General features: G+C 36.7%; 2 protein-coding genes across 3 annotated transcripts; both read left to right on the plus strand.

Moving 5' to 3' along the window:
- Positions 1-16,481: 16,481 nt before the first annotated feature.
- Positions 16,482-88,437, plus strand: LOC131045163 (ATP-dependent DNA helicase Q-like 4A). Of its 2 annotated transcripts, XM_057978694.2 has the most exons (26): positions 16,483-16,742; positions 49,967-50,069; positions 50,181-50,360; positions 50,717-50,774; positions 51,066-51,470; positions 51,603-51,794; positions 51,893-52,023; positions 52,128-52,608; positions 52,712-52,843; positions 59,301-59,387; positions 59,510-59,637; positions 74,299-74,419; positions 74,534-74,685; positions 74,769-74,904; positions 76,235-76,358; positions 76,435-76,505; positions 76,670-76,738; positions 76,839-76,967; positions 77,055-77,213; positions 77,391-77,471; positions 77,566-77,727; positions 77,869-77,924; positions 86,608-86,737; positions 86,843-86,937; positions 87,184-87,261; positions 87,390-88,437. In XM_057978694.2, the coding sequence occupies exons 2-26, from the start codon at positions 50,047-50,049 to the stop codon at positions 88,024-88,026; spliced, it is 4,017 nt and encodes a 1,338-aa protein (XP_057834677.2). In that variant the 5' UTR covers positions 16,483-16,742; positions 49,967-50,046; the 3' UTR covers positions 88,027-88,437. The 2 variants fall into 2 exon arrangements, with proteins under 2 accessions (XP_057834687.2, XP_057834677.2); XM_057978704.2 differs by lacking the exon at positions 52,712-52,843 and having other exon boundaries at positions 16,482-16,742.
- On the plus strand, positions 20,908-22,410 carry LOC131045784 (cysteine-rich receptor-like protein kinase 43). The gene is made up of 3 exons (XM_057979390.1): positions 20,908-20,989; positions 21,205-21,321; positions 22,016-22,410. The coding sequence occupies exons 1-3, from the start codon at positions 20,908-20,910 to the stop codon at positions 22,408-22,410; spliced, it is 594 nt and encodes a 197-aa protein (XP_057835373.1).
- Positions 88,438-144,179: the final 55,742 nt, after the last annotated feature.

Here is a 144,179-nt window from a genome sequence, read left to right on the forward strand (position 1 = left end):
TGACTTATTACATAAAGCCTCCTACTAGATACATCATTGTTGTTAAAAATGTAATTTAGATGACATGATGGTTAGGCTCTTCTCTTAGGAAACAAGATAGGAACTTCAACTTGGGGAATGCATGTGCCCATTTGTTGAGATCATCCTCATGCAAGGTAATGGGTTATGTGGTGTGAGGCCAACTTATCCACAAAACCATTTGAAATAAAAATAGACTTCGATTTTTTGTAAATAATTAACATTGAATAATCCATATTTTGCATGCTAATAGAATGAAAAAATAATGATAATTTTGTAAGCAAAAAAACATTTCATAAGATGAAATTCATATGGATTTATTCTTTGTGAAGAGCTCCAGCTAGTCATCCCCATTTGTTAAAATTGTAAACTTATTATTCAAAAGAGTTTGTTAGTTTGGTTAGAGATAATCGTCAACTGGGATAAATAAATGCTTGCCCGCTCAATCTCCCCTTGACAAATCATCATCACTGAGCAACGTGGTATGAGAATGGCTAGAGGGTTGAGAAATCATAGAAAAGGTCTCATCAAATAAACACTAACTTTGAGATGACATGATCTAAGTGTTTTAATTAGGAATTGGTTCATTAGTTGGAGAAATTGTGTCACTTTTGTGTGCACATTATTGGGTTTCAAACATAGGAACCAACTCATTAGGTGTCACAAGTTTTGAGGTAGAGGATTTTTCCCTCCCATAGTATTCCATCCCCCATCTTTTTCATGCTTGTCTCAAATTTTAGCCAAAGTATTAAAACTTGCGCGTGGCATAAGTAAACAATCATTAATCTCATGACTAGTGATTTGACATTTAAAGCAAGAATTTAGCATATTCATGTAGGTCAGTTTCTACACAAAGCCTAATAAACCAACTTGAATATATATAAATTCCTTGAGTTTAGAGGTGAGCTCTATTTTAATGCATATTCACTGACATGGATGGCATAAGTAGATCCTTTCCATCTCATGACACATAAATCACTCTAGAGGTTGGATGTTTTGCTCCAAAAAAATTTAGAAACAAGCCAATAGACTCAAAAGATAAATCCAAATATAAATATTATTTCAAGCTTGCTTAGAAACTTTTAAAATCACAAGTCCACTGAGACAATACCAAAGGGTGTTCTTCTTTGGCTAAAAAATAGATTTAACAGAGGTCTTTGAAAGAGAATAAAAAATCCCCTTAACAAGGTTCTAGACTATAATGAGCTCAATGTTATGGGATCCTAAATGTGCTTAGTTCAAGTAATTAAAGATTTATTTGAGAAGATATAACAAATACAATAATCTATCAAACTATTCTCATACCATTAACAATGAAATCAATAACTTTTATCAAAAAAGAAACATCAATGAATATATTGATTTTATTATCTCGTTGTATACCTTGAAAATAGTTTTCTATTTATATCATCTTCATTATCATTCACAATAATTTTTTAATTATTAAAAAATAATAAAAAATCATATTAAAAACCTATTGGTAGTTTAGTAGCGTATGTTACTATAATGGTGGGAAAATGATGAATGATAGATCAAGAGGAAAACTAACCCTTTCCCTCAAAGAGAGATGTGAGTTTCACTATCGATTATCATTCAAGTATTTCTCACCATTACATTAGGAAGATAAAGGATAATTCACTAGATTCAATCTCCACACAGAGATGATAGAATGAATTAAGAATGCTAGGATGATCTCTTCTTCCTTTGTTTGATTTGGAAATGAGTTGATTAGATTATGTAGTGCACAAGTGACAAAGAATCAATTATAACTTTAGATCAGAATATGGTATGAAGCTGTGCACTTGGATTTGGTAGTAAAATGTCGAGACGAAGTCGCCCTACAAAATTGACGAAAATTTGTTCGGACCGTGGCAGGAATGTACATGGTCCTTCGAAAAATCCGTGTAACAAAAAGGGTTTTTCTGCCTCTACAAATGAAGCCCGAATCTGAAAGTACAGTTGCGCACCTGCAACCTACACATAGAAAAGAGAGGAAAAGGGGTTGGGATTGGGGGTTTCCCTTTAGGTCAAACCCCAATTTTAGAATTAACCAAGTAATGAAAGAAAGTACTTGCAAGTAGATGTAAATAAAAGACTGAATTGTAAATCACCTCAAGGGAGGTTGTAGTAACAATGTTGATATAAATGCTTGTGTGGAATTGTATGTTGAAATCAATCTCCTCTTCAATGGTTGAATCCTTGACTTGAATGCAACACCTAGCCCTGAAGGGAGACTTGAGAATGCTCAATGCTGGAAAATAATGCTTGAATGCTTGATCTCTCATGTAACATGACCTTATCAAAATTCCACTTATGAAAATGAGAGGATGAATGCCCCTTAAATACATGTTGGTGGATTTGAATTTTGTCACGGCCTGACATCGGGGAGGTTTCCCGCCCGAGGCACAACCCACAAGACATGATCTAGGAAGGGACCTGCCTTAAAATAGGGCAGGAACAGGGACACCACGCCCCTATCCTAGGAGGAAAGGGGTGCCACGCCCCTGTCCAAGGGGGGACAGTGGCGCCACACCCTTGTTCTACCCCTTTCTCCAGGGCAAAATGCAGCCAAGGTGATGCAGAGGCCAAGGAAGAATCTGTTTTCGCAAGTTGAGCACTCTCCGGTCTTCGATCAAGCTAGAGGATTTGAGTTTGCATGCGTGAGGACCCTAATATAGTCGTAAATTGCTAGGGTCACAATTTTATGACACTACATTTAGCCCCCACTTTAGCAGGAGTATAAGCATATGCCAATATTGTTGGTAAAGTACAAGGAAACAAGATTGAAAGACTTTTACCATGTCAAGGAGGCAAGATACACCAAGTCCCCAGCGGACTTAGGATCTTACAACTTTTATTGAAAAAGTAAAAGGGAAGATCAAGAAGGGGAGAACCATGACTGCAAGTACCAAAGTTCCCTTCACTATGAGTCATGAAATAAAGGATAAAAAGATTACAAAGCAAAGCAAAGTTCACTAAGTAATTCTAAGTATCACAACAAGGAAAGTATGAGTGAAGTGTATGCCCCCACGTTAAAGTGATTGCACGCGCCTTATAGAGAGCGATTGATTTAAAGTAGGATACACCCAAGAGAAAGAGAAGAGAGGGAGCACATTATCGCAAGGATTTAGCCTCCAATCAAGGGATAAACCCAAGGATAATTAACACAAAAATACGAGGTAGTGTCACTTTCCTCGAGGTCAGTATATTGTATGATAACTCATGTATATCATGCATGTATATGCATATAATAATATTAATTCCCCAAAGAAGGACACTACCTTAGAAGAAAGGGAAGAGAGGATGTCTTTTGAGTCAACATGAAAGAGACCAATAAAATATCTCAATGCTTTGCATCGTCCCCAAGTAGACATTAAGGGAACAAATAGAAGAATGGAGATACATATAGAAGAATAGTCACAAAAGAGAAAGAAAGGATAGAGAAAGATTTGTAGTGATAATATTGCTAATCTAGCACGAAATTCGCCTCATGATCTCACTGATCACTATTTCGGGAAGGCGAGCAACATGCCAGAGGAGCGATATCGAGCACAACAGATGGAGCTATCACAAGATCCAAACAAGGACTATGCTCATGTTGTAAGTCACTTTGTTCGATTCCAGGAGCTAGGATTAAAGTTTGTGAAAACTCATCCGATAAATGTTTGTCCACATCAACATACTCATACTCACTATCAGAAGCATCAGGAGTTGTATTACCATTATGAATAACATTTTCACCCATTTGTTCATCAAAGTTTAAAGCAAGTGGAGCAAGAATACAAATAGGAGTAAAACCATCACATGTTTTATGCAACTTACGATTTGGAGATGTTGGTTGAATATATTGCTTAGGAGAAAAGGGAATCATATGAACTATTGGGGTCTGAGGAGATTGAGTATTTTGAGGGATAGCTTCGTGAGCTCAAACATGGCGTTCTCTCACACAACGATTCTGTTGAGTCCTAGTGGAAGGCTAAGAAGGAGGAGGAAAATTTGAAGAAGTGGGAATGGATTTCTCCTTTATAGTGGAATGTTTAGGTTGAGGTCTTTTTGGTTGAACAATAGGAGAGGCAAGTCTCTTCTCTTGATACGAGGAAGGAGGTGGAACTGCGCCATAGAAAGGAGGAATATTGGGTGTAGGGAGGAGACCAAGTCCATCATGGGGAGGAGGGATAGGTCTAACCTTAGGAAGAATATTGATGTTCTCCTTAAGAGAAGGTAAAGTCACATCCATAGGAGTAGGTGGACAATTTTCCTTAGGAGGAAGATTAGTTCTATCCGAGAGGGGAAGAATCTCATCTTGAAGAATAATAGGAATGTCAAGTGTTGGCGATCTAGGTTGACTTAAGGATAAGATCATATCATTCTTCCATTTTTGATAATATTTAAAAAGAGCATCGCTCCTTAATGGAAGAGATTGAAATTGTTTAGACCAAAAGAGATCAATAGGAACACCGAGGCTTCTTTCAGATGGACGAAATAAGATATGGTTCACGGTTATGATTTCTCCATTGTGAGGAAATTTAAGACACTTGTGGATTGGAGAAGAAATAGCCTTCATGGAGGAAAGCCAAGGATAGCCCAACTTCACACAAAATTGTTTAGAAGAAGGTGTAATGACAAAGTCAACATCCAAGGATTTACTATGAATTTCAACAGGAAGGGTGATAGAACCAATGGTAGGACAAGAGAAACCATCGAATAACTTCACAACCACATTAGAAGCATCATAGAGTGGTTTATGCAATCGTAAAGTGAAAAGATACTCTTCAGTTATGACATTAACCATGCAAGAAGGATCAATCAGGGCACCACGACAAGGGATATCCTTAACCTTTGCAAATATGTATAAAGGGCCATCGGGTGCTCTAGTGGTCTCACTAGGGTCAAATGTAATACAAGGATCCTTAGGAGTATCTTTTGTATCTACCATATTAACCAAATTTGGAGCCATACAGATGAATGCTTCAGAAGTGAGAGAATTAGGCACAATCTCAATAATGTTAAAGATATGAGATGGCAAGGGATCAGTGAAAATCTTAAGATTTTGATTAAGAGGAGCAATTGATTTTCTCCCTTTATCATTCACACTTGCCACAAATATAGTATTATTATGAATCAAGTCTTGAACCTTATTTTTCAATGCAAAACATTTTTCAGTATCATGACCAGGTTGATGATGAAATTGACAAAAGGAATTGTTATCAAAGTGAGGAAATGCAAGTTTAGAAGGATCAACTTGTTTTATAGGATGAAGTTTGATAACATTTCTATGCAATAAATGAGACATCATACTATGCAAAGATTCATTCAAAGGAGTAAATTATCTTTCTCTTTGGAAAAAATTAGAAATATGAGGCACACCTGTTGTAGCATTCACATGGTTGTTGTTGATTGGATCAATGAACTCGATGAAGATTTTTGTTCATTTGAACTTTGCAAACGGTTGTTGAACACTCTCTCCCTTATCACTCAGAGCTATAGGAGTGGATTGCTCCATTTGACTCACAACCAGTTGATAATTGTGGAGTGTTGCGCACAACTGCGAAAAGGAAGTAAACTCAGACAAAAGAAGCTTTTCCCTGATATCTTTTTGTAAATTAGAAATAAAAATTCTTTGAATATCATTATCAGGCACATGAAAAGAAATTTGAGCACACAAATGCTTATATATACCAATGAAATCAATCACTTTTTCTTTAACACCTTGTTTACAATGCATTAAATCAGTTAAAGTGATTTTAGGACCAATGTTGTTTTGAAATTGTTGGATGAAAGCATTTGCTATTTGTTGAAAGGAAGTGATGGAATAAGAAGGCAAAGAGTAATACCATTGTAAGGCCTCATCTCTTAGTGTTCTTGTAAACAATTTTGCAAGTAATCGTTGATCATAAGCAAAATCAGTACACAAGGTTTGAAATGTTTTGACATGCGTAGGAGGATCACCTTTTCTATTATAGAGTTCCAATTGAGGGATCTCAACATGTTTAGGTGGCACGACTTTAAAAATATCAAGAGAAAGTGGGCTCGCAACATCAAAGGTGGGCACACTAAACTTGGATTGACTCATAGAAGCAATTTGTTGTTGTAAGGAAGACACAATTTGAGCAAGATTGTTAATTGTCATTTCGGTAGAAGAATTCATGTTAGACATAGGTGATTGAGAAGGTGGTGTGATGTTGTTGAAAGAAGGCATAGACTAAGAATAAGGTGTGGGAAATTATGATGAGTAGGCATTGGTGATGATTGGGTAGGAAAAGGGACACTTAAAGGAGGAATAAAGTTGTTGAAGGAATGACCCCCTTGTGTCACACTGATTGGTTGAGGAATAGTAAGAATACTCATGGAAGATATAGGTATCAATGGAGGATTAAACAAAGAAGAGGGATTGCCCCCATGACCTATGATTGTAGGAATGACATTTTGAGTTGAAGTAGCCATGATGTTAGATGCAAGAGTAGGAATACTAGTCATAGGATTGGTCAAAGGAATAGAGGAATTGACTTGTGTTGAAGGTTGCGAGTAACCCAGGGTTTCAACACAACTCTTGATAGGCATGACATTAGAATCAACAATATGTGCAATGCCACACAATATATCAATTCCATTCTTATCACTTTTAATCATGCGCTTAAGACCTTCAATTAATGGAAGAGATCACTATTAGGGTATTCTTGGGACATCCATTGTTAAAGCTATCAAATTAATTGTCCAATGTAGACAGTTGATCTAAAGAAACCCTGGTTAAAGCTTCTTTTTCATCATGGGATCCATCAATGGGGTGAATAGGAACATGATTAGGATGAAAAGAATTAGCATGATCCTCATTAAAGAAGTCACCCAAATTAGGCTCCATCTCCTTGGTAATTAAACATTGGGAAGTCGATTCGTCTTACGAGGATAGGATAGGTAGGACTAATAGTGGTAAAACTCATGCACTAGAGGGAAAAATTAAATTTTGAATTGTAGAACAAAGCTTGCAAAATTGAGTAATGCAAAATTTAAGAAAATAATAATTACACAATTTGAAATTTGTTGGAGGAAGAGAATGACACAATTTCCAAAAAAATAAAATGAAAGGAAGTTGGAATTTTAAAATTAGGGCCAAGGGAATACCACTTAATTATAAAATTAGAATTTTTAAATTTTGAATTTTGCAATGTTGAATTTTGAAGGTATTTCCAATTCTAGAGGGATCAAAAATCGATAAAATAAGCCAATCTTTTAGATTTAGGCTATTAAATATAGTCATAATAGTCTCTCGAAATTTTGGGAAAAAACCCGAGGACCGTGGTGGGAACGCACATGGTCCGACCAACTTTTTTTGAAATTTTCAGGGATGATTATTATGATGATTTTAAAGCTAACCCCCCAAAATGGCAAATTTTACGATCTCTAGATGGGCGAAATGAAGACACAAAGGTGAAAATAGGACCCTATTAGGATTTTGAAAAAAAAAGGAATTGAATTGCAATTTTGAAAGGATCAAACCTAATGGATAAGGACACCTTGGAAAATATTTAGAAATCTGAATGTAACTGAAATTGATTTGAAATTCACACAAAATCCAATTAATTTTGAAAAATAGGGTTTGATGACCTAACCACTTAATTTTGAAATTTGAACCTTGGGAAAAAGGGGGGAAATTGAAATTTTGAATTGTAGGATTGAAGACAAATCTGAGAACAATCAGAAACCTAAAAACTAAAGGGAAATCCAATTTTTGCACAAGTTCAATATGATTTTTGAAAATTAGGGTTTTAACAAGTAACCTCTTAATTTTGTAAATTTTAATTGCAAATTGAACAAGACAATGAGGAAATTGAATTTGACAAACAAAGCAATTTTCAAATCTAAGATAACCACAAGCAATTTTTACAAATCACAAGTTCAATTTTAATTTGAAAAACTAGGGTTTTTAATGATTTAACCTCTAAGTTTGCAGAAATTTGAAACTTGTAAATGAAAAATATGCAATATTGTTCAAAGGAAAGCATACAAGATGTCAGGTTCACCAAAATGTAATGGTGGGAAAATGATGAGTGATAGATCAAGAGGAAAACTAACCCTTTCCCTCAAAGAGAGATGAGAGTTTCACTATCGATTATCCTTCAAGCACTTTTCACCATTACATTAGGAAGATAAGGGATAATTCACTAGATTCAATCTCCACACAAAGATGATGGAATGAATTTTGAATGAATTAAGAATGTTAGGATGATCCCTTTTTCCTTTGTTTGATTTGGAAAGGAGTTGATTAGATTATGTAGTACAAAAGTAACAAAGAAGCGATTATAACTTGAGATCGAAATATGGGATGAAGTTGTGCACCTGGATTTCGCAGTAAAATGTCGAGACGAAGTCGCCCTGCAAATTTGATGAAAAGTTGTCCCAGACTGTGGCGGGAATGTACACGGTCCTCTGAAAAATCTGCAAAACAAAAAGGGTTTTTTCGCCTCTACAAATGAAGCCCAAATTCGAAAGTACAGCTGCGCACCTACAACCTACACACAAAAAAGAGAGGAAAAGGGGTTGGGATTGGGGGTTTTCCTTTAGGTCAAACCCCAGTTTTGGAATTAACCAAGTAATGAAAGAAAGTACTTGCAAGTAGATGTAAATGAAAGACTGAATTGTAAATCACCTCAAGGGAGGTTATAGTAGCAATGTTGATAGAAATGCTTATGTGGAATTGTATGTTGAAATCAATCTCCTCTTCAATGGTTGAATCCTTGACTTGAATGCAACACCTAGCCTTGAAGAGAGACTTGAGAATGCTCAATGCTGGAAAAGAATGCTTGAATGCTTAAATTATTGAATGCTCTTAAATGCTTGATCATTTATGCAACATTACCTTATCAAAATTCCACTCATGAAAATGAGAGGACGAATTCCCCTTAAATACATGTTGATGCATTTGAATTTCATCACAGACCGACATCAGGGAGGTTTCCCGCTCAAGGCACAACCCACAAGCATGCTCTAGGAAGGGTCCTGCCCTAAAATAGGACGGGGACAAGGGCACCACACCCCTTTTCAAGGGGGGAAAGTGGCGCCACACCCCTGTCCAACCCCTTTCTCCAGGGCAGAATGCAGTCGGAGTGATGCAGAGGCCAAGGAAGAAGTTGTTTTTGCAAGCCGAGCACTCTTCGGTCTCCGATCAGGCTAGAGGATTCAAGTTCGCATGCGTGAGGACCCTAATGCAATCGTAAATTGCTAGGATCACAATTTTATGACACTAGAGTTACCATGGAGTCGCATCTTGTGCTCCTTCCAGATGAGAAATGCAGAATGGTGGCTTTTAGGGGCAAGGTTAAACCATAGAGGTGGCATAGGGTCTTGAATGACCTAGATGATTTGTCCATTAGAGCAATTCATGAGATAATGGGGCAGAAAATTATCAACAATGAGCATAGGTCCAGGGTAAATCCTGACATCCCGACGATATTTGCTGCTATCCTTTTGGTCCTTAGGATGTCGAAGCTAGGTTTTCTCCACCCGTGTTATGCCATTTTCAAGAAAGAGTTGCTTAGGGGGCTAGAAATTATAGTAAATAATGTGGATGAACACATGAGAATTATGTTCTCGAAAGATTATGTGGGGGTTGGTGTTGGGCCGCGTAGGGTGGGCATTGTTCGACACTCGGTGTTGGTTCTGAAGGATAGACAATAGTTTGCGGAGAGAAAATTAATCATGGAAAGGAATATAGGCTTTCTCCAAAAATGGTTGTACCTAAAACCTGTGGAAGGAATCTAGTGGTGGCTTGATTACAAGAGGGCTGAAGGATTTGATCCTCCTTCAGAATTTTCGAAGGCGGAACTAGCCAATTTCCAAGTGATCCTTCCAGTGATAATCAAGGCTTTTAATCTTCGAGATGTCAAAAAGCGCTCTGGGACCACTCCCAAGCGAGATGGTGATACTGAGTAAGGCTCGACGCTATGGAGCAGTAGAATGACCCTTTTTGTCGCTTAGGCCACTCTTTTACATAATATATTATAGCCTGTGGTTTATGGTAGTTATAGGGTGTGGACATATATCCTTGTTGTTGTTATGGTTCATATGCTATGGTGAACTCCCTGACAGACTTTATCAGATTTTTTTCATGAATATTTCGGTTTGATAATCTATTATGGTTGTGTTTTCTATGTGTTTCCATCTGTTCGGTTTGGTACGCTTTTGTGGTCTCCCCCTTTTTTTTTCCTATTTTTTTGTTCGACTTTTTTGGGGTTGTGGGTATATATATCATTATGGTATCTCGCACTTTGCATCTGCTCTTAGTTGGTTTCGACTCATAGTAACTCGCACCATGGTATTTGCTCTGATTTGGATGGTGCTCTCATTTTTCTCTCTGACATGCCCTGTCCTTTGCTTGGCTGGGGGTTTGATAATCGGTTATGGTTTAAGCTCCTCTGCAGAAGATCATGGTTATGGTTGCATTTAGGTTTCTTTGGTATTGTAGATTTATTTGTTGGTAGATCTATTTTAATTTCAGTTAGTTATTGCTTATCTCTAACGTGATTTTTATGCTTCATAAGGATGGGTATTTTTGTTATGGTTGTCTCAATATGTTATACTCTGCCTATCAATCCTAAGTATAAGTGTTAACATACTAAAGATGGCTTAAATATGGCTTGACATTTTTAAGATGGTTTAAATTCCATTTCAACATTGTTCTTTTCCTTCGGATGATTGAAAATTTATTTCAACTTGACTAATGATAACAGATGATATGGATAGAATGAATAATGATATCTATTTCACCTAACCCCTACTGTTGAGCTATGAAGTTTTCAACATTACAGGATCTTACATATGACAGGATTTGATCTGGGATATCTAGCCAGGGTACTATCTGATATAATCTAGATATGTAAATGGGGAATGAATCCCCCAAAAGCAATCCTGGTATCTCTAGAAATTTACTAAGGCAGCTGATGTAAAAATGATAAATTGTATTGCTAGAAATTACCTATTGCAGTTGATGTAAAAATGATAAATTGTATTGCCAGAAATTACCTATGGCAGTTGATGTAAAAATTGTAAATTGTACTTCCAAAAAAATTTTCCTTGGGCAAGATCGGAGGTTTTCTTGACTCGGTTCTTTCCTACCGATGTCCACACTTAGCCGAGTTTGTAAAAACTATTATTTCAACTAATAAAAATCATCTGGCTAGAACCTATCACCTATAAAAAAAATCATATTAAAAAAATTTATTTACCTTAAAAAAAAATTAAAAAAAAAAAAAATGAAAAAACCCTATAGTATCCTATAGACATGGTGTGGTAAAATAAAATTTATTACAATAGATCTTATTTGGAAATGGAAATGGAAATGGAAATGAATCTTTTTATAATCCATGATATTAGGTGGTTTGTTTGTGGGTCTACAAATGGCTTATAGTAATATGGGACTACCCCATACTCCTTGCGAAAGACACCTAAACATGCTACAAATGAGGTGTACATATCTTATTTCTTAGAAACTTGTAAAATCACAAGTCCAATGAGACAATGCCAAAGGGTGTTCCTCTTTAGCTAAACAATAGATTTAATGGGGTCTTTGAAAGAGAATGAAAAATCCCCTTAATCAAGTTTTGGACTATAGTGATCTCAATGTCATGGTGTAATGTCCTCTAAATGGGAATGCCCTGAATTTTCCCCAATTCTCAATTTCTAAGTAATTAGGTGGGTTTAGAGTATAGCTTTCCCCTAATTTAAACCCTAAAAATAGATTAGAAGCCTCTTACAATAGTGATTCCAAAAATCAGATTACAACAATAATTAGTAAATTAAATCAAATTTAAAACAATAATCATACTATCATAATTAGTAAATTCATAGCAGAATTATTAGCTTAGTCATATAATAATAAATATATTTGGAGGACCCAAACATTGGAGAACAATGAAGGGTGTGAATTTGATGGAATGTCTTGGAATCTCTACCCTAGGCCCAAGAGTGGATACACCATCCCTCTTGGCTTCATGTTGCCCATGCCATCCCTATGAGGTGGTCTACCTAGTGAGGTGTCCACTTTTTCATTATCCTCTCATCTTGCCAACCTTTTCCCTCTCTTTACATATGATTGGTCTTCTTGCACCATGGTAGGGGAATGAGGTTGCAACAAGGTGCCTTGTAATGCCATCTCCTTTAGGCCCCAGGGCAGTACCCTTTTTACCCCCTTGGCCTCATGGAACTATCTAGTTCCCTCATAGTGGCGACACACCATAGAGGAGTGCCCCATCACCATACCCCTCTTGCAAGCCTACACTCCTTCCACCATGGTTGGCAACACTCATAAAATATAAATGAATACATAGTATAAGATTAATTGTAGAATGCCATTAAATCAGATTATTATTTGGATATATATTATTATATATACACTAATAACAATAGATATGCAGTCCCAGTATTTGTTATGCACATATAGAGAATTCATAGTAAATTCATCTATTGTATATTCAATGCCTTATCAAATATATTCAGTGCTAGGTTAGTTTGAATGAATTCCTTTGGTTGTATGATTTGAGGTATTGGTGAGTCATAATGTAATGACACACTGGTTTGAGATATTAGAGATGGTGATTGAATGAATGTTGATCTAATAGAATGAATTATTGATTGATTGTTTTCTTGATGGGAATGATGATTGATAAGTGATCCTTGAATGATTTGGAATGATCTCTTTTATACTTCATTGGTGAAAGGGTCACCACTTTTCATAAGGTCTGAGTCAATACCCTTCATTAGAGTTGAGTAACCACCCTTCATTGCTACCTCTGAGAATAATAAATCATTCCCCAAGTTGATCTCCCTCAGATGTCCCCTTTAAATGAAACCTTCTCCCCCTTATAACATCTAATGCGAGAGAGATTCACACCTCTTCATCATGTCGGTCCTTTGCAAGGGTCACAACCTTTCATAATCATCACTGTTCGAAAGAGTCACGACCTTTCATAATTATCACCCTTCGAAAGAGTCATAACCCTTCATCATTTATGTAGTTTGAGAGGGTCACAATCTTTCTTATTTATCACCTTTTGAGAGGGTCACAACCCTTCATTACTTTTGCCCTTTGAGAGAGTCATTTCCTCATTTCCTTCCCATCCCTTCTTCCATTTATCTTTCAGTAATTCCTATGCTCCACCCTTTTTTTTCCTTCTTCCCTATCCTTTTAAATGAATTCTTTCCCCTTTTACATCTCATGTTTGAGGGAGTTAACTCTTCATGGCACACCTCTTGACCTTTCATTAAACTCAATTAACTTGTAATTATATTATATTTATTTATTTAATAAGTAAATAGCTGCAGAGGGGCAACACCCTTGTATTAATCAAAATAGGAGAATACAAGGTTTGGTTCAGTGAGAGCGGTAGGGGGAAAGAACCAGGAAGAAAACCCTTTACCCTAACTCTATTCCACATACAAAAAAACCAGCAATGGAGGCTGGACAAGTACAAAACACTAGTCGACAAACGCTGGAGGTAGATAACAGAACCGACCAGAGGCCTTCAAACAAAAAACAAAAAATAGAAAGCCAAGAAACATGAGAAAGGTGACACAACCAGAATCATTGGGAGTCTTCAGAGTCATCGTCTACAGGAGCACGAGCCGCATCCAAGATTATTGGGCATTCAGTGCCACAGGTCGAGTGAGCCGCCGATTCAACCTTCTCCCTAGGGAGTCGGTAGTCATTTGGGAACCACTCCTCGCTAAGCCCAAACCCCCAGTCATTGCCATCAACCAAATCTCCATTCTCCAGAATGCCAAATCCTTCTACACCGGTTAACCCTTCATCTCGAAGATATTTTTCCCTCCATTCTGACCCGAAGCCATTTTGAATGCCTGTCGCCTTAAACATAAATTCAATATTCCTAGTGATGGTAGGCCAGGTTTCTTGAAGAGCATCATAGTCCAGAGAGTTCATAATCACAAAATTTCTCACCTTCGCCTCGTTGCCCAAGGACATATAGTAATTTTGGGGAAGCGATATTCTCAGGTTGCCATCAATGTTGTCCAACGCGGCATCAATTTCCCCCAGCAGGCGGTGTTTAAACACCATTTGAGTTAAAAGCTTCGCTCTCTGCTTGCTAGTCCCCATGTATATCACCATTGCAAGGAAAAAGCCCGGGATATCGACATTGGTTTTGTATCTATGATAAGCCATAAGGAATTCCTTCCCCAGTATCATTTTAAGGCTGTGAAGTATAAGAGGGTGTCGAAAGTAGAGGACCTCCTGCAAACATTTGTCAGTGATTTCACCCAGGAAGGCCACTTGTCGACAAGTAGCTTCAAGGAGAATTGGGGATTCCATTGCAAGTCACCGAGCGAAGAATGCAATTGTTTGATGGGGAAATGAGGACATTCCTTTGTTAAGTAGCAAGACATCAAACCAGGGGATACGAGCGCCCGACAAGTAGTTCATACCTATTGAATACACACAAGCATGAAGTGACAGTGTCCAATCATCTTCTGAGACAAAGTTCGTCAACTTAATGTCGATCGTCTTTATCCATCAAGTAATTATATGCATATCCTGATAGGATCTAGTCGTAACTAGATATCAATTAAAGGTTCGCATATGTCCAATTGCCACGGGGCGCATACCAGCACAGACCAATATTGACGACAGAGAGTCACGTCTCAGTGGCAAGAAGAAACCTTAACTGGTAAACCAAATCATTCGGTCAATCAATCCACCGGGAACCATGACCATTAGGTTAAGTAAAAAATAAAAATAAAAATAAAATAAAATATAGAGGCCCAACTGGGGAGACAATACAACCGGTTTGCTCCACAACCGGTAGGTCAATCAGAGAAACATATCAACCGGAAGGAGAAATGGAGACCACAACCTGCAAGTAACTCGACTGGTAAACACCACCACTGGTAAGATTAATCGGGACTCCATATCAACTGGTGGAGGCAATACAACCAGTTAGCGCCATCACCGGTAGGTCAATCGGAGAAACATATCAGCCGAAAGGAGAAGACAATCAGATGAGACCACAACCGACAAACTCAACCGGAAAGCACCATCACCGGCAAGAGAATCGGACCATATCAACCGGTGGGAGCTCATCTAGAATAACAAACCAGACATAAAGATCCAATCAGAGTGCCTAGGGTGGTCGCCATCGACAATCACAATTTTAGAGAGTCTGTCAGCCTCTCCATTGCCTTCCCTATAGATATGGCTAATCCGAAATTCATCAAAGGTGGCTAGGAGCACCAGAATCGGTTGAAGCCATTGGTTAAGGCGCCAACAAGGGGTGTTGCTACAACGGACAACATTAACCACATTTAGTGAGTCTCCCTCCAGATGAATTCTTTGCACCCCAAGCTCCATCCCTACCTGCAGTCCTCTTAAAGAAGCTCTGAATTCAACTTCGTTGTTAGTAGCAACTCCAATCTTTTCAGAGATTTCTTTTATACAAATACCATCAGAATTCCTTAATATACACCCAATACAATTATATTATATTTATTTATTTATTTATGATGTTTTAATTTTATTATCATTATTTATTATTAAATCATGTTTTAGAAAAGGCACATTGCACATGGGTCCCTCAAATGTTCTTAGTTCAAGTAATTAAATATTGCTTTGAGGAGATATAACTAATATAATAATCTATCAAACTATAATGCTCATACCATTAACAACAAAATCAACAACTTTTAATAAAAGAGAAACATCAATAAATATATTTATTTTATAATTTCATTGTAACATTGAAAATAAAGTTCTAAATATCATCTTCATTATCATTTAGAATATTTTTTTTTATTATTAAAAAACAATAAAAAGTCATATTAATAATTTTTATTTATTTAAAAAATAAAGTATATAGTCATATAGTATAGTTTTGCAGAGTCTTTGGAAAAGCTGACAAGTTGAATGTATTGATCATCATTGTGTAGCAGTGATACTTGATATTTAATAGAAAAAAATAAAAAATAAAAATTAAATAAATAAAAAAAACTCTAAAGTATTCTATAGGTATACCTAGCGTGGTAAAATAAAAGAGCCAAATAAAAGTTCTTACAATAGATCTTATTTGGAAATGGAAATGAATCCTTTTTATTTCATGATACTTGGTGGTTTGTTTATAGGTCTATAAACGATTTATAGTAATATGGGACTACCCCATATTCTTTGGAGAAGACACCTTAAACAAAGAGATACACATATCTTACCTCTATGAGATTTGAATTAGTGACCTCTCTTTCAAGAATACAAATTCTCCATCAATAAACCAAGTATTTGAAATGCATATAAATATATGAAAAAGTAAAGAATTCCAAATTTCCCAATTAAAATTAAACATTACATGGCCATATGCCTAAATGATACATTAAAGAATTATGTTATAATGACATGGCAGCATCTAAGGACGATATCATGTGAGAGATGAGGTACCCAAACAATAGGGCCCTTTCCCTTTTGACATAAAATCTAGGAAGCTTTGTACATTAATGTGTTTTTGGAATTCAAAATTTAGATATTAAGGTCCCTCCATGGGAAAGCAATTCAACTTTGTGTACAATTCCCGCCAGTGCGACCACTAGAGCCCTGTTTGCTCCCTTCAGTTCTCTCCTCTTTCCACACGCGAAAACCCAACTCACTGCTGAACGCGAGCTAAGCAGGGAAACAACACTATCATTCTTCGCTTAGCCGGCAAGGGTTTCAACTTTCAAATCGCAGCCTGCGCATCCAGGTTTCGCTTACATTTTATTGCTGTTTAAATACTGTCCAATGCGCCAAACAATTTTGATGAAGATGGACTCTTCTTTTGTTAAATATTGAATTGCTCTTTGCGATGTCTATCGTCTGTTTGCTTAATCCATTTTCACTAATATTACTAGCAAGTTTTTAGTTCTCTTCGGTATTTTGTTTCTATATTCTAGAGGTTCCAGATTGTAGTTTCCATCAGTTTCACATTTCAGTTTTATGACAGAGTTCAGACATTACATTCTTTTTAGCGTTGCGATTCTAGATTTCTATAACCGCCTCATATTCTCCATTAACTTTCTGATTTCTGTTTTGATTTGAATTTTAAATTTTATGAGATTTAGGATAGCAAATATAGGTCTTTATGTTGGCTCATAACACTTTAAAATTTAAACTATAGCTATGTATCCAAAAATAAACATTACAGGAAGGTCCAGACATGATTAGATTATACCAAGATTGTGGTGATAGAAAATTACAAACCTTGGATTAGCTTTTGACTGAAGCTAAAGACTGCCATGGTTTTCAATTTGAAACTTGCTGACAATATGCAACAGTATCACTACATACAGGCCAAGAATCAATTTGAAGGGCAAGGGATCCTGCCACAATTACCAAAACTATGGTACCAAATGATAGAGGAACCTGACTGCTAAACAACGTGGGAGTAAACCCATCTTATTAGAGATATTCACAAGATGCCACTTGATAATGAAAGTAGATATAGATATTGCAATACATTACCCCTCAGCAACTGTCCATTGATATGCATGAAAGACAGAGATAGAGAGGTGGATCTTTCAAACCTTAAATGTAGCAATGCTACCATGTATAGAACGAGGAAAGAACTAAACATGGTAAAACATTTGAAAATTGTCTCTGGAGTGATTTCAGAAGTTTTAGAAAAAAATGGAATCGCGAAGGATTAGTGGCAATTCTTTGGCAAAGTTGTTGAATCATTTTTATGACTTGAGGAATGTTTTCCCAAGATTCTGGAGTGGGGGAGGTGTTTTAGAGGCACAAAAAAATTATCGGGTTTTGGAGGTTACAACTATAAATAAATAAACAAAAACTAGAAGTCTGTAAATGGCATAAACCTGCTAAGTTTGAAAATAAAATGAAAAAAAATGAAAAAATCATATTAGAGACAAACTGAAAGAAGCTGAAATCAAATAACTTCAATGATTCAAGACATTTATAAACAAACTAGAAGAAGGTGAAATTAAATAATTTCCTTGATCCAATATTGACATAATATAAGCAAACCAGAAGAAGCTGAATTTAAATAGCATCCTTGATCAAGCAATGACTGATGTTGTCACACTACAAAATGTATGATAATTCAAATTGAGATTTAAATGTAAGCACTATAATTTTAATTGTACCAATGAGTAATAATGACGTTTAAAGTGAACTGAAGATTCATTAGCAAGTTATCAACTAAATGGTTGAAGTTTCAAATTGAATAATGAAAATGAAATTGCTAAAATGATAATGCTTATCTGCATTGAGCAAGAAGCTCAATGGTTGAAGTCACAAGTATAAGGAAATCCCCTAAATTCCTTTCAGTATGGAATTGCTAGAGCCATTTGGCTCTTGTGATGGACCTCAACTAATTTTTGTTACACATTTTTGTTCTCATGAATATGCATTGGCTCCTTAGATTCTTAATCTCATTGTGGTGCTACATTCTCCTTTCTTCATTTGTATTCTGATCAATGAGACAGAAGGAACCATGTATAACAACAAGCTTTGCCTCTCTTTCTGATGTAAGGTTCCTCTTAACAGAGTAGGGAAAGCTATCTGTAGATCAATTACTCTTGGTAGCAAAGGAACTGGAAACTTGTGAAAGGAGGCAAACAACTAGTGTTCATAGTAAAGAGGAGCTCCTATAGAGCTTCACTAGTTTACATAGTTTTCTTGCATCTATCTATTTTAGCCAAATTCCTGTAGCCTTGGAGTGATTAAATTTGGTTCCTTGATTATTGCATCAAAGTACACATCATAATTTTTTCGAGGGCCTCTGTCAAGTCCTCCTTCACCTCATTGTCATCAATAGGAACGACTTTGTTAGATTTGTCTGTCAACAATCTGGGATTCATTTTTCATATTACATAAAGAGTACAAATACATCTTAGTTGAGCATCATTGATTAAAAACTATTATGATCGACCAAAACTTGGAAGTCACCAAAATCCTATCCCTTAGTAGCAACAATAAATAGATGACCCATGTCTAGGTCATCGAAGTGTAAAGTATTTGAGATTTATTGCACATGTGATTGTGTGTAAAGGGGTGTATAGCTTCTTCCACACCTGGTGGATGGTGAGTAGAATTTAGTCATGATAAATCTCAAGTGGTCTCTATCAGAAATCACAATTTTAATCTAGCCAAACATGCAATTGGTGCACTATATATCTCTTCAACGTTAGGATTGTTAAAGTTCCCATATTTGATGAGAGTAAAACACGGGTACAAAGTGTATAATGTGTAATATGTAACAAAATTTTTTCAGAATACCACATCCTCCTTCATGTTCGCTTGTTTAGTCTTGGACTCTGCCTACCCATTCCACTTCTATATCATAATCATTAATTGCAAGTGCTCTATAACCCAAGTACACTTTCCAATAAAGCAAAATAGGATTCCAGTCTGCCCTTATTTGGTTTAAGGATTTACTTCCTTTAAATGGACTGAAACACTACCAATAAAGTGTGTTGGTTGGATGTAAATACATTCGTTTGCTTGGTTCTCATCACCACCTCTTTGACTCACTTAGTTTTCCCAATTTCCTTAAATGCATTCTTCATTACATGCACAAAAGGAGTTTATTAAATGTTTGTATTAGTAGCCTCAAACAACTTCCCTGTTACCCTGCACATGTATGGTACATTTGTAACCTATTTCACTGTACTGGCAGGGCCAACCTTCTCAATAGCATTCCATAAAATCCAAAACTGAAATTCAATGCCCTTACACTTTTTAGAACAATCAATAGAAGTAAGGAAATACGAGCCTTATTTACAAATGACTATGACAATAATGAGTGAGCTACAACTGATTTCCATCCAACATTCATGATGGTAGAGTACCTGGATGTCATCCATTTAACTTTTCTCTTCTCCATCAACATGTTAACTTTTAAATTAGTTATTTTTAAATGGTGACTCTCATTTTAGGTTTACTAGGAGGCACAAGAGTTGAATCTATTTTGCATGTATTGGTCAATTCCAGCTTGTAATAAAGAGTGAATAAAATGAAATAGAAAACCATTTTCAAGGAAGGATTTGCCAATGACATCATTTGTATCCTTTTGAGCCTGCACTCTATACATATTTGTAATCAGACTTGAAGTTGAATACGTGGCCTTTCCTTTTTTCTTGGGTTCAATTTTATTTACCTCAGAAGTTGGAACTGTGACAGTTGTAATATAAACATGTCTGGAAATCCGAGAGGAAGGGCCACTAGCATATAATGTCAAATACTTGAAAACTCCCCATTAAACAACCTCGACATTTTAGCTCTCTTATGAAGTGTAAGTGCAAAAAAAAGATTAACCCCCATACATGGGATATATTGAAATTGTGTGTCAATGGTAATGCCACGCTTCAAATTATAGCTGCAAATATAAAATTTCCATTGCTGACTCTGCCTGATTTATTTTAATATTTCTCTTGTTTTTCTCGAAGCATATTTGACCATTATCTTTGATGGGCAAGTAAACACCGAAGCACTCCCATTGAAGCTTTCAGTTAAAGCCCTTAGAACTTTTACCCAGTTTCATTTTCATCATCTCTTTCCTGCATTTTGTTACTCATGAAACTAATTTTGCAGTAGAAAACTGAAATAAAGCAGAAACAAACCCCAAAATAATTTACAAAATGACTACCCAACAATTGCCAAAAAAATTGATTTTGAAGTATCTTGAGCACATTCAAACTAGATAAAAATGCAACTAAAAGAAAACAAAAATGAACTGATAATGCTAATTTTCTTAACACATGCAACCAATGAACAATGAAAATTTCATTGTTAATTGGTTCAGATTTGTTAAAAATCAGGTCATCGTAATTCATAAATTACATGTAATTAAATATAACTGAATTGAAAAAACTATATAGCGACTAATTTACACAAACTTAGTGAAAGAAATGTATATGGCAAAGACTGCAAATGTCAAATGTAGTGATTTCTTGTTGGCTGCAAATCCCTTGTTGATGCATAGTAGCTTCGGTCAGATATAAGGATGATCATTTATATTGCTTATATATATATAAGTATGTATGTATGTATGTCAGTTCACTACGTGAACAGACATACATACACGCATAGTACATACACATTCTTGTGCCTATAAGAATAAATATTTCAAATGCTTTGTAAATCCATCATCCTTGTATTTGATCAAAATACTATACTGATACAAGTATATTAATCTGTGTAATCAGATTCTATTTCATCTTCTCTTGCCATGTTTCGAGCAATGATCATTGACGGCAACATTGTTTTATATATAACAGATCAAGAAATGATCATATTTATTATATCAAACATACCTGGATCGAGTAATGATCAAATGTAATGCACAGCAGATCGGCGGCTTTCATAATATTGTTTTTGATTTTTATGTTAACTAAACCGATTGAGGATCGGGCCTCTTGAAAGCACCCTTTGGCAAGTGTTGTATTGTTTGAGAGAGGGCCATGTCATGAGCGGACATGGCTCCACATTGTGGAGACATGTCCCCTCATGACATGTCTCTGCACATATATATATTTATACATGCTGATATCATAAAGAGAAGACATATGTAATAAAAAAATGCTCTCTCTCCCTTTGATCGGCAATCTCAGACTTGAACAAAAGAAGTACATCAGCGTCTCATCAATACATTATCATTATTAACATTCATATTTGTTAATGATTAAATTCTGAATACATACCCTGAAATCAAAAGAAGAAATCAGTACATTATAATCTGCATATTGTAAGAATTGCATCAGTCTGAAATAAATTTAATTTACTTTAACATGGTATTAGAGCTTTGGTAAAGAAGATCCAAATTAAATTTGAGATATCAGACTATCATCTATTGATATTGCAGTCACATTTCATTCTTCACGATGTCAAATGTGGATATAAGTCCTTCAGGACCGCAACAAATTTTGCATTGGTTCGGGGTGAAGGTATCTACCCCTCGACAGTGTGGCAGAGGAAAGATTTTTTTGGGAAGTTGATGGCAGCGATCAATTATTGCAGGTCACCCTGGCGGCTTCTTTCCTACACAAAAACCTCACCTGCATGAAGATGCGAAGCCAACGATACTTCACAGGGATGTGAAGGCGGCGAACGTGCTGTTGGACGAGGAGCTCAGCCCTCTTGTGGCAGATTTTGGGATGGCTGAGTTCAAGAGGACGGACAAGATGCACTACACCACATGCACCGTGGGCACAATGGGCTACATGGCACCCGAGTATGCGCTCTACGACTACCTTGGCGTCTTTGGCTTTGATATTGTTGTGCTGGAGCTCTTGAAGGGTCGTCGGGCTTTCGACTCAAGCATTAATCGCCTTGAGCACATCCTCGTTTCTGACTGGGTGGTTGACATGAGTCAGAATGGGCGCTCTACGGAAATAATGGACGAGAGGATTTGACATTTCAGTTGCAGGCAGAGTATGGAGAAGGTATTGTTGCTAGCGTTGTAGTGCGCCCACTCGAGAGTTGGGTGTAGGCCTTCAATCGACGAATTGCTGCTTATTCTGGAAGGCATGGAGAGTCCTTCGCCAAACATGATTTGTGCACTATAGACCATGGAGGTGAACCTAGAATCATCATTGAATAACAATTATATATTATTTGTTGTACAATCATGCGTCGCATCTGCATGCAGAATCGTCCCCTCTATCGGGCCGTTCAAATTCGAAGGGCATTCTTAACCTTGCACCATCGAGTCTGCTGATTTGGCTGATGAATACATCTATACATTGTTTCTGGAGCATCCATTTATTTTTTCGGCATAAGACTCATTTGCGGCATGGTTGTGATGCCTATGGAAAGTTACTTCGAGGCTTTGTGTTCCAATCTATGACGGGTATGAGGCCTCACCTGTTGTGCATGGTGGTTCCCGCGAGGTTTAGACATAGTGGTCATCGAGATCATTACCTATAGCTTCTTGTACAGGAGGAGGAAATATACAAATGTGAATGCGAATTGTGGTGAGTGCCTCCCATTCCAAGTTGGATGTCCACGTATGTGGATAGGCGTGTGCCCGTGGTGTTTGCCCAAGCATAGGCCATAGCTCTTAATGCTTGGTTGAGATCTGTTGGAGATATCATTGGTCATCTCTGTGAAGCGTGGTGAGAGGTGCCTAGCGCATTGACAATGATCTAGACGACAATCTTATATCTTAGCCGAGTATCACATATGTTTCTTGGCAAGAGTTTGTGGAATGCACACCATCTCTCAGTAAATGGATATATTTGATGACGTGTTCACAAATGATGCTGATATTCAGCAGACAATACGATTGGATGTATAGGTTGTTAAGGACAAAAAAAACCCTTCTTGCAGATCATATAGTTGGGCTTTGTTGTATTTGAAGGGTTATCATGTTTTACAATTGTATCGTGTTGCACATGCATTGTGGAATCGAGGTTAACGAGAATTAGCTTTGGCTTTGGAAAGCCGCATTAGTGGGGTCTTGCTGTGGATATGCATCCAAGAGATTTTGATGCATGCATAATCATATAACTTAGAAGAAGTATCACTTAATTTCTGTTCACCTGCTTGTATTGGCAAGGGTATTTTACTCGATCATGGAACATGCATAGTCATTGGTGAAATTGCTGTTATTGGAGACAAAGTCTCAATGTTGCAGGATAGATTAAGGAGGTCATAATGTTGATGCAAGTACTTGGAGATTTAGAGGGAGTCTAACAAACCAACAAAGGCAACTTTGGACGAGAAGGTCAGGAGGTTGATACTAGTACTTGAAGCCCTTGCTGAGAGGGATGCTAAGCATCAATAATTTGTGTTATTCGTTATTAATGCATTTTTCTCTGAGACGGAGAAATTTGAGGTGCAATCCCTTGTTAATGCATTCTTCTCTGTGAGAGATAAGCTTGAGGTGCAAGCCCTTGCTAATACATCTTTCTCTGTGATAGAGAAATTTGAGGTGAAAGCCCTTGTTCCACCCTCTGGGAGTAGCCATGGCGGATGTCATGTTGAGAGACTCCATTACAACATCACTTGTGTTTGTTCACCCTTTGGGAGTAGCCATGGTGACCGTCATGATGAGATGACGACATCACGATGAGTGACTTCGTGATGGGCACTTGTGCACTTTGATTCCTTCCACACATGGGAGTAGCCATGGTGGACATCACGTTGAGTGACTCCGTGATGAACTCTTCTCCACAAATGGGAGTAGCCATTGTGGATGTCATGTTGAGAGACTCCATGACATGTGATTAGATATAAGTTTGAGGAACCAGACAATAATCACAAGAGACCACTTTGGGCTAGAAAGATGATATAGGAAGCAGAAATGCATGCAACACCTAAAGGGACATTCAGAGAGAGCAAAAGACCTCGCAAGTTCACATATGATGCATTAATGAGTGAAATCATTAATTCTGAACCTACTGGTGTTACAAAAGCTCTCAAGCATCAAGTTTGGAAGGATGCTATGACAGGAGAGTATCAATCCATTCTGAAAAATGATGTTTGGGACATAGTTCCTAGACCAAAAGAGAAATCTATTGTCTCGTCCAAGTGGCTCTTCAAAATTAAACATGCTGCGGATGGTAGTATAGAGAAACATAAAGCATGTTTTGTTCCCAGAGGATTCTCAGAAGGAAGGTATTGATTATGAAGAGACATTTGCACTTGGTGCCTAGTATACCTCCGTTAGAGCAGTCATAGCTATTGCAACAGCTAAAGGTTGGAAGATCCACCAGATGGATGTGAAAATTGCATTCTTGAATGGGACTATTGAAGTTGAAGTCTATCTAGAACAACCTGAAGGTTTTGTGATTCATGATGCAGCTTCACATGTGTGCAAACTGAAGAAAGCCTTATATGGACTTAAACAGGCTCCCTGAGTTTGGTATGAGAGGATCGACAACTATCTATTGGGTCTAGGATCCTCCAAGAATGATGCAGATCCAAATCTTTACTTTAAAGTAATTAATGGTGATATGTTGATACTAATCCTATATGTTGATGATCTGCTAATTACAGGAGAAGATCACCTTATTGTTCAATGTAAGGACCTGGCATCAAAATTTGATATGAAAGACTTGGGCAGTTTACATTACTTCCTTGGATTGGAAGTCTGGCAGAAACATATAGAGAGTCCTTACCACTATGTGAGAGACATGGTAGAAAGGAATGTGATCCAATTGGAGTATATTAATACAAGCGATCAAACAACAGACATTCTCACCAAGCCTCTCCCCAGAGTGAAAGTTGAACACTTCAGGAAGAAACTTGGTATGGTTGAAATGTAAGTTATTGAGATTGAATCTTAAAATTGTTTATTTGTATTAATATAAATAAAGATGTTTAATGTGTAAACTCTTTTGTCATATGTGTGACTCTTTGACTTGTGGGCCTACCCCGTGTACATTATTGAAAGGTGATGATGATCTTTCAAATAATGAACACTTGTATCTAACATTGTAAGGTGACGACTTTACAATGATTAATTCACTATCATGATGAATATCATGTGACTTGATATTTATGGACATGTCATGATAGTTAGTATCTCTTGGACTTATTGATAGATATCATGAGACTTGATATCAGTTGAATATCATTAGGCTCCTTTATGAGATAATCATGGTGGATATTATGCAACGTAATATCCTTGGAAATGCCATGACTTGTTATGGTAGACATCATGAGACATGATGTCAGTGCACATACCATAACTTGGATTTATATGTGAAGAATGTCATGTGACTTGATGTTCTTGAAACATCCTCTAATATCACGAGTTAGGTGATATTTCCATTGATATATACTTGATTATCTTCCCTAGCTAAGAGGGAGTGTTGATGCATAGTAGCTTCGGTCAGATATAAGGATGATCATTTATATTGATTATATATATAAGTATGTATGTCAGCTCACTGTGAAGTGACATACATACACACATACATTTCTTGTGCCTATAAGAATAATTATTTCAAATGCTTTGTAAAACCATCATCCTTGTATTTGATCGAAATACTATATAGATACAAGCATATTAATTTGTGTAATCAGATTCTATTTCATCTTCTCTTGCCATGTTTTGAGCAATGATCATTGACGACAACATTGTTTTATATATAACAGATCAAGAAATGATCGTATTTATTATATCAAACATACCTGGATCGAGTAATGATCATATTTAATGCACAGCAGATCAGCAACTTTCATAATATCGTTTTTGATTTTTATGTTAACTAAACCGATTGAGGATCAGGCCTCTTGAAAGCACCCTTTGGCAAGTGTTGTATTGTTTGAGAGAGGGCCATGTCATGAGCGGACATGGCTCCACATTGTGGGGACATGTTCCCTCATGACATGTCTCTCCACACACACACACACACACACACACACATATATATATATTTATACATGCCGATATCATAAAGAGAAGACATATATAATAAAAAAATGCTCTCTCTCCCTTTGATCGACAATCTCAGACTTGAAGAAAAGAAGTACATCAACGTCTCATCAATGCATTATCATTATTAACATTCATATTTGTTAAGGATTAAATTCTGAATACATACCCTGAAATCAAAAGAAGAAATCAGTACATTATAATCTGCATATTGTAAGAATTGCATCAGTCTGAAATAAATTTAATTTACTTTAACATCCCTCCTCCATTTCCTCTCTTTTCCTTTCTTTTTTATTTTTCCCAAAACAAATTGAATTTTAGGGTTTGGAGGGTTGTGTTAGGGGCTGCCTATTTTAGGTTTAGGTTTATTTGTTATTTGTTTTTGTTTATTTTTTTAGATTTGACATTTAAAAAAAAATATGGATACTTTTTGACATGTTTAGACATCTCTAGGATAATTGTCATATCTCCATGGGTGTCAAGTGTTTTGTATTTTAGGGGAACAATTAGGAGAGGTTCTGTCCCTTTTCCTCCATCTCCTACATGTGGTGGACTTTTGGGACACAATCAGCTTTTGGTGATGTGTCTGCGTGGCATTGATTTTGACTTTGGAGAAACATTGTTTTCAAAATTGATAGGACAATATAAAAAGCCTAGAGGAATTGACTTTGTTTGTTTATAGAACTATTATTAAATTATTAATTATTCCCGCCCTTGACAAATTTAGCAAACAAAATATACTACAAATTTTGGGTGAAATGACAACTTACAAGCATCAAACTTTTGTTTTGGGGAGAAACTATTTCTTTACAAACTATGGTGGAGGACAATTATGTATATGATTAGTTCAGAAAGTGACTAGGAAGGATTTTGTGGCTTTGAAGTCACAGTATTTTTATACAATGTCAATATCAAACAATGTTATTGTGTACTATAAGCTTTATTTATTAATACAACTTATACATTTCTTGACATTTGTCAACGTTGTTTGTACTCCATGTTGCATGGATGTCTCAGAACCTTGGAATGACACTTTTTATGGTTACACAAGCTTGCTATTTCAACTTCAATGTCACCCTTTGTATTTCCATATGTAATAACCCTTCTTAACAATTTTACATTAAAAAATTCCAGTGGCATTAAACACAATTTTGTTGGCTTATACCAAAACTTGAAAAAATTGTTTTAAAATGACAATTGTTGGCTCCCAGAAAGGTAGAGAGTAAATATCTATCTATAACAAGAAAATATTTATTGCTAAAGGGTAGAGGAGAATCACAAGCTAATACCACGCCAGATCTGAAGTTTACTTCGGAGGAAACCAACGGGAATTTGCAAGAAGTTATTTACTTCGGGAATGTAATTGAAAGAAATGTTAGAGAATCCTTCTTCGATACAGTCAATACGCTTCTCCATTTGCTGGAGATAGATGTTTCTATAATCAGAGAAGTTTATATCATTAGCAATCAATTGTGAATCTCCTTTGACTTGAAGATGCTATATATATTGTGAATCTAGTATGCTTCAAATTGGAAATTAAAAGAAAACCAGATAGTGGAAATGCTTCCTACATTAATTTAAGAGGAGAGAATTGGGAAGAAACTATGATCAAGACAATTAAAGAAAAGAAAAAACCATAGATTGTAGACTCGACGAGTATTCGCCGAGCTTGTGAGTACTTGCCATTTTTTGAACCATGTGAGTGACTTGTAGTTTAACGCATAGGTCTTCGTGAGGTCATCACATGCCGATTTTCACATAAAAGATATAGAGAACTCGCCATGAAATTGCCATACTTGTGCCATTGAGGAGGGAGAAAACATGGGAGGCACGCATGGTAATACGAGAGGGTTTCCGTTGACGTGGGGACACGTTTCAAATGCGATTTCAATGCAATGTATACGGTTGAAGAATTGATGAGTTTCAGACACGTTTTAGAGATGAATCCAAGTTGATGCAACTTTTTCCTTAGACCCTAGCCTCTAAACCATAAGCTAATTTTTTAAGTTTAGGGTTAGTTTTTTTTTCCTTATTTAATAATTTACTAAAATTGGGGTTAGTTTTATTTATTTATTTTTCAATCTATCAGATGCTGTTACCATTAGGTAATTTATTATTTTTGACTAACACTTTCTTCATGGTTTTTTAGATTTTTTTGATACAGTTGTACTCTAATACTTCCTCATGGTCTTTTAGACTAATTTGATACATTTGTAATTGAATTTTGCAAAATAAAAGTGTTTTTATAAGAAATTTAAATACTGTTTAAGTTGTCAAGTATTTGTCAATTTTTTGCCGAGTTTTTGCTAAGTTAAAAAATTTGGGCTTGCTGATTGCTCTTTGAGTTTGAGTATGCAATCTATGGAAATAAGACAATGAAGTAGAATCACATAACGTAAAATTTATCCTGGGAAAACTGTTTTGGGAGAAAACCTATTAGCAAAGGTGTAGGTGTCTTTTTGTATTAATTAGTACAATATTGTTACAATACAATCTCAAAGAACATCCACCCTCATGCATACGCATCAATTGTGGTTGGAGAAACTTTGGCAAGATAGCCTTTCAGAAAAGAGTTGTGAAACAATCTTTAGCCCATTCATCAAATAAATAGAGCAAGTCCAAACGACAAATCGTAAGTGGTTATACAAAACTACAACTCAAGATTCCATGCACTAAACATGGTGGCTAAATGTAGGGCCTGAAATCTAACACCCTTTCCTTGATTGTCAACTTACTAAAAGTAGTATGTAATTCTCATGTTGTAAAATTCATCTTATAGAAAACTACAACTCAAGATTCCATGCACTAAACATGGTGGCTAAATGTAGGACCTGAAATCTAACACCCTTTCCATGATTGTCAACTTACTAAAAGTAGTATGTAATTCTCATGTTATAAAATCCATCATGATCCACCACCAAACTTGGACACTCCTCTTTAAGGCTATTATCTCCATTGAAAGATCGTTATGATGCATCATAAGTTGGTGAAAAATAATAGTTTATTATGTTCTTACATGCTCTTATATGTGTTGTAAAATATCCTACATATTACACATATTACACATCTTTCACATCTTATGATGTTATAGATGCTTTTAGTTTTACACATGCATCATATTATAAATTTAACTTGGCATAAATGCCACCTCAAATCGGATTTTCTTTTCCATGTTGGCACATAAAATATATACAAATTAAATAAACATCTAAACATTAGCATCACAAAATGTATAACACCTATACCAACAGTCTCCCACATGTTGTATGTAAAGAATCTTTCCTGAACCAATCTATTTCAGACTGACAATGAGAAATTATGTAACCAATTTAAATGTGATACAACCGATTCAGAAACTTAACCCAAGTTAATTTCACAGGCAATTATTCCTCACTATTCAGACTTCAAACAATCAATACACTCTAGATGTGGTAATAATTAAATATTTCAATTATTCCCATTGATGTACAATAATTCTTATCTGATTTGTCCAAAACTATTATCCAAGTCTATTCGAAGAAAATACTGCTCAGAAAATTGAACTCGACTGGAATTTATATACTCAATACTTGAAGCAATGGAAAATTTAAATTAGACGCAAAGTTTCAGAATAACAGAGTAAGGGATCGTTATTGCACCTGTAGGCATGTCAACGGTTTATATGTAATATGCTTTTCTGTTACACAACTTTCCCGATACCATTTCATTCAGTTCCATACAATCTTGAGTAAGACCATTCGTCTGTGCCTGGAAACAGCAGAGGATGATACACACAAAAACAAGTAATATTGATCCCAATCGAATGTGAACTTGCTATCCGATTGTTCCAACAGAGTTTTCAGAACATTTCCCGTGTGGTCTCATAGAATCTTGATGATATAGTGAAATAATGAAGGGATGTCGTCGCCGTTTTGTGGAGTCTTCAAACATGAATTTCTGTTGCCATCTCATCCATTGTGGCAACTCCAATACAACAAAGTGGTTACTGGCAAAGCCTTCGGTTTATTATTCCTTCGGTTTATTTTTCCCATATACGACAATCTTCACGTCTTAGTTTGTATTCGGCTTTGAGAACATTTCAATTGGATATTATACTTCCATGCCTCTGCGATTGCATTCTATGAAACAATTAATCCAATAGGACAGTATGAACTGTCGAAAGGAAAATAATTCAAATTTCTTTCTTACAAATCACTTACTTTCAATTTCCAAAAAAAAACCCATAATCCTCGTTCAAATAGGCGCAAATACGGGTATGATTCTCGTAAAGAAACTTACGCCACCGAAAAACTTATTAGTATAAGTTTTAATTATTTATTAATTAATTTATATTAGTTATGTGAAAATTCTAATACAAAGTAATTAATTCAATATTAATAAATTATTAATTAATTTATATTAGTTGATGGATTCTAATATAAAATAATTAATATTCTAGTCTTACTTTCGACTAGGAATGTATTAAAATATTAGGGGACATTACATTGTATACCTTGACAGAGCAAAAGGGAAACATCAACAATTTGTGAACTATTTGTAAGGGCCATGAGATCTGTAGGCTTGTTGAATCATCTAAACTTTTTAAATAAATAAATACCCAAACATTAGAATCGCAAGGTGTGTGACACATATCACAATATATTTCCACTTGTATACCTTGCAAGGGCAAAACAAAAACATCAAGAATTTGTGAATTGTCTGCTAAGGGCTATGAAACCCATAGGGTTGTTGCACTAGCTAAACTTCTTTGTGCTCACATGCTTTGTCAATGCATTAACAACTTTCATAAAATTGTTAACCTTCTCTAGCACAAATCTCCCATACTTCACCATGTCACAAACAAGATGACATCGAACATCAGTGTGCTTCGTTCATGGATGCAAAACTGGGCTCTTTACCAAGTTGATGGCTTTTTGATTATCATATCTAATCTACAATGCTCCTTAATTCAGCCCACCATCCAAACACAACCTTTGAAGCTAAATTGCCTCTTTATAGTCATGAGTAGCTATCATGTATTTTGCTTATGTAGTGGATAAAGTTGCTACAACCTACTGCATGCTCTTCCAACTAATTGTGCCATTGAATAGGCTAAAAACATAGCCATTGGTTGACCTTGTGCTGTTCATATTTCTTGCTCAATTTGAGTCCACAAACCCTTGAATTTACAAGTCTTCTAAAGTATTGCCATGGGTATCATTAGCATTGCTACAAGCTTTCTCAAGATGTCTCAAAATGCTTTTGTGATATGCTGATAATGGATAGAGCACTTTGTAGCACCCTACAAATATCTAAAGACTTGCTTCAGTATCGCCTAGTGATCTCTACTAGGATCAACCATAAACTGGTCTACGATTTCAATGTTTAGTTTGTTGTAGACCATAGCATATATGAGGTTCGCAACTATATTAGCTTAAGGAGCATAGCTCATGCCCTCCATCTCACCAAGTGAGACAAACATTTCTCAACTGATAACTTTGTTTTCACAAAAATAGGAATGCTCATTGGTTTGTAATTTGAAATGTTCAAAACATCACAAGATAGGGTCAACGTATTCCTTTTGGCTCAACCAATGTTTTTTGTTAACTCTTTATCAACATAGCAGTCTCCAAATCCTTCATTTGAAATTGTGAAGAAAATTGAGAATTCAAGTCCCTAATCATACACATATTGTTATTGAATATCAACATATGATCAAGATACAAAGTTATAACAATAAAATGATCAACATCTTATGTATAATAGGCACAATGATTATATTTGGACCTCACAAATCTTAATATCGCATATAAGAATTAAACTTCTAGTATTACATTCTAGGTGATTTCTTAAGACAAAAAGGGATTTCTTCAATTCACAAACCAATGATTCCTTATCGTTTACCATGTATTGCTTAGGTTGTGTCATGCAGATTTCTTCTCAAATTTATCTTGCAGGAAAGTTGTCTTCACATCCATTTTCTCAACCTCAATGTCAAATGTCATGGCAACAAATAACAAGGATCTAATGGATGTTAGCTAGCAAGTGGGAGGAAAATAGCAATAAAATTGATTCTCTCAACTTCAGAATATTTGTTAACAATCAACCTTGCTTTGTATTTCTCCATCTTACCTTCTGAGTTGCAATCGAGACCCACCCTCCATACCTAAGCGTCGTTTTGTAAAGTTTTCTTTATGCATATAAAAGGGTGGCCCCCCTGCTATTCAGTTGGCCCATAGAATTGTAGGGGCTCTCCTATCAAGCCCCCTCGTGAATAGTAGGGCCATAGAATTGTAGGGGCCCTCCCCCAACCGAATTGGGCAGGTGAGCCCCCTACAATTGAGCTACCTTCTCCCTACTTTTTGAAGGGCTAGTGTATTCTAGCCCCTTAGAATCTAGCTACCTCCTTATTCTAGTAGGGAACTTCTTGAAAACCCATTCTCAACTAACAAATTTCCAACCCTTCTTTGGGGAACCATCTCCTCATCCATGCCCATCTTCCAAGATTCACTTTCATTTGTTTTCATTGCCTTCTTTATAGTTCTAGGCTCATAAGTGTTAGTAGACAAAAAAAAAATCTAAATCAAGTGGACTATACCTTTGCAGTTGCCTCCTCCATTGAGTGGGCCTCTTGGCAAGTTGAGGTGGAGGTTTTTCTTCTTGTAAGCTCGTAGAGCTCTTAGTTTTGTCCTCCTCATTTAGTGTATCTTGGGTCTTTGACGTAGTCTCAAGTGCACCCTCCTTGGTCTTTGATTGTAGTTATATTGTTGTTTCACATTCTTCTTTGGTTGCCCAATTGTAGGAGAGGGCGTGATCTCCTTGAAGATCATATTTCAAATATACACAAACTTTTCAGTTATAGGATCCCAAATCTTGCATCCCATCACATTGTTAATGTAGCCAATGAAAATAGGCGTAACAATTTTGAAGTCTAACCTAGATCTCTTTGCTTTAGACACATGAAAACATACTGCACAACCAAAAATTGGGGTATTTTAGGGTGAGAGGTTTTGCATATCCAAATCTTCATTGCTTTTTTGTCAACAAGAGTGGACGTAGGAGATTTGTTGATTCAATAGCAAGTGTTGCTAATTGCTTGTGCCTACAATCCAATCTGACTCTATTGAGCATGCTCCTAGTCCTCTCCATCAATGTCCCGTTCATCTTCTCTGCAACTCCATTATGTTGAGGGGTGTATGGAGCTGCTTATGGTTTGCAATATCATTGACCATATGAAATCTATCCAACTCCACTTAATTGTGTTTTCCACCCTTTTTCGCTTGCAACACTTTAATCTTCCTTTGTGTTTGGTTCTTCACAAGAGCCTTAAACTCTTTTAAGTAGCTGAAGACCTTAGATTTGTGCTTCAAAAAACAGACCTATGTTCTTCTAGAAAAATCATTATTAAAAAGAAACATAATTTAGGGTTTTCACAAGTGAAGATACAACAATTGGAGCTAAAACTTCATTATGAATAGGATTGAAAACCTCTACAAATTTATGAGAACTTCAATAAATCTGAACACGATGTTGCTTTCCATACATATAATGTTCACAAATGTCAAAGAGAAATCAACTAACCTCTCTACAAGATTTTTTATATTCAAGAGTCTTAAGGCCTTTTTGACCAATAGATAGGTAATTTTCTCTCATGTAAGAGCATGCAAAGGAACCTATATTGCACCCCTAAGTGAACCAAAGCTGGATAATGTAGGTATCAGTGTCAAAGGTGAAAATGGTATAAATTTTTTCATTGTATGTACAACAAAATTATTACATTGAATACATGTGCTTGCATCGAGGTAGTAAAAGAGTCCCAATCCAAACTCCCTTTACAAGCACCATAGCTCCATGAACCATTTGGCACCCTTCCTTTTTGAAGACTATTTGCACACCTACATCATTCATTTTGTTGCTTGACAAATAGTTTCTTGCCAAACTTGGGATGTGTAGAACTTCTGAGATTTCTTTGATTCTCCCATTGGGAGAATTTGATCTTATCTCTATGATGACCAACAATATTGGGGTGAGAGTTGTCATTAAGATAAACATTTCTACCATCAAATCTCTTGTAGTTAGAAAACAATCCCTATGGGGAGTCGTGTGGAAAGAAGCTCTATAGTTGATGATCTACACATCCTAACAGACATGCACAACCAAGGCTGCAACAAATGCATGATTGACATTATCGTAAGAAGGCATTGGAATTAGAATTGTCATCAAATTCTTGTTTGTCCTTTTTCTTCTTCTCCTCGCAACCTTTGTTTATGTGGCTTTTCTTAGACTGAGATCTATGCCTAGACTTAGATTTCTTTCCTTTCTTGTTCTTTCGCTTTTCTTTTTCCTTTGATTTTTCTTGAGCAACCGATGCATTTTTAACAAAATTAGAAGTCTTTCGTCTCATCTGACTCAGGAGAAGAGCTCCCACCACCTCTTCAATGGTATGTTTGGTGGTTGTAGTACCTATTAACATTGCTAGGGTGTACAAGAATTTGGAAAAGATCACAACATTGTAATGCACAAATACTTGTTGTCCATGCAAAAACTAATGGCTTTCATCTCTATTACAATGGTGTTGAAAGCATTTAGATGCTTGAAAATGGAGTCACTATCATCCATTTTCAAAGAACAATTTTTCTTTTGCAGAAAAAATTGTTTACCAAGGAATCTTGGTGAAGGTTACCCACTTCTTATGTAGGGATTTCACGGTGTCCTCTAGTGAAACATTTAGGAGAATTGAGTCCACCAAATAGAGCCTAATGAGTCTCCTAGCTTTCTAATCCAACACCACCTAGTCTTTATCTTTCATGCTTGCAAGTTTGTTTTTGGAGGTTGTAGCCTATAGATCTTGATCTATGAGCAAGTCCATATTTAGCTTCTATAACTCAAAATTTGTGTCATTGAATCTATCTCCAATTGTGAGGTGTTTGCCATCTTACCTAAAACAAAAATCACCTCTACGCAAAGACCTCCTACTCAAACCAAGATTATTACCAAAATCCTTTTTCTTGTTACCAAGAAATAGAGCTTGCCAAACGTTGCTACCAAATGGAAGGAAGACAAATACTGGAAACACTTCCTACACTAATTTGAGAGGAGAAAATTGCAAAAAAACTATGATCAAAACAATTTTAGAAAAGAATAACATAATGAAGTACAATCACATAATTAAAAAATATCCTAGGAAAACCCTTTTGGGAAAAAAATCTTGTAGTGTTGTTAGTGTCTTTTTGTATTATTCAATAACAATACGCTTACAATTTGATCTTAAAGAACATCCAAAGTTATGCATAAGCATTGATTGCGTTCGAAGAAATTTCGGCAGCATAATCTTTCTACAAAGATAAGTGATATCCAAGCATTGATTAAGTGGAGCAAGCTTGATTCACAAACCATAAGTGGTTTTACAAAACCATGGGCCAATATTCCATGGGCTGAAAATCGCATCCAAATCTAGGTCCCAAAATCTAATGCCCCTCTCCATGAAGGTCAACTTGCTAAAAATAGGATGCAACTCTCATGTCATATAATCTGTCATAATCCACCATTAATCTTGGGTGCTTCCTTCGGAGTTGTTATCTCCATTCAAAGATGCTTTGTGATATGTCATTCTTACATGTCATAAGCTTGTCAAAAGTCATAACCCACCATGTAACTTGCTCTTAGATGCTTTTACATGCATCATAGAGTCTCTTACATGTTAAATATCTTACAATGTCATATATGCTCTTACGCATCTTACACGACATTGATGCTCTTACATGTGCATCATATTACAAATTACACATGGCATAAATGCCATCTCAAAAGGGATGCCCTTTTCCATGTGGCACATAAAATAAATACAAATTAAACAAATAACTGCTGTTAGTAAATTTCATATGGGATAGGGTTGGTCAAGCATTACACATTTTTTATTTTTTTTTATTTTGAAATCAACTTCCTTGAGTCTTGAATTTTCCCTTTCAGAATTTTGTTTTTGCACTTACAAACTGAAATAATGCATCTAATATAGAGATTTAAACTCCTAAACAACTATTAAAACAATCTTAAATTGAGTTGCCTTGCATGCAGTTTTTCAATTGGGTGATAAAAACTAAAGGCCAGAAAACTAAACATAAAAAAATTATCCTAAAAATACTAATAGGCTTTATTCTGGAACAACTAATTAATAAGTAAAAAACTCAAATTTGGTTTCTTAAACATAGTCTTGAACTGTTGGAAAATAATGCCTAAAACAAAATCTTGTATTATTTGTTGAGCCCAAAATTCGAGTGAATTGTAGGATGTATGAAAATACCTTTGGCAGCAACTGCTATTATCTTTGTTAGCATTTTTTTTATTTGACATTACATTTTCCCTAGGTTGCCGGTTCGGGTTCAAAGAACCTGGTACACCGGTACGGCAAAATTTTGAAAAGGGGTTTGGGTTCGTTAGTACAAAAGCATGTAACTTATATATATATATATATATATATATATATATATATATATATATATATATATATATATATATATATATATATATATATATGTAGACATCTATAAATGGTCAACGCTTGCGGAGTCCTACTTTAACATTTGCGCATTGCCTTATTTTAGGGTTCTTGCGTCGCATTAACATTTCTTCTATGTTGCGCACTTGGTCTTTATCATTTGCGAGCATCGAGTCCTTCTTCTGCATTCCTCATTTTTTTTGCTTTCGAATTAGGTCTTGTCGATAGCAATTTTCAGTCATGATTTTGGTCGATCCTTGTTCTTGTCAATCTTGTCATTTTGCGATCGATTCGTCATCGATCCTTGTCCTTGTCAATCTCATCATTTTGTGATCGATTCGTCATCGATCCTTGTCCTTGTCAATTTTGTCATTTTGCGATCGATTCGTCATCGATCCTTGTCCTTGTCAATCTTGTCATTTTGCGATCGATTCGTCATCAATCCTTGTCCTTTTCAATCATGTCAATTTGGATAGATTAGTCATTGTTCCTCGTCAATTGGCGCTTATCAATTTGATCTCCTTGTCAATCTTGGTCAATTTGTCATTGATTTTTGTCAACCAATTTTAATCATTTATCAACATTGGTCCTTTGTCAATTAGAATCATGATCAAACCTACATTAATTTCTTGTTGTCTTGACCTAATTTCTTGTCCTCTTATTTCTAGGGTTTTATGATTTGTTCATTTAATCCTTTTCTTCTTCTTTGTGGGTTAAATAAATCTATTTATTTATTCCTAGGTCTCTTTCATGAATTAATTAATGGATGAAAACCTATTAATTAATTCACCTAATTTCTATTTCATCTTTTTCCTCAATTTTCTAATTTGCTAATTTCTCCTAATTTCTAATTTCTATTTCTATTTCAATCTTGTCATAATTTGTCATGCATTTTGCATAGCAACTTGTCATAATTTGTCATAATTTGTCATACTCCTTGCATAGCAACTTGTCATTTATCATAATGTTGCCATTCTTGATTTGAATTTACTTTCAAATCTTTTCATGCTAATCTTGTCCTCTCTCCAATTTGTCTATAAATTGGATGAGTTTCTTCAATCAAAAAAAGGAATCAATCACATTTTCAGATCAATCAATCACATTTTCGAGTAGCCTTATGCTGCGAATTTCATTTCTCAACTTGCTTTCTACTTGCATTTTGCACTTGTAGGTGAGATCAACATCAAATTTGAAGGTGAAAGAAGAACAATGGAGCCACATGAAGGAGATATCTGCATTGGTTTGCTTCAATTTCATTCAATTTGAATATCTTGTCTTTATGTCTTTATTGATTGGATTAGGATTGCTTTCATTGCAATTTTAGGTTTTGTGATTGTCCTAATTTGATATTGCTTTGATGTTTTCTCAATTTCTTGATCTACAATATATTTTGATATTTGTGAAGCCTATAAGCATGAATTAAAATTTGCATGTCACATAGCATCATATAAACAACAAAACAAACATAAACTTGTAATCATAGCATCATGATCATACCATAATAGCATCATATACATCAAGTTTAATATCAAAATGACAAAATATTCAAGTATCATCGTTTCAACTTTCAACAATATAAACTTAAAGTTTAATCATCAAATGGATCATCTAATTCATCCTCCTCCTCCTCCTCCTCCTCCTCATTGACATTGACATTAGATGAGCCAATGCCACTTGCACTTGCACTATAAGTTGGCTCAATTTTCGAGTCATCAAGTGTCAATGCAAGAAGCTGAGAAGTAGGAGCATTCAAATCAGTATGCTCTGGCTCTATATCCCACATCTTCGTTTCCCCTTGTGTGTAGTCATGTTGTTTGTGTGAAAGAAGACATAGGTTGGAATGCACATATACTAAATTCTCCGCTCTTTTTGATAGCAGCCTATTGCGCTTTACTGAGTGGATGAAAGAGTATGTGCTCCAATTTTTTTCTGAAGCAAATGAACTAGCAATCTATGAAGACAAAGTAAACAATTAAAGTTATACATTAATAAAAATAAAATTACCAACAACCTATGAAGACAAAGTAAACTATAAATAAACTAAAACTTGTAAATTTAAAATTTTAATTAATTAAACTTACTTGTGATAAAACTTTTATAGCGAGGGGTTGTAGGTGTTGGAAGCATGTGCCATGGAAGTACCACCAGCTATGAGCATCCTTCTTCGATCTATGACGAAGTGCATCAACACTTAGACCATTCCCATTTGCGAATTCTATGAACTCATTTGTAACAACATCTTGCAAATCATCATCGGGATATACTCTAAGAAATGCTGCCTTGTACCCATTAGATATTTCTAGATCTCTCCATGGTGGAATCCTTCCTGGTTTATCAAGAAACTAATTGCTATAGTACTTAGGTGTCAAGGCATAGGCAAGAAGGTGCAAAGGAGTGGTCATCTTATTCCACCTTTCTACAATAATTACTTCCAGTTCTTTGAAGAATTTCTCCTGGGGATCATTCTCTTTTTCATTTATAGCGACCTTTATTTTTTGAAGCATTGAGTCAGTGCCATCATAAATCTCACCTATGCAAGGCCTATCCATGTCTGTATAGCGAATCATGCTCATGATGGGCTTAGTGATACTTAGGAGATATGTAACAAGATCCCACCATTTCTCATTCAATATTCTATCCCTAATTTTTTCTGCCCTCTCAGTGCTACTCTGCTTCCATACAGTCCAATTGGTGCTGATCACCATATTGCATAGTGCCACTCTAACTTCCACAAGTTGTCTTAAGACGATTGTGTTTGATGCAAAACGGGTCTTAGCAACCCTATAACACAAATTAATGCCAAATGATTAAAAAATAAAGCCAAACTTTAAAGAAGAATACACAATATAGCTTACACAATGATATTATGAACATTGAAAATTAAAAAAAATCAGAAAATGTAAAATTAAATTACTATTTCACTTACCTTCAATAGCTCCAAATTCGAATAGGTTCTAAAAATCCCTTTAGACATGTGGTGGTTTGTGATGAATATCTGGATGTCCTTAGCCTCTGCATACACATCTTTGATCCATTTTATTTTTTGCCCAATCCTTTGTAGCATAAGATTGAGTGAATGTACCGCACAAGGTGTCCAAAAGATATGATCATAGCGTTGCTCAACCAACAAACCAGCATCTCTACAATTTTTTGCATTGTCCGTTATGACTTGGACAACATTGCGGGGTCCCACAAACTCAATGGCAGAGATGAGAATTTTTGCAATAAATTGGCCCTCACAATCCACAGCTCTCAAAAACATTGCCCCTTTAGGGGACACCGCTATGACATTGATCAAGGGACGGTTTTTAGCATCTTTCCACCCATCTAAAACAATTGTTACACCTGTCTCAACCCATGAATCCCTTATGGGTTTCAATGCATCTTCAACCCTCTTCACCTCTTTCTCCAATAATGCTCCACGTACCTTCTCATAACCGGGGCCCTTATACCCTCTTGGAGCCTCATTAACACTTTTTATCATTTGCTTCCAATATGGGGAGCGGGCAACATTGAATGACAACCCATTTGCATAAATGCACCTTACTATATCTTCGTCAGCATTGTCTCTACTCTCATTTTGGAATGCGGTTTCTAAAGGCCCCTTTGTTCTTTTACGTGTCAAGGGTGGTTCACTTTGAGGTTCATTTGTGGCAAAGAAGAGGTGGTCTTCTACTACAATATTGGGATTAGAAGGGCCTTGCATTCCCTTTGTTTTCTTTGATGCGGTTTGGTTCAATCTACGGGCTTCCCTCTCTTCTACCGCCTCATGCTCCCTAATATATTTCATCATTGTCTCATCTGGTATAGGTTTACCATTTTTTCTAGGGCATTTTTTGATGCCTCTTCCTTTTATTCCACACAAATGGCCTACCACCCGATAATATGAACTATTACGTTCAATATCACATCCATGGCATTTCCAACGGAATCCCCCACCTCTCGGAAGTTGTTTTATAATGTCCACATATTTCCATAAGGGAGAATTTGGATCATTTCTTTGTTTTGCAATTATTTGTTCATTGCCAATGGAGGAAGATGTAGATGTCATTCTAGATCCTATGGCAAGAAATAATATAAACATATTCAAAAACAAAAACTAAATAATGAAAAAAAATTCAAGTTTCATGTTTGACAATTTGTGAAACAAAAATAGTTGGAAAAAAATGTTTAAAAACCTACCTCTTGCAGCCAATGGAAGCTTGAAAATGTATGGAAATGATGCCGCAACACTTGTTGAAGCTTCAAAAATCAGTCTTCAACTCCTCCTCTTTGATCTTGGAAGCCAAATTTTGTTCACCCTTTCTTCAACCTGCTCTCATAAAACTTTTGTTTGCAACACAAATGAGGTGAAATGAGTGAATAAAATGTTTTAGAAGTCACTTTTAGGTTATAACTTTCACTTTTTACAAGGCGGAATTGAAAAAAAAATTAAATTTGCATTATTTTTGGACTTTACGGGCCGCCCAACCGCCCGGGTTCGACTGGGTTCGACCAGGGTCGAACTACCTTTGGGTTTTTCGAACCCTGGTCGAATCCAGTTCGAACCAGACCCGTACCACAGACCGGGTCGAACTAGGACCCGTACTTGGGGGGCCCAGAGGCGAACCCGGTAACCTAGCATTTTCCTACATTCTGTCCCTTGATGTCAAATTTCTGTATATGCAACTCTGTCATTAAATTTTGATGTATCACCCTTCCTAGCCTATTAGTCATGATAGCTGCCAACTGATCTTTTGAGTTGCAAAATTGAAATTCAACTTTCTTCTCTTGTATCAATGCTTGTACATCATGGTGCTTCAGTTCTATTTGTTTTGTTCTTGCATGAAATACTAGATTTTATTTAATTGTATTGCTCAACTATTGTAACAAAATATTATTATAGGATTCCTTTGTTCTTCTCCTACATTTTCCAAAACTCTTCCTAACCAAGTTGCTTGTGCACATGTTGGTGGTAAAACAACACATTTTTTATCCATACTTGATAATGACACTGTAGTCTACTTCTTCGAATTCCATGTAAACACTCCACTTCCCTCGTGGAAAACAATGCCCTAGATGCACTCTTTCTATCATCTCACAATCTTCGCCAATAAGAATTTTAATAACCAAATTACTTTGAATCTTCAACTAATTAATAATGGATTCCATGACTGTGTGTTCTGTTCACATACTTTAGTATACTATTTGTTGGTTGGTTATGCTTTTCTATAGGTTTACTCATACTTTGAAACCACCAATATTACAAACATAATATCTGGCCTCATCGTTGTCAAATATATTAAGCTCCCAACAATACTTCTGTATTTCCTTTCATCTATTTTTGGTGGCCTATCTTCTTTCATTGCGTTTTCTCCATGTGTAATTGGTACATCAACTTCTTTACAATCTAGCATATTATAATTCAACAAATCTTGGACATACTTAGCTTGAGAAATAAGGATCTAACCATGTGACTGGCGTACCTTCATGCTAACAAACATTCCATTAGTCGTAATTCAATCATTTTAACTTCTTTCATTGTTCCCTCTTTGAATTCTTTCTTTATCTTGTTTGAGCTTGTTGTATAGATCAGACTTCAATATATAGACAAACATAAAATGTTCTATTACCTTCCATATTGAAATATTGTGTAGGCTCATTTTTGCTTCTCACATATCCATTTGCTAAGAGCCTTGTATCAATTCTTGAATGTCTTGATGCTTATTTGAAACCATATTGAGCTTTCTTCTATCTATAAACACATCCTTCTTTGTCTCCTTCAAATGCTTATGGCTGATACACATATACTTCCCTCTCAATGTATGTATTGAAAAATGCACTTTTCACATCTAGCTGTTGTACTTTCCAGCTTTCTGTGTGGCAATCTTATAGTGTCATGCCTTGTATCAAGTGCATAGGTCTTTTCATAGTCTATAACATACCTTTTAGCATATCCTTTTGCAGCCTATGTAGCTTTGTATCTTTCATCTATACCATCACTTTTATGCTTTATCTTGTAAACTCATATAATTCCTATCACTTTGTCTTTTGGTAGCTTTTCAAGCTTTCAAGTTTTGTTTCTTCAATAGCATCAATCTCTTGTTCCATTGCTGTAATCCATTCTTTCTTTTCAACGGTTTCTTCAAACTTATTGCTGGAAAGTTGTCTTTGATGTCAAGATTGTGATAAAGATCAGTAAATCAGAATTCATGAGACTTTGAGTAAATTAAAGATAGCTGTTTTGTTGGAAGGAATCAAATCAGAATTCATGCCAACTACATCAGGTATATTGGTTTGTCAACAAATCAGAAATTAAGGAGCGAGACTGATCTAATTCAATTTCCATCAAAGAGAGAATTTAAATTAAGATTTAAATCTAATTAAGCCAATTTTCATTCAGCCTTAATCACGATCAGAACAAAAGGTGACTACGATCTGTATTACAAAGTATACATTAAAGAGCGATTCATTAGAAGAATGGGATCAGTTTAAGCAGCGATTCATTAGAAGAATGAGATCAGTTTAATATTCTAGTTGATAATCATAAACATTAACCTGCAATGTTAATCATAAACGAATACAACAGGTGCTAGGCTAATATCACACGATTTGATCAAGGGCAGCATGGATATGATAATGCATTCTTAAAAGGTGTGATGAAGATAAAACTAAATAAGGGATGCATTTGATTTATTAAGTGGTTTAATTTTGTTAAGGAAAAGGTGGTTACTAGATATAAGTAATGTGAGACTTCATTTTCAAAGGACACATCCTTTCTGATTAGAAGATATATATATATAGAGGTTGAAGATGGAGAAGAAGTGTGCGTGGTGTGTAAATAAAAGGAGAACAAATAGATACATACACCAGCTTAGAGAGGAAGGAATTGTATGGAAATCATTTTCAGACTTGAGGAGAAGAAGATAAAAGGTTGATTAAAGTAGTGATTGTAATCTTCGAGTGAAAGATTAATAATCAGATTATAGGAGATAGCAGATTGTAATATTGCAGACTTGTGATCAGTTTTATAGTTGACTCAAGGAGTTCATGTGCAGATTTTGAAGGAGAGATTGTGATCTCTTTGTGAGAAATTGGTGGTCAGACTCAGCAGATTTAGTGGAAATTCTTATAGATTAGGAAGGGAGTTGTAAACTCTTGTGACTAAAATTTTGAATGAAGGGTTGGTGCCTCTGGTGAGTTGGTGCTCACGAATCAAATGAGGGGTTTGTGCCTCTAAAATTGTAATTGTTATTTATGTAAAGCAAACATATTGCCGTGGTTTTCTTCCTTTTAGGGTTTCCTTGTATATATCGTGTTCTTGTGTTCTTTGCATTTGAATGGTTCTTGTAATTGTGATAAATAAAGTATAATTTTGGAAAAGTAGTCGTTATATTGATTCACCCCTTCGCCCCCTCGCCCCTCCTCTCAGTATGACTGTTTGCTCAACACTCAGTAGGTTCTACCTCAATATTTGAATAAAATGCATAATTGATTAATTCATCATCTTCATTTTTTTTCTTTATTTTGGTTCCTTCTTAATCTTATTTCAAAATTCTGATCTATCATTAGATTTTGGAGGATGAATTCTTATCATAACATTTCTTGAACTTGATGTAGATTTTGCACTTTTAGCATTTTCTTCCTGATCCCAAATAATTCCTTGACCCACTGTTCCTGTTTCTTTCTACAGGTGATCTGTATAGATTCCTCTTTCAACAAATATTGCATCTTTAGAAATAATGCTCGTCCTTCTTTGAGGCTTTGCTTTCTACATTGTAACTTGTAAATTTGCATGTTTACCCTTGCATCCAATTTTTGTCTATTCTGATCACCTATGTGAACATAAGCTAAACGACCAAATATTTTCAAGTGTGCCATTGTAGGCTTTCTTCCATACCAAACTTCTTGCAGTGTCCTATCTTATACTGCAATAGTTGGGCTCCTATTCATGATGTAAATAGCAACTTAATTGCATTAACCCCAAACACTTGTCCATCCTCTTTGATTCCATCATGCTTCTTGCTGATTTTATTATTGTTTTTCTTATTTCTTATCTGCCAATCCATTTTGTTATGGTAATAAGGTGTCATTAACTGTCTCTTGACTCTCCTCTTTGCACAAAATTCATTAAATGCTTCTGAACAAAATTCATCTCGTCCATCTATTTTTAATTTTTTTTTTTGTATCTTCCACTTTCTTTTTCTACCATAGCCTTGAACATTTTGAAGGTTTCAAAAGCATCACTTTTATTCTTCAAAACTAGGAAAATCATCAATGGATGTAATCATGTAGTGATTCATATCTACGCTTGCCTTCAACATAGGACTACACAAGTCTAAATGAATAAACTCTAGTGACTGATTTACTTTCCATGCACTTCCAAGAGACTTGCCCTTTCCTTGGTAACCCATGTACACATTTCTTTGATACAACATATGCAATCCTTGAAAATTAAGAAGTCCAAATCTTTGGTGCCATAACCAACTTGCATCCTTTAGAGTAGGATAACAAACATCTGATTGACTTGCTTTTATTTTCAATGGTAACATTGATTCTTTGTCATCTCTATTGTAGCAATGAGCTCTCCTCTTTGCCTCTTTGTCATATTTTCATTGGTAACTAACATTTGGTTCTTTATCATCTCTATTGTAGCAATGAGCTCTCCTCCTTGCCTCACATCAAGATAGTAAATTTTTTATCATCAAATGCTAGTTTAAGTCCTTTCTCAATGAGCTGGCCAACACTCATCAAATTATGCATTAATTATGGTTAGTACTATATCTATTTGTCCTTTTCTCTAAACTTAATTGTCACCATATCTTACTCCACTTATAAAATGTTCTTCAATCTTTAAAAATGCCTCTCTAAAACATGTCATATGATTAGAAAAACTTGAATCTAGAAACCATACTTTATTATTTGTGTTTTCAACTTCACAGCTCAAAAGGGAGCAGTGTGGTGGATCTTCATCTTTATCTTATCTAGGACCTTCATTTGGATTCCTTGTGTAATCTTGTGAACAGTTTGCTTTTCTTTCTTCATTTGACTTCTTCAATCTGCAATCTCTCTCTATGACCAAGTTTCTTTAGTAATAACATTTCACTAGCTGCCTTCTTGTATTAAATCTACCTTTCCCTCTTGAGTAGCCATGACCTCTGTTCTGTTCTTTTCCTTTAGAATTAGACCTAGATCCTTGCGATGAGTTCTCTACCATATTGCCTTGAGAAAAACTTGTACTTGCTCCTTTATTTTTACAAATTTTTGCCCTTGACATCAACACTTGATTTAGGCCACCCATACACTTTACCTTCTCTTCATGAGTACCTAATGATTCAATCAACATTTCAAACTTTAAAGTATCTAAATTGTTGCGCTCCTTTAAAGTAATCACAATATCTCAAGATCTTCCTCACTACCATATCATTTTTATTCATTGAATTAGACCTAGATCCTTGCGATGAGTTCTCTACCATATTGCCTTGAGAAAAACTTGTACTTGCTCCTTTATTTTTACAAATTTTTGCCCTTGACATCAACACTTGATTTAGGCCACCCATACACTTTACCTTCTCTTCATGAGTACCTAATGATTCAATCAACATTTCAAACTTTAAAGTATCTAAATTGTTGCGCTCCTTTAAAGTAATCACAATATCTCAAGATCTTCCTCACTACCATATCATTTTAAAGTATCTAAATTGTTGCGCTCCTTTAAAGTAATCACAATATCTCAAGATCTTCCTCACTACCATATGTTCTCAATTTATTCATTGTATCTGCCTCTCTAGTACAATAATCTTGGAATTTTTCATTACCCCTTATTTTTAAATTCCCAAAATTCAATCTTAGGGTTTGAAGCTTTGCAACCCTTACTTAATTTGCCCCTTGATATGAACTTTATAAAGCTGTCCATTCTTTCTTTGCTGTTTTGCAATGGGCAATTCTTGGATAAATACATGGATGATTGTACTCTGTGTGTAGAAAAACGCTTGAGCATCCTTTTGCTTTATTTTTTTAATTTTTTGCTTTTCTGTCATTATCTTTTGCATTACATATACTCCAATCTTGAGATTCAACACACCTGCTTGCTACAGTGCCCCATATGCCTTCCCCAATTAAAACTCTTTTGAACTTATTTTTTCAATAATTGAAATTCTCACCTTTGAATCATGGAATTGATATTGACTCATTGTTTGCTGCCATTATAGCTATCAAACAAACCTGAGATTTTCTCTCAAAGTCTCAGGATCTTGAACTTTGGTGAAGGAGCGTTAGATCTAAACCTGTCCAATGTAATTCTCACTTACACAGATAAACTCTTGTGTTGATAAAACTCTGCTTTGATACCATTGTTAGAAAATTTCACATTGTAAAAAACTGGTTAGAAATTACACAACCAAAAAAACTTTTATTTGTTTTGAAATTGATTTCTGTGTGTCCCGAATTACATTCTAGATTCTCTCTTTAATTGATGCATTTTATATAGAGTTTCACTCTCTTAAAAATAAGCGGAAAAAACAATCCTGAAGTGAGTTGCCTTACATGCAGTTTTCCAATTGGGTAATTAAAACTAAAAGTAAAACTATAACTGAGTGATTAAACATAAAAAAACTTATCCTAAAAATAGTGATTGTGTTTTTTCTAAAACAACAACTAATTAATAAATACAAAACCTAAATTTAGTTTCCTAAACATTGTATTGGATTGGTAGAAAATACGCTTAAATGTTATTATTAGCTGTGCTCAAAATTATAACAAATTGTAGAATCAGAATGTATGGAACATCCTCAACAACAACTACTTTTATCTTCGTAAGTAGTTGGTTGTCATCTTTGTCAACAACCGTTTGTTATCTTCATTAGCATTTGAGATATCTTCATTAGCAAAAGTTTTACTTATCGACTTCTTTTATCTTCGTCATCATTCTATTGTTTGACATTAGATTTTCCTACAACTGAACATTAGGATTGTCAGGTGTACGGCACCTGTCCCAGCTGAATCATGGATATATTGGTGAATGCCAAATGCTTTTTGCAAGGGGTCAATTATTGACACATTTGGATATGTAATCAAAATAATGCGACTCCAAACCTTCTTAGTATACTCACAAGTTATAAACATGTACTCTCAGTTTTCTTCAGCTTTAAAGCAAAGAAAACACCAATTTGGACCAGTAAAATATCCCTTATAGAGATTCTCAAAGGTTAATTACTGGTTTTATATATGAAGATAATAGAAGAAGTTTACCTTAGGATGGCACTTTTTTGTCAAATATGTCACCAATTAGATAGGGGAGTGAGCTCACCACTTAATAATTTGTATCCCTTGCTGATAGAGTAAGCTTCATTTCATTTAATATTCCTCCTAATAACATGATCATCAATGTGGGGATCAATAGGTACCTGTTCTCAAGCAACACGGAGAAGATCTTGATTTTATGCAATTGATCCCACTGAATTCACGATTTGAAACAAGGTGAGTATTTCTTTATATTCTAGTGAGTCTTTCAGCTGATCTGAAACTATTGGTTTGAAAGTGCCAATGGTTTTATCTTGAGGAAGAAGGTTTTCTTTCCATTGCCAGTATACCAAGGGAGATGTTGGGTAACAAGCTTACGAACTTCCATATTGCTCGAAATTTGAGACTCATGATGTTGGGAGTGGGGCGATAAGGGTTGTGCATGGACTGGCAATGTTTTTTTGATAGAAAAGTTTAGTGCATCGTCTCTCTGGGTGGGAGGCAGTTCTCTATACAAGATTCTTGCCTAATGCCACTTGATGTTCGTACAAGCTTTTGATTCCTAAGCTTGCTTCCTTCTTTGTTTGTTTGATTTTGTCGCATTTTATGATATGGTCTTATGATCTTCTATTTATTTTTCTTCTTCTCGGATTGTGTATTGGGTTGCACCTTTCGTTAATCTGAGGTTTTGAATTTTGAATGCTCTCTTTATGTTCATTTTCCTCTGTAGTCCCTTCCTACACTCCCAGTTCATTCACCTCTTCTCCTTCATAAGTTGAATTTGCTTCTTCTAGATTAAGGACATTAAATGACTAAACAGATTAGAGGAAGGTTGCTCTTTGGATAGGGCTCTAAGCTTAGGATTGTTTTTATTGTCATCCTCCCGTTCTTTGGTATCTCCTCCCGTTCTTTGTTATCTTTGGGTTTTTTGTGGGAAATCCTTTTAAGTGTCTGTTCATTGCATTTGAGTGGGATTTGTTCATAATTAGGTGTTTTTTGTGAAAATTAGGCTATTCATTTTGAGATTGATGACATTAAGGAGACCCTTAAGGAGATCAACTTCCACACAAATACGGGCCACAAATTTCTCTTTTGGTTCCTCGCAGGTTTTGAAAATTTCTATTGCATTGACTATTATTTTCAGAATATCGTCATGCTACAGATGGAGAGATAAAAATGTGAATACTTACCCATATTGGAACCCTTGGGGTTGCTTTTTCAAGAGGATTCCTATGATCGACAATATTGTTTCTTCACATAACAAGGGTTTGATGGTCTATTGAGAGAATACAATATGGGTTACAAGCACAATCCTTCATATGTTTTCACAATTCATACACAATTCATACACAATTCATACACAATTAATAACATTTAATATTTATATGGGCACCTTAAATATAACATTAATGAAATCAATGTTATCTAGAAACCTAACAATACTTCAAAGACTTGAACAAAATAGCTATACATCCTAAGAGTTTGAACCAGTTTAGTGCATTTTCTCTGGGTTAAGGTTGGCTATGTTATTGTAGTTTTGGTTATGCTCCTAATGTTGGCCACATAAACTACAGGACTGTGCAATTGGGGCTAAGACAGAAACTACCATACTGAACTGGGTTTAGTACAAAAAATTACCTCTGTTCTAGTCTAAACCACAGTCTTTGGGATTTCCTTTTCTGTTACCAAGGTAATTCAGAACTGATGTTGCAATGCTGTGTCTCGGAGGATGTTGCACTATGATGTTAAACTCAATTTTTGCCTGATTTCATGTTATTGCTCTGTAATTTTTGGGAAAGGTTTCATTGTTTAGTGGGTCTTCAGTTATAAATTATTCCCACTCATAAAAGAAGGGTGGTGGTCTTGTCTCATATTTACATGTTTTCTGTAGGTTTGAATAGATTTGGCTGGAAGCAGATTAATGCACTTTCATGTTATGAGAGATTGGATGAGCATAAATAATGCTGATCCATGTCTACACACAATTCTATGAGGTAGATTTCAACTGTTTACAGCACTTCAATATAAGAGAACTAGTATTATCTTTTGTATTTCAATTTTTTATATTTTTCCTTTAACTAAAATGCTTTCATATTATCCTTCAGAAAATCAGATTCAAATTGGAATTCCGAGGGAAAAAGGAATTTATGTCAGACTAATTGGTCGCATCATTTACAAAAGATTGAGCTCTTTTCCAGTCAGAACACATTCCTGAACTCTAATTTTATATTATCTTTACCATTGCAAAATCCTACTGCTTCTGGCAATCCTCTCAAACATACAGAGTGAGTTTTTGTGCAGGCTTGCTTTTACATATGGGTGTCTTCTGTTTTGGGTTCCGTGTCTGGTTGCTTAGATTCACATATAAAGTTCACAGAGATATTTTACATATATAACCTTTAGGTTTCAGTTTTACCCTGTGGAAAGCTTATAAGTATTTGAGTCTTTGCACACATTTTCTACCATGATATTAATGCATTGTTATAGTTGAGTTCTTCAGTTAAATTCTGTCTTTGGGAGAAGTATCAAACATTTCTTTCTCCTGTTCAGTCATTTGTTATGTATATTATTTTTGAGATTTGTGAGCAACTGATATTATGTCAGGATCTTATAAGCTTTGTCTCTTTTTGCACATTTTCAGGTTGATGGCTTCCACTAGGATCCCTTTTGATCCTTCACAGTTGTCATTTGCTAAAAAGGTTTTTATCTTACTTCATTGTAGAAAAAACTATAAATGAGTAATTCTAGCTTTCTTTGGGTAGAAATATATCAGTGTTAATTTTGCAGCAACTGGTCTGCTTTATGAATCTCTGATAACTTTGTGTTGAATTTTTAACTTTAACAGAAATTTTAACACTGTAATTTCCACTATAGAAATAAAATGAACTTCAACATTTGTCACAAAATGCTGGGTAAAAGTAAGTACCAAAATGCATTTTGTCTCATTCACGCCTTTCTTCAAGGTAATCATATTTGCTGGCTTTTTCCAGGCCTTACAGACTTTATCAACTTGTCGTAGTAGTTTCAGAGAATATCTTAGGCCTGGGATTACTGCACCGCTTGAGAAGAATGACAAAGTTGAATTACAATCATCAAGACAGTTTTTCACTTCTAAAAGTGGTGCGAAATTGCAGCCAGAGAAAAACATTGCCTCGAGCTCTACACAGAATACAAATAATTCTGCTAAGAGTGCTTACAGTAGCGGAAGCAAAACTTTTGAAAGCATTAAAGGTTTGAGAGCAAATGTTTTGCCAGTTGAAGAGCATGGTGCTCATTTCAGCAACACATATGATAAGGAAGCAATCTCAAGCTGTTGTCAAGAATCAGGCAGGCAAAGTTGTGCTGAAGCAGAACCAACTTTCATGGATCTGGGGGAGGATGATGACATATTGAAGGTTGTGGAAAATTTATGCATATCAAGGTCTTACAATGATTGTTTGATTCTTTTGGTGGAAATGATGGGATATTCTTTAGGATGCTCAAGCAGCTTGTTATGCGTACTTACTCATTTTCTTGTTTAACTACAGAGCATTGATATCGATCAAATTGTATCCAATCACTATCAATCAGCCTTCACACCGGAGGCTTCAGTTTTGAAATTTTCAAGTACAAGCTGCAAAGTTGCTCCTACTTATAAGCAACCACTTTCTCAAGAAACTTGTATGCCTGAAAGTTCATTAGAAAATCAGATAAACTATATTTGTGATCATGGTGTTCCGGTAAAACTGATTTCTCATTATTAATATGCAGATTTTGTTTTTTTGTCGTTATTTAGTTTGTTTATTTGTATTGATGCTGTAATATTTCCAAGCTTCAGGTGGCTCGTTGTATGGAAGCCACAAAACATTTGCAGGAGCTGAAAGATCAGCTAATCTCAATATCAAATGAGCTACTTGATAATGCTGCTGAACTGAGTCCTCAAAAATCTGAAAAGCTTCGTCTAGAACGGTTAGTGAAGAGAGTTATCTTTGAATTTTTTTTTTGATTTATATGCTATAGTATCATTAATTGTGGATGATATCTAATGTTCCTATAAGTCCTTGAATATATAGATCTCACTTGAGCAAGAAAATTCGCTACCTAGAGCTGCAACTTCAGTGCCCTCCTTTAGATGAGAAGCGCGAGTTTTGTTCTTTCGCTTCTAGAGAACCAGCAAGTTGCTCTTTTGAATCACGTTCAACCGTTTCTTCTGCAACTAGACATTATCAGCAGACCAATGGTGAGGGAGGAAGGACACACGAGACTGTTGTGAGCTCACCTTTTGTATGCCAAAATCCTATTGCTTCAAGTTCGAGTCATGAAATCTTTGAATCAAAGACCAGGAATTGCAACCAGTCATTTGGGGAAGTTATAGGTTCAAGGAATATAAGTACTTCTTGTGCTTCACATGAGCTTTTTGATAATCAAAGAAGCCAGTTACAAAATATTGGGAGAGAACAGTACATACCCAGGTTCACTGAAGTGAACTACACTGAAGGGTCTGGTGATAAGAGGTGGATCAGAAAAGACTTCCCTTGGACCCGAGAGATAGAGGTATTTATAATTAATATGGTATTTGGTAGTTTATAATATGCATAATGGCAAAATTATTGGGTAATGACAATTTTTTTTTTGACTGTGTGACAACTTGTTTTAGGTAAACAATAGAAAAGTTTTTGGCAATCATTCTTTTCGACCAAATCAAAGAGAAGTGATTAATGCAACAATGAGTGGACATGATGTATTTGTTTTGATGCCTACTGGTGGTGGAAAAAGCCTCACTTATCAGGTAGCTTAAATATTTGAAATAGATTTTCAGTCTTTTTGATGTAAAGCTCACAGCATAGGTTTCAAGAAAACAATTTAATGGATAGTTAACATCATTAGAAAAGATAAGCAAAATTAAATATTTAGGAAGATTTGATCTTCTCAGATTCATACACAAGAAATATGGAAATTCTCTTTTTACTATGATTGTGTGTAATGTAAATAGGATTGGGTGTTCATCATCCATTTGTTATTAAAAATTTAAATCTAGTTTTTCTTTATTTGCACCCATTTTTGTCAGTTTGAACTTTGATTGTAGGATATGAATGTGTTGATGTGAACAGTTGCTTCCAACTGAAAAACTCCATAAACCCTTTGTATAGATAAAATTATTTAGTGCATGTGAAATTAGCATATTTTGTTATGGAACCAGCTGAGCTAAATAACAAATAAGAACATTCTAGCTATTTCTTTTAAATCAACCGTTTGAAAGGTAAATTGGATTAACCGTGTCATAAAGTAATAAACAGGTATTAGTAGTGGCAGACCAGATCTGATGCATATCAGATCTGTCTGCCTTTGCAACAATTAAATAGATTACTAATATATGCAGCGATGACCATTAAGATTGAACAAGTAATTTACAAGGAGATGCCTATTAATGAACAGTGATTACTAAATTCAATAATTAACAGAAGCGATGTGAATGTTAAAATATTAATTGTTAGTTAGCACACTAATCAAGAGGAACGATTTGTCTGAAGGGAAAGGTGCGATCAAGGAAAGGTTGCATCCATCACCAAACAAAAGGGTGCAACCATTCAAATTTATATTTAATAAGAATCATATAATCATTAGGGATCAGGGGCTAAGACTGGAAACTAGTGCTGATCACAGCAGGTTTGGCATTAATAATAAATATTAACCGCAGAAGGATATGCTGTTCCTTACTTATCCGATGACAAGTATCTAATTATAATAATATTATTAAGAGGTAGAAATGAATATCTAAGCCTATAATATAAGATATTTATTAATATATATATCTGAATAATAATAAAAAAGGAAGAAAAGATAATCATTAAAGAGAGTAGCCTCCGATTAAGAACCAGACGTCATATTGAGAAGAGCAGCTAATTCACAAAGGCAGCAATTAGTATAAGTGGTGATTATGATTAAATCTAAAAGGGCAGCGATCTTATTTAAGTAAGAGATAATTAAAATAATAACTAAGTTTAAGCTGCAACTAAGGGGAAGGGTTGTGACTCTTTCAGAGAGGCATACCTTGAGAAAGTGGTGACTCTTCATCCCTTCTCAGGATATATATAAGGAGAATCACTTCATTTGGAAGAGGGGGAAAAATAAGGGAACAAAATTCTAATTTCTGAGTTCAGAGCAGCTATAAAGGAGAATAGATCGATGAAGAAGGTAATCTGATATAAGAGACAAATCTGATATAATAAATCAAGGAGAGCAAGCATTGAAGCGGGGCAGATCAGATACAAATCGCCAGATTTCAGGCATACAAAAGGTAATATTCTAACTGAAAATTGGGCAAGCTAGGGTATTTAATAGAAAGGGACATTACATCTCTGAAAGTAGATCCACCTAAATACTGCAGAAAGGAAAGAACATGAAGCAGAGATTCATGATTGTTTTATGACTTCCCCCTGTCAAAACAAGAAGCACGCAACATCGGACATGTTGGCTCTCCTTGGAGTTTGTCACCAAATGTTGAGGTTTTTGGGATTCTTGTGTAGAGCACAGCCCTTATAATGCTCCTGGACCTTTTTTCCTTTCCTATGGGGATGAAGTAATAACACCATGCAGGTCACCTTTTTGTTTTTAATACTTGCTACTTGATGCTCCTCCTCTTCACTGTGGCAACAAGAGAGAATTTGGTGGTAGCAGGTCCACCTGCAAGAATTTTGCCTGCAACAGGAGGATTGGAATTTGAGAAGACCTTTTCCAACAATAGGGTTCTTTTTTGGTTGTTGAATCTGGTGCACAGTAGGCTTTGAATATCTGCTATTCATTTTTATTTCATAAACAGATAAGAAGACAGGCATGGACAAGTTTTTGTCGAAGAAACTATCTTTTTTGTCCTTGCTTCATAAGATTGTTCTTGTCTCTTGGATCAGAATCTGTTTGTTGTTATGATGTCATCGAGATGTTGATATTTGATAACATCTTACAAATGGTCCTTCGAGTCATTGAAATAAATCCTCAATAACCATCTGTTAAATGCTTTGGCTGAAGGCTGTGAAAGTTGCATTCTGCTGGGATGGAGTTTTAGAAAGAACTCACCAATGGTTAAATTAAATCCCTGTTGCTATTGCTTTGATAGTAGTGAACTGTGCCAAATCTTATTGAAAGCCCCCCCTTTTTTTCCCATTAAAATCCCATTTACACCATTGACTTGACATACTATAATTACTCTCTTCTGTGATCTGTTGATTGACTTCACTTATTGTATTTGCTCTCTTTTACGATGTGCTCAAAGATAATATTTGGAATCCTAAGAGGAGTTTTGATCTTCCAACTATTTCTTCATCACTAAACACCCTTTATACCATGATATATGGGTTTGTTTCTTGTTTAGTTGCAATAGTGCTTGTGGAGCTAAAATAATGTGTAATGGCATTAAAGAATGAAATATCTGATATAGAGGATAATGTTGAGATGTAATGAAATTGCACAATACAAGAAGTATGGTAGGGCAATCTGCCCAAGTCTTCAACATTTAAAAAAATAAAAAAAACCTATGACACACCAAATTTCTAGAATGAGGACAGTAGGGGATGGGGGATGTGTTTTGAAGATGGATTTTTTGGGGGCCATTTTTAGAAGATAACAGGGGATGAATTTTAAAAAATAGGAAAACAATTTAAAATATAAGAAATTTCAAATATTCAAATGCTAATATTGATAAGGCATTCATCATATACATTATAGATCCTTAATACATAACATTAGAGTTCAATTGAGAGTTCACATGACAGTTGAAAACCAATTAACAAAATTTAATTGCTTTCATTGTCAATGCGCATATATATTATATAAAATTACAATAACATATGCTGTTGCTCCTAATCAGCATTTGGTAACATTGCATCAAAACAGAGTTTGAGTTTGATCAATGCCACTATGAGGGGCTGCCTCATTCAATGGAACCCCAGCCAATCCCTCTTGTGCCTCTCATCAATTTGGGTGACATCTTTGGGATCAAGAAACCATCGGAAAGTTGGGGTTTGTTGATACTTAGGAGTTTGCCGATTTTGAAGTTGCAAGGAAGCATGCACGATTACCAATTGCATTTGTTTATAGTTAAGCCTATTCTTTTTGATAGAAAGGATGAAATAGTAAGTTTACAAATTCCTATATGCAATAGAGGAACTAACAACTTGTAAAAGGTGGCAAATGATAACATCCTATTCTTTGGTGTATGTGATGTCCACTATTCAAAAGGGTTGGTTTGAGCTAATGTAGCTTTGTCTATCTTTGCTTCTAGTTTGTTGGATGCTGGATTGCAAAGACTAGCAAAGGTAAGCCATTGTGTGCAAAGTAAAGTTCACTTTTCAATTGATACATCTTTTGAAGGACCTTCATTAACCCTTCTTTCACCTCTTCATTATAAGGAGTTAGCCTCCCTACATTTGGTGCATAGCATTTGGGATTTAAAGCAAAGATTTCCATATGAAGTGGGGTGTTCATGGCCTTCCATTGTCGCATCATAATGGGCTTGGTATGATTCTCATATAATCGCAAATTAGGATCCCTTTCATAAACTGGTTGCTTCGTCTGCCCAAGCATGTTGTCACATTTCCCATAGGTCTCTCCAAGATTAGGAGAGTTAGTATTAGCATATCTAATGACATCTACAATAGGTGAGACAAAGGAGCAAACATTTCTACAAACAAAAATATCAAAAAAGAATAGGAGTCAATTGACAAAGCAAATGTTGATACAGAAATTAATAAGATTATCAAGTTACATATAGTAATAAATTAATGATTTAATAATTTAATAAAAAAATAGAATTCTCTTACCTCATAGTGGACCACCAAATATCATTAAAGATCCTTTGTTACACACCTTTCCGTTTAGTAGCGTTTGTAGTAGGCCATCTACTTCACTTTCAATCAACCATCATCAACTATATAGGCTCCTACATCTCAAACGTTCCCTCTAAAAAACTGAAATAACTGATGTATCTAGTCTCCACAAGTTTGAGGAATTACTTCCTCAAAAATGTCTTGAAGATAGCAAGTGGATGTGTTGGTTGGAAATGAACATTTGAATATCTCTAGCTTCTACCACCACTTGCTCCACTTGTTCTATTTTCCGCATGCCTTTCAATGTGTTGTTCAATGTTTGAACACATTGGGTTCAAAAGATGTGCTTGTAAGAATCCTCCACCATTATGTCAACTAATTTGCACACGTGTCTAATTAGTGATCACTTGTACAACATTTGAGGCCCCAACCTACTCTATGGCCTCTTTCAAAGACTAAAATCAGAAGTGGACATCTTTTTGCTTCCTGGAACAATCAATAGTTCTAAGAAAATAAGAGTCAATAGCACATGTGCCCATGATGTTGATGAGTGATTGATATATAATATTTGTCCACCCATCCATGACAATAGAGCGATCTATCTTCATCCAAGTTTGCCTCATGCCCTCCATCACCAAATTCACCTTGGAATATTCATTATCAAGGACAATAGTGCATAGTTTATGTTTTTCAGGGGGTTGAATGAGGCATAGTTGAAAATCTTGGACTTAGATTTCATAGATAATTCCCTCCCATGAAGGGCATCGATTAATGCTATAAGATTTCCACAATCCATGCTATAAGTTTCTTGATGCTTCTGGATTAGATTGTGTGTAATTTTTTATCATCAATCTAATCCAGAAGCATCAAGAAATCTTGGACTTGACAAAAACTCGCCAAGCCCAAAAAACATGACTTGGCAAAAATTGGGCAACTTGAAAAAATCCTTAAGTTTCATTAGAAACGCATTTTTGTTGCAAATTTAATGAGAAGATGCATCCAATGAGTCGATAAATGAATACATAAAAGAAACAAGCTGAGTCTAGTTATATTTTATTGATTTTAATGCAAATTGGGTACAAAATGGCATCCTCATGTGGAATGTTGATGCTGATAGTCTGAAACAAAATGAATTAGCAAATTGTTTTTGTAAAAGTAAGAGTAAATACTACATTAAAACATTTTACATCTTCCTCTTCCCTGCTCTGGCGAAAACTACGGGAGAGATAGAACTAGAGGGTCTAGTCCTAGGAATCTGTTGTGGCTCCTCTACCATGGTTGGTATGACACGCTGTGGCTCGACCTATAACCTAGATGTAGATGTTGGTGGGAATGACTCCTCATTCTACTCAATGTCATCCAATGACAATCCCAATGTAACCCCCTTCTCCAATGCTCGCCTCTCCAAATCATTGATGTCATCTCTGGTAAACAATGGAGGCTGCTCATCCCGCCCTATCCAATCACTCTAAGGATCTATCTCTTCCAAATCAATTGGACCACTTGATATTTCCTATGTCTTTCTTGTGTGCAGCTGAAGATTGTATTGCATAAAGACAAGGTCATTGAGGCATTTCTAAGCTAATTTGCTTTTCTTCTTCATGTGGATGCCCCCCCCCCCCAATTTGCTCACCAAGACTCTACAATCTAAAATATTAAAGAGAAAACAAAGTCAAAACATATTTTATCAAATTATTAATAGTTTTTAACTTGTAATTTCGAAATTTGTAACTTGTAAGATGCTTGTGAAAGGCACCAAATTTTATACCTGGTGTTTGAGTGGTTCTTCCTCTGTTAGCTAGCTTTTAAGAAAAGAGCTTACTCCTTGATCCCTTATAACATTGCAATTCATTGACAATGAGGTCTTTCACCTCAACATGGGGTGACATCCTTGGAAAAAAAACGAGGTTGAGGAAGTATCTTGTTATATGGATGGATTGGTGGAGTTGATTGTTCCACCTCCTATCAATGATTTCCCATATGGGATCAAATTTTAGGAGGCCCCCTTTATAATAATTTCTGATAGACTCCTTTGTCCTATCCATGGCCTCATAAAGATACTCTATCTACCAAGTAGAAAACTCTAACCAAGAGCTCCGACACCTACAATTTAATAAAACAAATAGATTAAAGTTACAAATTTATAATGAAATACTTAAACTAAAAAAATAAATAAATATTCAATCTGAATTTATATTCGATGTTTTGGAGTTACCTTTACAATCTCTGTAGCTCTTTGTGCAAGAAGGTTGTTGAAGACTATGCATGCAATCTTCTCTCCTTCAGGCTTCTTCAAAGAAGTTTAGTCTAGCCATGCTTGACTCACAAACATTTGTTTAAAAGTTAGAGTGCTTGCATATGAATAAATCTTTGATATGTTTGTAATTGCCTATATTTAGACCTATTTTATTTTTTGCTTTGCAGCTACCGGCTATTGTTTGTCCCGGTGTAACTCTTGTAGTTTCTCCTCTTGTGTCACTCATTCAAGATCAGATCATGCATCTTTCCCAGGTCAGTATATACTCTGTAGTAAAATTAAATTTTTCTCCATTTGAATTTGCATACAATCTGAGTTTACATCTGACATTAATCTGGTTTGTTGGTTTAATTGCAACATGGAAAATATCATCCAGGCAAATATCCCTGCAACATATCTTAGTGCAAACATGGAGTGGCAAGAACAGCAACAAATATTTAATGAGCTCAGTTCAAGCTGCTGTAAATTCAAATTGCTGTATGTGACACCAGAAAAGATTGCAAAGTGAGCTCTTGATTTTATGTACAACTTTTCTTTATTCCTTGATATTAATAATAATTGTGGCATTTTAAGTTCTTAAGAAATGGAGAAGTAAATGCAATGTATTTTATTTTAGGGAATTGATTAATAAACTCTTATTTTAGAATTAATATATCAATATTTAACATACTAAGCTACTTCTAATTTCAAATGACAGTCGCTAAAAATTTAGGGAGGGAATTGTTGAACACAATGGAAATAAACATGCTGACTATAAAAAGAGTCCCACGTAGACTCAACATTTTCTGTTGGAAACTCTCTGAATGGCAATTTACCACTTTTTGTAAAAATAGTAATTCACCAAAAATGATAGTATGCTTGGATGTAAACTGCCCTTTACTTCTTGTAATGGCAATTACACTGTCTGAGGTGTGCAAAGTCAATTCTTTGTGTACCATTAACTTTGTGAAGACTAAACTAAACTTCTAATTGCTTTAACCATATGTCCGATTTTCTACACTAATTTCTTGACTGATTTTTAATTTCCACCTTAGGTTTTTACTTTAAACATAATTGATTTTTCGACTGACTCTTCCAAGAACTCCTCATTTGCCAATTTTTTCTTCTTTGGGAAATTCCTTGGTTACAGATCTGTAATGTCCCCTATTTGTGAATTCCCTGATTTAGCCCTAAATCACAATTTCCAAATGAACAAGAGCAGTGTTAGAGATATCTTTCACCTGATTGTGACCTTGCAAAACAGGTTAGAAACCATTTGCAACAATAATTCTTAAAACACAGCACATAGCAGAAATTTCAATTTAATCATAAGATATCTTAAACGTGTTTGGGGAAGCTCAACTGTAGGAGAGCTAGGATAAGGTGACTCGATAAATTCCCTTAGAGATCCTCTACCCTAGGCCAAAGAGCGGATATATCATCCCTCTTGGCCTCATGTGACCCGTGCCATCCATATGAGGTGGTGCATTTAGTGAGGTGTCCTATAACCATTCCCCTCCATCTTGCCATTCATTTCCAACTTACTATGATTGGACTTCTTGGTATATTAAATCACCATGATAAAGGGATGAGGAGTATTCACAATAGGGTGCACTGGAAGCCCATCCCTTCTAAGCCCAAAGGCGGTTCCCCTTGTACCACCTTGGCCTCATGGGACCATTTGGTTACCACCATGAGGTGGCGTACGTAGAAGAGTACCCCAGCGTCGTTCCCCTCCTTGTAATCCCTCATTACCCCTACCATGGTTGAAAAGCAGAATATATATAGAACATCCTATATTATGTCACATATTATATATATTTAAATATTAAACAGTCATAAGCAACAGCACAATCTGAGTCAGCAATGAACAGATGGAAATTAAATTCATTATGCTATATTAGACAGTCATTGACAGCAATGCATCATTAATAGCAGTGTGCAGATATAAATAGTATTCATTCTGCTATGTATAGGGAACTCATACCAAAACCACAGTATAGAATCAAACTGCTGTATACTCAATTATTAATACCCAAACCTGATCTCGTAGATCTGCTCTTTTCAGATGAACTCCTCTGATCTGATTCTCTTTCTGTTTGTATTGAGTGCTATTTCTGCCCTGCTCTAGGTCTGCTTTTAATTAAATTAAATTTCACTGCTTGCTTTCCCTTCAACTCCTCCTTAATATATACCTCTTTCAAGGGAGACGATCATTCACCAAAGGTTGGCCTTCTTATTTTATTTCAACTCCAAGGAGGGTCCGCTCTTAAAGAAATGATCATCATGTGAATGTTGCTTAACTATTTGAAGCCTCAACCATAATTAATCCTAGTCAGCCCTACAATTTGTTTATCTGTTTACTTTGAGTTGGCCCTTATTTAATTGATTTTTATCTTGCTTTCAAACTATTTTGCCTCCTTAAATATTTTATCTCAAGGCTAGGTCGGCTCTAAATGTGTAACTGCTGCTCATTTACTCTGTTTCTGAGTCGGCCCCATCACTTAGACGTCCAGCATTATTACTTATAAATTCCTCAATCGGCCATATCTATTTCTTTGCCTAAACTCTATTTACTAAAGCTGCGATTAGTTTGTTTAGGTCTCTATGGCAAGGGCATGACAAGATCTTGTTTGCCCTCTCGGGTGAATAACTTAAAACATACAGATAAAACACGTAACGCAGAATAATAATGCCATAGATATCAGATGTAATACAAGAGATGTTATTCCAGTCATAATTGTTCTTTCACAGGTTACATTCCGAAGTATATAAAGATGCCAAGGGGGTGCGAGCGCCAACCGTCGCACCGCAACTACCACCCCTCAGCTGCCAACTAACCAACACAATTACAACTTAATTAACTAGTTTTATTTCCGTGTACAATATTGCCGCCAACATCATCCCCCCAAAAGAAAAGAAGTCGTCTCCGGACGACTTAATACAAAATAGAGATGACATTAGTAGAACTGCTGACGCCAGTCAAGCCCGGAACTTATACACCTGGTGCGTCCTCGCCTGAAAACCCTTTTCTGCTACCATCCGATGATCAAGTGCGGATTTCACCATTATTGCTTCCTTCGACATCACAGTCCTCCTGTGCCTAAACCAAACTTGTCTGCAAAACACGCGTTTCAGTCTCAGCCTCCACCAACTGCTACTCAAATGATACTGTCTCCCTAGCCAATTTGTCCTCGATAGCCACCCGCGCTGCCCTCTCGACATCCAACTCCTGGGTACGTGTTGTGACCATTTCACACATCGCCCCATTAGAATGGGGACCCCCTCTTTTTGCCTTAGGTTTTGCTTTCTCTTTGCTTGTTTTTCTCTCTGCTTTTAGGGTTTTGAGTGAGTGAGTGGTCTGCCTGGGCTGGCTAGATTAGGGCTAAACCTTGGAAGCTCGTTTTAAGGTTTCTTTCAAGCTAAGTCTAGTTTTGTTTAGGGAGGTTGTTAGTCGTCTGCCTGAAGCCTCAAGATTGCCATAATGAAGCATGCCTTTCAGGAGAGTCAAGTGGGTTAGATCAAGACACAGGGAGAATAGGTCTCAAGTCAGGTCTAGATTGAAAGAGGGTTTTTCTTGTCAGGGTCCTGTTTGTTTACCTGTCTAAGTCAGTTGAGCAGAGCTAGTGAAGAAAAGGAGTTGGTTTGATCAAGTTTGATGGAGGATGAAGCGAATCAAGGTAACATCTAGTTTGAAAATGTCAATTTCGCTCCTGACCCTTCCAGAGGGTCCAGGATGAAAATCATTGTAAACCTCTTTTTTCTCCTCATTTTTGACTAAGAGATGCTTTCTAGGGCATGTTTGGAGGTGAATTGATATATTCTTGCTTGGAGAGGGATTTGATTTGTTTTTGAAGAGCAAGATAATGCCGGAAAGAGGATTTTCGCTCCTGACCCTTCCAGAGGGTCCAGAGCAAATTTCATCCTAAACACTATTTCTTGCCTTGGATAGACTTGCAATCCTGTTCTTAGCTTAGAAAATGATCTAACTTTGCCTTGTGAGGTGGTTTGAAACTTGAAGACTGAGCAATTTGGCCTGGAATGGAGATTTCGCTCCTGACCCTTCCAGAGGGTCCAGAGCGAAAATCTTATTAGAGCTTATTTTTCACTAACTTTGGTTAAGTTTTGATGTGCAGGGTATCTTGGAGGGAGGATTGAACGTTCTTGTCACATTTGAAGATTTGGAAGCTTGCAAAATGAAAGATTTTTGGACGAGAAGGGAAATTTCGCTCTTGATCCTTCCAAAGGGTCCAGAGCAAAATTCCCAAAAGCTCTTATTATGTAGTGAAGAAGGTCAAGTTTTGGGCATGAATTAAACGAGAATAACTTGCTTTTGCCTCCTGAAGATGTTTTAACTTGGAAAGTGAAGGATTTTGCCCAAAAGGAGAATTTTCGCTCCTGACCCTTCCAGAGGGTCCAGGGCGAAAATTCTTCAATCACCTATTTTTCTTGCAAAATCAAGTCACTCTTTGGTTTTTGTGGCTTGGATGAGAGGAGAGTAGTGTCTTTTTTTCCTTGAGAGGTGAAATCAACTTGAAATGATGATGAATTGAGCCTGAATTAAGAAATTTTCGCTCCTGACCCTTCCAAAGGGTCCAGGGCGAAAATCTCTATAGGAGACATTTCTTGTTCAGTTTGGTCGAATTGAAGTGTCAAAGGCATGATGAAAGGAAGAATGAGCATGTTGAAAACCTTGGGCATGTTTAGAAATGAAGAAAATGAAGGATTCTAGCCAGGAAAGGCAATTTCGCTCCTGACCCTTCCAAAGGGTCCAGAGCGAAATTCCTTATAAACACATTTTTTAGCCTTTCTTGGATATGAAACCTTAATCCTAGCATGATGAAACATGAAATCCCACTTGGCAAAGAAGTTTTAATGTGAAAAAATGAAGATTTTTGGTCAAGATTGTAATTTTCGCTCCTGACCCTTCCAAAGGGTCCAGAGCGAATTTTCTCAAAATCACCTTTTGCTATCAAATTTTGTTAAGCCAAGTATGGGATAAGGTCAAACATAGAAAGAATTACCCCTGGGAGTGAATTGAGGTTGCAAGAAATCATCAAAAAGTGAAGGAATTGAGCCAAATGGTGAATTTCGCTCCTGACCCTTCCAAAGGGTCCATAGCGAAATTCCTAAAAATACCTATTTTCTTGCAAGGTGAAGGCAACTTTTTAGATTTTATGGCTTGAATGGGTGTGAGGAAGTGTGTTTTGCCTTTTGAAGATGATTGAGATTGTCAAGAGGAAGCAATTAAGTCTAGAACATGATTTTCGCTCCTCACCCTTCCAAAGGGTCCAGAGCGAAAATCCTCAAAACTATCCTTTCTTCCAAAGTTTGGGCAAAGTTAAGCTTAGACATGGGTGTGAGAAGACATTTGAATTGCCTTGAAGTGGAATTGGATTGCTAAGAATGCAAATTTTGAAGCCAAGAGGGAAATTCGCTCCTGACCCTTCCAGAGGGTCTAGGGCGAAATTTCCAAATTCTCCTATTTTCCTTGCAGTTCAAGATAAGATTTTGGTTTTCAGGGCTCAAAGTGGAGTAAGGCATGATGTTCTATGCCTTGGAAATGATTTGAAGTTGAAAGGATGAAGGAATTGCCCTAAAACCTAAAAATTGCTCCTGACCCTTCCAAAGGGTCCAGGGCGAAAATCCTAAAACCAACATGTTCCTTTCAAGTTTGTGCTAAGGCAAGACTAGACCAAGGTAGAAAAGGCCTTTGAGACCACCTTTGAGTAGATGTTTGTTCCAAAAAATGATGATTCTAGGTCAGAAGAAGAAAATCGCTCCTGACCCTTCCAGAGGGTCCAGGGCAAAAATCTCACAACCCTATTTTGCCTTGCAAGAACAAACCAAGCTTGGGTGGAGTGAATGAAGAAGACCATTGCCTAGCTTTGAGTGAAGGATTAAAGAGAAAATGATGAAGGAGTAAGCCTAAGCAAGAAAAATCGCTCTTGACCCTTCCAAAGGGTCCAAGGCGAAAAACCCTAAAATCACCTTTTTCTTCCTGATTTGAGTGAGACTAGGCTTGGACTACAATGAAAGAACCTATTTGGAATGCCTTGAAGAGGTTTTGGACCTTCAAAAATGAGAATTTTGAGCTCAGGAGAGAATTTCGCTCCCGACCCTTCCAAAGGGTCCAGAGCGAAATTCCCAAAAATACAATATTTCCTTCAAAGTTTTGATGAACTAACCCAGTGATGGAGATAAATGAACCCTGGAGATTGCCTTGGAGGAGTTTAATGATCAAACTAAGGTGAATTTTGGCCTAAAATGTAAAAATCGCTCCTGACCCTTCCAGAGGGTCCAGGGTGAAATTCACATTTTCACCTAATTTCCTCATGTGAAAGACTAAAAATTGAAATGCAAGACTTTGATTTGGGCAAAACAAACATGAACTCGCCTTCCGGGAGATTTTGGAATGAAGGGAATAAGTTATTCAAGACCTAATTTGAAAAATCGCTCTTGACCCTTCCAAAGGGTCCAGGGCGAAATCATCAAAAACCTATCATTCAACCTTGATTGATTAAGTTTAGGGCAAATTGCAAGATTGTAAAGACAAAGACATGGAAATTTGCAAATGTAGGTTGAGAAAATTTCAATTTCATCAAGAGAACAAGCGTGGATAAGGGGTTCAAACAAGTCTTGAAGTGAATCTAGACCTTCATCACTTGGAATATTTCAAAACTTAAGGAGAAAGGAAATTTCATTAAACCTCAATCAAACCTCCATATTCCTAATTTTCACCAAATTTGCCAAATTCAAGACATTTGGGAGGTTAAATTAAGTTCGCATAATTTGAGGCCTTTATAATTGAATTAATTAATTTTTAAAGCCTTAAAGAAAATATAAAATCCACCTTGGAGGCCTTGAAATTAATTTTAAAATTTAAAAAATAAAAGGAGAGCGCTTAAAATACATTTATTTGCTTTTACAAGCAAGTCGGCCTCCTTTTAAGTGAGATTTTATCTTATTTTATTGCTAAATACCTAAGTCGGCCTCATGAGGATTAGGGTGAGCGCCCTATTTAAGGGAGATGCTTTGTGGTGAATCCAAATCATTCATTCATTGTTCTAAATGCGATCTTGAGGAGCAGATTGGAGGAGCGAAATCTAGCAGATTGGAGGCGAATTCTTACTAAGTTGGAGGCTAAATTTCCAGAATTTGCCAAGTGGTTGGAGGTTAGTGGAAGGCGAACTTCTTTTGAAGGTTAATCAAGACATAATTCATTTAAAGGGAGACCAAAATCCAATCCTTATCCAGCAAGATTTGATCTTTTTCCTTCCATTTTCCAAGGTTCATAGTTAAGCATTCAAGAGGAAGGTATGAAGAATCCTTTTTGAAGTTCTTATTCAAAACTTGTTTTGATTTCCATAGCAATCTTTTAAAGTCTAAGTCTTGAAAAAATCTAATTTCCATTCATAATTAATTTGAAAATTTAGAATTCTTGATTTATCATGTCTTTTTCAAATTGATGTTTTGAATTATTCCCTTGAAAGGTCTTAGATCCTATGCTATAAGATATTATACTCAAAGACTAGCTTTAATCTTTTGTGTAGGTATCAAACGAAGACCCCCAAGGCAGGAGGATCAATTACTTGGCAGACTCTCATCAAAGAAGATCAAGCTAGATCAAGGACGATCTCCTCTAGCCCAGTAATCATCAAGGAAGGTCTCCTCCAGTCCAGCATCATTAAGGACGACCTTCTCCATCTATCTTCCAGTCTAGCATTTGAAGGAAGGCATCACCAAATTGAGCATCAACCAAGTGTTTGACGAGGTGGCTTCCTAGTCATCACTCCTCCAGTCGGGTTGGTCCACCTCAGCATGTCCAGATTCAATGTACCTGGCTCATTAAAGATGGCACAAACTTCGATGTACCTACCTCGGCTATCCATTGGTCGAATATTCCAGAGAAGACATGTGTCCAAATAATGCAATTATTTCATTGGTTAGAATTAAGTTTGTTATAACAAACCCTAATTAGGGTTTCATTGTAAAATCTTGGCCATTGATCTTGAATTGATCCAAGCCGTTCATTGTATTTGAGGATGCTATATATGCCCTCACTCATTTCATTTTAAAGAGAGAAAAAGTTAGAAAAGAGAGAGAAAGTTAGAGAGAAATTAGTCGTTGTTTGTAGCAAGATTGAGTAGTGAAGAAAGAATTTTGAACAATTGTTGTCCATTTGGCTATGAGATCAATAAAATATTGAAGTTATGGTGTTTTATTGCAATACTTGTGGCTATCTTCATGATTGTTTATCTTCTTGAATCACTCTCAGTTGAAATAGCATTTAAGTTCTAAGTTTGAAGGACGAAGTGTTGTGCTTGATCTTTAATAAGATTCACATTCCAAACCACTAGCTTCTTACTGATTGTAAGAACGCCTTGTGTGGTCAACTGGAAACGTTGAGATTGATTAAGAATTCAATCATTCTTGGAAGTATTGATATGTATCTCTATGATAGTATCTATATCCTTGATGATTTGAAAGTTATTGAATCCCCTTAGAAGATCGCATCAATTCCAGTAGAGTTGTAATTTCTTGGTGATACTGAAATTGGTAGAATCTTATCAAATCTAGTCCTCAATGAGTCATTCTTAGGATTAGTTCAAGTATTCCTTCCTTGAAACCCTTACCTTTTGACATTTTTTTGAAATCTGTTAGTGTTAGGAAAATCCTGTTCCTTCATTTGGAAAGAGAGTAAAATGGACAAGCTTTCTCTGAAAGTACGTAAGGCCCCTTGAAGAAACAACATACACAACGACCACTGGTGCTTATCCACACGTAGAGATCTTACAACAAAGAACCTTGAAGTCATCTTGATTGATCCTTTTCGCTACATCTTCAGCATTTAGAGACTTTATTCAAGAGAGGATAAGATACCTCTGGGTATTTTATTCTGTGTTTGGTTGTGTAAAAAATACACATCAACAGTACGCTAAGCTAAGTCTCACGCTACTCCTACCTCCAACCTGGTGGTTAGCTCCTCCCGAGCCCTCTCTGCATCCACCAAGGCAACCTCATGTCTAGCCGAGACATACTCCGAGTTCCTCAAAGCGTACCATTCATGCCTGGAGGTGGCCACAACCCTCTGTCACAAAGGCTACGAGACACCTCAAATCCTCCATCACACTCCCCAAAGGTTGATAACTGAATTGAATAACTCTCTTGTGTCGTATGATTTCGCGTTCTTGCAATGCCTTCCCTCAAACTCTGTTTGTTCGCAACCTCCAAATCCGTCTCCCCTTAGATGATTGTTGACTAACTCTGTTTGTTCACAGCGCCCCTCGCGGGGTCCAGGGGCAGTGCATCATTTCTGTGATATTTTAAGATGTCAAAACCCTTCTTCTCCACTCTAATATTTTCAGCGTCCTGGCTCCAGATGTCATCGAATGATTTTTTCAATCTGGTCGTCGTCGTTTTTTTTTTATATCCACTGTAATGTCCCCGATGGCACCCGGCCATACAACCTCCCCGTATGGTCAACAACACTGACACCTCCAATCGTACAACCACCTGCCCGTGCCGTCAACACCCCTTCACCGTACGGATCACCCCATATGGAATACACGACCAACCGGTTACCATACACACTGTACGAGCCTCCTTCTACACGCCGAATGCTTAACTACCTCCTGGATGGTTGTGTATGGCTGCATATGCCTTGCGTGTGCCTGCCTTGTGCTTGCGTGGGCGCTGCGTTGTTGGGCGGAGTGCGTTTGTGCGTGTCTGTGCATTTGGGCGGGGGTTGCTGCATGTGCACGTGTTTATATCTTCGGTTGTGCTTATGCCTTGCGGCGGCGGCGGTTTCCACCGCACGGTCCACCGTCGGTGTTGCCACCGCCCGGTGGTTCCATCGCCGGTGGTCCCACCGTCAGTGTTGCCACCGCACGGTGGTGCTACCGTACGGTGGTTCCACCACCAGTGTTGCCACTGCACGGTGGTGCTACCGTACGATGGCTCTATCGTGGCTTTTTTTTAAATTTTTTTTTTCTCCCAGCCGTACGGTCAACTGCCGTATAGACTCGTACGGCCGTACGTTTTTTATTTATTTTAAATTTCCTAATTTAGTTGTCTAGAGAGTCTTCGGTTCAGGTCCCCTGTCTCTGGGATCGCTCTTCATCCTTCTTGGTTTTCCTCGCCCAAGAATCTCCTGCGTTGGTCCCGTGCCTCTCAAGTCGCTTGCCCGACCTCTCAAGTCCCCTTCCATCCTCTCGGGTCCCCCTCCGGACTCTCGGGTGTCCTTCCGGCCTCTCGGGCCCCTGCGCGCTTCTCGTGGTAGCGTTTCAATTTGGACCCGTTGTTGGCAAGTCTATTTTCAATGGCCATCCGAAGACCTGGAACCACAAATTCTAAAGGGACCACAATCTCCTTCCCGTACATAAGAAGAAGAAGAATTATAAAGATTTTGAAGGCTGCGGCCTTCCATACAAGGTTCCAATCGTTGCCAACACGAATGATCTTGGGATTATCTATGTCACCGAGGTTTGGGGCGTCTCCCTTCCAATATTCTATGTATTCTGGCAGGTACACCTCCTCTGTTACTTGCTCTGGTTCCTCTACTTCGAGCCTGTAGCTCTGGAACATTTCATAATCCTCCATCTGCCAGTGGAAGAGCCCGTTCAATGACCCTGTCTCATCCTCAGAGCACTCTCCTAGTTTAAGTCCCTTCGTCGTTGGGCTCCCTGCAGCCCCGTCCTTCGTCCCTCGGGTCGCCTTTTCCTTCATCCTCCGATTCCGAAGATGATGCTAGTTCCTCGTCAACAACCTGGGTCCTCAGATCAATGGTGTACTTCCGCCCCCCTTTCTCCATAGAAAGGGTGTTCTTTTTCCAGTCGTGGTTCACCTTTGCTGTAACCAGCCACCCTCTACCTAAGATGGCGTCGTACCCCTTCTTCTGGAGTGGGATTATCACAAAATCTAGTATGAAAGGTTGCGTGCCGATGGTGACCGGTTGGGCCATCAGGGTGTCGAGTGGCTTGATGCCGTGCTGGTCTGCACCTACCAAGTTGAACGTGGGTGGCCATAGTGTTGGCTTCCCCAGCTTCTTCCACGTATCCTCTGGCAGTACATTCACCCCCGAACCTCCGTCCACGATGGTGTCTTTGAGGATAGCCTCGAGAATTCCCATCTCTACTACAGCAGGATGCCGACCACTATTTAAGGCCAACAACATTGGGTCAACCGAGGGGCTGACTGGAACTTCCGCCCATGTGGCACGCAAAGGTGCCTGCGCAGTGGTTTGTATGGAACTAAAAATGGCGGTCCTTAATTGTGGCATTGTTTCTAGAAGGTCCTTTACCCTTATAGGTACTTCCATTTGCAGTACTTGCCCAATGATGTTATTTTCTGCTTCCGTACGGGATGATGTACTTGCCACCTTGTTGTCCCGTCGTTCGGCCGTCATCTCATGTTCAATATTGGCCTTTGCCTCCCGTAATCTCTCCTCTGTACGGGGGTCGGGATAAGTGGCCTTTTTCGTATGGGCGCGAGTGATCGCCAGTACTTCTTTCTCACCAGTCTTCTCAGCCTTCTCAATGTTGAGGAGATTAACCCCTGCCTTTGGGCAATTTGCGTCCTCATGGTCGCCTTGCCCACACCATCGGGAGAGGTGCTGAGGGGTGGCTTCCTTCGTGCAATCACGGGTGAAGTGCCCCCACTGATTACAGGCCCTACATTGGATAATTGGCCGGCCCTTGGCGTCATACTGAATACGGCTTCCGTTATTGTTATTGTTGCTATTCCTTCTGCCGCCGCGTCTGTTGTCCCGGTAACCTCCAGATGATGTCGTTGTGTTGGTTTGCTGGGCCGTACCCGCTAGTGCGGATGTTGTGGCCTGCTCCGTGAACAACAGTTGGCTCACTTGCGTGCTTCGGGTTTTCATGTTGTATGGGCATTCCTTGATGGAGTGTCCCATCACTTGGCAAATCTCGCAAATGCTTTCTTCGGGCAAGTACCCTTTGTATGCTCCTCCTCTTTGCACTCAGTGCACCATATGTCCCCTTCAGTTCGACTGGTGCTTCTCATTGTTTTGAACTCCTTCCTCATTCGCTCCATGTCTTTCTGGAGCGCTTGCACCCGCTTGCTAGCCTCACCGTCGCTGCTGCTTTCCTGTGAAGAGTCATCCTCCTCGGATGAGCTATCCTTCTTTTTTTTCTTCGATGTCTTGGTCTCGCTCTCGAGATCCATCGCTCTATTGTATGCATCTTCGTACGATGTCGGTGGGAGAATTTTCATCTTCTTTCGGAGGGAGTGTTTCAGTCCCTCCACAAACCATCTCTTTTTCAACCCATCCGTTGGTTGACTCTCCATTTTTCCCAACAGTTCCTTCAGCCGCTGACTATAGGCTCGGACAATCTCATTCTTGTTTTGCTTTGTTCCATAGATTTCAGCAACTATTTCGTTGTCATCTCTCAGGAGGCGGAACTCTATCCCAAACTCCTTCTTCAGATCGGGCCATGTGTCGACTTTGGCCTTATCCATATCTGAGTACCAGTCTATGGCCACTCCCTTCAAGGTTGCTGGGAATTGTGTTACCCATTCGTCTTGATCGGTAACACCGTTTGTTGACCATATGGTTTCGCACGGTCGACAATGGCGGACGGGATCTTCCTTCCCGTCGCCGTTGAACTTTGGTAGTTTCTGTTTACTTGCCATTGATGGGTGTCGTCTCCCCTGAGGTGGCTGTGGCTGTGTCTGAGCCCCTGCGTCGCTCCCTCCGGCGTCGGTGGTGTGTCCTGCGTGGGTGATTGGGGGTACGGTGTTTTGCCTGCCGTGTGTAGCACCTACAGCCGTACGGTTGTCCTCCCCTTCGTTCTCACCCGTGCCCACTCCTGGCTCCTTTTGGTGATCCTCACTTTGTGGTGTAAGGGATAAGTTTCTAAACTGATCCCGAGTCTCCTCGACTAGATTCTGCCGTAACCTTGTTTCCTCCAGAAACTCTTCGTGGCTCCGCACCCTACAGTGTTTTGGCGACGCGTAGAAATTTCCGTCGGCTTTTGCACCCTCCGTGACACCTCCTTGGTTCGCCTCGGGCCACCCTTCGGAAGGTCGTCCTTTGGCAAGTTGCCTCAGCCTCCGTCTACGTTCTACTTGCTGCTCCAGAATCAAGGCCCTCTGTGCGGCCTCCCACTCGTCCGTTTCTGCTTTTTTATTTCTATCTTTATTCAATAGGTTGGGCATTAATTGCCGTACATTTCCATAATGCGCAATACATAAAGCAAAACACGTCTTTATTAATTCATTTCCTCAGATACAACTCGTGTCAATGACACTTTTATTTGAATATAGAAGATTCAAGGTTCAATTCCTTCCTGGTCTGGCGCCATCTCGTTTTGCTTCCCGTCGGGTGCTATCTTCGTACTGTTGAAGGATCTGTTGGCGTCGCTCTTCCTGGGCAATCTCCTCCAGGCGAGCTTGTATAGCCAGCGAGGCTTGTGCAAGCAACTGGGGAAGATGGTTTTTCAACCGGTTTACTGCCGGGCTCACCTCCAACGCTGTCCACACGACACTTGGTGGGATTTTTGCCCCTGTCACCTCTCGTCGGACGTAGGTTTGGATGGCTACCTGGAGTAGAATTGAAAATTCTCTCGTTGCGGTGTCTTCTCCTGTGTAAAGTTCTGTTTGCGCGTCGTCAGCCTTTGGGTTTATCTCACCAATGGGTAGGCCCATCGTGTTCGTGCGCCATCCGCGTCTTCCATTCCCGAGTACGTCTAGGCAACGGCGCCAAATGTTTGCCCTCTCGGGTTAATAACTTAAAACATAAAGTACGTAACGCAGAATAGTAACGCCATGGATATCAGACAAATATAAGAGATGTTTTTCCATTCATAATTGTTCCCCCCTCACAAGTTACATTCGGAAGTATATAAAGATACCGAGGGGGTGCGAGCACCAACCGTCGCACTGCAACTGCCACCCCTCGGTTGCCAACTAACCAACACAATTACAACTTAATTAACTAGTTTTATTTCCGTGTACAATATTGCCGCCAACAAGTGTATATGATATTCTAAATGTAATTCTATTTTTAGCTACATATAGATACATATATACACATATATGTATATATGTACATATAAATATGTATGTATATGTATATATGTACATATAAATATGTATGTATATGTATATATGTATGTATATGATTATGTATAAATGTATATATATGCATATATACATATATATGTATGCATGCATTCATATATATACATGTACATATATATGTATGTATATGTGTATATGTATGTATGTATATATATACATATGTACATATATATATGTGTGTGTATGTATGTATGTATATACATATATATTTTATTTTTGTATGAACGTACTGAAAATGTATCCAACCCCCCAATTTTTTTTTGTAGTACTGGTGTTTTGTACCTGTGTACCCGTTCTTGTTCCCAAACCCGATTCAGCAACTTAGGTTTAATCTCTATCAAAATTCATGGTGTTACTCTCTTTTATTTTCACTTTATCACTTTCTATCTAGTTAAGATGGCTTTAAGTTGTTAATGTAATTTTCAGTTTTTTATCTCTTTTTTTTTAATGCAAATTTCTGCATTTTTTGGTTTCTTGATATTTTCCTCCCTTTTCCCAATTTAATTGTGATAAACTGGAAATATCTTTATCTTTTGGTTTGCCAAGAAGTTCCCACGAAATATTTTTTCTTGTATTGTTTAGACTATCACCTGTTATAAAGTGTAGTCTATAGACAGTCCCTAAGTGCACTATAAAGGATGAATTTATTGCTCAACAATTTTGTTCAGTTCTTTTTCTAAATTTGGACGTGCACTGTGAGAGATGAATCCGAGTATTTCAAAACGGGCATTATATTTTTGGTTGAGATTATTATTAACATCTTGGGATTCTTTTGTCTTTTACATTAATTTGAGGCTTTACATGTCATTTACTTTTGTCTTAGGATGATAAATTTTCAAGGCAATGGTGGAGTTATGTTATTCTTTGCAATGTATTTTGCTGGCTGTTTTGTTTAATAGATAGTGCAAAGAAATAGTTTATAGATTGATCACATAAGGGATGCTTATCTATATCAAATTGTGAAAGGCTTCACTTATCTCTGTAACATACTTCTTATGCTAATTTTTATTTCACCTTAGTTTATTACCTAAGCAGGGTTTCATATGTTTACGTCTAATTGTTACTTACCCATTCTTGTAGAAGCGACCATTTGCTAAGGCATCTCGAAAGCTTGCATCAAAGGGAGCTACTTGCTCGAATTGTTATTGATGAGGCCCATTGTGTCAGCCAATGGGGGCATGACTTTCGACCAGATTATCAGGTTCTAGAGCTATTCCACATGATATGACCCATTTGAAGTGATTAGCATTTGTGTCAAGGATCAGTATGTTTATGATTTTAATTTGATAAGTTTTTGATATTTATATTCTTGTAGGGTCTTGGTGTCTTGAAGCAAAGGTTTCGTCAAGTGCCTTTGCTGGCTCTAACAGCAACTGCTACAGCAAGTGTAAAGGAGGATGTTGTACAAGCGCTAGGTCTTGCAGACTGTTTGGTCTTTAGGCAAACTTTCAACCGTCCAAATCTAAGGTAAAATTCTCAATCGCTTAACATTGTTTTGACTTTCATAAATACATTACATAGAGTAATGGATTGTTTTTAATATCTGGCAGGTATGCTGTTATGTCAAAGACAAAAAAATGTGTCGAGGAGATCGATAAATTCATCAAAGAAAATTACCGGGATGAGTGTGGGATAATTTATTGCCTATCTCGAATGGATTGTGAAAAAATTGCTGAAAAGCTACAGGTAGTTCTCAATAGAAGATAAAATTTTGACCTCTTCAGGAAGTATAAAATAATCGTCGTTCTAGAAAATATCTCTGCGTATCTTTCTTTTATTTGGAACAACTTTTTGAGATACTTGCAAGATTTGCAATTTGTGATAATAAAATGGCACAATTTGTTTATTGTGTGCTATTTAAAATCAAATTGGATTATTCATGCGTGTTTTCCATTTAGTCGCTTCTTAATTTATGTATGAACAAGGAAATAATGTGATCTTTAGTTCATTTATATATTCTAGGATTATGGCTTGTAGTTTGAGATGAATGTTTAAACATTAAAACTATGATAAAATTATGTGTTATTGTTTGTTGAGTTGTTGTATGAATTGGTACTTTTGTATGGTATTAAAAGGAACTATAATGCTTTGGTTTGCACAATCAAGAGTTATTCTTGAGGCAATGCACATGGCAGTTTGGGATGTGGTGAGCGGGCTGTGCAAGCTCAGTCTTGCAGGATTTATTTTTGTTAATGTCATTTTGCCTTATGGTTGTTACTTTTCCTCTGCAATCAGTTTGGTGGGTTTTCCAGTTATGCACTGTTCTGTGTGTTTTAGCACAAAAAATTGGGAGGCTGTGAGCACCAAACTATTTCCAAGGGAAAATAAAAACCTATAAAGGTTCAATGTCATTAAAAAGAAGAAAGTCTGTAAGGCAGCGCTTGAACATGCCACTCACAGACTCCCTACTTTTTGTTGCTAAATGTTGCATTGCTATGTGCATTACCTTGCAGCCTCCCAAAGTTTGGTGCTAAATGTTGTATTCATAGTCTTTGGGGCACTTGCTGGGGGCTCCTTGCGGCCCTTGTTATAATTTTTTGCAACATATTACATCATCTTTTTGCAAGAGAAGCAATTAAAGGGCAGGCATTCATAATCTAATTCTTCAGACCAAGAGCCAAGTGAAGAACAAATTCTGACAGCATACTTAGTAGGTAGAGCCAGATTAACTTTGACATAGATCTTAGTGGAAGTGGCCATCTCTGTTCTACTAGTGGCATCTGAACAATATAGATAAGACCACAAAGGATTCCCAATTTCCTTAACACTGTTGTAGGAGGCAAGCTTTCAGTAGATTGCAAAACATATGAATGTATTAAGTTGGTTTTCTTCACAAGACTATTGTTTTTATACATTTCATCATTTATTTATTCAATTCTAGAAGGGAGGACTTTGTGCTAATTTTATTATTACAATACTTGCAATATAAAAAACTTGTCTATCTGGTTAATTTGTGTGAGGAAAAATGTGGTGTATCAACTAAGTGTTTGTATCATATATTGATATATAATGCCAGGAATTTGGTCACAAAGCAGCATTTTACCATGGTAACATGGATCCTGAACACCGCTCTTTTGTCCAAAGGCAGTGGAGCAAAGATGAAATAAACATAATATGTGCAACTGTCGCTTTTGGAATGGGTATGGAATTTTTTGAATTTGCAAAATGAGTTCTTGTTGTTGCTTCAAAGATATATTTGAAGTCTTTCTGTTTCAGGTATCAACAAACCGGATGTGAGGTTTGTTATTCACCATTCATTGCCAAAGTCTATTGAAGGTTATCATCAGGTCTCTTGTCTTTTCATGTTTCTATTTATTTTCTTTTTCAAATAGATTTCCATATATTCACTTGCAATAATAGGACGATGTTATTTTGTATAATGCGGAATACTTGGATCTTCATCTTTTTACAAACAATGGAAACAAATTTCTCTTTCAATTGTATTGTTTAGGAATGTGGTCGAGCTGGTCGGGATAACCTTCCTTCATCTTGCATTCTTTACTACAACTATGCTGATTATGTAAGTTGTTTGAATAAGGAAGTTTTTTCTTTAAAAACTTGTGAACTTGAGAATCAAGTTGAACTTTTAAAACTCATTACAGTTTTTTTTGATGAAATAGATCCGAGTAAAGCACATGCTTGTACAAGGAGCTTCAGAACAAAATTCAATGCTCTCTAGAGCAGGTCCTGGAGCTTTGGGAAATTCAAGGAGTATATTAGAGACAAACCTTGAGAATCTTTTAAGAATGGTATTTTTTTCACACAAATGAAGTTTTGATTTTTTAATTAATTAAAGCTTAAATTGATGCAGAATGTGGGTTTGCTATGTATGCCAGGTTAATTATTGTGAAAATGATGTCGATTGTCGAAGAGTATTGCAACTTGCTCATTTTGGTGAAAAATTTGATGCTGCAAGCTGCAAAAGTACTTGTGACAATTGTAGGAAAATGATAAATTTTGTGGAGGAAGATGTGACTGATGCAGCAAAGCATTTGGTTAGACAGTTGTTTTGTATTGCTTTGGCTTGGTGTCACTGTGCAATATCAGTTTTATACCTATTGTTGTTTATATTGGTTTGACTTGCAATACTTGTAGTTATGATGGAAGGGCTGGTATTACCTGGCACTTCATATTCACTAGTTGGGATTTATATTGCTAATCTGAACATGCAGGTAGAGTTAATAAAGGCAATGGGTCAACGCTACTCATCTTCTCATGTGCTCGATGTCTATCGCGGCTCCATGAGTCAACAAGTACAAGACCACGGATACACAAATTTACTGTGTTTTTATAGTCAATTATTTTTTCTTTTCAAAATAATCATTTCTTAAATGGTCTCTTGTTCAGATAAAGAGGCAAAAGCATGAAACACTGAATCTTCATGGAGCTGGTAAAAATATCAGTAAGCTAGATGCATCACGTATATTGCATCGCTTAGTTCTTCAAGACATCCTTACAGAAGATGTCATGAAGAATGATGTTTATGGATCAGTGTCTTCAGTTCTTAAAGTAATTTTCCTCATTTTTTCAAACTGAGTCATTCATTACATTTCGAAGTTGTACATGCCTGTTATTATATTGTTTTATCTTGCTCTTTTAAGGGGCATTGACATAGGAGTCAATTTTATAGATTGATAACTTTCTCTACAGGTTAATGAAAGCAAGGCAAGAGATCTCTTCTTGGGGCGTGAGAGAGTTGTTGTGAGGTAGGCTGCACCTAACAATAAAATATATATGAAATATTTTGTTGTGAATTTCTCATGAGCCATTTTCCATTTTCTTAGATTTGCGGTTAGCAACAAAAACAGTAAGGTCAGGCCAATCACCATTCAAGGAACACAGCAATACCAATTTGCAATGTTAGAATATTTAAGTTGATAGAATATGCCTTATGCTCACGTCTTGGTAGTATCATAGAAAATTGTCCTATGTATTTAGTTAGCCTCAATTCGTTCATGTCTTCTATTGCTTGACATTTAAGTCCAAACCATTGAGCATCTTCCCAATATGTTTTTGTCTTAATCTCCCACATCAGCCTAGATTACAATAAGTACCACAAGATTGTGGATCTGTTTTATACAGTACTTGAGATTCAATGGCTCTAATTATGGGCGCACATTTTCAAAGATAATTCTAAGGGATAATTTCATTCTTAATTCTTTATCCCATTTGCTTTGTAGTGGGTAGCAATTTGTACTTGCTAGTCACATTATTATAAGAGATGTTAAACATTACAACATAATGGTAGACAAGTGCAATGAAGTCCCATTATTATAACTGATGTCGAACATCTTAACATAATTGTATACAACTATGTTGTCAATTTAGGTATGGGTTTTGTGTTTGGGTTCACTAGTATGGTGATTATTTTTCCACTGGTTTGGTATGGCTTGATGTGACTGTACTGTCTATCTATCCACATATATAATACCATATATGTCCAAATTTAATACAATTGATAGAGATAATTGAGAATCACTATTGCTACTTTATTAAGATGCGTTTAATTGAAACACAATACATTTTAAAACAACTATAGAGAGTTATATAATGACATTCTTCCCTTGTTATGAACCAACAAAACACATAAATATAATATGGAATGTTAACATCCCTTTCCAAATATTTGGTCACTTGATCTTGTATCCTCCAATTTTGGTGGTTCACAAATTTAATAAATCTTCTAATAAAGTTTACATACATGCCTACATGCATACGTACATGCATGCATACATACATGCATACATTCACACATCCAGGCATGCATACATACCAGGGTTATTGGGAGATGCGTCTCCGAACCCTTGGGATGCGTCCCGAGGATCAGGATGTGTCTCTCGTGTCAAAAATGTTTCAGGAGTCTTGCAGGGTTCTCCATGTGCGAGACAAACGTCTCCAAATGTCTCCCATGTCTTGCAACTTAAATTTTGGTATCTCTTGCAATTTAATTTTAAAAAAATAGTGGAATAGAGTTGATAAAAGAAAATATGCTTCTTTAGGCTTAACCTAAGTTAATCCAACATATTGCTAACACATTGGCGTAAATTAACAGAGATTAATTAACGATAAATTTGTGGGCATATGTAAGTACGAGTTAAACTTTACCACTGTTCTTGTTTACAAAGTTCTATGCCATGATATTTTTTTGAAATTATTAAATAATATTACAAAAATTGGTGTCTCCAATTACCCCCATCTCCTATTTTTGAAAATTTGCCGTAGTGTAACTCCCCCTTTTATAAAAGCCCTAATTTTACCCTAATCACAATTTTTGAGTGAAACAGGAGTAGGGTTAGAGATATCTTTCACTTGATTGGGACCTTGCAAATAGGCTAGAAACTATTTATAACCATAATCCATAAAATAGATCTCTTAGTTAGGAATTGTCAAAAGCATATATGATATATTAGAAATATAAATTTACTCACAAGATATCTTAAATATATTTGAGAAAGTTCATCCATAGGAGAGCTAGGATAAGGTGACTTGATAGGGTACCCTAGAGATCTTCTACCCTAGGCCCAAGAGGAGATATACCATCACTCTTGGCCCCATGTGGCCCGTGCCATCCATATGGGGTGGTGTACCTAGTGAGGTGTTCTATAACCGTTCCCTTTCATCTTGCCATCCATCTCCCACTTCCTATGATCGGACTTCTTAGTGTATTAACCCACCATGATAGAGGGTTGAGGTGTATTCACAATAGGGTGCCGAGGAAGTCCATCCCTTCTAAAGCCCAAAGGGAGTACCCCATGTACCCCCTTGGCGTCATGGGACTCCCCAGTCTACTACTATGAAGTGGCGTACCTAGAAGAGGACCCCATCGCCATTTCCCTTCCTTGTAATCCCTCATGGCCCCTATCATGGCTGATTTTAATAATTAAGCAGAACACACAAATAACATTCATCATGCCATATATATAGAACTCATACCAAACCATAAGTATGTTCGAGTATATTAATTATTAATATTCAATCTGATTCTGTCTTCCTTCGATGCCTTGTTCAAGGATGTTGGAATGGTCCTTTATATCCTTCGATTGATGCTGGACAGTCATGATCTTTCCAATGGTTGCACTGTTTTGCAGGAGAGGTGTCTTTTCCTTATTCATTCGCTACCTTTCCCACAATTAATTACTGACTTTTAATTGCCTTGTTTATTCTTAATGAATTGTCCTTAATAATATTCCATATGTTGACTGAACCACCTCTTAATGATATTACTTATGCTTAACAAGTTGCTGCTCACTAAGTGTGAGATCACTGACATTTGGAGAGTGGGAAACGATTCATTATAACATCTTCCATTCTCCACGGCCTGTTCGATTCTTGAAATTGTGAAGTCTTACGACTTGTAAGACAATTTTATTTTATTGATTGATTTTTTATTTAATGTCTGATCGGGGGGCGGGGGGTGCATAACACATACCAGTACCAGTCTCCAAAGTCTCCAAGTACCCCCATCTCCTAGTAGCCTTGATACATGCATACTTGCAACTTAAAATAGAAGAATTTTTGCAATATTTGAGCCATCAAAAAATGTCAAATGGATACCAATGGACAAACATTAAATATCAAGGAATGGTACAAAAACAGGTTGAATTAGAACCCATAAATGGAGAATTGAAAGGGGTTATTTACTGATTTGTCAACAGTATATCATGGTCAAAAGAATCCTAGATTTTTGCCCTTTCAATTCCCTATTGGTTAAGATTCTCAACGATTAGTATTTGATTCCATGGCTGGAGAATGCTGTGTAGAGGTCAATTATGTTGCTAAGTGTGTGTGTGTGAAGCTATGTGAAGTCATGCGTGGTGGTGTGAGATGAACAATTTGTTGATTTGTGTGTGGTGGCATGCGATGAACAATGTGTTGGGTAATGCATGAGTGCGTGCAATGACATCGAGTGTTGTACATAAGGCATGTGTGTTGAGGAGGCACAAAAGTTCTGAATACTATCGAGGTGCCCACAATGTTCCCGGACGCTTGAATGGTTGTGGTATGCTCATTTGCCTTTTCTTGAGAAGTGATGTTCCCCATCACATTTTTGGCGAGTTGTGGAAGGTGAATAGAGTTGTGGAAATTTTTGCCTTTTTGCTTGATTTATAATTTTACATGCTACCTTGACTTGGCCACTTTGAATAGATGATATGTGAATCTTGGCAAGTGTGTTTTGTGGTAGTTTGATGATCTCATCTTGTGCAAAAATGCAAGTGGTGAGGAACCAAGTTTTGTTGAGGCGACTCTTGCTAAAGAAGAGAAAATAATGGCTTGAAGGGTTTCACGTTGAAAATTGGATGCAATCCCATCCAAAGATGTGCAAAAAATGGTGTTGGGACTATAGCGCAGAGGCTTCATCTTCTGGTTTAGTTCCTTCTAAAGATGCAACTAGACTTTGTCACCAACTTTGAATGACTAAGGTGTGTATTCTGTGTATGGCACTTTTTAATTTTTGCTGCTGATGTGAGTATTTGTTGAACATGTTGGTGAACATTTTGAACGTGTTGCAAAAATTATTGCACTTTATTTGCTTCCTAAGGCTATGTGGACAACTCCATCATGTGGTACTTGGAAGAAAATGTCAAGGGGTGCTATAGGTTGGAATTCAAGACATGACTAGAAAGGACTATGCTTTATAGAATTATGCAAAGCTTTGTTGTATGTATTACAAATTGTCATGCCATATGTGTAGATGTACAATAGGTTTTGTTGGGACTCAAATTGACAGCATTGAGGCCTCATTTTGCTCATCGCAGATGATTGATCTGATAAGTTTTCAAGTGGGTCCCGTTTTGTCAAATTCGCACAGGTATTGTTCTTCTTTATCCTCCATGTTCATATCATGTGTTAGAAATTTAGAGGTTGCAAGAATCTGAAAAAATCCTATGTTCAGGAGTGTTTTGGTTATTTTCTACTGCTTTCACAATGTTGTGGGCTTTTATTGGACTATCAATTTTTTTCACTTGCGAAATATACAGTTCCCATGTTAGTTTTCACATAAAAGTTCTTCATGGACTTTGCGCCCTTCATTTCTTCGTTCCCCTTCTCCTCACCCTATTTGCAGGATTTTGAAGGAGATCTAGATATATTCTTTTTCATCCTTTCCCTCATCTACTCTTGCATCTTATCTCCTCATATACTCCTGCAAGAGATAAGGAGGAAAACGTTGAATGCAAATTGCAAAATATTTGATTTCAAATTGGTCTTTCCTTCTACAATATGAATAGTTGAAAAAATTCCATTCCATTCCCAATATGTAGGAAAGTCTACCATGGTTGTCCATTGATCCCATGATTAAAGGAAAAATCTTTGGATTCATTGGAAGAAGCCCTCATTTACCTCTTTAGTGTGATTGAAGAAGTTGCTATAACTCAATGCTCGATTGAGGAAGTACCTAGTGGCATGGAAAGCACATGTGTAAACGAGATCCAACACCTGGAAGCTTAATAAAAAACCTTCGACTCTTCGCTATTCGAATATTGAGTCAAGGAGCATGTTAGTTAGCTTATTAAAGGAATGGAGTTGTTTTGACCACATTCATTCCAAAAAGAGAAACAAGTTGTTGATTGGAAAGTTGGGATATCTTGTTTACATTTGCAGTAATTTACAATTGTGTATAAACAAATCAGTAAAAGGCCCCACCTCTTCACAACTCCAACAAATTTCAGAAGACATAGGAATCACAGATGAGCTTGACTTTTTTTGATGATTAATTGAGTCGTGCATCTAGTGACGGTGATACTACAACTCAACCATGTGCTCTTGATGACTTGGTACTTTTTTGAAGTAGAGTCTTCACTCTTGTCACTTTTTGACAAAAAATCACATCTTTGCAATTGTGATTCATGATTTCATATGTTTCTTATAGTTTAACTTTGATAATTTTATCAATGGTTATAAATGTGGCATCATTTTATATAAATCTCAAATCTGTTTGACAATGTCTACCCATATTGACGATTTTGTAGATTTTTTATTATAATTTAAAATTATTCAAATTTATATTTGGTGAATTAGTTCACGATTTTTTTTCAAATATCATCTCACTGCCAAACTTAATCCAGTTTTTTTGTTGTTGAACTTTGACCATGAACATGAACCTTGTGACATATTGTGGAAGAATGGTGGTATGTGGATGAGAGATGTACATGAGAGTAGAGTGGCATCAAAAGAAATGGTTTGGAAATGTCTTGGGTTTGTCTAATGACATATCTTACTCATAGAGGACAACTTTGAGTACAAAGCATGATTGCTTGTCTAACATGTGAACCCCTTGTATTGTTGTTACATCTAAACAACATATCACTGGAAGAAGTAAGAGAGAAAAGTAATGAATATGTAGAGAAAATAATTGCAGGAAAAGGGTCTACAGTCTTCTTATCAATCTAACCTCTACAACCCTCAAATATACCTCAAGGAATCACTTCTTAGAATACAAGAAGGTAATCTTGTTGAATGTTGTGTTTGGTGCATTATAGAGGGGTTCTTTACCCAAAATTTTTCTTGCTTTCATATATTGTTAATATCGCAAAAGCTGTGTTTACGAATGCTAAATATTATGAAAACCCCTACTAATATAAGCCTTAAAAAATTCAAGGTTTACAATTAGCGTTTTGGATACTGAAAAAATTCAGGATTTAGGGTTAGGGTATGAAGACAATTAGGGTTAGGGCATAAAACAATGTTACGATATTTTAAAAACCCTAAAAACAACATACTATTATTAAAAGAACAGCCTTAATGGGTTACAATTAGGGTATAAATTTTAAAACAATTTTTTAATTTTCTCTTAGTAAAATGAGTACTTTGAAAAGACAGCATACAGTTTAATAAAACCTAATCATAACCCTGAACTGTGAAAAAAATTTCTGGATTTAGGATATGATTAGGGCATAAAAACAGTGTTTCTATATTTTTTAGTTTTATTAAAATGAATTCAAAAATGGAAAAATCAAATAAAAAATAGTGAAAAATTAAAAAATCCTTAGCCAGATTTCGAATATTAGTGCATTGATTTTGAAGGCGTGTTGGGTAAATATTTTGTCACCAGCATATTGAAGACAAAATATATTTTTCACACACAGCTATGATGAGACAAAGTTTCTCCTCTCAGCAAGGGGAGGTTCTGTGTGAAACATATATTTTGTCTTCAGTACGCTGGGGACAAAATATTCACCCAACAAGGCGATAATGATTTAGAAGATGCTGCTGCCGATCCGATCATTGTGGCCTCAAATCCAACTACAATTCTTGAATGCTTTCTGAAAATCACACCCAAAAACAATAAAAAATGAGATAGGTTTATCAGCTGAAAAAAAGAGACGAATGAAGCAGAAATTAAGATTGAAAAAATGAAAATATCAAAATAATTTTGGTACTATTGCCATAAATTGAATATTGTTATATATTGCAATATATTGACAATATTTTGATTCAAAATGTTAGCCAACATTTTGAATGAAATATCAGCAGATTTTTATGTAGAAAGTAGGATACCTGCCAAGCTTGTATGCTTTAGACACATCAGCTTCCCAGATGCTAAGAGCTGTTGCCAACATAGAGATCAAGAATATAGATGGAGACAACAATAGAAAATAACCGCTAATACTAGTAGCAAAATTCTGTAAGACCCATCTTTCCTTGCTTTTCAACTACTGGGAAGGGTGTTGTTTTCCTTGAGCAATTTCTCCGATGTGCTGGACAAATTAGAGGTTGTAAATTTGAAACTTAGGGGAGATATTAAAAGCATATCAGCACAAGTGTTTAATATGTTTTTAAACAAAGCAACCCCATGTGATAATGATGTTAGGATCATGAAGGTTGTTTAGGCATAGTAACTTGCAGGTAAGGGAGCTGCTAAGAGAACTTTGATCAAAGCCTTAAAAAAAAAGCCTTTTCTCCTCATTATCAATGTTTTCAAGATTGTGTATCTACGATACTGCGGACACAGCAACAAGGTAATGTTGACCATATTAACATTTGGGTGGGAGTTTGCAACTCATCTAATATGTAGTGTCAACTCATTATTGATAATGTCACATATATGTTAAAATGTAATAAGGAATGAGAATACAGACAATATATAGTTTTAAGTGTTTTTCTTGTTATCTATTCTGTATTGTAGATACAAATAAATGTTCTTTATTGGAGATATGGGTTAATGGGTCCCATACATCACTATTGAAATCTTTCTTGAGGTGCTCGTCATTAGGTCATATGCATAGCTGTAAGGATAGGAAGGATCCGATGGCAGAGGATTGCCACAATTTTGTTTGGCTGTCTAGGGATCTATGGAATTTATAGTCCTTAAATCACTTACTAAAATAATAAGTGCCTGACAGGGGCTATATCTTTCCTTTTGTTCTCATTGTAAAGTGACTATCATGAAAGTGATTTTTAGCATCGTTACAGCACAAGACTTCTATTTGCAACTTTGTCTTGTCGGTCTGCTTTTATGTCACTCATCAAAATTCTTTTCTACAGCATGTTACCTACATCAACCCTGTCTGTGTGTTTAATGTTAGATTAATTTCTCCTGTCATCTGCAGCTTAGATCATGTGCAGGAGCAGCACAAAATATTTCACCATGTGTGAAGTTGGCAGTCTCCAGTTTATTTGTTGTTACTATGTCCATGGCATTTAATCTTGTGGAGCTGTTCTCATTCTTATTTCAATTTTTTGAGGTGGGCCAAATCGACCAACATGAATCTTGACAGGCCCTCGTATGTACTAAAAAAAACCTGCTAGAAAAGCATTTAGGAATTTTTTGAGTGGAGCTACTGATAAATATTGGACATGCATCTTCTGAGGGGAAGAATTTTTGCATTAACTGAAACTTGCTTTGTTGTAACTAGAGTAAGGTTGCCACTACTTAATGATGTACTCTGGAGCTTGACTGACATTTGCATGCTCGATCAGACACGTGAGCTATTGAATGCATAAAACTTTCTCACTTCACATAGAACTAAACCTGCAAACTGATTGAGGAAGTTAATGGCAACATGTGCAATTAGTGGTATTCTGTGAACACATTTCTTTGAATAGTGACTTTTTTGCCCGTGGATGTTCTCTGATGCATTTGACTGATGAAATGAATTAAGCTGGTATTTGTTCCACTGTAATAACAGCCTGGTGTCTACCCTTTTGGCTTATAAGAATTCATTGTTTTTTAACTCTTTTAGTCTCATGAGTCATAGCCAATTAGGATATTTTCATGATAGTCTATTTGAGTTTGTTCCTATTGCTTAATTTTCAGCTGCTGCATATCAAGTATGGATTTATGATGTTATAATGAGTGACCAGATAATATCAACTGATTTAGTAACCCTGACTTGTTGTGTCTTATCGTTTCAATTGTACTGAGAAGAGACTGCAAATTTTGGGATACAGATTGGCAGCCTCAAAGAAGGTGGATAAGCAGGATAAAGTTCACTTTACAACAAAGAGTGTTGATCTGTCTAAAGCGAAGATAAATTCTCCTTCTGAAGAGGGGTCATCTCTTCAAGCACAAGTTGATCCGGTATGCTTGTATTAGCTCTGCAAAACATTTTAAGAATTTGGGTTTGGTCTATTCTTTTGCATTGTTATCAAAACATGGAGATTTATTACTTCCTCATTGTTGCAGGCCCTGTCAAGCAAACTCTATTCTGCATTGCGACATCTTCGAACAATGCTTGTGAATGAGTCTGTGGGAAATGTCATGCCCTACCATATTTTGGGGTGTGTATAGTACAAAGACTGGGCATATGATATTATTTTGTTTGATACAGATGATGTTCTCTCATTAATTGTTCCTGTACAAAATGATGTCTTCCATGTTTGAGATCACATCCTATTGTATTGCATCTAATCATTTACGCTTGTTTTGAAATTGCAATTTAAAGGTAAATTATCATCTATGTAGGAACATACAGATTCCATTGTTCCATGCAACTAATATAGGTTGTTTGTAAACCTCAAATGTAGAAATGCCACCTTGCAACAGATCAGTAAAAAGGTACCTAGGACAACAGAGGAATTGATGGAAATAAACGGTATTGGAAAGTAAGATTCCCGACAATGCTGTTTCTCAACTTTTATTTATTGTTGTACTTATGGCCTTTTCAAAGTTTCTGAAGTTTATTTCCTATAAATTGGCTATCCTTCTAATATGCATAATGACATCTGTGCAGGGTGAAGGTTATCAGATATGGTTCAAGAATACTTGAAACCATTTTATCTACAATTGAGGAATTTCATAATGCACAAAAGAGTACATTGGCCCTTGATACAAACATTACAAATGAGTATGTTACACCATCAGCAAAGCGGCGACGAGAAACTGGTGGTGGTTCCAGCTTATGTGCTATGGAGGATGATGATTTCATTCAAAATGGAATCTCAATAAAGAAAAGACAACCGAAGAAACTATCAGCTAAGGTTAAGGAAGTTGGAGGTTCAGATATAGAGCCAACCTGCTCAAAGACATCTTTAACCCAGATTTCCAAGCATTCAAATGGCATGGGCTCTTCTTTTGGACAACAAAATGGCACTTCAGATTTTGGGATGGTTGTTGAAGACATAGACCTGGATATGCCGGAAGGCTTTACTGTCACAAGTGAGCTTGATAATGTTGAATCGATGAAGAACCAAAGTCTGTATATACCGGATGGCTTTAGTCTCACAACTGATCTTGATGATACAAATCAAAATCAAAGCCAAAATGGTGCTAGAGTTTCACATTTTCCATTAATTTCAAGAAATGATAAATCCAATTTAAATATTTCCAGCATGTTTGCTGAGTATGCTTTAAGGAAACTTCATAGATAGCCCCTCATCATCATATTAAAATTGTATATTGTAGGGAATTATTTACCTCTGATGTAAGCTTATTTTCCTTGTAGTACTTCTTGGTGGAGTTCTATTTGATGGGTTTGATAATAACGTCTGATTCACAGAAGGGATCAGATTGTTTCATGCTCTTGTGCCATGCAGTCATTTTTGACAAGTTTCTTGAATATCCACTTGCCTGAGCTTTAATTGATTGTAATTTTGCCCCCTCCAAGCTGCAATGAGTGTGCCTTATAATTGTGAATAATAGTGCTGCCAAAAGCATGCTTGATTGATTAGGAGATCATAAGATTCCTAGCATCAATCTTATCACGATCTCTCTGTGGGATATTACATGCCACTGTAATTTGTTTTTTGGGAATTTAAACTATGCACATGTGAACTTCAGCATGCGTTTTGCACCTTGATTAGTGAAATGTTTTTGCATCTAATCGCACATGAAATTAAAAATAGTGTCAAATGCTTGACATTTTTGCATGGAAGAATATTGACAACAAGGTGTTTTCACTCTGTTGGAGAGGAGCAGCTCTGTCTTGTTTTTGAGATTTTGTTATTGTGCACTTTTTATTAGAAAGCATAAAGGGAATACAAAGCTGCAAGGAAGAGAAGATTATAAAAGGTAAAAGAAGAAATCTTAGGCGGACTAAATGTGTAGGGTAACACTTAAGATAAAGAAAAAAGGAAAATATTGCAGCTCTGAAGCCTTTCTCCTTGATATCGATGGAAATGCGTATGATTTGCAAAATGAATGGTTGAATTTTCATAAAAACAGTTCTCATAAATTAGGGAACATGCACATGACGAAAAAGTTTCACCATTCAAGACTTAGCATGACCAGCGAATGAGATAAAACATGGCATGTAGTTGAGAAAGATCAATCTACTGTAATTAAATCTTATTTGGCAAATGAAATATTAGATTTGTAAGAAAGGAAGATAACCATATTCATTTATGTGTATTACTGTATTTCATTATATTGAGATTACATTACGTTAGGTGTGAAGATTGCAAACATAGATACAAATTCTAAGGGGAAGTTTTTGCTGGTTTTTGAGAGAGAATTCCAAGGAAACATAGCAGCACTTGGTGAAAGAAAGCTTGTAACCTCTTAACATCTAACTGTTAATGGCTACTAACATGTTATTTTTGTGTATTTATAACAATGCACATTGAATTTTTTTTGCATGGTAGTCTTCCAGTTTTTCTACCAATCGCAACCCTATATAGAAAGTTTAATTATTATGTCCTTGGTTTATAAATAAAATAACTTTGAAGACTTAATTTATTAATTTTAAGAAGTAAATAAATTTTATTATGTCCAAAGATAAATATAACTTAAAACTGACCTTTTTAATAATCTAAAATGTACAATATGATTCAATTAGATAGGCTTGATCAACATAACATGATGGTAATAATGTTGGTTAATTTGTGATTCATGAAGATCAACTAGCAAAGCATTTGAGCTAGTAGTATATGTATTGAATATATTAACCTTAGTATGTACCTTCTCTTAAAGCGGGGTCTTAATGCAATTAAGGGAGAGCAACAATAGGGCACCCTACTACAGTGGTAAATAGGGAGAGAACAGCTATTATGGCACCCTATTACACTACGAAAGGGAGAGAATGACCAAGGGCAACCTTTTGTATTTTTCTTTGCAACTCCTACATTGAGGGACTATTGATGAACCCAAGATTCTCCAGCATGGGAAAAATGGAGGGGGATTGCATGAATGGAGAAAACGTTTGTCTTAAGGCACCCTACCATGCTTCCTTATTCCATACTTTTATGACTGAGACAGCTTGCTACATAATGTTTTCCTTGCTCTAATAATAGATATATTTTTATATATTGTGTCTACAATATTACCTAAGTGATTGCAGGTTTCCATAATAGAATTAGTTCATCTTATTCCTAAGTAAATATATGTTCCCCTAACTATATTATATGCTTTGTTTAATTTGAATTTGTGAATTTTGGGCAAAATAGAGAGAGGTCCAGAAAGGGGACATTGCAACATTTGTCAGTTATTTAATAATAACTCCTATGGTGTTGCATCTTCTTTCATGAATGTTGAGAGGGTGCATTTTGACTCTTACCATTTTTTTGTCACATCATCCTTTCATCTCGAGACACTCTAATTCACATTGGTTCAATTTGATCACATTTGTTGTCCCATATGTGCATGATTGTTATACTTGAATTTTTTAAGGTACTTGATTTCATTGATCATTTTTAGTCACAATTTAGCATCAACATCAAGACACATGAATGGCTTCTAGAGCCATACATTAGGACTCCTTACACTCCACAACTTGAGTTAAAATGCAAAAATTTCACAACAATATTTTTGTTCTTCCAAAAAGAAAAAAAAAACATCTTATGTTGGGGATGGTCCTATTAGAACACTCATTGAGGCACACATGGGCCTTATTTGGAGGGAATATTAGTATGTTGTTCCATCTTGCCTTTTTGTGGGAGCGAGTTTTTTCCCATAGGTTTTCTCCTTACTTTTGCATGTAATAAATTGTATATGGGTACTTAATATGGCTACACATTTGTTGGTACTCATTTTTTATTTCTTATCTCTTTTATTTTGCTCATATGGATAAGAGGGGGTATTGGAGTAATATTTGTACTTCAGTAAGAATAGTTGATGAGCCAATAAATTGTCATATTTATTTAATTATTTATGTGGGTTTTATCCATTTCTATTATGTCATAATTCCATGAATCATTGATTATGATAAATGATGATTAATAAAAATTTGTATGTTTTGTCAGTGGATGCTAATTTATAGTAATATATTATGATTAGTGGTGATAAATAATTGCTAAGAATATTTGAAATGATCAAATTGTGTGCGAAAGTTTTTGCTTGTTCATATATGAAAAAGAAGTAGTTGGTCACAACCATTAATGCACAACCATTGTTGGAATTGCAAAGACAAGTAAAAAAACAATTATAGTAAAACATGAATATATCCAATGTTTCTTAATGAAATTTAGATTTTCAAAATTATCTGGAAAGTTGAAAAGGAGAGAAAAAAAAACTAGAAAGTATTTGAAGAAAGTCACAAAATTGAATGAGCTGTATGGGATAGAAGTTGACTAAGTAAGAAGTAGCGACTAAGAAGGTAACACATTTAGTCCAACCTCCACCATTTTCTTTTTCGAGTTCTAAGTTGCAAACAAGTTGGATATGAATTGCCATATATTTATGCACACCAAAAAAATCCCTAACAAATCAATTTTGTCATTAAAGAGTTCAAAGAAACTCTTTTCCAATCAATTAGATGAAAAGTTGTAATATTTGTACCACTTAAGCTTCTTCATAGTTTGAAGGAATGAGGAGACCTATTAGATATTTGTTAGAGAGTCAATTAGCTTGAAAATTTAATTTTATAATCAAATGAAAAAGGATTAGATAGTTGGATTATCATTATGTAGTAGTAGTGATTTTATTTTGATAGAAAGCAACAAATTGTATTGTTAATGAAGCAAGTTTGTAGTGCATAAAGTTATGAACATTTAGTTACAATCCATTTGTGGAAGAGTGATAATTACCCAAGCAAGGGCCACTTAAGGTATTTTGTACCTTTGGTAGTTATAGTTAGCAAAACTCACAATAACCGTTGTGTCATTACACAATTTCCTATAGCAATTGCTGTACAATTAGATTTATTTTTAACATATTTATACTGTTAGTTTAGTTTATTTCTTAAAGTTAATTTTTTTTACACATTCAATAGAATAGCTTAAAGTCTTCCATAGTGCACATACAATGTAGACCCATTTCAAGTATATGTCCCTGGGTTGACAAGATTAAATGTTACTTATAGTCTACTAGAGGTTTTTTAACATAGGATGGTTTATCCTTGAGTTATAGAAGTTGACTATGTTAACCTGAATCATTAGTGGATATAAGGAGCTCTACAATATTGTTTATTCTAAAATTTATATTATACATAATTAATAAGTTTACGACAAGTATTCGGATATTCAACTATCCTCACCTAGGCAACTAATAATAACATATATATCTTTACTCGAGGTAAACAACTATCGCCACTACGTCAATCTTTGATCGATGATAGTTGGGTGCTACCTTTGTTCAATCAAGGGTACCTTTATTTTCGGTAGGTTGAGTTATTTGGTCTATTGATTGATAGTTTAACTCTTGAATTCTTAGATTGAGTTAGTTGATTTTGTAATTGTTTTTATAATTCTTGTCCTCAGACTAAGTTAATTGATCCATTAATTGGTAGTTAAATTCATGACCCTTTAACATCCCATCTCCTTGAGTAATGAATCTATGAGGCCTATTTATAGGGCATTCACAAGAAGTTGAGTCCACATCTAGTGGAAGTTCTTGACTTAGAGAAATGCCAAAAACCATCGATAGAAACAAGTACCCAATATGCTTAGGGCTCCCAAGGCTTAATTCAAAATAGGTACTTAATTTCCTTTGGGTCCAAAATGAAATTGACACTCGTTATTCACAAAACATTTACCCATTTTGTAGGTAATGAGTACCCAAAACTTAAGAAATGGGTACCTATTATTTAGAAAATAGGTACTTGTTTCAAAGAACTATTTTTTTTTTGAAGTTGTGATTTCATTTTACCTACTTGAAGGTGACAACAATGAAATGAGATCTTGCTTTTCGAGCACCCTACTATTCTAAAGGGCTAGTAGGCGCATTAATTACCCGTCCAAATTGTAGGGAGAGCCCCCTACAATCAAGCTACCCCCCCCCCCCCCCCCCACTCTTTGAAGGCCCCTTGACCCCTAGCCGAATTGTGGGGGGCTAGGGTAAGACCCTGTGCTGTGACTTAGGCACTATCATATAGAGGTGCTAGTGATTCTTGTTATTTTTCGTTCAAGATCCTGGCTCATATGCTTGCTCTGCTTCATTAATATTAATTAGTCCCAATAAATTAATTAACCTACTAGAGTAAGGGGCTGTCCTACTTGAATTCACACCCGTATATAGTATGAGTATGCATAGGATGGTCCAATCGATTCCAATCTTCACTAGGTGGAGTGGGTAGAGTTTCAAATTACCCCCCACAATAACAATGACATATACCTCCCTTCACCCCCCTATTCTAGCTTATTCTAGCTTGATTCTAGGTAGGAAAACCCGCTTTGGTAGTTACCAGTAATGAAAAGAAATTGAAACTCACCCCAACACTTTGCCACCACCTCCAACTAGTGGCTTATGGCAACATCTTCTCCAAATATGTACCTCTATTATTTTTTCTTTATTTTGTCTGAAATACATATCAGGGTTTAAATTAATGTTTTCCTTTTGGTTTAAATTACGTTTTTTTGTTACAATTTAAATTAGGATATAAATTAAATCAAGGTGTAAATTACACTTCTTATAATAACCTATACTATTTCATCAACAATCAACAAAATCAACAACTTCCCTAGCATCAATATGATTGATTTTCTTAGCAAAAACTACTAAGGTTCGATATTCATTTTTAGAAAATATTATAATATATTTATACTCAAGGAAAGCTCAATTATAATGTATATTAATCAAACTTATAATTCAACATACATGGTGACTTGATCTATATTGAGGTCTATTCAATTTATAGAGTAAAATATCTTTACCTTTTAGCTTAAATTCTTTAGGCCATCTCATGTAAATTATATCCTCTAAATCACCACAAAATAATATAGTTTTAACACCCATGTTCTATATTTCTATATCATATTGTTAGATAGTTCAAATAACTGGAAGACAACTGAGAGGGGGGTGGGGTGAATCAGTTGTCACAAATTACCAGAACCATTAGCACTTAAAACTTTAATATTGGAATAGCAGTTAAACCAATTAAGCAGAAACAATAATCATAGAATAAATATCATCCACATGACACCAAGATGTATACGTGGAAAACCCGGTAAAAGGAAAAACCACGGTGGGAAGCCTACCCATAGTCAGATAATACTTCTGCAGTAAGTATGTGAATTACAATTGAGGGGCCTGCACTTGTAGGAAGCTCAACAACCTAGAGCACATTGCTCATCACAAAAGGAGCCCCACTGACTACATAGAAATATAGACTACAATCCAGAGTAGTGTTGAACTGCAAAAGATAAGATCTCCTATGCCTGAGTACAGTTCCGGTTAAGCTCAATACCGGAGGACTAAATCCTCTTACATAAACCCAATTCGATCTCCAATGATCGACCAAATCTTCTGCCTGAATGATATTACATTATTCACACATTACATCCCTTGACCATGACCTCTAACATAACCATGATGATCTACAATGAGATCTTACATCTATATATACAAACCCTCGACCATAAACAATTAGGTTGGCCACCAGATAATAAACCAATTAGATAATTATAAACCATGTCGGCCTTAGACCAAACAAATAATATCCAACACATAAGACATCCCAGAAACACATCGAGAGGTCCAATCCACACGTTATATTAAAGCCGATCCATAACCTAGATCAATCGGGACTCGGTATAGGTTCACATGCTACAACAATGATCTCTATCCACCAAGTCTCGAACATGATCACCATCAGCATCCTGAAACTCCACCAAAAGCTACACTAACACCACTTATGCAATTCATCAAAGATCTTCATCAAAATCTCTATCGATGAAACCCTCGCTAGAACTAGAAACCAAGCTTCTAAGCAAACATGATAGCATCCGATCACCAGACCAAAACCAACTTACTGAATATGAACATGAGTATCATGAGCAAGCCAATTCCTTTACCAAACTATACCGGAGCCTACCAGATCATGCCGGATCGAAATCAACTAGAAACCACTCAGCCTATTGGGACCAGAAGGGTGTCGGTAAAGCATCCAAACAACTAGTGTTGACATCAATGACAAAACATCAATGCAACACATAATCAATTCCACCAAATGGCCAACACATATATCATAATAATGGATAATAAAATTATGATGAAACTTAATCTAGTTACACGAGAAAATTCCTCACCAAATTCTATTCACTTGATCTAGGAATAAACTTTATCCACCAATATTGCCTTGTATCATTTAAGTGACCATCTAATTTGATTTTTCCAAGACATGGGAATTTTGTATCTTATGGGTTTGAAATGCTTTACACTCACAACACATGTCTAGATACTCTAAAATTTATATCTTTGTACAATATTTATATAGTTTTGCATTTTTAAGTGACTGTATGCTCTTTCTTATTTTTTTATATTATGAGAGTTGCAAGTTAAGTACATAAGGTGAATTAAATCACAACATTTTTTATAAAATTTTGTTAAATTTTTTGGTCATTATTTCATCAAAATTTGAAATTTGATCATTTCACCATATTAGTATTGAATACATGATTAGATTTGATTCACCTAAACTTTATAAGTGAAATTACAAATCTAATTTATACACCATTAATACATAATTCTGACTTATTTTTAGGCCCATATCACCAATGGTCATGAATTAAGAATATTTATAGTTTACCCTTTATCAATTGCTACCACATTGTTGGTATAGGGCCAAGGACATCCAATTACATTACAAAAATTTAAATCCACCATCAAAAGTCTTGACAACCATGTACAATCCCACTCTGATATTAGTTATTTACTATGGAAAATCCTAGTACCATGGTTCTTAAATCATATTTTTTATATTTGCTTCTACATTCCTATCATCGATTTATGTTTTAAAATATTTGTACACCTATTACATAATTCATATTTTCTATAAAAAATAGTAAAATTTAAATTTTCACACATGCTACAAAAGGCTATTTTAGATTTAGGACTATCATAATAACCCTTTCAATGACTATACAATCATCATTTTTTCCTTATTTTCCTAATTTATATTCTCCTTGTGATTTTTTTTTATTAATTATTTTGATTTTGACACAAGTGTCTTCTATTATAAATGCAAAATTGATAATAATCTCATGATAGTTCTGTAGACTGTATTGAATCATTTTTTCTATTCATATTCTTTGAATAACCCTATAATTAAAAATAATAATTAAAGAACATGTATCCATTATATACTCATATCATTCGTATACAATTTTTTAATTTTATTTATAACATTGTCAAATTTATTGCTTAGTCAACTTCATAATTTTGATATTTCCATTTTCACCTCCTCACGGATCTTATTATGTGGTGAATAATAAACAACTTCAATTGATGGAAATTAAGTAATATTATTTTTAATATTAAAAGCAATATAACTAGGGTGCTAACCCTATAACAAAACAACTTAGAGGCAACTTAAATAGTACAACATACCATTAACACCACATTTACAATGCACATAAAGTCTTAATATAAAAAATAACCATAAGAGTGTAAAACCAACAACATATCATAAACCTTAAATGAAAAGATTAAATACCACAAAAAAATGATAGCTGGGGGCTAGCCAAAGAGTTGGCCCTAGTCTTCAGTGAGGAACTTGAACAACTCCTAATGTTTCCCTTCCTTGTCACCATATTTTTCAATATCCTTATATCATACATAAGGTTGTGTCTGATCTATGCATGACTTTTGAGCTGAATCTGGAAACACCCACCAACTTATTTTCAGGTCCGACACCTTAACCTTAAGAGCTGAGAGTTTTGAAATAGTAGTATCACATTAGGTACGAGTGTGAGCATCTCAAGGTAGGAACGTCAGGGCATTCTTACTGCTGTCAGAATCCTGTAAGTTGGTTACCTTGGATTGGTTTCTTATAGTACTTTCAAAGCTTTCCCTATCATCCCAATTTATTTATAATCTTCTCGAGTATCAAAATTTCCCTAATTAGCAAGATCAATATTAATCACCTCCTTTCCCTTAGTCATAGGATGACCCACAATTCTATTGGACCTTCTGGGGTTAGTACCATCACCATCCTTCACCTCCTTCTCTCTATCATCGTAAGCCATCTCCTCAATATTAATTTCCTCAATCTACAGTTGGGTCAATTTTTTCTTCATTTTTTTGGTAGGAGGCATTTCTCATTTCGCCAACTTACCCCTCTTACCCAAATTATGAGACGAAGGGTTGTATTTAAGGTCATAAAGACCTTGAGCCACCAAGTTGTGCCCAATGTGGGGAGTTTAGGGAGTGAAATTTTTGCCATGGGAGGCACGTAGACGAGAGGTAGTAGGAGTGACATATTTGGAAAAGGCATGAGAGGTAAGTAATATAGTTATGGCTATTAATTTCTTCAATTTATGTGACACTAAGGGTAGGTCCCCATGCAACTGCCTAGCTTATTTTGGCTAGCAACCACTGCTCAAGATTTTAAGGAGTAATTTGTGGAGCTAGTGGCCCCATGATTATTATTTTTTCTACTTATAGTTAAGTAGTCAACTTAAATTATTTGGCCACATAAATAGTAAATTATTTGAATAGTATTAGTAATAATTTATGTAGTAAGTCTTTGAGGGAAAATTGGTAAAAATGGAGGCAAAGAAATTTGTTTAGCTATGTGGCATTTCTTTTAATATGTTGTTGCTACTTATTTCTAGCTCCCCTCTTTTTTCCACAACTTATTTTCATTTTTTAAGCAGTGGCTGCTTCACAAAAATAAGAAAAAGATTCCAAATTATCCTTTTCCCATTATTAAAAATTTGTATGGGAACACTCTAATTGCTTATTTTTAAGCATAAAATGGACTTAAGCAGCGACATGGAGACATGTAGTAACTCTTGCATTTGAATAATGTAGTTACACTCCATTTGGTATTTTGTCTTAATAATTTGCAGTGATAACATACATTTACCTTCTCGATATCAATGGTGAAAGCTTCAAGGATTCTTTGACAAACAAATTAGACACTTTTGTATAACTATCCTAGATGTCTATTGGTCTATGATTTTCCCAAGACTTATGAAAAATCCCCACTTTGTTTTTGATCTCCTTATTTAACTTCTTAGTTATCCCTCACTCATCTTGGTACAACTTCAAATATTTATTTTCATGATGATTTCTTGAGTAATATCCATGATAATAGTATCACATTATTTTTCATACTTTATTCTTTGATAGTCTTCTCTTAGGGGTTTGAAATGCGTAACTTGGTTATGGGCTATTAATAAAAACTCTATGATTTCAATGTTTGTGATTTGCTTCTTATTCAAACAATACTTTCTTAGTATTAATCCATCTATATACCTCCAAAAACCAATAATAACCTTGAAGGATAATAAATTAATTTAAAATTAGTCATATATTTACAAGATTTGTATAAATCTTTTGATTTAAATATAGTATTTACAGTCCACTTTCTTTGATCGGTATGTATTCCCTAAATTATTATATGTTAAACATTACCTTTTTCTCTATTAATAAAGACTATTTTACTTTGATTGTATGGTTCTTTTACTTTTATTAGTCATGTATTTGTAATATTTGCATAAAATGTTAGAATTAATGTGGTGTTTATAGTTCATTTTGATTGTATGTGAAGTCCCTTTTAGTGTATGTTTTTAGCTAAATAATTTTTGGTATTCTTTAGTTTAGTTTTTAATTTTAAAATTATAGTTCTCTTAAATTTTGAAATGTATGTCATGACACATGTATGTATACTAGTTTTTTATTTTATGTCATAGATAATTTATATTTATTTTTATTTTCATGCATATGGTAATATGTAAATAGATTATCAAGTTATCGTAAATGTGTATATATGCAGGTGGTCTAGCATGGATGAATTCTTCATAGAGGATAGTTTACAATCTAATACAAGATAAAATTAATGCAATCCCAAATGAGCCTGTTGTCCCTCCCTCTATCACGATTTGCATCTTCAATGCAAACTGTTGTTGATTCTATTAGGTCGATTGATGTAAAATTATATAGATTCCACTCATGGAGGGAGGAGATTCGATTATTTTATGTAGATAAAATCTCATATAAGGAGATCCATGATCTTCACATCACAAAACAAACCTTAGCCCATTTTTTATTGATACACACTAATAAACCCATTCCTCCAAATAAAAAAAAAAAATTTCAATTAAGTGGCGTAGACATCCTCAAATGGCTACAAATTTTTGGTAGTGATGGTGGGTGGTATTTGATCATCCACCACACGCTAATTATGAGGCACCCTTATATATTTTGTGGAAATTACATGTAGAGTTTCAATTGGGTTTAAACCCCAATTATTTCAACATGAGATCATTTTAGGCTGTTGGTGGTGGCATGCCTAACATAGGTTAGGGGCATGTGTCGATCCAAATAGACTAGTGCATATTCCACCCATTATTTCTCCTCCTACTTCTCTTACACCCATTAAGCATTGAGTGATGGTTTAAAAATTAGGACCATTGAGTGCACTCTCTCAAGTTATATATTTGAATAAGCTACCCACATGGCAATTGAAGTCAATCGTAGAAAGTATGAAGGAGCATTTGATATAGTTGGTCCCAATACCTCACACATGTTGACACCACATTTGTGTCATAATTTTAATTAGATATGTTATGACCTTGCTCCTAAATCCACTTCCGATGCATCTACACAAATGAGATCACATCAATGTAGATTTTCCATGTTCTGATGATCATCCTACACAGGTATGTATGCCATATATAAATTGTGTTTTTAATGTACATATTAGAATAATTTATATCTAATATCAAGAATTATATATAATATTATAACATTCATATTAATTGGCGAATATGATGGGCTCTAGGACATCAACTACATTTGATGGATTCTGTATTGCATCAATACTGTACAACTCGACACACCTTTTAGGGTATTTACTAATATCTAGATTGAATTATTTAAATGATCATTTTAACTTTTTTTAGATATATTAAATAATTTAACCCTAAGTAATATAATTCAATCTTGAACAAGTGAAATATTTTTGTTGCTCCAAGGATGTCATGTGGCTTCCATGTCTGATCGACTAGAGACTATGGTGAGTGCTGCTCTATCATCAACTATTATGCACAAGCCATCTCTTGTATGTATTTTTTTTAAAACTATACTTAGAAATTTATACTTTGAATTCACTATCATACATGTACTATATATTTTTGTAGGTTGACAGTTCTATGTGCAATTTCTAAGTCTTTTATATGGATTAAAAAAATTAATACTTGAATATGTTATCCCATTTTTAGCTATGGCGCAAACATGGGATAACCCATACAATTTTTTGTCCAAATTTGTAGTCAATGTGCTTTGAGCACATAAATCACGGTGACTTTTCACTCCCCTTGTCCATATTTTTATGCTCGTGAAAATGCCTTGATTAGAGTCCAAGTTGTCATTTTGAAAACTTGACTAAGTGCTCTTTTAATAAGAGTTAGTTTTTATTTTTAGGTGTATTTTTTGAGTTAAACTCCTATTTTACACCTATATTATGTCTAAGGTGTATTTTGGGGTTATAAACCCGAAATACACATCTTAGGTGCATTTTGGGTTTGTAACCCCAAAATACACCTATTTATGTTTGGCACGTATGACATTTAATGCTAAGTGTTTGTATGTTAATCGATTTCTTTTTTCATTTTAATCTCTTCCTTTCATTTCATTTTCATTATTTTTTGTGATTTTCTCTACATGTTCTTGCTGATGAACTTACCCTTGCCTCATTTGCGTCAATTGGAGATTATCTATTCACTCTTCAAAGCTCAAAATTTTGGCATTTTTGTTTAGGTGAGTCGTCTTGTTCCCTCATTGTTTCTCATTCATGTTTTTAAAGCTGAAATTTGTGTCCTAATTTTGGTTTGAATATGATTAGGTTTTTCTGTGTTTTTTGTGTCATTGATCATATATCCATTCGTTAAAATTATTCTCATGGAGTTAGCTTGACAAATGGTTGCGGTTCATGAACAACAATTAGGTTCCCATAGACCTGGCTTCAAATTCATGTTGACCATTAGGAGGTATTATATTTCCTCCATCTACAAAGCCAAGAAATGGATGAAGAAATGAGAAGAGTCACAGTGAAATTTTTTAAAGCCTTAAGAGCTTTTGATTAAAGGGAATGAAGAATAAATTGAAAAAGAGATATACTCATGTGCATCGTATAGAGGATATCTGGATAGATTGCAAGATTGAAGTGATGGATATTGTTGAGAAGTTTGCTGGAATAATGTGTTGTCATTGATGTCAACATATTCCTGTGTTCTAGTGTTGCAGTCAGATTTAGTAAGTTGGTTTGGCCAGTGTATTGCAGATGACTTGTTGCGGATGAAAGGGTTTTGAGATAAGTATGTATAGTTGATTCAGCTATAGTTTTAGAGGTTCGCATGGTGGTTTGATTGAGTTATGAGATCCAGTATTATGGTTGGTTTTTCAGTTTTTTAGTGTTGATTAGTGTTTTGGATTTTACTTCGCATTGCTCCACGTTACAATATCTTGGTTTGCAGATTTAGCAGAGTGTTTGGGATGTTCTAGTGTGTTCTCAATTCAGATGGTTCGTGTTTTGGAGGTCCGCAAGTGAATTTTTCAGTTTTACAATCAATTAAGTTGGCGTTCTTGAGGTTCGATATAATGATGATGAAGATTCTAGTAAGTGGTATTGGTGAAGTTGTTTCTATGGTAATTCATGATGATTATGGATGTTTCTAGATTGTGTCCTATCCGTGTTGGAGGTCCGTATTGATCGTTGTTCACGTTATTGATGATTTTATTTGATCTGGTGGTGTTCTTCTTGTTCTTGGCCAACATGATGATTGTAGCATGTTGTGAATGTTTGAGGCACAATTCTTGGAGGTGTTGATTTAGGTCCATACTATGTCTTAGCCGACATTGTTTTGGTCCACATAATATTGGAGCATGCATGTCTATAGATTTGTAATTTGTGATGTGTGTTGAGCCGACCTTGAAAGATAGGTTGATGATATGTATAAATAAATGTAATACTCATGCGAGAGAGTATCTGTGTGTGCGAATAATGCTTTGATCTTTTGGAAGTAGTGAAGTAGTGTGAAGAAGTGTGAAGGAGCTGTATATGTATTATGTGCTTAACCAAAACTATAACCAAGCATGAGGAGATGCTATTCTATTAGTTCATGATCTTCCAGATGTAATCCAAATGTTTTTGTAAGAAAATGAGTCTTCCCAAGGTTGTAGCCCTTGCTGTTTGTTGTTTTTGAGCAACAAGCTCTAGGCAGTGTGCCTGAATGCACGTGCATTCCCCATTGCAATATTTCATATACTTCTAACATGGTATCATCATATTGTGGGTATGTTCCCATCGTGTTTTTTCCCTTGAGCGGGTTTTCTACATCAAAAAATCTTGGTGTTATGTGTGCTATTGATGTGGTATTGATTTATGCTTTCATTGTTAATTATCAGATCTAAAATTGTGTTTGGGTTAAGTAAAGTTTTTGAGAAAACCGATTCCCCCCCCCCACCTTAGTTTTCTGCCTTGTTTCCAACATGAAGAAGATATCAGGAGACTTGAATTTTACCGTCTCACTCTAGAGTAGATTGAAAATATTAATTTGGTAGATATTCTTTAAGGTCTAAAGGATGATGCAAATGTTTTGGATCCAACATATGTGAGCAAGAAGATTGTAGATACACCACTTCAGGATGAATCGATTCATGCCAAAAAAAGTATGAAGGATCTTAACAAGTCCAAATGTTCTACTTCATTTTCAGAGCCATATTCGTCAAGTACCACAGATCCAATGGTACAAAATTTAGCTAATGAGTTGCTTTCTTTGAAAAAGCAAATTTCTAAAGGTATATTCTGTAAGGAAGTTAAGTAGCAAAACAACTTCCTACACTAACCTTGAGAGGAGGGTAATGAAAAACTGTTATAAATCATTACAATAGTTACAAAAAATGAACATAAATGAACATAATATCATGCATACCATAACACAATTATGTACATGGGGAAAACCCTTTCGGGAGAAAACATCCACACTCCAAAAGCAGCTCAATATATTATTCAACAATCAATAAAATATTACAATATACTTGCAGAGAAAGATCTTCACAAGAGTACCATTAATCAGAGATTCAGAGGTAACTCAATAGCCATAAGACTCTTACACACAACCTCTATCTCACACACCTCATATATAGGAGATACAATACAAGAAACTGTGAAACGATATTACAAAACCATGGGGTAAAACCACCCAATAAACTAGAGACAACCTTATCTCCATTCTAGATGCCCTATGATGTGTCAAAACACATATTAACATGTGTTCCTCCCTTTTACATCTCATTTATGTGTTTGATGCATTTTATTTCCTATTTTAGGAGTCCAAACTTTAAGAAGCCACAACTTGCGAACCGGGTGTCCGATTGACAAATTGTTTGATGCACCAAAAAGATTGCGAAGTGATCTATCACCTTATAAATAGATATGATGATTACACCCACTTTTCAAGACATCTTGGAGGGTCTAAAGACCTCAAAATTAATTTTAAACCTTTCATTGCACCCTCCAAAAATGGAAACTTTAATATCTTCAAAACTAGCTATGATCTTGCAACAAAAATTCACCGACATGCTTATCTAGCTAATCCAAAGCTTTGGGGAGAATTTTGCACCATTTGATGCTCAAACAAAATCTTACTATATATAGTAAGCTCATGTAAATGCAAGGTTGAGATACCATTTTCCCATCATTCTCCCACTTGTCGAACACCTTGCAAGAGAAAAGGGAGTATCAACATAATAAATTAATTTCTAGGGGCCATGAGGCCCATAGAATTCAAAAACCATCTGAAATTCTCCATGCTCACAACCTTAGTTAAGGAATCTGCAACATTTATCAAAATCTCTACCTTAACCAACTTCACCTTGCCATCTTCAGCCATATCTCTGACAAAATGATATTGAACATCAATGTGTTTGGTCTGGGCATGAAATGTCAGGTTTTTAGCTAGGTAGATCGCACTCTAACTATCACAATAAACTGACATTGCACCTTGTTTTATTCCAATATCTAAAAAAATCTTTGAAGCCAAATGACTTCTTTACAAGCATGAGTAGCTTCCATACACTTTGCTTCTGTAGTGGACAAAGCAACCACAACCTATTGCTTACTCATCCAACTAATTGCACCACCAAATAAAGTAAACACATAAGCATTGGTTGATCTTTGCTATCAATATCACCTGCCTAGTCTTAATCTACACAACCATGATTATCAAGGGAAATCAAATCTCCAACCAAATTAACATGATACCACAAATAATACTTTGGGATACCCTTCAAATATATGAATACTCTTTTGACTGCATCCTAATGAACTCTACTGGGATTAGACATATATCTGGAAAGAACTCCCACTGCTTGGGCAATGTCTGGTCTAGTACAAACCATAACATACATAAAACTTCCAACTACACTTTGGTAAGCCACTCTTCTCATGTCTTCCATCTCTGATGGAGATGTAACACAATTTAAAATAGATAATTTTGTTCCAACTGTAAAGGGAACACACAATGGTCTACAATCCTGTATGTTGAACCTCCGTAAAATTGAATTCACATACTTAATCTATCCTAGCCATAAATTTTTATTCACTCAATCTCTTCTAATTTACATCCCAAGAATGTGTTTCGCTACACCAAGATCTTTCATTTCAACTTTTGCAGCAAGATGAGACTTTAGTGATGAAATCATACCTTTCCCTTTACCAGTGAATAACATATCATCAACATATAATGCAATGTATAAGAAATGATCACCATCAAATTTATAATAAACACAGTGACCTGATTTAGAACGTCCAAATCCCAAACTCAACACATATGTATAAATTTTTTGGTACCACATCCTAGGACTCTTTTTGAGGCCATACAAAGATTTCTTCAATTTATAGACTAGATTAATTTTACCTTTTACCACATAGTGGTCTGGCTATGTCATATAAATATCCTCCTCCAAATCACCATGAAGGAAAGTATTTTTTACATCCATTTTCTCAACCTCTAAATCATAAGCAACAACAATAGAAATAAAAATCTAATGGATGTCATTTTTGTAATAGGAGAGAATATCTCGCCATAATCAACACCCTCAGCCTGAGAGTAGCCTTTTGCAACCAAGCCTGAGAGTAGCCTTTTGCAACCAACCTTGCTTTATACTTCTCAATTCCTCCATCTGAATCAATATTTTTTTTGAACACCCATTTACAACCAACATGCTTCTATCCTTCAGGAAATGGTACAAGATCCCATGTATCATTCTTTTTCAAAGCTGCCATTTCTTCTTCCATAACAATCTTCCAAGATTCTACATCATTCATACCTAATTCCTCTTCTACAAATCTAGGTTCATCCACATTAGTATTCAAAGAAAAATTACATCTCCAATCATCAGGTGAATACCTTTTAGGTGGTTGTCTATGTCTTGTAGACCTTCGAACAAGCTGAGTTTGAAGATCTTCCTCCTCTTTTGAAGATTTAGAGCTAGATGATCTCTCCTCAACTTCTTTCCTATCAAGTGGCCTCAATTAAACTCTTTCAGGCGTAGAAGTGAATTGAATAACATCTTCCTTCTTAGTTCCCATTTTTCTTTGCATTTATAACACAAGTTCTTTCTTTAAAGATTCATTGCATTACATTTATGCCTGGGTGCCCATGGATATTTGCACATAAAAACACATCTTTCCCTCTTCTGTTTCATCTTGTTTACAAGTGTGTCCTCTTTCCCATTTCTTCCTACAATAAAAAGATAGGCCTTTCTTCCTTAGTTCTTCTCATTTTTCATGAGAGAGTTTCATATTCTTGTGAGTTTCATATACTGTAGTGACTAGATCGTGAGTTTCCATGAGCCATAAAACATAAAATATTGTCAAGGCATAAATAATTTTCAAGTCCAAAACTAGATAAAACATCAAACTAGGTTACACATCTTAATCTTCTTCATTTTCTTTTTGTTGATCTTTCTGGTTCTTTTCTTCCTCTTCAACATCTCCCTCTTCATTAAGCTTCTTCTTGCCCTTGTCTTTATCCACCTTCTTTGGCTTTGTTCTCATATCCTGATAGGAGTCAAATGGCTATCCCAATGAGGGGGGAATTCTTTCCCAGCTAGTTGTATCATAGTTCTAATGTATAATTTCAAGGTCCTTGACTTCTTCATCCCTTCTCTTTTCATATTGATGTTTCTTGTACTACTTGTTTTGAAAATCAATTGTACTCTTCCTGGAATTTCTTGTCAATCTATCTTAAATCCCATGGCCAAAAGTTTGCTTCTTGTACATCTTCCTTATAAATTGGAGTCCCTCCTTCAATCACATTCATGGACCTTTCAACTAGTATCTTTGATGTGAAAGCTATTTGCTCCACAATTAAGATCAAAGTGAGTCTACATATAAACTAAGTAAGAACCCTCTATTTCCTTTGGTAGACATGCTCATTCCTTCTCTTCCATAGCAACCAATGGATGTTAGTAGACAACAAAAGCCAAAACACATTAGAAACCTTATCCACACCTGAAACAAATCCCAAAAGAGTTTTAGACCAACAAGATTTAGTAATAGCCTTAGACCATATTTTTCTTATCCAATATTGCTAACAATCTCAAAAATGCTTTGTGTATGAGTAAGGATATTATACAAACCTTTAGCTTTAATCGCGAGAAGAGGGATCTCATCAACCCACTTAATTTTAGGGATGAAGTCACTTTCATTAACATTCTTGATAGGTTGTTCAATAAATTGAATATATTTAGTCAATGTAGAATAAGTTCTTTTACTCATAATACTGAAATTGAATTCTTCCTGAAGTAGTTCCCAAGTTTTTAATTGACTATTTATGAACAATTTTTCTATATTAGTCACTGCAAGAGAAATAATTCCTTGACAATGAAGATTTGGACTTACAACAATTAGAGAAACCTATAAAATATAAAATAAATGAATAAAAAACAAATAGACAAATACATGAAAGACACAATTTACCTTGTCTTTTACCTTCTCATCTCACAGAATGAGTGGAATTAGAGGTATCCTTCCTCACTTGATTTTTTCCTTTAGTGTTGTGTAGTTGGGAGGAATGTGGTTGCACAAACAAGTAGCATGATATTGAGATTATGATAGATTGGATAAAAAACAAACAACATGTAGGTAGAATAAGTATGTATAGATAGAAAGTCTTACAACATACACAGTGAAGAACGAGCTAACCGGTTAAAGTATCAACTTTTCACGGGTAGCATTGATGAGTTTCTAGTTCTCATTAGAATATTGAGTAGGAGAGGCCATTGTCAAACTATTTTTTTAGTTATCAACCACACCCCCTCTAATAGTGAGGTAGTTCCATATAGTTACTTACATTTTTCATGTTTTATGTTAATGTCTTTAGCTGGAAAGCCATCTTCCTTTTCTACTATTTTTTTTGTCTATTGTGTTTCCTTGCACATTTACAAATATGTGTGAGAGTCATCTTGAATCATTTCTAGGGAGTTATCTAGGAGAGGAAGCTTCATAACATTAGAGTTTGTGTTAATATGTTCCAAACATAAATGTAAATAAAAAAATGACAAATATACCTCAATTTTGAAATGCTTGGCATGAAGTTCCACACAAACCTTAATGTTTCTAGAACATGTTAGTGTATGATTTCATCATGGAAAAACATAATGTAGTTGATCATAACTGTTGTAACAAAGTTCTATCTTTGAATGCCTTGTTCCTTGATTATAGATCTATGCTCAATTGATTTGAATTGCTTGATTAAAAAATTGGTAGATGTGGGCTGGAGTTGATAGGGGTTTCAAATGAGAAATAGACATATATATATGCAACGTGCACCTTTTTAAATTTAACTTTTGCAAAAGTCCAAATTTGGAGAGGAAATTCCTAATATTTGCGAATCCAACATTCATTTTTCAAAATTTAGGTCCAATTTCCATGAATAAGGGTTCCCAAGACCCTAGTCCTATAAAATTGAGCCATGAGGTGATGAATACTAAGAAGGGGGGGGGGGGGGTGAATTAGTATGCCAAAAATCTTTGTACTTAAACACTTTGCTAGACTAACAGTAAACCAGTAAAACAGTTTAGCAGACAAACCGGTTAGCACACATGCAAACCAAATAGAAAATAATGCATTCACCCACAGAAGCACAAACACCATAACACAAGATATTTTGACATGGAAACCCAAATGGGAAAAACCATGGTGAGATGGAACTCACAAGTAACTATCTGCAGAATAGTAACCAGACTGGTTAAGGTCATACAATGTTCTTTACCAGAAAAGATCCTGTTAGGAATCTCAATCTCTGTTAGGAGATAAGTCTGATTAAAGACTACCTTGCTAGAGGATTTTAGATCCACAGATGTGAACCACCTTGTTAGAGGATTTAGAAAAGGCTTTTGGGCCTACTCGGTTAAGGGCTTCAGACTTGTCGAAGATGTGAGTAATCAACAAGTGAGTGATCTAACTAATAGCACATATTACTTGGTTAGATCCTTGATAGCTCATTCCTAATGCATTCCAGCATTACTTCAGTCTTCTACGCATTCATACTCTCTCTAACTCATCAACCACCTTAAAACCTAGCAACAACCTAAAACCCTAGACATGATGTCCTTATAAAGGAATCTGATTTCATGTCGGTCCAATAGGATTACAATACAATTTCCTAGGTTCAATGCATCTAGACATATTCTGTAACACGACACAAAAAGCACCATTGAAGTGTCGGCACCATCAAACAATCGGTGGATGGTAACTCATCACAAAATGCCGGTTGGTAACTCATCACAGAGTATTACCGGTTTAAGAAAGATACCAGTTGCCGGTTTGACAAAATGAAGATTGGGAAATATGTGTTCTGCCGCTTTGATCCTTCGTACCGCTTGAGATCCTCAAACCGCTTGGGGTCAACACACCGCTTCAGATTGGTAATTACTTTCTACAAAATACCAATAGTCTAAGGACTATAATGCATCATACCGGTTGGAACAAGTACTGGTTGAGCTTTAACTTATACATACAAAAGTGACCTCAATGCAAGTGTGTGTCCATCAATGACAATCACAACATAATCATCAAAAATGCCAACAATCTCCCCCTTTGGCATTGATGGCAACACTTAGGAAATTTTGACATCTAAGTGTTTTACAACAAAAATATGCCAGAATCAAAATTACTCCCCCTAGGCATATACACTATCCCTTTTGCAGAAAATACAATGTATACTACTTCTTAACAGAAATAACATGAAAGTATACATCAAAACATTCAAAATTTATACTTCTCTCCCTTTGCCAGCAATGACAACAAAATTTTAAAAACTAACCCCCTTTTCATTAGTATTAGAGGAATAAGAGTTTATGACAATAAGGAATAAAACCTGTCAAAAACTGATTTAAAGTCCTGCAAAAATTGTTTCATAGATAAGGACCATGACTCAAGTAGGGAGGTAGCCAATTCCTTCTCTGTCTGCATCTGGGAGACCTGTTCTTCCATGGCGTCTATTGTGCTCATCTCCTGAGTCACTGTTAAAGCATCCAGATTGAGATAACATTTCTGAAGGATCTACAGGCATGGGAGTAGAACCAGTTGGAGTTCCTACAAATCTCGAGTCCGGTTGCTTATTTCCAACTTTATTTTGGCAGGCTGGATATGAAACCGGTGAACGGTTTGCCCATAAGCTGTAAAAGAGTCATATGGCAACTTGAAGGTATTCATATATAACTGCAAGTCGGTTTCAAGCTTTTGCTTTTGTATAAGCACATCATCATAGAAGAGATGGGGTTGGCAAATCTTACTCAGTAGTAGATTCCCCTCATCCAGAGAATTCCTTATGTCTTTTTGTGATTTTTGCAGTTCGAACCGGAGCTCATTAAGCTTCTTCACCAGGGCAATGTTGAGAGCCTTTTGATGCTCTTTCTTGGCATTTGCCTCTGCTACCTCTTCTAGGCTCTGCACCTGATCATCCACTACGGTGCATAGGAGCTTCAATTGTGCCAATGATGAATCAACATTGGGAAGGTTTGTGTCGAGTAACAAACTGGTAAGAGTGTCCACCGCAACTTGGATCACATCTTCCTCCTTCCTCCTTAACACCTCAAGGCATTCTTGAGCAACCTTAATGCTCTGTAGCAGCTCCATTTCATTTGCAGATTGGAGGTCAATAGGACTGGTGAGGTTAGCCGGTTTGGCTTGACTACCGGTTGCCTTTGGAGTCTCCATCTGTGTGCTCTTTGCCGCTTCTACTTCCTTGTCCTCCTCTGCCTTCTTCTTCTTCGCTTCTTTTCTCTTTTCCTCTTCCTTATCCTCCTCTGGCTTCTTCTTCTCTGCTTCCTTCCTCTTCTCCTCTTCCTTTTCTTCCTCTTCCTTCTTCTTTTCTGCCTCCTTTCTCTTCTCCTCTTCCTTTCTCTTCTCCTCTTCCTTTCTTTTCTTCTCATCCTCTTTTCTCTTTTCTTCATGTTTCCGTTTCTCCTCATCTTCTTCCTTTTTCTTCTTCTCTTCCTTATCCTATCCTCTTCTTCTTTCTTCTTCTTTGCATCTTCTTGTTTCTTTTTCTCTTCATCCTCTTCTCTTCTTTTCTTCTCATCCTCTTTTCTCTTTTCCTCCTATTTCTGTTTCTCCTCATCTTCTTCCTTTTTCTTCTTCTCCACCTATTGCTTTGCTACCTCTTCCTGTTTGTCCTCTGCTTGCTTTTCAACCTACTCAGCCTGCTTCTCTTATCATGTTGCTTCAGATGGTGTGTCCTATGCAACATCTTCTACATCCAGAGAATCTACATCAATAGTGTTTGTAGGTTCAACAACTGGGTTTCCTTCAGTATCAAACACTTCATCTGGTTTTGTTATTGCCGGTTCTTGCTTAGCCTTCCTGTTGGCTTCAACCACTTGATGCATCTTAAGAGCTTCTAGAGAAAGAGTATGTGTATTCTTGAGCACTTCTTGACCTTTTCCTTCCAGTAACAAGAGTCTTCTTCTTCTCATGAAGAAGAGGCCTTTGTATTTATTCATAACTTCAAATAGTTCTGAATTTGATACATCAGGAAAATGTTGAGCAAAGACTTTCTCTCTCATTTCATGTTCCTTTTCTATGTAAATGCACCATTTATTGTCTAAGGAATTAGACAAAGAATCTGGTGTCTCAGATCTAATTTCTGAAGGCGACCGGTCATTAACACATAAGTACTTAATGATTTCTTATTCAACTGCTTCTTTTTCATCATCATTGAAATCATCAAAACAATCAATCAAATCATTCAACACTTTTCTCCTAATATTTTTGATAGTTCTTTGACAATGTGTCAAAGGTTTGTAGGAGGAAATGTCAATATTTACCAGTGCCGATGATGCCGGTTCATTCTTTGTTTTTTTCTTTGCTTGTCTTGTCTTCTTAGGTTTTTCCTTAGACACAGTTTCTTCTGAGTTTGGTGAATTATTCCTTATCTTCCTCTTTCTCTCGAAGACTTTGGCAGGTGCCGCTATTGGTTTCTTCTTTGCAGGTGACTGCTTGGTCACTTTGGGACTGGCCACAGTTATCGGTGCCGATGTCGAAGGCACTGCCTTTCCTTTCTTTTCAGGAGGTTCTACAACCAGTGCAACCCTTTCTAGATAGGTGTCAGTCTCTTTGCCTTAGGATCAAGAGGTGAGACGATTAGGGTAGAAGCATATCTGTCTAGCATATCATACATCACCTCATATCCCATAGGCTCTACTTCTTCCTGTCTGGGCTCAATGGCCTCCATTATGCATTCATCCACATTGATGATAAAGCATATATCCTCTTCATATTTCTTGACAATGTCACTGGATATCCTCATCCTCAGACTCATCTTGCTTCTGAACTCATCAAAGTACTTGTTTAGAACTTCAGGGTAGCCGGTTCCAACTGCTTGCAGGCTTTCTTTGATTTGTTTGGTAACCGGTTGGTCCGCAGACCACTGAATATCTCCCACTCTGGGGAAGTAACCTTGGAAGTAGAAAAATAGTCCTACTAGTAGTTGTCCAAACTTGAATTTTAATGCATTATCCTGTTTGATTATCCGGTAAGCGACATTTACCACTGTAGCAGATACAGAGTTAATTCTACTGGTAGAGAATGTCCGGTATCCAATCACCATGCACACATATTTTACGAGGTCATCCTTGATGGAATTAACAGTCATTCCTCGCGAGTCGCTCATTGAACTGGTGAGCTTGGTCATTTCAGTCTTGATGATCTTCCTCAAGGCTGACACTTCACCAACGTTGCGACGACATGAACAACTTGTGGTGTGATATCATGCGTTCTCCCCAGGTACATCTTGTCACCATGAACTTTGCTCAGAATGATTCTAAAGTGGTCATCTGTGAAATCCTCTAGGAAGTAAACCGCATTGTGAAGTTTCTTCTTCTCCAAAATGCTACACTCCAGTTTGATCTTTTTATCTTTCCCATAGAATAGACCTAGTTGCGAGTGGATTGCTAGAGACCCTAGGTCTTCAATTTTACAGTCTATATAATTAGATATTCCTTCTTCCACTATTACTCCAGCAGGAACTTGTGATAGGGCATTGTATTTGGACTTGCGTTGAATGAAGCTTACTGGATCGACAGATGCACTAGAGCTAGTATGAGATGCGGAAGCCATGATAAAAATAGAAGACTCGAGAAATACCTTTTGGAAATCGAGAATTTAGGGCTTTCAGATTCTACTTTGCCTCACACTTCATCGGTTGCAGAATCATCGCTTTGCGTTCTTCTCTTGACCGTTTGTAATTTGCTTCTGAATTTCCTTTAAGGTTTCTAAATTTCTCTGAATCGCAGCACAAATCACTTTTTCATCGCTCTGCACTTGAAAACCTTCTTCACTCAAAAAATGATAGTGAGAAATAATTTGAAAATTCCTTTTAAGCATATTTCTCACCAACCATAATTAATGCTCCACCATTAGGGCGTAAAACCTAATTTGCCTTTTACCATTTTCGGTCTTCCGCCAAATGATAGTTATCGCATACCGGTTAAGGTCTTTTGCCGGTTAGACCGGGGGTTCGAAACATTTCGCCATTTGCTCCACCTAAGCTTTTCTGATGCTTAGTTTGCCGGTTTCGTTATTTCCACACTAGGTACATAAACCAGTTCTTCTTGTAACACCGCTGGTTTCTTTTTCTAGGTTTTGTTCATATCCACTTGAACAGTGTCAATATCAATCTTTCCTTCCAGAGTGACCGGTATGTCATCCGATATGTTCTTTCTTGATTTGCATAATCTGGAAATGTGACCCGGTTTGTTGCAGTGATAGCAGACCATTCTAGGTGCTCTCCAAGGTCAACTATTCATGTTGCCGTTCTTCCTCCTGCATGTTGCAGCAGTGTGACCATGATCATGACAGATCAAACAGTTTTCTCTCCATCCGATTGCCGCTTGATAGCCACCACTTCTTGACTGATGATTGAAGGCATTAAACCGGTTGTGATTCCGGTTCACAAAAGGTTTAGGACCAACTCTTTGAGTCCTCTGAGGATATCTTCTAGTGTTGTTCATAACAGACTTGCATTCAGATGCTCTATGCCCAAACTTGTTGCATGCATAACAGTTACCATTGAATTTATAGGATCTAGGCTTATCATTTAGAAAATAAGGAAAATTATTGTAAGCCTTACTCCTACACACATTGGCAATATGTCCTTCTTTAAGATAGTTAAAGCAAATAGGTTTAAACTTTTTCTTACCTTTATCCTTTGATGCTGGTTGTTTCTTTGATGCTCCGACACTTGTACCAGAGGTCTCACCTTCCTCATGACCGGACTAACCAAGTCCATCAGTATTCTTGACAGGTTTGGCAGATTCAAGCTTTAGCTCTAGCTTGACAGTACTCTTGTTGAGCTTAGCAAGTATTTCCTTTGACTCGGAGAGTTCTTTGGAAATAGCAACATTTGTTTCCATCGGGTTTTCATTTTCAGAGATGCAAATGTTCAGTTCTCCTTGCATGTCTTCCTTTTCCACTTTGCTCGCATAGAGTTGAGCAGTTATTGCACTGATCTCTTACTTCAGCTTGGAGTTTTCATGATCTTTGTCTTTGACCAGATATTCAGCTTTCCTCCGGTTCTCAAGCTCTTGACACATTCGAATAGTTAGTCCTTCCAATTCTTTTCTTAGGTTGGAATTGGATTCATTCAACTTTTCTACTTCTTGAATCAAGGCTTCCATGTCCACTTCATCAAAAGAACTATTTTCAGATAGCTCCATCAACTTTTCAGCATGTTCTCTCCTCTTTGCTTGAGATGCCTTATATTTGACCATAAGATCATCATAGGCTTGCTCAGACTAAGTGAGCTGATGAGTAAGTTCCCTCAATGTGTATTCCCCCATATCTCTTTCCAAGTGGTTAAACTTATAGAAAGGTAGGCTCTGATACCAATTGATGAATACTAAAGGGGGGGGGGGTGAATTATTATGCCAAAAATCTTTGTACTTAAACACTTTGGTAGACTAATAGTAAACTGGTAAAACAGTTTAGCAGACAAACCGGTTAGCACACATGCAAACCAAATAGAAAATAATGCATTCACCCATAGAAGCACAAACACCATAACATAAGAGATTTTGACGTGGAAACCCAAATGGGAAAAACCACGGTGAGATGGAACTCACAAGTAACTATCTGCAGAAAAGGAACTAGACTGGTTAAGGTCAGACCGGTTAAGGTCATACAATGTTCTTTACCAGAATAGATCCTGTTAGGAATCTCAATCTTTGTTAGGAGATAAGTCCAATTAAAGACTACCTTTCTAGAGGATTTTAGATCCACAAATGTGAACCACCTTGTTAGAGGATTTACAAAAGGCTTTTGGGCCTACCCGGTTAAGGGCTTTAGAATTGTCGAAGATGTGAGTAATCAACAAGTGAGTGATCTAGATAATAGCGCATATTGTTTGGTTAGATCCTTGATAGCTTGTTCCTAATGTATTCCAACATTACTTCAGTCTTCTACACATTCATACTCTCTCTAACTCATCAACCACCTTAAAACCTAGCAACAACCTAAAACCCTAGACATGATGTCCTTATAAAGGAATCTGATTTCATGTCGGTCCAATAGGATTACAATACAATTTCCTAGGTTCAATGCATCTAGACATATTTTGTAACATGACACAAAAAGAACCGTTGAAGTGTCGGCACTGTCAAACAATCGGTGGATGGTAACTCATCACAAAATGTCGATTGGTAACTCATCACAGAGTATTACCGGTTCATACAAAATATCGGTTTAAGCAAGATACCGGTTGCCGGTTTGACAAAATGAAGACTGGGAAATATGTGTTTTCCTACTTTGATCCTTCGTACTGCTTGAGATCCTCGAACCGCTTGGGGTCAACATACCGCTTCAGATTGGTAATTACTTTCTACAAAACACCAATAGTCTAAGGACTATAATGCATCATACCAGTTGGAACAAGTACCGGTTGAGCTTTAACTTATACATACAAAAGTGACCTCAATGCAAGTGTGTGTACATCAATGACAATCACAACATATTCATCAAAAATGCCAACATGAGGAACATCATGAATAAGGGAATGAACCAAATTTATGGAAATATTCTCAAACCTAAGTACAATTAGGCATAAATAAGGCACAACCACTAAAGTAAGTCCAAACCTAGTGTATATTTATAAAGAGATACAACTTATGATGCAATATTTAGCCCCGTCTTAGCAAGAGTCATGTCAGAGACACATAAAATCATGATACCCAAGTTAGTTACTAGGAGTCATGTCAGAGACACATAAAAGCATGATACCCAAGTTAGTAAGATCCTCTAATACTTAGTTATAGATCACATTCTAACAAAAAATAGAGACCTAATTGTGTTAGTTTATAGTGGTTTTAGGTTATAACCCACTTGGATGGGAATAAATATACCTTTGGCATGCCATCCAAGAGTTTTGCTTAATGAAATTGGGGTTTTATATACATTTTTTGACGTTTTGGTCTGATTCTCTTCATTTTTCATTGTGAAAATCATCATAATTTGATGGGAAGTCGATTGGATGTGGTAGAGAAGTGAGTTAACTTCATTTTTTCTTTTTGTGGCATTGAATTTCATTTTGTTTTAGATTAGATATAATAGTTTTTCCAAAAAATGTCAAAACCTTGCCTAGTGTTTACCAAGAGGAGTAAATAATGTATAGCTTGTTCTCCCATGCATAGAAATTCAACCAAATGTGTGGGAATACCTTTTTTCATGCTATGTATCATATTATGTTACCTGCAGGGCTCCAAATTAGATTTGGTACGTTTGGGCATGAGGACAGTCTGATATCTCTACGTATCAGTCAATAAAAGGCAGTAAGAGTGAAGAATTTGGTGGGAAGACAAAGTGATTGGTATTTTGAAGTGGTTGATGATAGAGAGAGGGGTGAGGGGACCCTATTAAACCTTCGGAAGGGTTTGTCGATCAAAACCAAATGAAATAGATTGAATTTCTATGACTGTCCTAAGGGTATTCATTGTCACAGTCATAGTTTTACTAGTGATATTCTTTTTGTTTTGACAGAGTTGTGTTTGTAAACCCAAGTGTGGACATGTAATGGATTCATGAGATGTCTTAAGAATACATCAATACTTAACAACAACATAGTGTTTAGGCACCTAAAATATGAAAGGACTACATATTGGAAGGCGCATGTGATGATGCCATGAAAGGTCTGATATCCCTATGATCGGACTGAGAAAACCAGTGAAAGACAAAAAAAAATGCATTGAGAAGGCAAAAGGTTGAATTGCCTAATGTTTTTTGTTGAAGTGATGTGTGGGGACCTTTCCAAGTCAAATACCTTGTTGTAGTTTCAAAGGGTGGAAAATGAATAAGCATTTTATTTACCGTCCTAATAGACCATCCATCATAACAATTATTACCAATATTGATGTGTGCGTTGCAAACAAAGTTCTAGAGGAAGGCTCTTCTATTTTAATACCAAGTGAGTGCTCATAGACCTTGTGTAGGGTCCTCCAAGCCTAGAGTAAGGAGTTCGAAGCCTACATACATTGATTTGGCCTTGTGGACATCAATGAGTACTGACCCAATAGGAGAAGTCTTGAGACTGACAATTTTGGAACTGTGGCATTGTTGAGAGCCAACACTTATGTGTGAACCCCGTCTTCACATATTATGATTAGTTGCCATGATACTTGACCCTATCCTCATGGTGTTGGCTCAATTCATATTAGTGTGTTTTGTTGAAGAAACATGATGTGAGAAGTTTGATGCAAAGGCAAGGGTAGAACTCAATATTTCATATTAGGACAACAACCACATTGATTAGGCAAGTCAAATAAGGTCTCTCCAATGTTTAGGATACTGAATTCACATTAGACACTCATGGATTACCCCAATTAGAAATTAGTCAACTTAATATATGATACAAGGATTGCATACCACAAAGCCATTAGATATGTTTTGAGATGAAAAAGAAGAGTTAAATGGTTTTGGTTCAATGATGATAATTTCTATTTTCAAGTAACTTAGTTTGGTATATTATACTAAAACATGATTTCATAACTAACATTTCAACTTCTATATAACTAGTTCTATAGCTTGATTTTGTTGCAAGTGAAGAAAGACCATGTCTGACAATATCAGCGAACAACAAAATAAGGAGACAATTGCTAGATTGTGGTCTAAGTTGAAAAGAAAAGGTGATGGAAAATGTTATTGTCCCTGCAAAATTTGTAAGGGGTTAAATACTAGAAGAATTCTAATCAAAACAACTAAGAAACATTGTAGGCTACATGGTCACATTGAAGGTGGACATGATTATCATCCATTGGTAAGTTTTTCATTATATCATTTTAACAATTTATATACATAATAAATCACTTGATGATGAGATCATGATCATGGTTTATTTATGTTTATCAATTTTATATAGGTCCAACACCCCAGAGCACATGGTATGGATCAACACAACCCAAAGAATATGGTTTTCGAAGTGGATGCACATGGAGGTGTGAATATCAAAGTTGAAGATAATGATCCCATGGAAGATGATGATCATGAGCCACAAAACACAATTGAATATGATGGTACAAATACATTGATCCATGACACATTTAGTACTCGCGCAGCTGATCATGATGATGAAGATGACCTTGATGTTGTTCATGATGTCCCTCTACATGAGAAGGCATTTGAGGTCCTTTACGAAGGCTCGCAGACAACTCTTCTCTCAGCTGTATTGTTGTTGGTGAACTTGAAGGTTATGAATGGTTTATCCAACATAACAATCTCACGTATGTTAAGGTATGTCATATATGTCATAATAAACTGTGAATCATGCTGTACCATTAATATTCTTTATATTAACAAATTATATTTTTTGTTATAGATTGATAGGTGAGTTTTTGTTACCACCATCAAATATTCTACCTCGCTCATACCAAGAATTATTTGCCATTATGAAAGATATTGGAATGGAGTATCAAGTAATAGATGCTTGTCCCAATGATCATATTGTATATCACAAACAACATGAATTTTGAACTGAATGCCCTTAATGTCATATTATTAGATGTCGAACATATCAAATAACAAAAAGGGTTCCTCGCAAGGTTCTTCGCTATATTCCCATTATTCCATGTATGCAACGATTATTCAAGTGCACTAGCTTGACACAGTTTATAGATTACCATGCACACAATAGAAGTCGAGATGAGATTATTCGAATGCCTGCGGATGGTTTAACACTTATGGACATAGAGGAAAAGTGGCCACAATTTAAAGAAGAACCTCGTAATCTCATGCTTTCATTGACAACATACGATGCCAATACATTTGGAGAGATGATATCTATTTACTCAGTGTGGTCTGTTTTTGTTATCAACAATAACATTCCTCCATGGATGTCAATAAAGAGGGAGCACATAATGTTGGAAATGATTATTCCAGGTATTTTATCATTTAAATATAGTCGTCTACATTTAATTATAAATATTGCAGTAAAATGGTCATAACAATTATGTATTGTTTTTGTTCATTCGATTAGGTAACTACCAAGGTAAAGATATGAATGTATATATCGAGCCTCTTATCAACAAGTTCCTGGAGTTATGGAATGGTGTCACTATGTATGATGTCTCTAGACCAATAGGACAAAGACAATTTCAATTCCATGTGATGCTTCTATGGACAATACACGATACCCCAGGGCTAACACATTTTTGTGGTATGTTATAGTGTTTAAGTTGTGCATGAACATTATAATTCAAAAAATTATCATATTTAATCCAATTATACATTATCTTGTAGGTCTTCAAACAAAGGGAAAATTTGCATGTCCTGTTTGTGGTCCAAAGATGAAATCTCGTCATTCAAAAAGTTTAGGAAAGTAGGTGTTTGATGAGTATAGACACTTTATCCACAAAAATCATAAGTATCGAAATACTGAAAAACATCTTTTCAATGGGAGAGAAGAGAATACATCAAAGCCACTAAGAATGACACCTCACATGTGGAAGTTGGAATATAATAGAATTAATCATCAAGGTAATGCCATTCCATCTATTGGTTTGTCACAAAACATCTTTTCTATTTTGTTTTGTTTACTGATGATGTGATTGATGATTATGAAGGTCGTGAAGGCATAAATGACCACCTTCCTAAGGGACTAAAAAGTTATCCCCGATAATTTAGTGGGTTGCCCTACTATGAGCAGTTTCAAATTGTTCATTTGTTTGATACTATGCATATTGGAAAGAATATAACAGAGACATTATGGAAAATATTGTATGGAAGGCGTGACAAAGAAAAAATTGTCAAAATATGTAGTGGCATTCAAGATTCCAATCATGCAATGACAAATGTCATTCAATCAAATAGCCATGGAGACCAGATTAATATAAGTGAGCTTCCTTGGTTATTAACGGACCAACAAAGCAATGCTATAAAAGAAGTCATATGAAAAATTCGATTTCCCATAGGATTTGCTGCGAACATAAACAATCTCATATCAAAGAAAAGTGAATTTGGGCCAGGGATGAAAACACATGATTGGCATACCTTCATTAAGGTAATTCATGTTCTTGTGTTTTTACTATGTATTTAAGTACTGTGCGTACATGTACTTTTCATTGTATTATGTTAAAAAAAATGAAAAGATAATTTTATAATTGTTGCAATACTTTCTACCTCTATCTCTCCCAGACAACTTCGACAATAATGTCAAGCAAGTCATATATGATCTTGGAAAATACATGAGGTAAGTAGTGATATTTGTTTAGTTCATTGTATAGATTTTATATTTGTTATTTGTTTTAATTGTTATGTAATATATTTTTTTGCATCTTGAATATCTTGTAGGTGGTTGTCATGTAAAGAAATCCATAAAGATGATATAAAATATTGGAAGAGAAAAATTCCTCATTTAATGTGTGAAATGGAAAAGTGTCTACCTCTAGCTTTTTTCAATGCACAAGAACACTACCTCATACACCAAGTTGAGGAGATTGAATTGTGTGGACCTTGATAACTCAATGATGAACGGATAGTACTAACCCGGTACTGAGATGGGGGGGGGGGGTGAATCAGTACAGACAAAAATAAAGTCCTAAACCATTTTGACAGTAGACACTTCAAATGACTGGCAAATAGTGACACCGGTTTGAAACATAGTGCAGCCGGTAAAGGTAAGAATGAATGAGACAAGCATTAACCGGTTACTCACTTAGCTTTTCACTCAACTCAAGACTACACTACCATTTCACCCTTATGCACAAACAGGTAATCTATCATCAGATCATAATAATAGCTAGTTCAACATGTTTTATTGATAGGCATAAAACACTGAACCATCATATGCTTGACAGAAAATAGGAAAGCATCACAAGATAAAAGCATCACACATGACACACATATTTTTCATGTGGAAACCCAACTGGGAAAAACCATGGTGGGGATGAATACCCACAAGCTATTTTTGAACTCTTTAGAAGTCCGCTCTGTTAGGTGCCTTGTCCGGTTAGAGACATTACAATAGGTTCTGCTAGGAACCGATCCTGTTAGGGATCACCTGGTTAAGGGATGGCTAGAATACCCTGTTAAAGGTTACCTTGTTAGAGGATTTCAAGAACTCAATAGCTAAAGGATTTTGAACTCATTATTTTTGAATTACCCTATTAAAGGATTTACAGCAAGCTGGTTAAGGCTACCCTGTTAAGGGATTTTCCAACTGTTGAGGTGGTTAGAGATCAACAGGTATTACAATGATCTAGTAATAACACTCAATGCCAATGCAGATCCACTTAAGCTCCTCTTCACCTTCTGCACTTACACTCTGCAGGTATCACTTCTCTCCTTTTGGTTTGGCAAGAATCACGTATCCCTTCTCTTGGATACACACACACAACTTTTTCCAACAACCTCAAAAAGAGACACAACATCAACCTAATAGGAAAACAGATAGGTCGGTAGTATAAACCCTAAACCCTAAACCTGTTAGGTTAAGGAATTCAAACGGTTCAATCCTGACCGTTGAGAACACTCCATTAATTGCAGCAGTCTTGATCCAATCTCAAGACATTCTCCATCATCCATTTTCACTGATTTTATGGCGGCTGATAACCCATCACACATTATCACCATTTTACAGACTTCGCACATTCCCGAGGTAGATAGGAACAATCTCCTTCATGCAAGATCCTTCACATGCACAAGGCTGACATGGCAACATGATCTATTCTTCATTACAATGCTAACTCATCACATAATGTCACTGGTTGAGCCACACAGACTTGAAGCACTTCAACCGAAAACCCTAAAGTTGAGACTACTAACTGGTAGTCATACAATGCTTCCATGTGCCAGATCCCATAACCATATGCTGGTTCACCTTGAACAAGCACACCGCTTCACTTTGGCACAAATGCTGGTTCACAGTGTTATGCCAGTTCTCTCATATGCCGGTTCTCACCTCTTCAAATTATTGACATCAATGACAACATACAATGTCATTATGTCCTCATACCAGTTCACATAATGCCAACAATCTCCCCCTTTGGCATTGATGGAAATATACAAAGATATCTCTCTGCTTCACATCTTCTCCCCCAATTTCTGCAGATATCTTCTCCACTTCACATCTTCTCCCCCTTTGACAACAATGCCAAAGTGGAGGCACAAGCTTCCCTGTTCCATTATGCCGCTCCCCTTGAGGAGTAGCATCCTTCAACACATCAATCCAAAATAAATTTGACTATGCAATACCTGACTGATGTGGAGCATATGCTTTTAGTTTACCTCCTGAAGGGGCAACACCCCTAATTTACCTCTTATGTACATAAATGTAGTCTTTGGGAGAGGCTTGGTGAAAATGTCTGCTAACTACTCCTTATTGGAAACATGTTCTAGTGCAATCTCTTTGTTCTGAACCTTTTCCCTTAAGAAATGATACTTAAGCTCAAAGTGCTTGGTTATAGAATGTAAAACCAGATTCTTAGAGATATTAATTGCACTAGTATTGTCACAAAATATACTTACCAGTTCAGTTCCAGGAACTTTGAAGCCATTTAATACATGCTTCATCCAAATTGTCTGAGTGCAGTTCATGAAAGCTGCAACATACTCTGCTTCTACTGTAGACTAAGAGATACAACTCTGCTTCTTACTCATCCATGAGACCAGTCTATTACCAAGAAAGAATGCACCACTGGTTGTGCTTTTCCGGTCATCTATATTGCCTGCCCAATCAACATTTGTGTATGCTTTCAAGTTGAAATCCTTGCTATAAGGATACCACAATCCATAGTTAATAGTTCCCTTCAGATACCTAAGAATCCGCTTGACTGCAACCAAGTGAGATTCTCTTGGGCTTTTCTAGAATCTTGCAATAATGCCAACTGCATGTGCAATATCTGGTTTGCTATGCACTACATAATGAAGCTTACCAATCATTAATTAGTATTCCTTCTCATCAACCAATTCTGAGTCATCTTCTTTAGATAGTTTACAACCGGTCACCATCGGAGTACCAACCGATTTTCTATCTTCCATGCCAAAGGTCTTCAACACCTCTTTGACATACTTGGACTAAGTGATAAAGATTCCATCCTTCATCTGCTGGATCTGTAGTCCAATGAAGAATTTAATCTCCCCTATGAGTGACATTTCAAACTCTTTCTTCATCTCATGTGCAAACTCATGACTCATCTTGTCATCTCCACCAAAGATAATGTCATCAACAAATACCTTATAGATCAGGATCTGATCTCCTTCAGACTTCAAGTAGATATTACTATCTTCACTTGTTCTCTCAAATCCAATCTTCACAAGATGGGAATGCAGACGTTCATACCATGCTCTAGGTGCCTGCTTTAGTCCACATAAGGCTTTATGTAGCCTACATACCATGTTACTGTCTTCAGATAGGGAAAACCCATCTGGTTTCTCAATATACACCTCCTCTTCAAGTACACCATTTAGGAATGTAGATTTTACATCCATTTGATATACTTTGAAACCTTTAAAAGCTGCATATGCAAGAAGCATACAGACTCCTTCCAATCTGGCTACAAGAGCAAAGGTTTCTCCATAGTCTTCTCCTTCTTCTCGAGCATATCCTTTGCACACTAATTTGGCTTTGTTCCTAATCACTATGCCATCCTCATTCAACTTATTTCTGAAAAACCCATTTAGTACCAATGACATTTTTGTGCTCCGGTCTGGGTACCAAAGACCATGTACCATTTTTCTCTATCTGGTTAAGTTCCTCTTCCATTTCCTTGATCCAGTCTTCATCCTTATGTGCCTCTTTGAATGATTTAGGCTCAAATTCAGAGATCATACATGAGTTTTCTCTTACCTTTCTTCTTGTCAAGATTCCTGCATCCTTATCTCCTATGATCTGCTTAGGATCATGATTCAGCTTGACATACCAAGGAATGGTCTTGATAGATTCCTCTTGCTTTTCTTCTTCATCCTCATCTCCATCAGTATCAACATCTACATTTGCTGGTGTAGGAACATTGTTACTGGTACTCGGTTGGCTGTCAACCGGTTTGTTCACCGCTTGCTCATTGCTGCTTTCCTTAGTTTTCTCAGAGGTTTCATCAACTCTTACATTGATGCTTTCCATAATTCTTTGAGTCCTATTGTTGAAACACTTGAGAGCTTTGCTCTTGGTGGAATATCCTAGGAATATTCCCTCATCACATTTCGCATCAAATTTTCTCTGGTGTTCACTCCTCTTGATGTAACATTTGCTACCAAACACTCTAAAGTAGCTGACCATAGGTGTCTTACCAGTCCAATACTCATAAGGAGTTTTATCCTTACCTTTCTTGATGAGTAACAGGTTCATTGTGTAGACTGTAGTGCTCACCGCTTCTCTCCAAATGGTGTGAGCTACCTTTCCTTGAATCAACATGGTTCTAGCTGCTTCAACCATAGTCGGGTTATTCCTCTCTGCTAGGCCATTCTGCTGTGGAGTCCGGGGGGGTAGACAATTTCCTCTTGATGCCATGTTCTTCATAGTACTTGTTGAATTCACCGGAAGTGAATTCCCTTCCTTGATCAGTTCTCAGGCACTTGATCCTTTTATCACTTTCCTTCTCCACTAATGCTCTAAAAGCTTTGAACTTTACAAAGGCTTCAGACATGTCTTTCAAGAATGTGACCCACATCATTCTTGAGCAGTCATCAGTGAGAATCATGAAGTACCTATCACCCTGAACACTTCTAGTTTTCATAGGACCACACAAATTAGTATGCACAAGATCAAGCAAGTTGTCAACAGTGAAAGATTTACCTTTAAAGGTTGAGGAAGACATTTTCCCCAATTGACACTCTCTGCACAAGGTATTATCCGGTTTTCTTAGCACCGACAACCCTCTAACTGCCTTGATCTTACTAGCCTTCACAATGTTATCAAAGTTTACATGGCAGAGTCTATGCCATATCCAGCTATCATCAAATTTAGCCATAAGACATGTACTTATATTTGCATTCAGCTGAAATAGGTTACCTTTGGTTTGCATGCCGGTGGCCACCAATTCACCATTATTTCCTTTGATTCTGCAAACTCCATTCTGGAATTCCAGAGTGAGGCCACTATCATTCAGCTGGGCAACACTCAGAAGGTTGTGTCTAAAACCATCAACCCAATACACATTGTGAACACTACTCTTTCCATTCAGAGAGATGGACGCTCTGCCTTTGACCACGCATGGTGCATCATTGCCAAAGTGAACCACACCACCATCATACTCCTCCAATGATAGAAACTTGCTCCGGTCACCAATCATATGGTGAGAACAACCACTGTCAATGATCCACTCATTGGAATTATCAAACCAGGAGACAAGAGCCTTCTTGTCTGACACATCTTCCTTGACAACAACAAACACAATATCTTCATTTTCTTCATCCTTTGATTCTTCATCTGTGACACCTTCATCAACTTTGACAAAACGGTTTCTCTGGTTTCCTCCTTTGAATTTCTTGAACCTTTTCGGTTTGTCCTTGTTGTCGCCATTAGGATAGTTTACAACAATATGTCCTATCCGGTTACAAGAGAAGCATTTCAAAGGTAGCTTACCTCTGTATTTGTTGGTTCCTTTAGGAAGTTTCCTGGAAAGGAGAGCTTCAAATGCCATCAAAATCTCCTCATCATCTATTTCTCTGCCCTGTCTTGGTTCACCACTAGTGCTAGCTTCTTTTCCTTTTCTGGATGGTACTACAAAAGCTTTAAATGCTGATTCAGTCTTTTGAACACTTCCATCAAAACTATTTAGCTTATAGGCTATCAACTTTGCAATGATGGAGTCTAGGAATACCTTAGTCTTGTCTATTGATCTTAGCTCTTGAATAGCAGCAACCCTTATTGCATAGACCAACAATAGGGATCTCAAGACTTTTCTTACCACAGTAGCATCTTCTATTTTACCACCTGCACTCTTGATATCTCCAACAATGGTTTTGATTCTTATTCCATACTATTGAATGGTCTCACCTTCAACCATCCGCATATCTTCAAACTTCCCTCTAAGGCTTTCTTCCTTAGCCTATTTTACATGCTCATCACCACCATAGATATTTTCAAGAGTATCCCATACCTCTTTGGGATTTACCTTATCCTGAACATCAATAAACTCAATGTTAGATAAACTACTAATTAGGGCTTCCATGACTTGCCCATTCTCTTGCATCTCTCTCTTTTGGTCATCGGTAAGGGTACCAGTAGGAGCAACATAGGCAATCTCAACATAGCTCCAGTGTTGAGCACCCATGCTTCTGATGTATATCTTCATTCTGTCTTTCCATATACTAAAATTTTCTCTGTTAAACTTTGGACCTTTCCTCTTCATCATTAGACTGGGATCTTTACCTCAAGCGGTTAAGCTTATAGCACAAAGGACCTGGAGGATGCTCTGATACCAATTGATAACTCAATGATGAATGGATAGTACTAACCCGATACTGAGAAGGGGGGGGGGGGTGAATCAGTACAGACAAAAATACAGTCCTAAACCGGTTTGACAACAGACACTTCAAATGACTGGAAAATAGTGACACCGGTTTGAAACAGAGTGCAACTGATAAAGCTAAGAATGACTGAGACAAGCATTAACCGGTTACTCACTTAGCTTTTCACTCAACTCAAGACTACACTACCATTTCACCCTTATGCATAAATAGGTAATCTATCATTAGATCATAATAACAGCTAGTTCAACATGTTTTATTGGTAGACATAAAACACAGAACCATCATATGCTTGACAGACAATAGGAAATCATCACAAGATAAAAGCATCACACATGGCACACATATTTTTCACGTGGAAACCCAACTGGGAAAAACCACGGTGGGGATGAATACCCACAAGCTGTTTTTGAACTCTTTAGAAGTCCACTCTGTTAGGAGCCTTGTCCGGTTAGAGACATTACAATAGGTTATGCTAGGAACTGATCCTGTTAGGGATCACCCGGTTAAGGGATGGCTAGAATACCTTGTTAGAGGATTTCAAGAACTCAATAGCTAAAGGATTTTGAACTCAATAGCTTTGAATTACCCTGTTAAAGGATTTACAACAAGCCGGTTAAGGCTACCCTGTTAAGGGATTTTCCAACTGTTGAGGTGGTTAGAGATCAATAGGTATTACAATGATCTGGTAACAACACTCAATGTCAATGCAGATCCTCTTAAGCTCCTCTTCACCTTCTACACTTACACTTTGCAGGTATCACTTCTCTCCTTTTGGTCTGGCAAGAATCATGTATCCCTTCTCTTGGATACACACACACAACTTTTGCCAACAACCTCAGAAAGAGACACAACATTGACCTTATAGGAAAACAGATAGGTCGGTAGCATAAACCCTAAACCCTAAACCTATTAGGTTAAGAAATTCAAATGGTTCAATCCTGACCATTGAGAACACTCCATTAATTGCAATAGTCTTGATCCAATATCAAGACATTCTCCATCATCCATTTTCACCGATTTCATAGCGGTTGATAACCCATCACATGTTATCACCATTTTACAGACTTCACACATTCCCAAGGTAGATAGGAACAATCTCCTTCATGCAAGATCCTTCACGCGCATAAGGTTGATGTGGCAAAATGATCTGTTCTTCGTTACAATGCTAACTCATCACACAATGTTACCGGTTGAGCCACACAGGATTGAAGCACTTCAATCGGAAACCCTGAAGTTGAGACTACCAACCGGTAGTCATACAACACTTCCATGTGCCGGTTCCCATAACCATATGCCGGTTCACCTTGAACAAGTACACCGCTTCACTTTGGCACAAATGCCGGTTCACAGTGTTATGCTGGTTCTCTCATATGCCGGTTCTCACCTCTTCAACATATTGACATCAATGATAACATACAATGTCATTATGTCCTCATACCGGTTCACATAATGCCAACAAACCTATACACACTAGGTCAATGTGGATGGTTGAGAGGCACTTGAAATTTTTGAAGGCTTTGGCTCGACAAGAGAACATCCTGAGGGTTCTATGGTGGAGGGATATATGGTATACCAGACTATGGTGTACATTTCTAAATATCTTCCTATGTTTGCAGCAAAGATCCATGTGGATCACATTTGGGATCCCAACCCCATTAACAATTTCGAAGGGGAGTACTTGACAGGGAAAGGTAGATTGAGGAAAGTGAGATGTAATTATAAGATATTATTGTAGTTAATTTATTCTTAATCTTCAAATTAATATGGTTGTAAGACGTCTATTTATTTTTTGTACAGTTGGTCGAGAGTGAGATGCACTACATTTGTATATTGCAAACAATCTTGATTGGATGACGGTATGGATTGAACATTGTCAATATTCTGGATGCACGTTAACATGGGAAGGTGTGGCTTCATTGGTTAAAGAAGCTCATCGTAACGGAGATTCCAATGTTACGCAAAGGAAAATTGATTTAGCATATGGTTTAAGAGATAAATAGGTACGTATAAATTTATTAATCACCCATATGTTTATTAACTCAGAATGCAATAAATTTTACATGTTTGACATATCATAGGTCAAACACCACAACGCTATGTGCTGCAATGGTCATAAATTTTGCATAAAAAAGTTGGATGACACGAATAAAACTTGTGATTCTGGCATCACTGCAGTCTTTGAGGTGACAAATATTTCATCGAGAAATGACATACATCCTCAACAGTCTCAAAATAGATACTATGGCATTTTGGATGATATACTTGAGTGTGACTTTAATTCCTTCAAATTAGTTTTGTTCGTCATCAAATGGTACAGGCTACGATTGAATAAAAATGATCCCGATAGAACTATTATTGAACATGATAATGGTTTTACAATGGTAAATACAAGGTCATTTGAATCAGTTGGGGATGGGCCCTATGTTCTTCCAAGCCAATGTGAGCAAGTATTTTACTTAGAGGTTCCACATAAACCAGGTTGGTCATTTGTTGTTAGACATGATCCAAGAGGAAGGCCGATAAAGTATAATGTGATGGAAGAAGAAGATACTGAAGAAGTAGAAGATGAAGTAGATGATGATCATGATCAAAAATTCCAAGAAGAAGAAGAAGAAGAAGAAGAAGAAGAAGAGCGAGGAATGAATACAAGTTATTCAAGAATGTTGCAGTTGTGGAACAAAACTGGAAGATATAGAGTCTGAGATAGAGGCCAAGGATAAAGAGTATTAGTAGCTAGAAGGAGAAATGGAGAACCTCCGAAATGTCAGGATGAGCTCAAGGTGAGAAACTAGTTTAATGGAAGCAATGATGCCTTGGATAAAATTCTAAAGAAACAAAAGCATTCCAAGCATACCAGAGGCTTAGGTTGTGGTGTCGGTGAATGCTCCACTAGCAAGAATGTCCTCCCCAATGACATCCCCAATGACATTTTGTTTGTCTCCTGAAATGGAGATAACAAGGGACATACCTTCACTATCTAGAACTCTCCCCGAAAGAAGGTGGATCTAACCACAACCGGTGAAGACATGAAACTAAGAATGAAAACCGGTGCTGCAAGAAGGAGGAACAATGTGGATCCCAAAGGAAAAGGGAAGATGGGAGAAGGCAGCTTCACCGGAAGAAAGAACAAAAGAAGACAACATAGAAGACAAAGAAATGTTTTCACCCACAAGACAAAGAAAGTGTGGGAAAAGAAGAGATCGGATGTAAGAGTTGCAGAGTGTGGACAATCCAAGATCCATCTCCGGAGAATCAGAAATGGAGATACTAAACTGGTAAGATCTCCTCATGCATGGCAGAATAAATTTTTAAGTCATATGCCATCCTTTACCAGTTACTGCTTCTCATGCAAAGATTATGGCCATAGGCCAGTTGAATGCAAAAAGAGGTCTAGGATTAGACATAATGTTCTTCCTAACAATAATAATGTTATCTGCCAAAGATACAATGGTTTTGGCCATAGAAGCCCTGATTGTAGAAAGATGGGATAGCAATCATATGACAACCGTTATAGCAGCTATGCTTAACATGGAAATGGATATAGAGCATATGGAAATTAGAGACCTGCATGGAACCAAATGAGCTATGTCCTTGTAGGATCAACAGGTCCACCGATTCCAATAGATGGTTACAATAGCATGACCAGAAGAAGATGGTCAAACTAGTATGATAGAAGGTCCTTCAATCATGCGTATGGAATGAACATAATTTACTTCTACGACAGTGCTTCTGATCATGTTGTAGAATCCAGAAGAGAAAGGACTAATCAGCAAAAGAAGGTAAGACCTACTCCCAAGATTGGAAATGGGAAAAAGAATGAGACCAAGCAGGTTTGGAGGAAGAAGGAAGAGAGTAGGACCATGGGCCGACACTCTGAATTCAATGTACATGTGATATCTCCTAAGGCTTAAAGGAGATGCAGGACCTTAGGGGGAGTAGTACATTGACCATATCATTCACCCCCTCAATGGAAGAGGACATGTTAAAGGACAAGTTACTACCGGTAAAAAGGAAGGAAATGAGATGGCAAGTGTGTGTAGTGGCTACCTTGGCTACACATCTATAGATGAGAGATGGATCATTGTTGCATGTATCAATGGATGGCAAATTTGCAATTGGGATTGGAAGAAAATTAACACAAGAAGACATGAGTTAGAGGAAGGTGCTCTGGTAGAGATGATGGACCAGGATAGGAAACTGGTATTGCAGGTTATGTAAGTCAATGAGGTTTGGGATCATTGCATTAACTCTAGTAGCATGGAATGAGGTGTTTATGTCTTAGGTGGTACTATAAATATCTGGAATGACATATGTTGGCTCAGTAGTTGATCTTGTATGCATGCATCTTCTTGGGCTAACCAGTTTGATATATGACATGATAGTGATATTGTATGGCATTGTGTACATCTAGGATCATATCATAAGCTATGATGAATATAATGGAGCTGAAAGATCATCAGCTGATCACACATGCACAACTCAACTGGAATAAGGTGCAGATTGGAGCTCTAGTTTTGAGCCTGACAGATAAATGAAGACTTGAGATGTATCAGTCAGGGGGAGTTCACAACCATGTTTTTTGATTTGTATCAGACTTTCTAGACACAAGAGAGTGAAAACATCTATGGATGTACCAGTATGTTTTTGTCTTTGGAAGTGTCCAGGGTTGTGAGATATTTCAATGTTTATCCAATTGAAATCACAATTGGACCACTGGGAGTGTTGTCTACAAAAAGGGAGAGTTACCTCCACAGGAGAACATACAGTTGGTATCAGAGAAGATACAACTGGTATCAGTGTTAGCTCCAACACTTGGTATCAACAATTTGGGGTCAGAATAAATTCTACATATCAAAGGGGAGATGATGTAGTTTGACTGGAAGGTATGTTGTATTCACTGACACATGTGCCTTCAATGGGTTTCAGACTTGTATATGCATGTGTTTCTAGTTTGCATATACACTTGGTCACTGAGCAATTGGTGTCAGTTGGTGGTTGAGCCCTCCAGTGCTATGAATTGACATGATGAAATGTATGATGGTCAAAATAGGAGAAGCATCTAGTAGAGTAAAAGGGAGAGAGAAAAGTGTCAGTGCTCAGTAGACACAAGGAGAAGAGAAACCCTTCCAGTCCCCTTTGACATTATTATCAAAGGGGGAGAGAGATTTTGTAGTATGCCGCATACTACATGTGTGAGAATTCATGGAACACACAAAGGGGGAGAGAGAATCTGTAGTATGCCAGATACTACATGTGTTGAAATCAATGCCAAAGGGAGAGATTGTTGGCATTGTGTTGTCACTGATGTCAACTGGTATAGGATAGTAACTAGTATGGGAGAATAGTTTATATGCAGTAATTGATGTCAACTGGTATGCATGAAGTGACCATCGATGAAGTGACATGTTGATGGTTGAAGAAGGCATAGTGATGAAAATAGGTAATGTATGAATCTGGTATGAAAACATGGCATCCAAATTGATGAAGAGGCAGAATGATGACATCTGTAAGAGAGCAAGATGTTGGGATGTTGATTGTGATGAATAGACAAAATGTTACAAAAATCACATCAACACTGGAGGTGAAGTATGTGCAGGCCACCGGTATGTTGTTGGATGTTAGTCTGCAAGACCCCCACTAGATTAAGAGTACTCTGATAGTGAGTGTGCCCAATCAGATCATGTGTGTCTGAATGAAGATGCATATGATCAATGTCAGCTGAGGCATGCCAGTGCAATGCCAAAAGCAAAATGAGATGAAAAGGATCCTCTCCCACTGGTAAGAGGAGTTTATCTCCTATTATGCATGAAATGCATCATAGTATTATGAGATAAGACATAAAAGTAGAAGGCAGGTGATTGAAGGCTCAACCAGATCAACCAATGAAACACTAAGTTGCCTTAGGTGCATGAGATCATAGATTGCACCAGATCTGTCGGGTAGACATGATGTGTTGCTGGTACAGAGAAGGAAGGATAGGTTTGTCACTTTGACAAACCAGTTGATAGGAGAACCAGTAAAATGATGAAGAAGGCAAGGTTGAGCAGTTGCAAACAGAGAGTGCAACCGGATTGAAGATGGAGTCTATTGAAGATTGATTGCATGGTGTCATCAAGATGGCTACTAGTAAGTATGTCCACCGGTAATGCTGACAAGGTGCAGAAGTAAAAGGCTCCCATCTATTGAAGATGTGCATGAGGTAGGTTGGCAAGAGTGTTGGCCAGTGTAGGTGTTCTACTCGAAGAGAAGCAAAGTGCAAGGTTGAAGATAGATCGATTAGGGTATAATAGGTAGGATTTGTGAACTGGTAGATGAACCCGATTGTGTGCTATTAGTCAGTGACCAAGTCAGACTGACATAGTGAGCCAAGGTAGATGTTGACAAAGGTGCCACATGAAGGTGAAGTGGCATGCATGCATAGGTCAGTGTGGTGTGTCGGTGAGGTTGTTGGCGGTTGGTCCAACATTTAAAGATGACTACAAAGCTCGAGGAAGGATGGTACAGGATTGCGGCTCAAGATCAAGGAAACAACAGAGTTCTAGTACAGACTGATCTTGTAGATCAAAGTGGGTGAAGGAAACTGCATCATGCATGTGATTGACCAGACATAGGAACAAAAATCATGCTACAAATGACTAAAGATAGAAGATGTGCGTTGAAGGATAAAGAGTATGGCGATGCTAATTGATGAGCTGCAAGTCATCAATCAAGGACATGCGATCTGATTATATATGACATGCCATGGTAATCATAGATCATATTGGATGCATATTTAATGCATGGCAAAAACCCTAGCACACAAATGATTGAACTCACATTTTGGCAGGAAAGTCTGGTTATAAGTATGCGAATCAAAAGATGTAAATGATATTGTTGCATGATAGAGTGAAAACCAGAGAGCCAACCTATCAATTGCTCAATGATAAGCACAAATGAGACTGAGTGTGTGAGAAAGGGAACCAGTTTGAAGAGTTCAACCAACGAGAGTGAGGTAACCGGTAGATAGTCATTAAGTCTGTTAGAGGAGTGCATTGGTGGTGATTGAATCGATAGAGAAGAGCTAGAGAAGATTGCATAAAAGAGAAGAGCACAATGATAATTAGAAAAGAACCGATAAGTTGAGAACCGACAGTAATCAAATAGAAGACAAATGACTGAGTGAAGAAGACCAGTGGTGGCTAGTAATAGTGTGACAAAGAGAAAAGAGAACTGAAAGAGATATGAAGAAGTTGAACTGATAAGGTTGCAAAAGAGAGTGAGTTGCAATGGGAGATAACGTTGCAATAGTGAGAAGGTGAGCAAAGAACTGGAAGACAATTGGAGAGAGGAGAACCGGTGGAGACACTTGCATGAGTGTTACAAATTTCTTTTGTAACAAGGAGATTATTTTTATATCTGATATATGTTCATTGTAGATCACTGAGTTGGATCTCTATGCAGGGGTTGGTGCTCCTTGGGTTGGTGCCCAAAAATCATGGGTTGGGGCTCCTTGGGTTGGTGCCCTAAATGTTGTAACCAAATATTTCATTATGAGGTTGGATTGGAGCAGTAGTCTCCAGTAGAATTTCTCAGTGAGGTTTTTCTCATCTTGGGTTTTCCTCTTACGTATGATGTTATGTGATGTCCCTTTTAAGTGTGGTTGCATTTGTATTATCCTCCCATCTAACTGGTATGTATTTTTATGTAAGATCAGTTAACCGATATATACACATAGGATAGAAATGGGAAATGATTTAGAAACCACTTATTCACCCCCCCTCTCAGTGGCATCCTATGTTCAACACTAATACTATTAGTACTACACAAGGGCTCAGATTTTCCTTGATCAAACCTTTCTTCAACAAATCCTGCACTTGTCTATTCAATTCTTCATTGTCTGTCAATGTCAACTGGTGTGCAGCTTTGTTAGGCAAACTAGCTCTGGGAACCAAGTCCATGCAATTACTAATACTTCTCACAGGTGGCAATCTATCAGGTACATTATCTAAAATGATGTCTTCATATTTTGTCGACAAATATTTTATCTCTTCTGATTGTTCTCCTTTCGGTTCCGGTTTCTCAGTCTTCTTAGGAATTAAGGCAAAACACACATTCTCATGTCTCAATCCATCCAGGAATTTACTTCCATCTACCAAACAGATTCTAGCATTCATACAAACTTCATTCTTCAAAGGTTCTTCCAAGGGTAACAAGGTTTGCTTCATCCCATTGGCCACAATAGTGTATGTATTCTTCCTCCCATCATGTACTGCCTATCTATTGAACTACCAAGGTCTACCCAACAAAAGATGACAAATATCCGTAGGCATAATATCACACAAGACTTCATCATGATAATTCCTAATTTTCAATTTCACCAAACATTACTCATTTACTAACAACTTATGTTCATCCTGAATCCATACTATCTGATAAGGCTTAGGGTATTTCAATCTCTCCAAATTTAATTTATTCACCATCTCTTTTGAAACAAGATTATCTGAACTACCATTATCAATAATAACTTTACAACACTTACCAGATACTTTACATCTGGTCTTGAAAAAATTCTTCCTCTACAAAGGCTCCTCATCTCCTCCAGTATGACACAAAGCTCTCTTCATTACCAACAGTTCTCCATCTTTCAGTTTATTGTCTGATCTAGTGGTGTTTTCTTCCACCACTGCTGCTGTTTCAATATTCTCTATTTTCTTACATTCAAATGCAGGATGCCCTTCTCCTCCACACTTATAGAAAGTTTCTCTAAATGTTATCTTGTTTTGTCTTCCAAAATTCTCATTTTGGTAACTATAGATAGGAATATGGAATGCATCAAAGCAATGTTAAACTAGCTCAACCACAAAAACTAGATTGTAATGGTAAATCCTAATTACAATCAATAAAGGCATGAAGATGAAATACTAAAATGAAATGCAAACCAAAGCATGTATCTCCTTCATTGTTACTCCATTGTCCTTCTTTCTCCTTCAAATTAGTGTGTTTGTGGATCTCACCTACAAGTGCAAAAGCATAGTATGAAAGCAAGATGGCTAGAAAAATGGCAGCATAAGGATACTAGAAGCATGGTTTTCTCTCCTTCTTTTCTTTTGATTGAAAAAATTCATCCAATTTATAGACAAATTGGAGAGAGGACAAGATTAGCATGAAGAGATTTGAATGGAAATTCCAATCATGAATGGAAAAATTATGACAAATTATGACAAAATTGACATGCAAGATTGATTGATTGACAAATTATGACAAAATTGACATGCAAGATTGATTGATTGACAAATTATGACAAAATTGACATGCAAGATTGATTGATTGACAAATTATGACAAAATTGACATGCAAGATTGATTGATTGACAAAATTATGACAAATTATGACAAGATTAAAATGCCATTCCCATGAAATTAGGGGAAATATTAGAAAAATTGAAGAAAATAGGAGAAATAGAAATTAGGAATTAGGAGAAATTAGTAAATTGGAAAATTGAGGAAAAAGATGAAATAGGAATTAGGTGAATTAATTAATAGGTTTTCATTTATTAATTAATTCATGAAAAAGACCTAGGACTAAATAAATAGATTTATTTAACCCACCAAGAAGAAGAAAAGGATTAAATGATCAAATCATAAAACCCTAGAAATAAGAGGACAAGGAATTAGGTCAAGACAACAAGAAATTAATGTCGATTCGATCATGATTTTGATTGAGAAAGGACCAATGCTGATAAATGATTAAGATTGGTTGACAAATTGACCAAGATTGACAAAGAGATCAAATTTATAGGCACCAATTGACGAGGAACAATGACTAATTGATCCAAATTGACATGATTGAAAAGGATAACGATCGATGACAAATCGATTGCAAAATGACAAGATTGACCAGGACAAGGATCGATGATGAATCGATCGCAAAATGACAAGATTGACAAGGACAAGGATCGGTGATGAATAATTCAAAAAATGATGAGATTGATAAGGACAAAGATCGATGATGAATCGATCGCAAAATGACAAGATTGACAAGGATGAGGATCGATGACGAATCGATCGCAAAATGACAAGATTGACAAGGATGAGGATCAATGACGAATCGATCACAAGATGACAAGATTGAAAAGAGGACAAAACCCTAATTCTATCATCGATTAGGATTGACGATGTCCAAAATGATGATAAATGAGCACGCACATTGATGTGACAGGATAAGATCGACCAAAATCATGACTGAAGATTGCTATCGACAAGACCTAATTCGAAAGCGAGAAAAAAGAGGAATGTAGAAGAAGGACTTGATGCTCACAAATGATAAAGACCAAGTGCGCAACATAGAAGAAATGTTAATCCAATGCAAAAACCCTAAAATAAGGCAATGCGCAAATGTTAAAGTATGACTCCGCAAGCGTTGACCAATTTAGATGTCTACATTTTGCCCCTCTTTGAGACAATGCGATTCTAAGCGTTATTTCAAAGAGAAATAATGAAAATGCCCCAGACAATAACGATGACATATGCATGCCCCCTCAAGGAATTGGCCGAAAAAATCCAGAAAAGAGGCCAATTGATCGATAAGAATGACAGAAAATGATAGGTTCGAATAGATAAAAAATCAGAGGTCAGATACACAAAGGACAAGAAGTGGAAGGTGCAAAAGACCGCAACCAACATAAGATGGAGAGGATGCACATCCATTTAGGTACTGACAAAGAGCTATAAATGAGACAAGGAGAAGGAAAAGAGCTCATTTGCATTGGCCAAAGTGGAGGAATTGTTGCTCTGGAAAAAGGACCCTTGCATAGAGATGGCGAACATTCCAATGGCAGATCACATCAAGGAACATGTATGCACCTACAGACGATCAAACAATGTGGGGGCAGCCGTATGTAGCTCAAAAACCCATATGTCAAATTTCATGAATTATGCTTGCTTGCGGGACATTGCGGGGCCCACAGGGAATGGAAAAATGGACATCTGCACCTGTGTGGGTGCATTCTACGCCTATGTGAGGATGTTCTATGCCTGTGTAGGGTACACAGGTGCAACTTGATGCTGCACAGGCATAGGATAGGGTACACAAGCGCAATTATGCACTGAAAACACCAATTTGACCTAAAACAACACGCGGATGATCCCGAAAGAGGGATAAGGGTAGGATAGGTCAAAATAGATAAGAAAAACCCCGATTGGTGCATGAAACAAGGAAATGCAGCCCTTAGGGGAAAACCCTAAAACTGACAAATTTGTGTCCTAATTGTGATGCAGAGTCGACAGTATCCATTGATTACATAGGAGAATAGACCTGACTGCTTCATATTGTGACATAGACTGAGGAGTATGGACAGAGATACATTAGCAAGACTTGGATTATACTATATTACATTCATGCCCGAGATTAGGGAAAACATAGGACTGCTGACTGCATTGGCAGAGCGATGGTATTCAGAGACTTCCTCTTTCCATCTGCCGACTGGAGAGGCGACTGTGACACTAGAGGACATGTGGCGTATCCTTTGCATTCTAATTCATGGGGAGATGGTGGTGTACAACCCAATGATAGGGAGAGATGCTTTGTGCAAATTATTCAAGTCAGACGTAGATGATCTGGATAGCGTAGAGAGGGAGATTGGCTGGGAGACCATGGCAGCAGAGTATGATCAGCGTTATGTGGTGATAGCAGTGGTTATAGCATGCCTATTAGCAGGTGATAGATGAGGACATGGATTCCCTATTAGATGGGGAAGAATGTTAGAGTGGATGGCAACAGAGGGGACTGTGTATGCATGGGGACCATGTGTGCTTGCTATGCTATATTTTTAGCTGCATTAGATAGCATATCAGAGGGTGCAGACTTTGAGCTGTGGGGTCACACTGTTACAGGTATGGGCATTTGAGCACATAGCCATATGTTGACCGATTGCAGAGAGACAGGTAGTACCACATCGACCATATGTGTACTGCTATGGGGGTACATTGAGACAGGGATCATTCAGATACATATTGTATTGGCGACATGAGCTAGACAGATTGAGAGAGTTCACATGGAGGCCATATCAAGATTTCCCTAGATTGTCAGATGATGGCGATGAGCTATCGTATTGTAGATAGGAGAGATACCTGATTGGGCGACCAGTGAATCACCAGAGAGTGATTGAGATGTATCTGCCAGAGAGAGTTAGACGACAGTTTGGAGAGAGGTAGGATGTACCGAGAGGGACTGCACACTTTGCCCGATCTCACAGAGAGACGAGTCAGTGGGAGAGGATGATTCAGCCGCACATAGAATATGTCAACTTCACACAACTATAGCAGAGATAGTGGGATTGGAGATCAGATGTGGTGGATGTCGGGATGATAGAGGAGTATGAGCAATGGTTTGCATGATGATGGCCTGTGCCATTGACAGATTTTAATATTCCGATACCTAGGAGACAGGAGGACTTCCCACTCGCTGGAGAGGAGGAGAGAGATGATGAGGACAGAGATGAGGATGATGATGAGGATGAGGGGGATGATGAGGATGGAGGGGATGATGAGGAGGATGATGAGGATGAAGGGGATGATGAGGATGGAGGGGATGATGGGGACGAGGATGATGAGCTAGATCCAGTCGATCAGGAGTCATTGCAGGATATACCCATAGAGCCAGAGACAGCTAGCATAGAGGAGATGGAGATATGTAGGGCCACCATAGTGAGTCAGCATGATCACATTCCGACATTAGAGAGAAAAAATTCTATCTTAAGGACAGAGTAAGATCAGTTTAGAGCAGAGATAGCCAGACTGACAGTGGCTCGAGATATAGCAATAGCCCAGGCACAGCAAGCAGAGAAAAGAGTGACCGAGTATATTGGGTCGATTAGGGATGCCAGTGCACGTGAGATGGCACAGATGTTGGTAGAGACCAGAGATGAGATATGCCATTGGAGGACACTATATGAGAGTGCATTTCCCCCAAAGTAGAGAGCAACGTCATATTGGTCACGGTCAAGGATAGAGAGTAGGCCACATTCTTGAAGGTCAGTGAGCAGCATGGGGGTGAGTGGACCTAGGAGACCACCACAGCCAGGACTCGGGGCAGGAGGGACATCATCCGTGAGACATGGTAGGGATGAGGAGGACCGAGGGAGCACCCAGTGGTAGAGGCACATGCTCCTTATGACAGAGACATATATAGTGTGACATTATGTATTCAGCCTGCGGGCCATACTTAGGACAGACAGTCCAATTTTGTACTCCGATATTGTTTTGATATATGATATGATATGCAACTATATGATGGGATGCAATGTGTTATGGCTTATGTTTACATTCCATGTATGGATGTCTTATGCATTGTCTATGTACTATCTTTGGAACATGTATGAATGGTGTTTATGTTTTTGGATGCATTTATAAGATGAAATGGATAAAATGTTGTTGTATGGACTTGATATAATGCAAATGTACTAATCAATGAATGCAAGATGCATCTTATGTTTTTGGAGATCGGAGAACTAGACCGAACTGACTTCCCAAACTGACAGAAGAAATGTTAGTAAGAAGAAATTAGACAGAGAACAGTTAGAGATGAAGAAAAACTTGCTTTCACCAATGCACAAAAGTAGGTGAGAACCTTTATTTAATGTAGCAAAGCGGATGCAGAGCATCATGGCATTGAAGGCCAAAGCTGAAACACAACCTCTAATGCAAAAGACAGACACATCGCACACAAGGAATGAGTGAATCATCCTAGGGTGCATACATCAAGGGTCAAGATATGTGCGGTGTTCACAGAGCGAACGTACTTATCATAGACACCCAATGATATAGTTGCCCCAGTTTGTGACAAACATTCCACAAATAGCAAACACAACAAAAAAAAGGAAAGGGACCATGAACCATCCCGGTCACTCGAAATCACTCAGTGACATCATCAAGCAACATAGGAACATGATCGAAGCCAAAGATAAATCAGTAAAAAGATAAGACGCACAAATTCAACCAAGTCAAACAAACAGTCTGATCGTCATTGTCAAAAGTGGAAAATAGGAATGATCATGCTATCTGGTTTCAAGGAATGCAGTACCCCATCTAAGATAGGACACAGTCTGGTTTCGAGTATACCACACCCTGTATAAGACCCATGATAGTAGTAACAAGGATAAATGATATTGATGTTGAGTGATTGACATGACAATTTTAATCAGTTTGAATGTCTGGTTTGACTGAAAAGTTCATCTGTTAATGCGTGATTTGCAGTAAAGCGTAGTGTGTGATTGATTGACTTCGGATGTATGCTCAGTGATCTGTCTATGCACAGAGGGTACCATTTATTGACAAAATGCCAAAGAAATTGCTTTTGGATTTTGATGTTTTCAATTTTTTTTGTTCATTTTTTTTTTCAGGACTTTTTTTTGACTTTTTAGGGATTTTTTTCAGGACATTATTTAATTTTTAAGGATTTTTTCAGGACATTTTTCAATTTTTTAAAATTATTTCAGGACATTATTTGATTTTTAGGGATTTTTTCAGGACATTTTTCAATTTTTTTGATTATTTCAGGACATCATTTGATTTTTAGGGATTTTTTTCAGGACATTTTTCAATTTTTTTGATTATTTCAGGACATTATCTGATTTGAAAGCTCCAGTAATTTGATCATGACAAGGGGCGCGCACCCAATGAACAGTTGAAAGACATATACATCGACCAAGACTAAAACATATGCACAAGGACTGGAAACCTGAGTATGCAAGACAATGATGTTGACCAATCACAGGCCTGGAACAAAACATTCGATCAGGGCAAGGATAAGCATGATAAACCTGCGGGGAGAAAGTATAGCTAGGGGTCATGATAGATGACGAAGCAATAATCTTTTACACATGGTGCCTATTTGCCGGGTTTTCACCATGGTACTTGCCCAAAGTGCCTGTTTGCCAGGTTTTCACTAGAGGGCGAATTATTTTTCTTTACTTTTGTTCTTTTCAATTTTTCACTTTTTATTTGATTTTTTATTTTTTTCACTTTTTGATTTTTTTGTATTTTTTAAGGATCATATTAAAGAATTGTTGACAAAGGAACTATGTCCAGTACTTGCGAAGGTGCATGCTATTTACAGGATCTGACAAAGGTTCACCATCTGGGGTTTTAAGTTGATATGCCCCCGAGCCATAGGCTGTAGTAACTATGAAAGGTCCAACCCAATTAGGCTCAAATTTTCCTTTGATGATGTCATTAGATTGTGCATTCTTCGGGTTCGCCTTTAGGACCAAATCTCCCACTTCGAAGTGTCACCCTTTGACCTTCTTATTATAAGAGCGACGGAGACAGTTTTGATATGCTTGCAAATGTGTCAGGGCTGTCTGACGTTTCTCATCTAACATCTCAAGCTGATGCAACCGAGAGACTCTGTGCGTCTCATCATTAATCAAATTTTGCAGGGAAACACGCAAAGAGGTAATTTCCACTTCCAAGGGTAAAATGGCTTCCGCACCATACACCAAGGAATAAGGTGTTGCGCCAGTAGGTGTGCGGATGGAAGTATGATAAGCCCATAGTGCTGGATTCAACTGTACATGCCAATCTTGACCAGCATCATTGACAACCTTTTTCAGGATCTTAATGATGGTTTTATTTGATGCTTCAGCTTGACCATTACCTTGTGGATAGTAAGGACTAGAGAAATGGTGTTGGATGCGAAACTTTTCACAGAGTTCCTTGACATCTTTATTTTTAAATGGACAACCATTATTTGTGACAATTGCAAGGGGAACCCCATATCTGCATATGATATAATTCAGTAGAAACTTTGAAATTTGGACACCAGTGATATAGGTCATGGGCATAGCCTCGATCCATTTTGTAAAGTATTATGTGGCCGTGATGATGAATTTGTGTCCATTTGCAGATGTCGGGTGAATCTTGCCAATAAGATCCAATCCCCATTGAGAAAAGGGCCACGAAGATATGACAGGGTGAAGTTCTTGAGCTGGTGCATGAATGTAATTTCCGTGTATTTGACATTTGTAGCATTTCTTGACAAAATCATGAGCATCCTTTTCCATAGTGGGCCAATAATACCCAGCATGAACCAAATTTTTAGCTAGACTCAGACCATTGAAATGGCCCCCGCATATACCATCATGAACCTCGTGTAAAGTCATTTGTGCCTCATCAGAATCCAAACGCTTGAGGAGGGTGTGGTCAAAGGAATGATGGTAAAGGGTGTCTGTGATGATGACATATTTGGCAGTTTGGCGTATGAAGGCTTGGCATTGGTTAGAGGAAAGGTTAGGTGGTAAGGCTTGGGATTTCAAATGCCGATAGATGTCATTGTACCAGAGGGAATTAGGACCAACAAGAACACACATCACATCTGTTGTCGAAATTTCAAAAGAAGGGACAAGCAACTGTTCAACCAAAAATTCACATCTGTCCATATTGTGGGGCATATTTAATATGGAAGCAATAGTTGCCATAGCATCTACTGACTTGTTTTGAATTCTTGGAACTTGACTGAAATGGATAGCCGTAAATTTTGTCTTGAAGAAATCCACCATATGCTTGTAGGGAATAAGCATTTCATCCTTCGTTTCATAGTCATCATTCACTTGATGGATGACTAACTGGGAATCTCCATAGACTTGCAAGTGTGTAATGTTCTAGTGGATTGCTACTCAGAGTCCTATGACCAGAGCTTCGTATTCTACAATATTATTGGTGCAATGGAAAGTTATTCTGTAGGATTTGGGAATAGCATCACCTTGAGGGGTGACAAATAATATACCTACTCCGGACCCAAATTTGGTATGGGATCCATCAAAATATAATTTCCATTCATTAGAATATGTGACAGGAAAGACTGATTCATCTGGAAAATCCATCAACATTGGATGATCATTATGAATAGGTGCTTCTGCAAGTTGATCCGCTATGATTTGTCCTTTTATTTCCTTTCTCTCAATGTACTCAATATCAAACTCACTAAGGATCATAACCCACTTTGCTAGGCGACCTGTCAAAGCTGCCCTGCTAAGCAAGTATTTCAAGGGATCAATTTTTGCAACTAGCCATGTCTGATGATTTAACATATAGTGTCGAAGCTTCTATGTTGCAAATACCACTGCTAAACATGCCCATTCAATAGTTGAATAATTCAGCTCATAGCCTACTAGTGTCTGACTGATATAATAAATAGCCCATTCTTTGCCTTTCTCATCTTGTTGGGCTAAGAGAACTCCAAGTGTCGTTTCAGTTGTAGAGATATACAATATAAATGGCTTCCCTTCTATAGGAGGCATTAGAATAGGTGGTGACAATAGATAATCTTTGAGTGTTTGAAATGCTAATTGACATTGCTCAGTCCATTTAAAAGTGACACCTTTATGCAATAAATGCTGGAAGGGATGACATTTGTTTGCCAATTGAGCTATAAACCTGCGGATTGACTGTAACTTTCCTTGCAGACTTCTTAGTTGATGGAGATTTGAAGGAGGAGGCATATCCATTATTGCTTTAACCTTTTCAGGGTCTACTTCGATGCCTCTGTGAGAGACAATGTACCCTAATAATTTGCCGGCTGTGACACCAAAGACACATTTCTTTGGGTTGAGTCTGAGCTTGTAGGTTTCCATTCGATCAAAGATTGGGCCAAGGATGGCTAGATGACTATCTCTTGTGACGAATTTGCATAATAGGTCATCAACATAGTCTTCCATCAAAGTATGCATAAAATCATGGAAAATTGTCGTCATAGCTCTTTGATACGTTG

This window comes from Cryptomeria japonica, chromosome 3, assembly GCF_030272615.1.
Source record: "Cryptomeria japonica chromosome 3, Sugi_1.0, whole genome shotgun sequence".
In the NCBI taxonomy this organism is placed as follows: domain Eukaryota; kingdom Viridiplantae; phylum Streptophyta; class Pinopsida; order Cupressales; family Cupressaceae; genus Cryptomeria; species Cryptomeria japonica.

Coding starts and splice junctions, on each gene's coding strand:
- LOC131045163 (XM_057978694.2), top strand. CDS start 50,047: ATGTCTACACACAATTCTATGAG. Junction 50,361..50,716: donor AATCCTCTCAAACATACAGA/GTGAGTTTTTGT, acceptor GCACATTTTCAG/GTTGATGGCTTCCACTAGGA. Junction 87,262..87,389: donor GAAATAAACGGTATTGGAAA/GTAAGATTCCCG, acceptor ACATCTGTGCAG/GGTGAAGGTTATCAGATATG.
- LOC131045784 (XM_057979390.1), top strand. CDS start 20,908: ATGTATATGGCAAAGACTGCAAATGTCAAATGTAGTGATTTCTTGTTG. Junction 20,990..21,204: donor GTTGATGCATAGTAGCTTCG/GTCAGATATAAG, acceptor CTGTGTAATCAG/ATTCTATTTCATCTTCTCTT. Junction 21,322..22,015: donor ATCAAACATACCTGGATCGA/GTAATGATCAAA, acceptor CAATTATTGCAG/GTCACCCTGGCGGCTTCTTT.